Here is a 144,179-nt window from a genome sequence, read left to right on the forward strand (position 1 = left end):
CAATTCTGAAATTGGTCAGATGTGGGGAACCATCTCCCATACAGCCATCAACCCACCCCCCATGCAAGGAGCGTCCTCATTGCAAAGCTGGGGGACCGTGCCGAGGCATCTGTGAGTAAACGTGAGCTGAGCCCCATGCCAGCTGCTGCTGAACTGTTCCCACCCTTTCCAGGTAAAACACCTGAATATGTACAAGGGCTTGAAAGCCTAGAGGAAGGACCGTGGAGCCACACCAGTGACAGCACACAGGCCAACTTGGTGCCTGCAGGCCAGCCAGGGTGGTCCTGTCCCCGGGCGCTCTTCCGGAAGCTTTCCATTGCCCTGCCTGAGATACCCCTCCTGTCCCGGCCCCCACTGCTTTTTTCCTTCCTCACCTCTGTCCGGAGAGAAATTCCAGCGGAAGGTATGAGTGACACATCCTCTTCTTTACAGGCGGCAGCCTGGCAACTCCTGCAGAAAGGCCAGCAGAACCCCACTCACACCGGGCCACCCACAAAGCTGTGGCCCCTCACTCCCTCCCACCAGCACAGCCCCGAGACTGCTGACGGGGCAGAGAATATGGAGTCAGGCACAGCTTCAGGGGCTATTGCTGCCTGGAGCGCTGTTTATATTGACCTCAATGAGGCACACCTGGGGAGGGCGGGCCGGCAGGTTAAGGCTGCCCAGGTCAGCTAATCCACAACCCTCAGGGAATCACATTGTTGAAAATGGACCCCGCTAAGGCAGAAGAGAAGCCAAGGGAAAAAAGGACACAATGCCATTTGCAGCACCGTAAATGAGTCTAGAAGTAATCACGTGACTTGTAGTAAGTCAGAAAGTGAAAGACACATATCATATCATATCACTTATAGGTGTTACCTAAAAATGGATACCAGGGCAGATATTTCCACGGAGAAGGGCAATCACAGATTCATTAAACAAACTTATGGTTCACCAATGGAAAGGTGTGAGGATTGGTTTCATTACGATATCGGGGTTAACAGACATATACAAACACAGGTGACATATATAATCACCAAAGACCTACAGAATACCGAGAGAGGACTACTCAACATTCTGTCATAACGTACATGGGAAAAGGATCCCAGGAAGAACAGACATGTGTATATGTGTAAAAGAACCACATCTTCCACACCTACAACAAGCCACACGTTGTAATCAAACTTGCTGTAATAAAAAATAAAAAAATTAAATTAAAAACACGAACAAGAAATAGTGAGACAAACGTGAGGGGCTTTCTCCTGGCACATTCCATTCTAAACTCCAATCTAGAACACCACTTCCACTGAGGCTCTCTTGCCCAGGTAACCAGATTTGGTAAGGGTGAACTGCTGCCACCTTGTGGCCGTTTCACACAACAGCAGCTTTAATCCCAACGCTAATGGTCAGTTGATATTCAAAATCATTGCAGGCCTGTAAATGACACCTGCCCTGAAAACAAATCCTGGGGTCACATATCGACCAAAATATTCAAAGGACGTCCATATTTCAAAACGACCGTTTCAAAAGGCATATTTTACGCACATTAGTGTTCTGCTTCTTTTCCTTTCTTTCCTTTTTTGTTAAAAAAAACGGGAATGGAAAAAGGCATCCCTCAGAATGGGCGAAAATCGTTGCAGACGAATCAATGGACAGAGGTTTAATCTCCAATATATATAAACAACTCTTGCAGCTTAATATTAAAAAAAACAAACAACCCAATACAAAAATGGGCAGAAGATCTAAAGAGACGTTTCTTCAAAGGAGACTCAGAGATGGACAAGACGCACATGAAAAGCTGCTCAACAGCACTAATTATCAGAGAAATGCAAATCAAAACTACAATGAGGTTTCACCTCACACCTGTTAGAATCGGCATCATTAGAAAATCTACAAACAACCAATTCTGGGGAGGGTGTGGACAAAAGGAGCCCTCTTCCACTATTGGTGGGAATGTAAATTGATACAGTCACTATGGAGAACAGTATGGAGTTTCCTTAAAAAAACTAGAAATAGAATTACCATCTGATCCAGCAATCCCACTTCTGGGCATATACCCAGAGAAAACCGTATTTCAAAAAGGCACATTCACCACAATGTTCGTTGCAGCACTATTTACAATAGCCAGGTAATGGAAGCAACCTAAATGCCCACAGACAGATGAATGGATAAAGATGTGGTACATATATGAAATGGAATATTACTCGGCCATAAAAAGGAATGAAACTGGGTCATTTGTAGAGACATCGATGGATCGAGAGAGTGTCATACAGAATGAAGAAAGTCAGAAAGAGGAAAACAAATATTGTATATTAATGCATATATGTGGAGCCTAAAAATGGTACAGATGAACTGGTTTGCAGGGCAGAAATAGAGACACAGAGGTAGAGAACAAACGTATGGACACCAAGTGTGGGACGCCATGGGGTGGTGGTGGTGGGATGAGTTGGGAGTTTGGGATTGAGCTGTGTACATGTATATGCATAAAATACATAACTAATTATAACGTGCTGTATAAAAAAATAAATAAAATTAAATTTCAAAATTTTAAAAACTAAAATTTAAAAATAAAACAGAAAAAAGTTCTTCCCGTCACACAGATGTATTTATAGGAATGAATTATTTCCATGCTTATATCTATAAATACAAAAAAGAGGAATAAAATCTAACTTGAACCATAAAAGAAAAAAAAACCTGAACCCATGAGTTATACAGAGGAAAACTCTATCACGGCACTTGCTCCAGTGGTAAACAATTCTGAAATTGGTCAGATGTGGGGAACCATCTCCCATACAGCCATCAACCCACCCCCCATGCAAGGAGCGTCCTCATTGCAAAGCTGGGGGACCGTGCCGAGGCATCTGTGAGTAAACGTGAGCTGAGCCCCATGCCAGCTGCTGCTGAACTGTTCCCACCCTTTCCAGGTAAAACACCTGAATATGTACAAGGGCTTGAAAGCCTAGAGGAAGGACCGTGGAGCCACACCAGTGACAGCACACAGGCCAACTTGGTGCCTGCAGGCCAGCCAGGGTGGTCCTGGCACCGGGCGCTCTTCCGGAAGCTTTCCATTGCCCTGCCTGAGATACCCCTCCTGTCCCGGCCCCCACTGCTTTTTTCCTTCCTCACCTCTGTCCGGAGAGAAATTCCAGCGGAAGGTATGAGTGACACATCCTCTTCTTTACAGGCGGCAGCCTGGCAACTCCTGCAGAAAGGCCAGCAGAACCCCACTCACACCGGGCCACCCACAAAGCCGTGGCCCCTCACTCCCTCCCACCAGCACGGCCCCGAGACTGCTGACGGGGCAGAGAATATGGAGTCAGGCACAGCTTCAGGGGCTATTGCTGCCTGGAGCGCTGTTTATATTGACCTCAATGAGGCACACGTGGGGAGGGCGGGCCGGCAGGTTAAGGCTGCCCAGGTCAGCTAATCCACAACCCTCAGGGAATCACATTGTTGAAAATGGACCCCGCTAAGGCAGAAGAGAAGCCAAGGGAAAAAAGGACACAATGCCATTTGCAGCACCGTAGATGAGTCTAGAAGTAAGCACGTGACTTGTAGTAAGTCAGAAAGTGAAAGACACATATCATATCATATCACTTATAGGTGTTACCTAAAAATGGATACCAGGGCAGATATTTCCACGGAGAAGGGCAATCACAGATACATTAAACAGACTTATGGTTCACCAATGGAAAGGTGTTATTATTGGTTTCATTACGATATCCGGGTTAACAGACATATACAAACACAGGTGACATATATAATCACCAAAGGCCTACAGAATACCAAGAGAGGACTACTCAACATTCTGTCATAACGTACATGGGAAAAGGATCCCAGGAAGAACAGACATGTGTATATGTGTAAAAGAACCACATCTTCCACACCTACAACAAGCCAAACATTGTAATCAAACTTGCTGTAATAAAAAATAAAAAAATTAAATTAAAAACACGAACAAGATGTAGTGAGACAAACGTGAGGGGCTTTCTCCTGGCACATTCCATTTTAAATTCCAATCTAGAACACCACTTCCACTGAGGCTCTCTTGCCCTAGTAACCAGATTTGGTAAGGGTGAACTGCTGCCACCTTGTGGCCGTTTCACACAACAGCATCTTTAATCCCAACGCTAATGGTCAGTTGATATTCAAAATCATTGCAGGCCTGTAAATGACACCTGCCCTGAAAACAAATCCTGGGTTCACATATCGACCAAAATATTCAAAGGACGTCCATATTTCAAAACGACCGTTTCAAAAGGCATATTTTACGCACATTAGTGTTCTGCTTCTTTTCCTTTCTTTCCTTTTTTGTTAAAAAACACGGGAATGGAAAAAGTCATCCCTCAGAATGGGGGAAAATCGTTGCAGACGAATCAATGGACAGAGGTTTAATCTCCAATATATATAAACAACTCTTGCAGCTTAATATTAAAAAAAACAAACAACCCAATACAAAAATGGGCAGAAGATCTAAAGAGACGTTTCTTCAAAGGAGACACAGAGATGGCCAAGACGCACATGAAAAGCTGCTCAACAGCACTAATTATCAGAGAAATGCAAATCAAAACTACAATGAGGTTTCAACTCACACCTGTTAGAATCGGCATCATCAGAAAATCTACAAACAACCAATTCTGGGGAGGGTGTGGACAAAAGGAGCCCTCTTCCACTATTGGTGGGAATGTAAATTGATACAGTCACTATGGAGAACAGTATGGAGTTTCCTTAAAAAAACTAGAAATAGAATTACCATCTGATCCAGCAATCCCACTTCTGGGCATATACCCAGAGAAAACCGTATTTCAAAAAGGCACATTCACCACAATGTTCGTTGCAGCACTATTTACAATAGCCAGGTAATGGAAGCAACCTAAATGCCCACAGACAGATGAATGGATAAAGATGTGGTACATATATGAAATGGAATATTACTCGGCCATAAAAAGGAATGAAACTGGGTCATTTGTAGAGACATCGATGGATCGAGAGAGTGTCATACCGAATGAAGAAAGTCAGAAAGAGGAAAACAAATATTGTATATTAATGCATATATGTGGAGCCTAAAAATGGTACAGATGAACTGGTTTGCAGGGAAGAAATAGAGACACAGAGATAGAGAACAAACGTATGGACACCAAGTGTGGGAAGCCATGGGGTGGTGGTGGTGGGATGAGTTGGGAGTTTGGGATTGACCTGTGTACATGTATATGCATAATATACATAACTAATAATAACGTGCTGTATAAAAAAATAAATAAAATTAAATTTCAAAATTTTAAAAACTAAAATTTAAAAATAAAACAGAAAAAAGTTCTTCCCGTCACACAGATGTATTTATAGGAATGAATTATTTCCATGCTTATATCTATAAATACATAAAAGAGGAATAAAATATAACTTGAACCATAAAAGAAAAAAAAACCTGAACCCATGAGTTATACAGAGGAAATCCCTATCAGGGCACTTGCTCCAGTGGTAAACAATTCTGAAATTGGTCAGAGGTGGGGAACCATCTCCCATACAGCCATCAACCCACCCCCCACGCAAGGAGCGTCCTCATTGTAAAGCTAGGGGACCGTGCCGAGGCATCTGTGAGTAAACGTGAGCTGAGCCCCAGGCCAGCTGCTGCTGAACTGTTCTCACCCTTTCCAGGTAAAACACCTGAATATGTACAAGGGCTTGAAAGCCTAGAGGAAGGACCGTGGAGCCACACCAGCGACAGCACGCAGGCCAACTTGGTACCTGCAGGCCAGCCAGGGTGGTCCTGGCCCCGGGCGCTCTTCCGGAAGCTTTCCATTGCCCTGCCTGAGATACCCCTCCTGTCCCGGCCCCCACTGCTTTTTTCCTTCCTCACCTCTGTCCGGAGAGAAATTCCAGCAGAAGGTATGGGTGACACAACCTCTTCTTTACAGGCGGCAGCCTGGCAACTCCTGCAGAAAGGCCAGCAGAACCCCACTCACACCGGGCCACCCACAAAGCTGTGGCCCCTCACTCCCTCCCACCAGCACAGCCCCGAGACTGCTGACGGGGCAGAGAATATGGAGTCAGGCACAGCTTCAGGGGCTATTGCTGCCTGGAGCGCTGTTTATATTGACCTCAACGAGGCACACCTGGGGAGGGCGGGCCGGCAGTGTAAGGCTGCCCAGGTCAGCTAATCCACAACCCTCAGGGAATCACATTGTTGAAAATGGACCCCGCTAAGGCAGAAGAGAAGCCAAGGGAAAAAAGGACACAATGCCATTTGCAGCACCGTAGATGAGTCTAGAAGTAATCACGTGACTTGTAGTAAGTAAGAAAGTGAAAGACACATATCATATCATATCACTTATAGGTGTTACCTAGAAATGGATACCAGGACAGATATTTCCACGGAGAAGGGCAATCACAGATTCATTAAACAAACTTATGGATCACCAATGGAAATGTGTGAGGATTGGTTTCATTACGATATCGGGGTTAACAGACATATACAAACACAGGTGACATATATAATCACCAAAGGCCTACAGAATATCAAGAGAGGACTACTCAACATTCTGTCATAACGTACATGGGAAAAGGATCCCAGGAAGAACAGACATCTGTATATGTGTAAAAGAACCACATCTTCCACACCTACAACAAGCCAAACATTGTAATCAAACTTGCTGTAATAAAAAATAAAAAAAATTAAATTAAAAACACGAACAAGATGTAGTGAGACAAACCTGAGGGGCTTTCTCCTGGCACATTCCATTTTAAATTCCAATCTAGAACACCACTTCCACTGAGGCTCTCTTGCCCTAGTAACCAGATTTGGTAAGGGTGAACTGCTGCCACCTTGTGGCCGTTTCACACAACAGCAGCTTTAATCCCAACGCTAATGGTCAGTTGATATTCAAAATCATTGCAGGCCTGTAAATGACACCTGCCCTGAAAACAAATCCTGGGTTCACATATCGACCAAAATATTCAAAGAACGTCCATATTTCAAAACGACCGTTTCAAAAGGCATATTTTACGCACATTAGTGTTCTGCTTCTTTTCCTTTCTTTCCTTTTTTGTTAAAAAACACGGGAATGGAAAAAGGCATCCCTCAGAATGGGCGAAAATAGTTGCCGACGAATCAATGGACAGAGGTTTAATCTCCAATATATATAAACAACTCTTGCAGCTTAATATTAAAAAAAACAAACAACCCAATACAAAAATGGGCAGAAGATCTAAAGAGACGTTTCTTCAAAGGAGACACAGAGATGGCCAAGACGCACATGAAAAGCTGCTCAACAGCACTAATTATCAGAGAAATGCAAATCAAAACTACAATGAGGTTTCAACTCACACCTGTTAGAATCGGCATCATCAGAAAATCTACAAACAACCAATTCTGGGGAGGGTGTGGACAAAAGGAGCCCTCTTCCACTATTGGTGGGAATGTAAATTGATACAGTCACTATGGAGAACAGTATGGAGTTTCCTTAAAAAAACTAGAAATAGAATTACCATCTGATCCAGCAATCCCACTTCTGGGCATATACCCAGAGAAAACCGTATTTCAAAAAGGCACATTCACCACAATGTTCGTTGCAGCACTATTTACAATAGCCAGGTAATGGAAGCAACCTAAATGCCCACAGACAGATGAATGGATAAAGATGTGGTACATATATGAAATGGAATATTACTCGGCCATAAAAAGGAATGAAACTGGGTCATTTGTAGAGACATCAATGGATCGAGAGAGTGTCATACAGAATGAAGAAAGTCAGAAAGAGGAAAACAAATATTGTATATTAAGGCATATATGTGGAGCCTAAAAATGGTACAGATGAACTGGTTTGCAGGGAAGAAATAGAGACACAGAGGTAGAGAACAAACGTATAGACACCAAGTGTGGGAAGCCATGGGGTGGTGGTGGTGGGATGAGTTGGGAGTTTGGGATTGACCTGTGTACATATATATGCATAAAATACATAACTAATAATAACGTGCTGTATAAAAAAATAAATAAAATTAAATTTCAAAATTTTAAAAACTAAAATTTAAAAATAAAACAGAAAAAAGTTCTTCCCGTCACACAGATGTATTTATAGGAATGAATTATTTCCATGCTTATATCTATAAATACATAAAAGAGGAATAAAATCTAACTTGAACCATAAAAGAAAAAAAAACCTGAACCCACGAGTTATACAGAGGAAAACCCTATCAGGGCACTTGCTGCAGTGGTAAACAATTCTGAAATTGGTCAGAGGTGGGGAACCATCTCCCATACAGCCAGCAACCCACCCCCCACGCCAGGAGCGTCCTCATTGTAAAGCTGGGGGACCGTGCCAAGGCATCTGTGAGTAAACGTGAGCTGAGCCCCAGGCCAGCTGCTTCTGAACTGTTCCCACCTTTTCCAGGTAAAACACCTGAATATGTACAAGGGTTTGAAAGCCTAGAGGAAGGACCGTGGAGCCACACCAGCGACAGCACGGAGGCCAACTTGGTACCTGCAGGCCAGCCGGGGTGGTCCTGGCCCCGGGCGCTCTTCTGGAAGCTTTCCATTGCCCTGCCTGAGATACCCCTCCTGTCCCGGCCCCCACTGCTTTTTTCCTTCCTCACCTCTGTCCGGAGAGAAATTCCAGCGGAAGGTATGAGTGACACATCGTCTTCTTTACAGGCGGCAGCCTGGCAACTCCTGCAGAAAGGCCAGCAGAACCCCACTCACACCGGGCCACCCACAAAGCTGTGGCCCCTCACTCCCTCCCACCAGCACAGCCCCGAGACTGCTGACGGGGCAGAGAATATGGAGTCAGGCACAGCTTCAGGGGCTATTGCTGCCTGGAGCGCTGTTTATATTGACCTCAATGAGGCACACCTGGGGAGGGCGGGCCGGCAGGTTAAGGCTGCCCAGGTCAGCTAATCCACAACCCTCAGGGAATCACATTGTTGAAAATGGACCCCGCTAAGGCAGAAGAGAAGCCAAGGGAAAAAAGGACACAATGCCATTTGCAGCACCGTAAATGAGTCTAGAAGTAATCACGTGACTTGTAGTAAGTCAGAAAGTGAAAGACACATATCATATCATATCACTTATAGGTGTTACCTAAAAATGGATACCAGGGCAGATATTTCCACGGAGAAGGGCAATCACAGATTCATTAAACAAACTTATGGTTCACCAATGGAAAGGTGTGAGGATTGGTTTCATTACGATATCGGGGTTAACAGACATATACAAACACAGGTGACATATATAATCACCAAAGACCTACAGAATACCGAGAGAGGACTACTCAACATTCTGTCATAACGTACATGGGAAAAGGATCCCAGGAAGAACAGACATGTGTATATGTGTAAAAGAACCACATCTTCCACACCTACAACAAGCCAAACGTTGTAATCAAACTTGCTGTAATAAAAAATAAAAAAATTAAATTAAAAACACGAACAAGAAATAGTGAGACAAACGTGAGGGGCTTTCTCCTGGCACATTCCATTCTAAACTCCAATCTAGAACACCACTTCCACTGAGGCTCTCTTGCCCAGGTAACCAGATTTGGTAAGGGTGAACTGCTGCCACCTTGTGGCCGTTTCACACAACAGCAGCTTTAATCCCAACGCTAATGGTCAGTTGATATTCAAAATCATTGCAGGCCTGTAAATGACACCTGCCCTGAAAACAAATCCTGGGGTCACATATCGACCAAAATATTCAAAGGACGTCCATATTTCAAAACGACCGTTTCAAAAGGCATATTTTACGCACATTAGTGTTCTGCTTCTTTTCCTTTCTTTCCTTTTTTGTTAAAAAAAACGGGAATGGAAAAAGGCATCCCTCAGAATGGGCGAAAATCGTTGCAGACGAATCAATGGACAGAGGTTTAATCTCCAATATATATAAACAACTCTTGCAGCTTAATATTAAAAAAAACAAACAACCCAATACAAAAATGGGCAGAAGATCTAAAGAGACGTTTCTTCAAAGGAGACTCAGAGATGGACAAGACGCACATGAAAAGCTGCTCAACAGCACTAATTATCAGAGAAATGCAAATCAAAACTACAATGAGGTTTCACCTCACACCTGTTAGAATCGGCATCATTAGAAAATCTACAAACAACCAATTCTGGGGAGGGTGTGGACAAAAGGAGCCCTCTTCCACTATTGGTGGGAATGTAAATTGATACAGTCACTATGGAGAACAGTATGGAGTTTCCTTAAAAAAACTAGAAATAGAATTACCATCTGATCCAGCAATCCCACTTCTGGGCATATACCCAGAGAAAACCGTATTTCAAAAAGGCACATTCACCACAATGTTCGTTGCAGCACTATTTACAATAGCCAGGTAATGGAAGCAACCTAAATGCCCACAGACAGATGAATGGATAAAGATGTGGTACATATATGAAATGGAATATTACTCGGCCATAAAAAGGAATGAAACTGGGTCATTTGTAGAGACATCGATGGATCGAGAGAGTGTCATACAGAATGAAGAAAGTCAGAAAGAGGAAAACAAATATTGTATATTAATGCATATATGTGGAGCCTAAAAATGGTACAGATGAACTGGTTTGCAGGGCAGAAATAGAGACACAGAGGTAGAGAACAAACGTATGGACACCAAGTGTGGGAAGCCATGGGGTGGTGGTGGTGGGATGAGTTGGGAGTTTGGGATTGACCTGTGTACATGTATATGCATAATATACATAACTAATAATAACGTGCTGTATAAAAAAATAAATAAAATTAAATTTCAAAATTTTAAAAACTAAAATTTAAAAATAAAACAGAAAAAAGTTCTTCCCGTCACACAGATGTATTTATAGGAATGAATTATTTCCATGCTTATATCTATAAATACATAAAAGAGGAATAAAATATAACTTGAACCATAAAAGAAAAAAAAACCTGAACCCATGAGTTATACAGAGGAAATCCCTATCAGGGCACTTGCTCCAGTGGTAAACAATTCTGAAATTGGTCAGAGGTGGGGAACCATCTCCCATACAGCCATCCACCCACCCCCCACGCAAGGAGCGTCCTCATTGTAAAGCTAGGGGACCGTGCCGAGGCATCTGTGAGTAAACGTGAGCTGAGCCCCAGGCCAGCTGCTGCTGAACTGTTCTCACCCTTTCCAGGTAAAACACCTGAATATGTACAAGGGCTTGAAAGCCTAGAGGAAGGACCGTGGAGCCACACCAGCGACAGCACGCAGGCCAACTTGGTACCTGCAGGCCAGCCAGGGTGGTCCTGGCCCCGGGCGCTCTTCCGGAAGCTTTCCATTGCCCTGCCTGAGATACCCCTCCTGTCCCGGCCCCCACTGCTTTTTTCCTTCCTCACCTCTGTCCGGAGACAAATTCCAGCGGAAGGTATGGGTGACACAACCTCTTCTTTACAGGCGGCAGCCTGGCAACTCCTGCAGAAAGGCCAGCAGAACCCCACTCACACCGGGCCACCCACAAAGCTGTGGCCCCTCACTCCCTCCCACCACAACAGCACCGAGACTGCTGATGGGGCAGAGAATATGGAGTCAGGCACAGCTTCAGGGGCTATTGCTGCCTGGAGCGCTGTTTATATTGACCTCAATGAGGCACACCTGGGGAGGGCGGGCCGGCAGGGTAAGGCTGCCCAGGTCAGCTAATCCACAATCCTCAGGGAATCACATTGTTGAAAATGGACCCGGCTAAGGCAGAAGAGAAGCCAAGGGAAAAAAGGACACAATGCCATTTGCAGCACCATAGATGAGTCTAGAAGTAATCACGTGACTTGTAGTAAGTCAGAAAGTGAAAGACACATATCATATCATATCACTTATAGGTGTTACCTAAAAATGGATACCAGGGCAGATATTTCCACGGAGAAGGGCAATCACAGATTCATTAAACAGACTTATGGTTCACCAATGGAAAGGTGTGAGTATTGGTTTCATTACGATATCGGGGTTAACAGAGATATACAAACACAGGTGACATATATAATCACCAAAGACCTACACAATACCAAGAGAGGACTACTCAACATTCTGTCATAACATACATGGGAAAAGGATCCCAGGAAGAACAGACATGTGTATATGTGTAAAAGAACCACATCTTCCACACCTACAACAAGCCAAACATTGTAATCAAACTTGCTGTAAGAAAAAATAAAAAATTAAATTAAAAACACGAACAAGAAGTAGTGAGACAAACGTGAGGGGCTTTCTCCTGGCACATTCCATTCTAAACTCCAATCTAGAACACCACTTCCACTGAGGCTCTCTTGCCCAGGTAACCAGATTTGGTAAGGGTGAACTGCTGCCACCTTGTGGCCGTTTCACACAACAGCAGCTTTAATCCCAACGCTAATGGTCAGTTGATATTCAAAATCATTGCAGGCCTGTAAATGACACCTGCCCTGAAAACAAATCCTGGGGTCACATATCGACCAAAATATTCAAAGGACGTCCATATTTCAAAACGACCGTTTCAAAAGGCATATTTTACGCACATTAGTGTTCTGCTTCTTTTCCTTTCTTTCCTTTTTTGTTAAAAAACACGGGAATGGAAAAAGGCATCCCTCAGAATGGGCGAAAATCGTTGCATACCAATCAATGGACAGAGGTTTAATCTCCAATATATATAAACAGCTCATGCAGCTTAATATTAAAAAAACAAACAACCCCCCAAAAAATGGGAAGAAGATCTAAAGAGACGTTTCTTCAAAGGAGAAACAGAGATGGCCAAGACGCACATGAAAAGCTGCTCAACAGCACTAATTATTAGAGAAATGCAAATCAAAACTACAATGAGGTATCACCTCACACCTGTTAGAATCGGCATCATCAGAAAATCTACAAACAACCAATTCTGGGGAGGGTGTGGACAAAAGGAGCCCTCTTCCACTATTGGTGGGAATGTAAATTGATACAGTCACTGTGGAGTACAGTATGGAGTTTCCTTAAAAAAAACTAGAAATAGAATTACCATCTGATCCAGCAATCCCACTTCCGGGCATATACCCAGAGAAAACCGTAAATCAAAACGGCACATTCACCACAATGTTCATTGCAGCACTATTTACAATAGCCAGGTAATGGAAGCAACCTAAATGCCCACAGACAGATGAATGGATAAAGAGGTGGTACATATATGAAATGGAATATTACTCGGCCATAAAAAGGAATGAAACTGGGTCATTTGTAGAGACATCGATGGATCGAGAGACTGTCATACAGAATGATGTAAGTCAGAAAGAGGAAAACAAATATTGTATATTAATGCATATATGTGGAACCTAAAAAAATGGTACAGATGAAAGAGTTTGCAGGGAAGAAATAGAGACACAGAGGTACAGAACAAACGTATGTACACCAAGTGTGGGAAGCCATGGGGTGGTGGTGGTGGGATGAGTTGGGAGATTGGGATTGACCTGTATACATGTATATGCATAAAATACATAACTAATAATAACGTGCTGTATAAAAACATAAATAAAATTAAATTTCAAAATTTTAAAAACTAAAATTTAAAAATAAAACAGAAAAAATTCTTCCCGTCAGACAGATGTATTTATAGGAATGAATTATTTCCATGCTTATATTTATAAATACATAACAGAGGAATAAAATCTAACTTGAACCATAAAAGAAAAAAAAAGTGAACCCACGAGTTATACAGAGGAAAACCCTATCAGGGCACTTGCTCCAGTGGTAAACAATTCTGAAATTGGTCAGATGTGGGGAACCATCTCCCATACAGCCATCAACCCACCCCCCACGCAAGGAGCGTCCTCATTGCAAAGCTGGGGGACCGTGCTGAGGCATCTGTGAGTAAACGTGAGCTGAGCCCCAGGCCAGCTGCTGCTGAACTGTTCCCACCCTTTCCAGCTAAATCACCTGAATATGTACAAGGGCTTGAAAGCCTAGAGGAAGGACCGTGGAGCCACACCAGCGACAGCACACAGGCCAACTTGGTGCCTGCAGGCCAGCCAGGGTGGTCCTGGCCCCGGGCGCTCTTCCGGAAGGTTTCCATCGCCCTGCCTGAGATACCCCTCCTGTCCCGGCCCCCACTGCTTTTTTTCCGTCCTCACCTCTGTCCGGAGAGAAATTCCAGCGGAAGGTATGTGTGACACAACCTCTTCTTTACAGGCGGCAGCCTGGCAACTCCTGCAGAAAGGCCAGCAGAACCCCACTCACACTGGGCCACCCACAAAGCTGTGGCCCCTCACTCCCTCCCACCAGCACAGCCCCGAGACTGCTGACGGGGCAGAGAATATGGAGTCAGGCACAGCTTCATAGGCTATTGCTGCCTGGAGCGCTGTTTATATTGACCTCAACGAGGCACTCCTGGGGAGGGCGGGCCGGCAGGGTAAGGCTGCCCAGGTCAGCTAATCCACAACCCTCAGGGAATCACATTGTTGAAAATGGACCCGGCTAAGGCAGAAGAGAAGCCAAGGGAAAAAAGGACACAATGCCATTTGCAGCACCGTAGATGAGTCTAGAAGTAATCACGTGACTTGTAGTAAGTCAGAAAGTGAAAGACACATATCATATCATATCACTTATAGGTGTTACCTAGAAATGGATACCAGGACAGATATTTCCACGGAGAAGGGCAATCACAGATTCATTAAACAAACTTATGGTTCACCAATGGAAAGGTGTGAGGATTGGTTTCATTACGATATCGGGGTTAACAGACATATATAAACACAGGTGACATATATAATCACCAAAGGCCTACAGAATACCAAGAGAGGACTACTCAACATTCTGTCATAACGTACATGGGAAAAGGATCCCAGGAAGAACAGACATCTGTATATGTGTAAAAGAACCACATCTTCCACACCTACAACAAGCCAAACATTGTAATCAAACTTGCTGTAATAAAAAATAAAAAAAAATAAATTAAAAACACGAACAAGATGTAGTGAGACAAACCTGAGGGGCTTTCTCCTGGCACATTCCATTTTAAATTCCAATCTAGAACACCACTTCCACTGAGGCTCTCTTGCCCTAGTAACCAGATTTGGTAAGGGTGAACTGCTGCCACCTTGTGGCCGTTTCACACAACAGCAGCTTTAATCCCAATGCTAATGGTCAGTTGATATTCAAAATCATTGCAGGCCTGTAAATGACACCTGCCCTGAAAACAAATCCTGGGTTCACATATCGACCAAAATATTCAAAGGACGTCCATATTTCAAAACGACCGTTTCAAAAGGCATATTTTACGCACATTAGTGTTCTGCTTCTTTTCCTTTCTTTCCTTTTTTGTTAAAAAACACGGGAATGGAAAAAGGCATCCCTCAGAATGGGCGAAAATCGTTGCAGACGAATCAATGGACAGAGATTTAATCTCCAATATATATAAACAACTCTTGCAGCTTAATATTAAAAAAAAAAAAAAACACAATACAAAAATGGGCAGAAGATCTAAAGAGACGTTTCTTCAAAGGAGACACAGAGATGGCCAAGACGCACATGAAAAGCTGCTCAACAGCACTAATTATCAGAGAAATGCAAATCAAAACTACAATGAGGTTTCACCTCACACCTGTTAGAATCGGCATCATCAGAAAATCTACAAACAACCAATTCTGGGGAGGGTGTGGACAAAAGGAGCCCTCTTCCACTATTGGTGGGAATGTAAATTGATACAGTCACTATGGAGAACAGTATGGAGTTTCCTTAAAAAAACTAGAAATAGAATTACCATCTGATCCAGCAATCCCACTTCTGGGCATATACCCAGAGAAAACCGAAAAACAAAAAGGCACATTCACCACAATGTTCGTTGCAGCACTATTTACAATAGCCAGGTAATGGAAGCAACCTAAATGCCCACAGACAGATGAATGGATAAAGATGTGGTACATATATGAAATGGAATATTACTCGGCCATAAAAAGGAATGAAACTGGGTCATTTGTAGAGACATCGATGGATCGAGAGAGTGTCATACAGAATGAAGAAAGTCAGAAAGAGGAAAACAAATATTGTATATTAAGGCATATATGTGGAGCCTAAAAATGGTACAGATGAACTGGTTTGCAGGGAAGAAATAGAGACACAGAGGTAGAGAACAAACGTATGGACACCAAGTGTGGGAAGCCATGGGGTGGTGGTGGTGGGATTAGTTGGGAGTTTGGGATTGACCTGTGTACATGTATATGCATAAAATACATAACTAATAATAACGTGCTGTATAAAAAAATAAATAAAATTAAATTTCAAAATTTTAAAAAATAAAATTTAAAAATAAAACAGAAAAAAGTTCTTCCCGTCACACAGATGTATTTATAGGAATGAATTATTTCCATGCTTATATCTATAAATACATAAAAGAGGAATAAAATCTAACTTGAACCATAAAAGAAAAAAAAACCTGAACCCACGAGTTATACAGAGGAAAACCCTATCAGGGCACTTGCTGCAGTGGTAAACAATTCTGAAATTGGTCAGAGGTGGGGAACCATCTCCCATACAGCCAGCAACCCACCCCCCACGCCAGGAGCGTCCTCATTGTAAAGCTGGGGGACCGTGCCGAGGCATCTGTGAGTAAACGTGAGCTGAGCCCCAGGCCAGCTGATGCTGAACTGTTCCCACCCTTTCCAGGTAAAACACCTGAATATGTACAAGGGCTTGAAAGCCTAGAGGAAGGACCGTGGAGCCACACCAGCGACAGCACGCAGGCCAACTTGGTACCTGCAGGCCAGCCAGGGTGGTCCTGGCCCCGGGCGCTCTTCCAGAAGCTTGCCATTGCCCTTCCTGAGATACCCCTCCTGTCCCGGCCCCCACTGCTTTTTTCCTTCCTCACCTCTGTCCGGAGAGAAATTCCAACGGAAGGTATGGGTGACACAACCTCTTCTTTACAGGCGGCAGCCTGGCAACTCCTACAGAAAGGCCAGCAGAACCCCACTCACACCGGGCCACCCACAAAGCTGTGGCCCCTGACTCCCTCCCAGCAGCACAGCCACGAGACTGCTGACGGGGCAGAGAATATGGAGTCAGGCACAGCTTCAGGGGCTATTGCTGCCTGGAGCGCTGTTTATATTGACCTCAACGAGGCACACCTGGGGAGGGCGGACCGGCAGGGTAAGGCTGCCCAGGTCAGCTAATCCACAACCCTCAGGGAATCACATTGTTGAAAATGGACCCCGCTAAGGCAGAAGAGAAGCCAAGGGAAAAAAGGACACAATGCCATTTGCAGCACCGTAAATGAGTCTAGAAGTAATCACGTGACTTGTAGTAAGTCAGAAAGTGAAAGACACATATCATATCATATCACTTATAGGTGTTACCTAAAAATGGATACCAGGGCAGATATTTCCACGGAGAAGGGCCATCACAGATTCATTAAACAAACTTATGGTTCACCAATGGAAAGGTGTGAGGATTGGTTTCATTACGATATCGGGGTTAACAGACATATACAAACACAGGTGACATATATAATCACCAAAGACCTACAGAATACCGAGAGAGGACTACTCAACATTCTGTCATAACGTACATGGGAAAAGGATCCCTGGAAGAACAGACATGTGTATATGTGTAAAAGAACCACATCTTCCACACCTACAACAAGCCAAACGTTGTAATCAAACTTGCTGTAATAAAAAATAAAAAAATTAAATTAAAAACACGAACAAGAAATAGTGAGACAAACGTGAGGGGCTTTCTCCTGGCACATTCCATTCTAAACTCCAATCTAGAACACCACTTCCACTGAGGCTCTCTTGCCCAGGTAACCAGATTTGGTAAGGGTGAACTGCTGCCACCTTGTGGCCGTTTCACACAACAGCAGCTTTAATCCCAACGCTAATGGTCAGTTGATATTCAAAATCATTGCAGGCCTGTAAATGACACCTGCCCTGAAAACAAATCCTGGGGTCACATATCGACCAAAATATTCAAAGGACGTCCATATTTCAAAACGACCGTTTCAAAAGGCATATTTTACGCACATTAGTGTTCTGCTTCTTTTCCTTTCTTTCCTTTTTTGTTAAAAAAAACGGGAATGGAAAAAGGCATCCCTCAGAATGGGCGAAAATCGTTGCAGACGAATCAATGGACAGAGGTTTAATCTCCAATATATATAAACAACTCTTGCAGCTTAATATTAAAAAAAAACAAACAACCCAATACAAAAATGGGCAGAAGATCTAAAGAGACGTTTCTTCAAAAGAGACACAGAGATGGCCAAGACGCACATGAAAAGCTGCTCAACAGCACTAATTATCAGAGAAATGCAAATCAAAACTACAATGAGGTTTCACCTCACACCTGTTAGAATCGGCATCATCAGAAAATCTACAAACAACCAATTCTGGGGAGGGTGTGGACAAAAGGAGCCCTCTTCCACTATTGGTGGGAATGTAAATTGATACAGTCAATATGGAGAACAGTATGGAGTTTCCTTAAAAAAACTAGAAATAGAATTACCATCTGATCCAGCAATCCCACTTCTGGGCATATACCCAGAGAAAACCGAAAAACAAAAAGGCACATTCACCACAATGTTCGTTGCAGCACTATTTACAATAGCCAGGTAATGGAAGCAACCTAAATGCCCACAGACAGATGAATGGATAAAGATGTGGTACATATATGAAATGGAATATTACTCGGCCATAAAAAGGAATGAAACTGGGTCATTTGTAGAGACATCGATGGATCGAGAGAGTGTCATACAGAATGAAGAAAGTCAGAAAGAGGAAAACAAATATTGTATATTAATGCATATATGTGGAGCCTAAAAATGGTACAGATGAACTGGTTTGCAGGGCAGAAATAGAGACACAGAGGTAGAGAACAAACGTATGGACACCAAGTGTGGGAAGCCATGGGGTGGTGGTGGTGGGATGAGTTGGGAGTTTGGGATTGACCTGTGTACATGTATATGCATAAAATACATAACTAATAATAACGTGCTGTATAAAAAAATAAATAAAATTAAATTTCAAAATTTTAAAAACTAAAATTTAAAAATAAAACAGAAAAAAGTTCTTCCCGTCACACAGATGTATTTATAGGAATGAATTATTTCCATGCTTATATCTATAAATACATAAAAGAGGAATAAAATCTAACTTGAACCATAAAAGAAAAAAAAAACCTGAACCCATGAGTTATACAGAGGAAAAGCCTATCACGGCACTTGCTCCAGTGGTAAACAATTCTGAAATTGGTCAGATGTGGGGAACCATCTCCCATACAGCCAGCAACCCACCCCCCACGCAAGGAGCGTCCTCATTGCAAAGCTGGGGGACCGTGCCGAGGCATCTGTGAGTAAACGTGAGCTGAGACCCAGGCCAGCTGCTGCTGAACTGTTCCCACCCTTTCCAGGTAAAACACCTGAATATGTACAAGGGCTTGAAAGCCTAGAGGAAGGACCGTGGAGCCACACCAGTGACAGCACACAGGCCAACTTGGTGCCTGCAGGCCAGCCAGGGTGGTCCTGGCCCCGGGCACTCTTCCGGAAGCTTTCCATTGCCCTGCCTGAGATACCCCTCCTGTCCCGGCCCCCACTGCTTTTTTCCTTCCTCACCTCTGTCCGGAGAGAAATTCCAGCGGAAGGTATGAGTGACACATCCTCTTCTTTAGAGGCGGCAGCCTGGCAACTCCTGCAGAAAGGCCAGCAGAACCCCACTCACACCGGGCCACCCACAAAGCTGTGGCCCCTCACTCCCTCCCACCAGCACAGCCCCGAGACTGCTGACGGGGCAGAGAATAAGGAGTCAGGCACAGCTTCAGGGGCTATTGCTGCCTGGAGCGCTGTTTATATTGACCTCAATGAGGCACACCTGGGGAGGGCGGGCCGGCAGGTTAAGGCTGCCCAGGTCAGCTAATCCACAACCCTCAGGGAATCACATTGTTGAAAATGGACCCCGCTAAGGCAGAAGAGAAGCCAAGGGAAAAAAGGACACAATGCCATTTGCAGCACCGTAGATGAGTCTAGAAGTAAGCACGTGACTTGTAGTAAGTCAGAAAGTGAAAGACACATATCATATCATATCACTTATAGGTGTTACCTAAAAATGGATACCAGGGCAGATATTTCCACGGAGAACGGCAATCACAGATACATTAAACAGACTTATGGTTCACCAATGGAAAGGTGTGAGTATTGTTTTCATTACGATATCGGGGTTAACAGACATATACAAACACAGGTGACATATATAATCACCAAAGACCTACAGAATACCAAGAGAGGACTACTCAACATTCTGTCATAACGTACATGGGAAAAGGATCCCAGGAAGAACAGACATCTGTATATGTGTAAAAGAACCACATCTTCCACACCTACAACAAGCCAAACATTGTAATCAAACTTGCTGTAATAAAAAATAAAAAATTAAATTAAAAACACGGACAAGAAGTAGTGAGACAAACGTGAGGGGCTTTCTCCTGGCACATTCCATTCTAAACTCCAATCTAGAACACCACTTCCACTGAGGCTCTCTTGCCCAGGTAACCAGATTTGGTAAGGGTGAACTGCTGCCACCTTGTGGCCGTTTCACACAACAGCAGCTTTAATCCCAACGCTAATGGTCAGTTGATATTCAAAATCATTGCAGGCCTGTAAATGACACCTGCCCTGAAAACAAATCCTGGGGTCACATATCGACCAAAATATTCAAAGGACGTCCATATTTCAAAACGACCGTTTCAAAAGGCATATTTTACGCACATTAGTGTTCTGCTTCTTTTCCTTTCTTTCCTTTTTTGTTAAAAAACACGGGAATGGAAAAAGGCATCCCTCAGAATGGGCGAAAATCGTTGCAGACGAATCAATGGACAGAGGTTTAATCTCCAATATATATAAACAACTCATGCAGCTTAATATTAAAAAAACAAACAACCCAATACAAAAATGGGCAGAAGATCTAAAGAGACGTTTCTTCAAGGAAGGCACAGAGATGGCCAAGACGCACATGAAAAGCTGCTCAACAGCACTAATTATTAGAGAAATGCAAATCAAAACTACAATGAGGTATCACCTCACACCTGTTAGAATCGGCATCATCAGAAAATCTACAAACAACCAATTCTGGGCAGGGTGTGGACAAAAGGAGCCCTCTTCCACTATTGGTGGGAATGTAAATTGATACAGTGACTATGGAGAAGAGTATGGAGTTTCCTTAAAAAAACTAGAAATAGAATTACCATCTGATCCAGCAATCCCACTTCCGGGCATATACCCAGAGAAAACCGTAAATCAAAACGGCACATTCACCACAATGTTCATTGCAGCACTATTTACAATAGCCAGGTAATGGAAGCAACCTAAATGCCCACAGACAGATGAATGGATAAAGAGGTGGTACATATATGAAATGGAATATTACTCGGCCATAAAAAGGAATGAAACTGGGTCATTTGTAGAGACATCGATGGATCGAGAGACTGTCATACAGAATGAAGTAAGTCAGAAAGAGGAAAACAAATATTGTATATTAATGCATATATGTGGAACCTAAAAAAATGGTACAGATGAAAGAGTTTGCAGGGAAGAAATAGAGACACAGAGGTACAGAACAAACGTATGTACACCAAGTGTGGGAAGCCATGTGGTGGTGGTGGTGGGATGAGTTGGGAGATTGGGATTGACCTGTATACATGTATATGCATAAAATACATAACTAATAATAACGTGCTGTATAAAAACATAAATAAAATTAAATTTCAAAATTTTAAAAGCTAAAATTTAAAAATAAAACAGAAAAAATTCTTCCCGTCAGACAGATGTATTTATAGGAATGAATTATTTCCATGCTTATATTTATAAATACATAAAAGAGGAATAAAATCTAACTTGAACCATAAAAGAAAAAATAAGTGAACCCACGAGTTATACAGAGGAAAACCCTATCACGGCACTTGCTCCAGTGGTAAACAATTCTGAAATTGGTCAGATGTGGGGAACCATCTCCCTTACAGCCATCAACCCACCCCCCACGCAAGGAGCGTCCTCATTGCAAAGCTGGGGGACCGTGCCGAGGCATCTGTGAGTAAAGGTGAGCTGAGCCCCACGCCAGCTGCTGCTGAACTGTTCCCACCCTTTCCAGGTAAATCACCTGAATATGTACAAGGGCTTGAAAGCCTAGAGGAAGGACCGTTGAGCCACACTAGCGACAGCACACAGGCCAACTTGGTGCCTGCAGGCCAGCCAGGGTGGTCCTGGCCCCGGGCGCTCTTTCGGAAGGTTTCCATCGCCCTGCCTGAGATACCCCTCCTGTCCCGGCCCCCACTGCTTTTTTCCTTCCTCACCTCTGTCCGGAGAGAAATTCCAGCGGAAGGTATGTGTGACACATCCTCTTCTTTACAGGCGGCAGCCTGGCAACTCCTGCAGAAAGGCCAGCAGAACCCCACTCACACCGGGCCACCCAGAAAGCTGTGGCCCCTCACTCCCTCCCACCAGCACAGCCCCGAGACTGCTGACGGGGCAGAGAATATGGAGTCAGGCACAGCTTCAGGGGCTATTGCTGCCTGGAGCTCTGTTTATATTGACCTCAATGAGGCACACCTGGGGAGGGCGGGCCGGCAGGGTAAGGCTGCCCAGGTCAGCTAATCCACAACCCTCAGGGAATCACATTGTTGAAAATGGACCCCGCTAAGGCAGAAGAGAAGCCAAGGGAAAAAAGGACACAATGCCATTTGCAGCACCGTAGATGAGTCTAGAAGTAATCACGTGACTTGTAGTAAGTCAGAAAGTGAAAGACACATATCATATCATATCACTTATAGGTGTTACCTAAAAATGGATACCAGGGCAGATATTTCCACGGAGAAGGGCAATCACAGATTCATTAAACAAACTTATGGTTCACCAATGGAAAGGTGTGAGGATTGGTTTCATTACGATATCGGGGTTAACAGACATATACAAACACAGGTGACATATATAATCACCAAAGACCTACAGAATACCAAGAGAGGACTACTCAACATTCTGTCATAACGTACATGGGAAAAGGATCCCAGGAAGAACAGACATCTGTATATGTGTAAAAGAACCACATCTTCCACACCTACAACAAGCCAAACTTTGTAATCAAACTTGCTGTAATAAAAAATAAAAAATTAGGGCCTTCCTGGTGGCGCAGTGGTTCTGAGTCCACCTGCCGATGCAGGGGATACGGTTTTGTGCCCCGGTCTGGGGGGATCCCATATGCCGAGGAGCAGCTGGGCCCGTGAGCCATGGCCGCTGGGCCTGCGCGTCCGGAGCCTGTGCTCCGCAGCGGGAGAGGCCACAGCGGTGAGAGGCCCGCATACCGCAAAAAAAAAAAGAAAAGAAAAAAAAAAGAAATAAATAAATAAATAATTAAATTAAAAACACGAACAAGAAGTAGTGAGACAAACGTGAGGGGCTTTCTCCTGGCACATTCCATTCTAAATTCCAATCTAGAACACCACTTCCACTGAGGCTCTCTTGCCCTAGTAACCAGATTTGGTAAGGGTGAACTGCTGCCACCTTGTGGCCGTTTCACACAACAGCAGCTTTAATCCCAACGCTAATGGTCAGTTGATATTCAAAATCATTGCAGGCCTGTAAATGACACCTGCCCTAAAAACAAATCCTGGGGTCACATATCGACCAAAAAATTCAAAGGACGTCCATATTTCAAAACGACCATTTCAAAAGGCATATTTTACGCACATTAGTGTTCTGCTTCTTTTCCTTTCTTTCCTTTTTTGTTAAAAAACACGGGAATGGAAAAAGGCATCCCTCAGAATGGGCGAAAATCGTTGCAGACGAATCAATGGACAGAGGTTTAATCTCCAATATATATAAACAGCTCATGCAGTTTAATATTAAAAAAAGAAACAACCCAAAAAATGGGCAGAAGATCTAAAGAGACGTTTCTTCAAAGGAGACACAGAGATGGCCAAGACGCACATGAAAAGCTGCTCAACAGCACTAATTATCAGGGAAATGCAAATCAAAACTACAATGAGGTATCACCTCACACCTGTTAGAATCGGCATCATCAGAAAATCTACAAACAACCAATTCTGGGGAGGGTGTGGACAAAAGGAGCCCTCTTCCACTATTGGTGGGAATGTAAATTGATACAGTCACTATGGAGAACAGTATGGAGTTTCCTTAAAAAAATTAGAAATAGAATTACCATCTGATCCAGCAATCCCACTTCTGGGCATATACCCAGAGAAAACCGTATTTCAAAAAGGCACATTCAGCACAATGTTCGTTGCAGCACTATTTACAATAGCCAGGTAATGGAAGCAACCTAAATGCCCACAGACAGATGAATGGATAAAGATGTGGTACATATATAAAATGGAAAACTACTCGGCCATAAAAAGGAATGAAACTGGGTCATTTGTAGAGACATCGATGTATCGAGAGACTGTCATACAGAATGAAGTAAGTCAGAAAGAGGAAAACAAATATTGTATATTAACGCATATATGTGGAGCCTAAAAATGGTAAAGATGAACTGGTTTGCAGGGAAGAAATAGAGACACAGAGGTAGAGAACAAACGTATGGACACCAAGTGTGGGAAGCCATGGGGTGGTGGTGGTGGGATGAGTTTGGAGTATGGGATTGACCTGTGTACATGTATATGCATAAAATACATAACTAATAATAACTTGCTGTACAAAAAAATAAATAAAATTAAACTTCAAATTTTAAAAAAAATAAAATTTAAAAATAAAACAGAAAAAAGTTCTTCCCGTCACACAGATGTATTTATAGGAATGAATTATTTCCATGCTTATATCTATAAATACATAAAAGAGGAATAAAATCTAACTTGAAACATAAAAGAAAAAAAAAATCATGAACCCACGAGTTATACAGAGGAAAACCCTATCAGGGCACTTGCTCCAGTGGTAAACAATTCTGAAATAGGTCAGAGGTGGGGAATCATCTCCCATACAGCCAGCAACCCACCCCCCACGCAAGGAACGTCCTCATTGCAAAGCTGGGGGACCATGCCGAGGCATCTGTGAGTAAACATGAGCTGAGCCCCAGGCCAGCTGCTGCTGAACTGTTCCCACCCTTTCCAGGTAAAACACCTGAATATGTACAAGGGCTTGAAAGCCTAGAGGAAGGACCGTGGAGCCACACCAGCAACAGCACGCAGGCCAACTTGGTGCCTGCAGGCCAGCCAGGGTGGTCCTGGCCCCGGGCGCTCTTCCAGAAGCTTTCCATTGCCCTGCCTGAGATACCCCTCCTGTCCCGGCCCCCACTGCTTTTTTCCTTCCTCACCTCTGTCCGGAGAGAAATTCCAGCTGAAGGTATGGGTGACACAACCTCTTCTTTACAGGCGGCAGCCTGGCAACTCCTGCAGAAAGGCCAGCAGAACCCCACTCACACCGGGCCACCCACAAAGCTGTGGCCCCTCACTCCCTCCCACCAGCACAGCCCCGAGACTGTTGACGGGGCAGAGAATATGGAATCAGGCACAGCTTCAGGGGCTATTGCTGCCTGGAGCGCTGTTTATATTGACCTCAACGAGGCACACCTGGGGAGGGCGGGCCGGCAGGGTAAGGCTGCCCAGGTCAGCTAATCCACAACCCTCAGGGAATCACATTGTTGAAAATGAACCCCGCTAAGGCAGAAGAGAAGCCAAGGGAAAAAAGGACACAATGCCATTTGCAGCACCGTAGATGAGTCTAGAAGTAATCACGTGACTTGTAGTAAGTCAGAAAGTGAAAGACACATATCCTATCATATCACTTATAGGTGTTACCTAAAAATGGATACCAGGGCAGATATTTCCATGGAAAAGGGCAATCACAGATTCATTAAACAAACTTATGGTTCACCAATGGAAAGGTGTGAGGATTGGTTTCATTACGATATCGGGGTTAACAGACATCTACAAACACAGGTGACATATATAATCACCAAAGACCTACAGAATACCAAGAGAGGACTACTCAACATTCTGTCATAACGTACATGGGAAAAGGATCCCAGGAAGAACAGTCATCTGTATATGTGTAAAAGAACCACATCTTCCACACCTACAACAAGCCAAACATTGTAATCAAACTTGCTGTAATAAACAATAAAAAATTAAATTAAAAACACGAACAAGAAGTAGTGAGACAAACGTGAGGGGCTTTCTCCTGGCACATTCCATTCTAAACTCCAATCTAGAGCACCACTTCCACTGAGGCTCTCTTGCCCTAGTAACCAGATTTGGTAAGGGTGAACTGCTGCCACCTTGTGGCCGTTTCACACAACAGCAGCTTTAATCCCAATGCTAATGGTCAGTTGATATTCAAAATCATTGCAGGCCTGTAAATGACACCTGCCCTGAAAACAAATCCTGGGGTCACATATCGACCAAAAAATTCAAAGGACGTCCATATTTCAAAACGACCAATTCAAAAGGCATATTTTACGCACATTAGTGTTCTGCTTCTTTTCCTTTCTTTCCTTTTTTGTTAAAAAACACGGGAATGGAAAAACGCATCCCTCAGAATGGGCGAAAATCATTGCAGACGAATCAATGGACAGAGGTTTAATCTCCAATATATATAAACAGCTCATGCAGCTTAATGTTAAAAAAACAAACAACCCCAAAAAAATGGGCAGAAGATCTAAAGAGACGTTTCTTCAAAGGAGACACAGAGATGGCCAAGACGCACATGAAAAGCTGCTCAACAGCACTAATTATTAGAGAAATGCAAATCAAAACTACAATGAGGTATCACCTCACACCTGTTAGAATCGGCATCATCAGAAAATCTACAAACAACCAATTCTTGGGAGGGTGTGGACAAAAGGAGCCCTCTTCCTCTATTGGTGGGAATGTAAATTGATACAGTCACTATGGAGAACAGTATGGAGTTTCCTTAAAAAAACTAGAAATACAATTACCATCTGTTCCAGCAATCCCACTTCTGGCCATATACCCAGAGAAAACAGTAATTCAAAAGGCATATTCACCACAATGTGCGTTGCAGCACTATTTACAATAGTCAGGTAATGGAAGCAACCTAAATGCCCACAGACAGATGAATGGATAAAGATGTGGTACATATATAAAATGGAATATTACTCGGCCCTAAAAAGGAATGAAACTGGGTCATTTGTAGAGACATCGATGGATCGAGAGACTGTCATACAGAATGAAGTAAGTCAGAAAGAGGAAAACAAATATTGTATATTAACGCATATATGTGGAGCCTAAAAATGGTACAGATGAACTGGTTTGCAGGGAAGAAATAGAGACACAGAGGTAGAGAACAAACGTATGGACACCAAGTGTGGGAAGCCATGGGGTGGTGGTGGTGGGATGAGTTGGGAGTTTGGGATTGACCTGTATACATGTATATGCATAAAATACATAACTAATAATAACGTGCTGTATAAAATAATAAATAAAATTAAATTTCAAAATTTTAAAAAATAAAATTTAAAAATAAAACAGAAAAAAGTTCTTCCCGTCACACAGATGTATTTATAGGAATGAATTATTTCCATGCTTATATCTATAAATACATAAAAGAGGAATAAAATCTAACGTGAACCATAAAAGAAAAAAAAATCCTGAACCCACGAGTTATACAGAGGAAAACCCTATCAGGGCACTTGCTCCAGTGGTAAACAATTCTGAAATAGGTCAGAGGTGGGGAATCATCTCCCATACAGCCAGCAACCCACCCCCCACGCAAGGAGCGTCCTCATTGCAAAGCTGGGGGACATTGCCGAGGCATCTGTGAGTAAACGTGAGCTGAGCCCCAGGCCAGCTGCTGCTGAACTGTTCCCAACCTTTCCAGGTAAAACACCTGAATATGTACAAGGGCTTGAAAGCCTAGAGGAAGGACCGTGGAGCCACACCAGCAACAGCACGCAGGCCAACTTGGTGCCTGCAGGCCAGCCAGGGTGGTCCTGGCCCCGGGCGCTCTTCCGGAAGCTTTCCATTGCCCTGCCTGAGATACCCCTCCTTTCCCGGACCCCACTGCTTTTTTCCTTCCTCACCTCTGTCCGGAGAGAAATTCCAGCGGAAGGTATGAGTGACACATCCTCTTTTTTACAGGCGGCAGCCTGGCAACTCCTGCAGAAAGGCCAGCAGAACCCCACTCACACCGGGCCACCCACAAAGCTGTGGCCCCTCACTCCCTCCCACCAGCACAGCCCCGAGACTGCTGACGGGGCAGAGAATAAGGAGTCAGGCACAGCTTCAGGGGCTATTGCTGCCTGGAGCGCTGTTTATATTGACCTCAACGAGGCACACCTGGTGAGGGCGGGCCGGCAGGGTAAGGCTGCCGAGGTCAGCTAATCCACAACCCTCAGGGAATCACATTGTTGAAAATGGACCCCGCTAAGGCAGAAGAGAAGCCAAGGGAAAAAAGGACACAATGCCATTTGCAGCACCGTAGATGAGTCTAGAAGTAATCACTGGACGTGTAGTAAGTCAGAAAGTGAAAGACACATATCATATCATATCACTTATAGGTGTTACCTAAAAATGGATACCAGGGCAGATATTTCCACGGAGAAGGGCAATCACAGATTCATTAAACAAACTTATGGTTCACCAATGGAAGGGTGTGAGGATTGGTTTCATTACGATATCGGGGTTAACAGACATCTACAAACACAGGTGACATATATAATCACCAAAGACCTACAGAATACCAAGAGAGGACTACTCAACATTCTGTCATAACGTACGTGGGAAAAGGATACCAGGAAGAACAGACATCTGTATATGTGTATAAGAACCACATCTTCCACACCTACAACAAGCCAAACATTGTAATCAAATTTGCTGTAATAAAAAATAAAAAATTAAATTAAAAACACGAACAAGAAGTAGTGAGACAAACGTGAGGGGCTTTCTCCTGGCACATTCCATTCTAAATTCCAATCTAGAACACCACTTCCACTGAGGCTCTCTTGCCCTAGTAACCAGATTTTGTAAGGGTGAACTGCTGCCACCTTGTGGCCGTTTCACACAACAGCAGCTTTAATCCCAACGCTAATGGTCAGTTGATATTCAAAATCATTGCAGGCCTGTAAATGACACCTGCCCTGAAAACAAATCCTGGGGTCACATATCGACCAAAAAATTCAAAGGACGTCCATATTTCAAAACGACCATTTCAAAAGGCATATTTTACGCACATTAGTGTTCTGCTTCTTTTCCTTTCTTTCCTTTTTTGTTAAAAAACACGGGAATGGAAAAACGCATCCCTCAGAATGGGCGAAAATCGTTGCAGACGAATCAATGGACAGAGGTTTAATCTCCAATATATATAAACAGCTCATGCAGCTTAATATTAAAAAAACAAACAACCCCCCATAAAATGGGCAGAAGATCTAAAGAGACGTTTCTTCAAAGGAGAAACAGAGATGGCCAAGACGCACATGAAAAGCTGCTCAACAGCACTAATTATTAGAGAAATGCAAATCAAAACTACAATGAGGTATCACCTCACACCTGTTAGAATCGGCATCATCAGAAAATCTACAAACAACCAATTCTGGGGAGGGTGTGGACAAAAGGAGCCCTCTTCCACTATTGGTGGGAATGTAAATTGATACAGTCACTGTGGAGTACAGTATGGAGTTTCCTTAAAAAATCTAGAAATAGAATTACCATCTGATCCAGCAATCCCACTTCTGGGCATATACCCAGAGAAAACCGTATTTCAAAAAGGCACATTCACCACAATGTTCTTTGCAGCACTATTTACAATAGCCAGGTAATGGAAGCAACCTAAATGCCCACAGACAGATGAATGGATAAAGATGTGGTACATAAATAAAATGGAATATCACTCGGCCATAAAAAGGAATGAAACTGGGTCATTTGTAGAGACATCGATGGATCGAGAGACTGTCATACAGAATGAAGTAAGTCAGAAAGAGGAAAACAAATATTGTATATTAACGCATATATGTGGAGCCTAAAAATGGTACAGATGAACTGGTTTGCAGGGAAGAAATAGAGACACAGAGGTAGAGAACAAACGTATGGACACCAAGTGTGGGAAGCCATGGGGTGGTGGTGGTGGGATGAGTTGGGAGTTTGGGATTGACCTGTATATATGCATATGCATAAAATACATAACTAATAATAACGTGCTGTATAAAAAAAATAAATAAAATTAAATTTCAAAATTTTAAAAAATAAAATTTAAAAATAAAACAGAAAAAAGTTCTTCCCGTCACACAGATGTATTTATAGGAATGAATTATTTCCATGCTTATATCTATAAATACATAAAAGAGGAATAAAATCTAACTTGAACCATAAAAGAAAAAAAAATCCTGAACCCACGAGTTATACAGAGGAAAACCCTATCAGGGCACTTGCTCCAGTGGTAAACAATTCTGAAATTGGTCAGAGGTGGGGAATCATCTCCCATACAGCCAGCAACCCACCCCCCACGCAAGGAGAGTCCTCATTGCAAAGCTGGGGGACCGTGCCGAGGCATCTGTGAGTAAACGTGACCTGAGCCCCAGGCCAGCTGCTGCTGAACTGTTCCCACGTTTTTCCAGGTAAAACACCTGAATATGTACAAGGGATTGAAAGCCTAGAGGAAGGACAATGGAGCCACAACAGCGACAGCACGCAGGCCAACTTGGTGCCTGCAGGCCAGCCAGGGTCGTCCTGGCCCCGGGCGCTCTTCCAGAAGCTTTCCATTGCCCTGCCTGAGATACCCCTCCTGTCCCGGCCCCCACTGCTTTTTTTCCGTCCTCACCTCTGTCCGGAGAGAAATTCCAGCGGAAGGTATGGGTGACACAACCTCTTCTTTACAGGCGGCAGCCTGGCAACTCCTGCAGAAAGGCCAGCAGAACCCCACTCACACCGGGCCACCCACAAAGCTGTGGCCCCTCACTCCCACCCACCACCACAGCCCCGAGACTGTTGACGGGGCAGAGAATATGGAGTCAGGCACAGCTTCAGGGTCTAATGCTGCCTGGAGTGCTGTTTATATTGACCTCAACGAGGCACACCTGGGGAGGGCGGGCCGGCAGCGTAAGGCTGCCCAGGTCAGCTAATCCACAACCCTCAGGGAATCACATTGTTGAAAATGGACCCCGCTAAGGCAGAAGAGAAGCCAAGGGAAAAAAGGACACAATGCCATTTGCAGCACCGTAGATGAGTCTAGAAGTAATCACTGGACGTGTAGTAAGTCAGAAAGTGAAAGACACATATCATATCATATCACTTATAGGTGTTACCTAAAAATGGATACCAGGGCAGATATTTCCACGGAGAAGGGCAATCACAGATTCATTAAACAAACTTATGGTTCACCAATGGAAAGGTGTGAGGATTGGTTTCTTTACGATATCAGGGTTAACAGACATATACAAACACAGGTGACATATATAATCACCAAAGGCCTACAGAATACCAAGAGAGGACTACTCAACGTTCTGTCATAACGTACATGGGAAAAGGATCCCAGGAAGAACAGATATCTGTATATGTGTAAAAGAACCACATCTTCCACACCTACAACAAGCCAAACATTGTAATCAAACTTGCTGTAATAAAAAATAAAAAATTAAATTAAAAACACGAACAAGATGTAGTGAGACAAACGTGAGGGGCTTTCTCCTGGCACATTCCATTCTAAATTCCAATCTAGAACACCACTTCCAGTGAGGCTCTCTTGCCCTAGTAACCAGATTTGGTAAGGGTGAACTGCTGCCACCTTGTGGCCGTTTCACACAACAGCAGCTTTAATACCAGCGCTAACGGTCAGTTGATATTCAAAATCATTGCAGGCCTGTAAATGACACCTGCCCTGAAAACAAATCCTGGGGTCACATATCGACCAAAAAATTCAAAGGACGCCCATATTTCAAAACGACTGTTTCAAAAGGCATATTTTACGCACATTAGTGTTCTGCTTCTTTTCCTTTCTTTCCTTTTTTGTTAAAAAACACGGGAATGGAAAAAGGCATCCCTCAGAATGGGCGAAAATCGTTGCAGACGAATCAATGGACAGAGGTTTAATCTCCAATATATATAAACAGCTCATGCAGCTTAATATTAAAAAAAGAAACAACCCAAAAAAAAATGGGCAGAAGATCTAAAGAGACGTTTCTTCAAAGGAGACACAGAGATGGCCAAGACGCACATGAAAAGCTGCTCAACAGCACTAATTATTAGAGAAATGCAAATCAAAACTACAATGAGGTATCACCTCACACCTGTTAGAATCGGCATCATCAGAAAATCTACAAACAACCAATTCTGGGGAGGGTGTGGACAAAAGGAGCCCTCTTCCACTATTGGTGGGAATGTAAATTGATACAGTCACTGTGAAGAACAGTATGGAGTTTCCTTAAAAAAATTAGAAATACAATTACCATCTGATCCAGCAATCCCACTTCTGGGTATATACCCAGAGAAAACCGTATTTCAAAAAGGCACATTCACCACAATGTTGGTTGCAGCACTATTTAAAATAGCCAGGTAATGGAAGCAACCTAAATGCCCACAGACAGATGAATGGATAAAGATGTGGTACATATATAAAATGGAATATTACTCGGCCATAAAAAGGAATGAAACTGGGTCATTTGTAGAGACATCGATGGATCGAGAGACTGTCATACAGAATGAAGTAAGTCAGAAAGAGGAAAACAAATATTGTATATTAACGCATATATGTGGAGCCTAAAAATGGTACAGATGAACTGGTTTGCAGGGAAGAAATAGAGACACAGAGGTAGAGAAAAAACGTATGGACACCAAGTGTGGGAAGCCATGGGGTGGTGGTTGTGGGATGAGTTTGGAGTTTGGGATTGACCTGTATACATGCATATGCATAAAATACATAACTAATAATAAGGTGCTGTATAAAAAAAATAAATAAAATTAAATTTCAAAATTTTAAAAAATAAAATTTAAAAATAAAACAGAAAAAAGTTCTTCCCGTCACACAGATGTATTTATAGGAATGAATTATTTCCATGCTTATATCTATAAATACATAAAAGAGGAATAAAATCTAACTTGAAACATAAAAGAAAAAAAATCCTGAACCCACGAGTTATACAGAGGAAAACCCTATCAGGGCACTTGCTCCAGTGGTAAACAATTCTGAAATTGGTCAGAGGTGGGGAATCATCTCCCATACAGCCAATTAACCCCCCCCCCACGCAAGGAGCGTCCTCATTGCAAAGCTGGGGGCCGTGCCGAGGCATCTGTGAGTAAACGTGAGCTGAGCCCCAGGCCAGCTGCTGCTGAACTGTTCCCACCCTTTCCAGGTAAAACACCTGAATATGTACAAGGGCTTGAAAGCCTAGAGGAAGGACCGTGGAGCCACACCAGCGACAGCATGCAGGCCAACTTGGTGCCTGCAGGCCAGCCAGGGTGGTCCTGGCCCCGGGCGCTCTTCCAGAAGCTTTCCATTGCCCTGCCTGAGATACCCCTCCTGTCCCGGCCCCCACTGCTTTTTTCCTTCCTCACCTCTATCCGGAGAGAATTTCCAGCGGAAGGTATGGGTGACAAATCCTCTTCTTTACAGGCGGCAGCCTGGCAACTCCTCCAGAAAGGCCAGCAGAACCCCACTCACACCGGGCCACCCACAAAGCTGTGGCCCCTCACACCCTCCCACCAGCACAGCCCCGAGACTGCTGACGGGGCAGAGAATATGGAGTCAGGCACAGCTTCAGGGGCTATTGCTGCCTGGAGCGCTGTTTATATTGACCTCAACAAGGCACACCTGGGGAGGGTGGGCGGGCAGGGTAAGGCTGCCCAGGTCAGCTAATCCACAACCCTCAGGGAATCACATTGTTGAAAATGGACCCCGCTAAGGCAGAAGAGAAGCCAAGGGAAAAAAGGACACAATGCCATTTGCAGCACCGTAGATGAGTCTAGAAGTAATCACTGGACGTGTAGTAAGTCAGAAAGTGAAAGACACATATCATATCATATCACTTATAGGTGTTACCTAAAAATGGATACCAGGGCAGATATTTCCACGGAGAAGGGCAATCACAGATTCATTAAACAAACTTATGGTTCACCAATGGAAAGGTGTGAGGATTGGTTTCATTACGATATCGGGGTTAACAGACATATACAAACACAGGTGACATATATAATCACCAAAGACCTACAGAATACCAAGAGAGGACTACTCAACGTTCTGTCATAACGTACATGGGAAAAGGATCCCAGGAAGAACAGACATCTGTATATGTGTAAAAGAACCACATCTTCCACACCTACAACAAGCCAAACATTGTAATCAAACTTGCTGTAATAAAAAATAAAAAATTAAATTAAAAACACGAACAAGAAGTAGTGAGACAAACGTGAGGGGCTTTCTCCTGGCACATTCCATTCTAAACTCCAATCTAGAACACCCCTTCCACTGAGGCTCTCTTGCCCTAGTAACCAGATTTGGTAAGGGTGAACTGCTGCCACCTTGTGTCCGTTTCACACAACAGCAGCTTTAATCCCAATGCTAATGGTCAGTTGATATTCAAAATCATTGCAGGCCTGTAAATGACACCTGCCCTGAAAACAAATCCTGGGGTCACATATCGACCAAAAAATTCAAAGGACGTCCATATTTCAAAACGACCGTTTCAAAAGGCATATTTTACGCACATTAGTGTTCTGCTTCTTTTCCTTTCTTTCCTTTTTTGTTAAAAAACACGGGAATGGAAAAAGGCATCCCTCAGAATGGGCGAAAATCGTTGCAGACGAATCAATGGACAGAGGTTTAATCTCCAATATATATAAACAGCTCATGCAGCTTAATGTTAAAAAAACAAACAACCCATAAAAAATGGGCAGAAGATCTAAAGAGACGTTTCTTCAAAGGAGACACAGAGATGGCCAAGACGCACATGAAAAGCTGCTCAACAGCACTAATTATTAGAGAAATGCAAATCAAAACTACAATGAGGTATCACCTCACACCTGTTAGAATCGGCATCATCAGAAAATCTACAAACAAACAATTCTGGGGAGGGTGGGCAAAAAGGAGCCCTCTTCCACTATTGGTGGGAATGTAAATTGATACAGTCACTATGGAGAACAGTATGGAGTTTCCTTAAAAAAACTAGAAATAGAATTACCATCTGATCCAGCAATCCCACTTCTGGGCATATACCCAGAGAAAACCGTATTTCAAAAAGGCACATTCACCACAATGTTCGTTGCAGCACTATTTACAATAGCCAGGTAATGGAAGCAACCTAAATGCCCACAGACAGATGAATGGATAAAGATGTGGTACATATATAAAATGGAATATTACTCGGCCATAAAAAGGAATGAAACTGGGTCATTTGTAGAGACATCGATGGATCGAGAGACTGTCATACAGAATGAAGTAAGTCAGAAAGAGGAAAACAAATATTGTATATTAACGCATATATGTGGAGCCTAAAAATGGTACAGATGAACTGGTATGCAGGGAAGAAATAGAGACACAGAGGTAGAGAACAAACGTATGGACACCAAGTGTGGGAAGCCATGGGGTGGTGGTGGTGGGATGAGTTGGGAGATTGGGATTGACCTGTATACATGTATATGCATAAAATACATAACTAATAATAACGTGCTGTATAAAAACATAAATAAAATTAAATTTCAAAATTTTAAAAAATAAAATTTAAAAATAAAACAGAAAAAAGTTCTTCCCGTCACACAGATGTATTTATAGGAATGAATTATTTCCATGCTTATATCTATAAATACATAAAAGAGGAATAAAATCTAACTTGAACCATAAAAGAAAAAAAAATCCTGAACCCACGAGTTATACAGAGGAAAACCCTATCAGGGCACTTGCTCCAGTGGTAAACAATTCTGAAATAGGTCAGAGGTGGGGAATCATCTCCCATACAGCCAGCAACCCACCCCCCACGCAAGGAGCGTCCTCATTGCAAAGCTGGGGGACCGTGCCGAGGCATCTGTGAGTAAAGGTGAGCTGAGCCCCAGGCCAGCTGCTGCTGAACTGTTCCCACCCTTTCCAGGTAAAACACCTGAATATGTACAAGGGATTGAAAGCCTAGAAGAAGGACCGTGGAGACACACCAGCGAGAGCACGCAGGCCAAATTGGTGCCTGCAGGTCAGCCAGGGTGGTCCTGGCCCCGGGCGCTCTTCCAGAAGCTTTCCATTGCCCTGCCTGAGATACCCCTCCTGTCCCGGAACCCACTGCTTTTTTTCCTTCCTCACCTCTGTCCGGAGAGAAATTCCAGCGGAAGGTATGGGTGACACAACCTCTTCTTTACAGGCGGCAGCCTGGCAACTCCTACAGAAAGGCCAGCAGAACCCCACTCACCCCGGGCCACCCACAAAGCTGTGTCCCCTCACTCCCTCCCACCAGCACAGCCCCGATACTGCTGACGGGGCAGAGAATATGGAATCAGGCACAGCTTCAGGGGCTATTGCTGCCTGGAGCTCTGTTTATATTGACCTCAACGAGGCACACCTGTGGAGGACGGGCCGGCAGGGTAAGGCTGCCCAGGTCAGCTAATCCACAACCCTCAGGGAATCACATTGTTGAAAATGGACCCCACTAAGGCAGAAGAGAAGCCAAGCGAAAAAAGAACACAATGCCCTTTGCAGCACCGTAGATGAGTCTAGAAGTAATCACGTGACTTGTAGTAAGTCAGAAAGTGAAAGACACATATCATATCATATCACTTATAGGTGTTACCTAAAAATGGATACCAGGGCAGATATTTCCACGGAGAAGAGCCATCACAGATTCATTAAACAAACTTATGGTTCACCAATGGAAATGTGTGCGGATTGGTTTCATTACGATATCGGGTTTAACAGACATATACAAACACAGGTGACATATATAATCACCAAAGACCTACAGAATACGGAGAGAACTACTCAACATTCTGTCATAACGTACATGGGAAAAGAATCCCAGGAAGATCTGACATCTGTATATGTGTAAAAGAACCACATCTTCCACACCAACAACAAGCCAAACATTGTAATCAAACTTGCTGTAATAAAAAATAAAAAAAAATTAAATTAAAAACACGAACAAGATGTAGTGAGACAAACGTGAGGGGCTTTCTCCTGGCACATTCCATTCTAAACTCCAATCTAGAACACCACTTCCACTGAGGCTCTCTTGCCCTAGTAACCAGATTTGGTAAGGGTGAATTTCTGCCACCTTGTGGCCGTTTCACACAACAGCAGCTTTAATCCCAACGCTAATGGTCAGTTGATATTCAAAATCATTGCAGGCCTGTAAATGACACATGCCCTGAAAATAAATCCTGGGGTCACATATCGACCAAAAAATTCAAAGGACATCCATATTTCAAAACGACCGTTTCAAAAGGCATATTTTACGCACATTAGTGTTCTGCTTCTTTTCCTTTCTTTCCTTTTTTGTTAAAAAACACGGGAATGGAAAAAGGCATCGCTCAGAATGGGCGAAAATCTTTGCAGACGAATCAATGGAGAGAGGTTTAATCTCCTATATATATAATCAGCTCATGCAGCTTAATATTAAAAAAAAAACAAACAACCCAAAAAAATGGGCAGAAGTTCTAAAGAGACGTTTCTTCAAAGGAGACACAGAGATGGCCAAGATGCATATGAAAAGCTGCTCAACAGCACTAATTATTGGAGAAATGCAAATCAAAACTACAATGAGGTATCACCTCACACCTGTTAGAATCGGCATCATCAGAAAATCTACAAACAACCAATTCTGGGGAGGGTGTGGACAAAAGGAGCCCTCTTCCACTATTGGTGGGAATGTAAATTGATACAGTCACTATGGAGAACAGTATGGAGTTTCCTTAAAAAAACTAGCAATAGAATTACCATCTGATCCAGCAATCCCACTTCTGGGCATATACCCAGAGAAAACCGTAAATCAAAAAGGCACATTCACCACAATGTTCGTTGCAGCACTATTTACAATAGCCAGGTAATGGAAGCAACCTAAATGCCCACAGACAGATGAATGGATAAAGATGTGGTACATATATGAAATGGAATATTACTCGGCCATAAAAAGGAATGAAACTGGGTCATTTGTAGAGACATCGAAGGATCGAGAGACTGTCATACAGAATGAAGTAATTCAGAAAGTGGAAAACAAATATTGTCTATTAACGCATATATGTGGAGCCTAAAAATGGTACAGATGAACTGGTTTGCAGGGAAGAAATAGAGACACAGAGGTAGAGAACAAACGTATGGACACCAAGTGTGGGAAGCCATGGGGTGGTGGTGGTGGGATGAGTTGGGAGTTTGGGATTGACCTGTATACATGTATATGCATAAAATACATAACTAATAATACCGTGCTGTGTAAAAAAAATAAATAAAATTAAATTTCAAAATTTTAGAAAATAAAATTTAAAAATAAAACAGAAAAAATTCTTCCCGTCACACAGATGTATTTACGGGAATGAATTATTTCCATGCTTATATTTAAAAATACATAAAAGAGGAATAAAATCTAACTTGAACCATAAAAGAAAAAAAAAGTGAACCCACGAGTTATACAGAGGAAAACCCTATCACGGCACTTGCTCCAGCGGTAAAGAATTCTGAAATTGGTCAGAGGTGGTGAACCATCTCCCATACAGCCTGCCACCCACCCCCCACGCAAGGAGCGTCCTCATTGCAAAGCTGGGGGTCCGTGCCGAGGCATCTGTCAGTAAAGGTGAGCTGAACCCCAGGCCAGCTGCTGCTGAACTGTTCCCACCCTTTCCAGGTAAAACACCTGAATATGTACAAGGGCTTGAATGCCTAGAGGAAGGTCCGTGGAGCCACACCAGCGACAGCACGCAGGCCAACTTTGTGCCTGCAGGGCAGCCAGGGTGGTCCTGTCCCCGGGCGCTCTTCCAGAAGGTTTCCATTGCCCTGCCTGAGATGCCCCTCCTGTCCCGGCCCCCACTGCTTTTTTCCTTCCTCACCTCTGTCCGGAGAGAAATTCCAGCGGAAGGTATGGGTGACACATCCTCTTCTTTACAGCGGCAGCCTGGCAACTCCTACAGAAAGGCCAGCAGAACCCCACTCACACTGGGCCACCCACAAAGCTGTGGCCCCTCACTCCCTCCCACCAGCAAAGCCCCGAGACTGGTGACGGGGCAGAGAATATGGAGACAGGCACAGCTTCAGGGGCTATTGCTGCCTGGAGCTCTGTTTATATTGACCTCAACGAGGCACACCTGGGGAGGACGGGCCGGCAGGGTAAGGCTGCCCAGGTCAGCAAATCCACAACCCTAAGAGAATCACATTGTTGAAAATGGACCCCGCTAAGGCAGAAGAGAAGCCAAGGGATAAAAGGACACAATGCCATTTGCAGCCCAGTAGATGAGTCTAGAAGTAATCACGTGACATGTAGTAAGTCAGAAAGTGAAAGACACATATCATATCACTTATAGGTGTTACCTAAAAATAGATACCAGGGCAGATATTTCCACGGAGAAGGGCAATCACAGATTCATTAAACAAACTTATGGTTCACCAAATGAAAGGTGTGAGGATTGGTTTCATTACGATATCGGGGTTAACAGACATCTACAAACACAGGTGACATATATAATCACCAAAGACCTACAGAATACCAAGAGAGGACTACTCAACATGCTGTCATAACGTACATGGGAAAAGGATCCCAGGAAGAACAGACATCTGTATATGTGTAAAAGAACCACATCTTCCACACCTACAACAAGCCAAACATTGTAATCAACCTTGCTGTAATAAAAAATAAAAAATTAAATTAAAAACACGAACAAGAAGTAGTGAGACAAACGTGAGGGGCTTTATCCTGGCACATTCCATTCTAAACTCCAATCTAGAACACCACTTCCACTGAGGCTCTCTTGCCCTAGTAACCAGATTTGGTAAGGGTGAACTGCTGCCACCTTGTGGCCGTTTCACACAACAGCAGCTTTAATCCCAACGCTAATGGTCAGTTGATATTCAAAATCATTGCAGGCCTGTAAATGACACCTGCCCTGAAAACAAATCCTGGGCCCACATATCGACCAAAAAATTCAAATGACGTCCCTATTTCAAAACGACCGTTTCAAAAGGCATATTTTACACACATTAGTGTTCTGCTTCTTTTCCTTTCTTTCCTTTTTTGGTAAAAAACACGGGAATGGAAAAAGGCATCCCTCAGAATGGGCGAAAATCGTTGCAGACGAATCAATGGACAGAGGTTTAATCTCCAATATATATAAACAGCTCATGCAGCTTAATATTAAAAAAAACAAACAACCCCAAAAAAATGGGCAGAAGATCTAAAGAGACGTTTCTTCAAAGGAGACACAGAGATGGCCAAGATGCACATGAAAAGCTGCTCAACAGCACTAATTATTGGAGAAATGCAAATCAAAACTACAATGAGGTATCACCTCACACCTGTTAGAATCGGCATCATCAGAAAATCTACAAACAACCAATTCTCGGGAGGGTGTGGACAAAAGGAGCCCTCTTCCACTATTGGTGGGAATGTAAATTGATACAGTCACTATGGAGAACAGTATGGAGTTTCCTTAAAAAAACTAGAAATAGAATTACCATCTGATCCAGCAATCCCACTTCTGGGCATATACCCAGAGAAAACCGTATTTCACAAAGGCACATTCACCACAATGTTCGTTGCAGCACTATTTACAATAGCCAGGTAATGGAAGCAACCTAAATGCCCACAGACAGATGAATGGATAAAGATGTGGTACATATATGAATTGGAATATTACTCGGCCATAAAAAGGAATGAAACTGGGTCATTTGTAGAGACATCGATGGATCGAGAGACTGTCATACAGAATGAAGTAAGTCAAAATGAGGAAAACAAATATTGTATATTAATGCATATATGTGGAACCTAAAAAAAATGGTACAGATGAACTGGTTTGCAAAGAAGAAATAGAGACACAGAGGTAGAGAACAAACGTATGGACACCAAGTGTGGGAAGCCATGGGGTGGTGGTGCTGGGATGAGTTGGGAGATTGGGATTGACCTGTATACATGTATATGCATAAAATACATAACTAACAATAACCTGCTGTATAAAAACATAAATAAAATTAAATTTCAAAATTTTAAAAAAATAAAATTTAAAAATAAAACAGAAAAAATTCTTCCCGTCACACAGATGTATTTATAGGAATGAATTATTTCCATGCTTATATTTATAATTACATAAAAGAGGAATAAAATCTAACTTGAACCATAAAAAAAAAAAAGTGAACCCACGAGTTATACAGAGGAAAACACTATCACGGCACTTGCTCCAGTGGTAAACAATTCTGAAATTGGTCAGATGTGGGGAACCATCTCCCATACAACCAGCAACCCACCCCCCACGCAAGGAGCGTCCTCATTGCAAAGCTGGGGGTCCGTGCCGAGGCATCTGTGAGTAAATGTGAGCTGAGCCCCAGGCCAGCTGCTGCTGAACTGTTCCCACCCTTTCCAGGTAAAACACCTGAATATGTACAAGGGCTTGAAAGCCTAGAGGAAGGACCGTGGAGCCACACCAGCGACAGCACGCAGGCCAACTTGGTGCCTGCAGGCCAGCCAGGGTGGTCCTGGACCCTGGCGCTCTTCCAGAAGCTTTCCATTGCCCTGCCTGAGATACCCCTCCTGTCCCGGCCCCCACTGCTTTTTTCCTTCCTCACCTCTGTCCGGAGAGAAATTCCAGTGGAAGGTATGGGTGACACATCCTCTTCTTTACAGGCGGCAGCCTGGCAACTCCTGCAGAAAGGCCAGCAGAACCCCACTCACACCGGGCCACCCACAAAGCTGTGGCCCCTCACTCCCTCCCACCAGCACAGCCCCGAGACTGCTGAAGGGGCAGAGAATATGGAGTCAGGCACAGCTTCAGGGGCTATTGCTGCCTGGAGCGCTGTTTATATTGACCTCAACGAGGCAAACCTGTGGAGGGCGGGCCGGCAGGGTAAGGCTGACCAGGTCAGCTAATCCACAACCCTCAGGGAATCACATTGTTGAAAATGGACCCCGCTAAGGCAGAAGAGAAGCCAAGGGAAAAAAGGACACAATGCCATTTGCAGCCCAGTAGATAAGTCTAGAATTAATCACGTGACTTGTAGTAAGTCAGAAAGTGAAAGACACATATCATATCATATCACTTATAGGTGTTACCTAAAAATGGATACCAGGGCAGATATTTCCACGGAGAAGGGCAATCACAGATTCATTAAACAAACTTATGGTTCACCAATGGAAAGGTTTGAGGATTGGTTTCATTACGATATCGGGGTTAACAGACATATACAAACACAGGTGACAAATATAATCACCAAAGACCTACAGAATACCAAGAGTGGACTACTCAACATTTTGTCATAACGTACATGGGAAAAGGATCCCAGGAAGAACAGACATCTGTATATGTGTAAAAGAACCACATCTTCCACACCTACCACGAGCCAAACATTGTAATCAAACTTGCTGTAATAAAAAATAAAAAAAAAATAAATTAAAAACACGAACAAGATGTAGTGAGACAAACGTGAGGGGCTTTCTCCTGGCACATTCCATTCTAAACTCCAATCTAGAACACCACTTCCACTGAGGCTCTCTTGCCCTAGTAACCAGATTTGGTAAGGGTGAACTGCTGCCACCTTGTGGCCGTTTCACACAACAGCAGCTTTAATCCCAGCGCTAATGGTCAGTTGATATTCAAAATCATTGCAGGCCTGTAAATGACACCTGCCCTGAAAACAAATCCTGGGGTCACATATCGACCAAAAATTTCAAAGGACGTCCATATTTCAAAACGACCGTTTCAAAAGGCATATTTTACGCACATTAGTGTTCTGCTTCTTTTCCTTTCTTTCCTTTTTTGTTAAAATCACGGGAATGGAAAAAGGCATCCTTCAGAATGGGCGAAAATCGTTGCAGACGAATCAATGGACAGAGGTTTAATCTCCAATATATATAAACAGCTCATGCAGCTTAATATTAAAAAAACAAACAACCCCCAAAAAATGGGCAGAAGATCTAAAGAGACGTTTCTTCAAAGGAGACACAGAGATGGCCAAGACGCACATGAAAAGCTGCTCAACAGCACTAATTATTAGAGAAATGCAAATCAAAACTACAATGAGGTATCACCTCACACCTGTTAGAATCGGCATCATCAGAAAATCTACAAACAACCAATTCTGGGGAGGGTGTGGACAAAAGGAGCCCTCTTCCACTATTGGTGGGAATGTAAATTGATACAGTCACTATGGAGAACAGTATGGAGCTTCCTTAAAAAAACTAGAAATAGAATTACCATCTGATCCAGCAATCCAACTTCTGGGCATATACCCAGAGAAAACCGTATTTCCAAAAGGCACATTCACCACAATATTCGTTGCAGCACTATTTACAATAGCCAGGTAATGGAAGCAACCTAAATGCCCACAGACAGATGAATGGATAAAGATGTGGTACATATATAAAATGGAATATTACTCGGCCATAAAAAGGAATGAAACTGGGTCATTTGTAGAGACATCGAAGGATCGAGAGACTGTCATACAGAATGAAGTAATTCAGAAAGTGGAAAACAAATATTGTCTATTAACGCATATATGTGGAGCCTAAAAATGGTACAGATGAACTGGTTTGCAGGGAAGAAATAGAGACACAGAGGTAGAGAACAAACGTATGGACACCAAGTGTGGGAAGCCATGGGGTGGTGGTGGTGGGATGAGTTGGGAGTTTGGGATTGACCTGTATACATGTATATGCATAAAATACATAACTAATAATACCGTGCTGTGTAAAAAAAAAATAAATAAAATAAAATTTAAAAATTTATAAAATAAAATTTAAAAATAAAACAAAAAAAGTTCTTCCCGTCACACAGATGTATTTATAGGAATGAATTATTTCCATGCTTATATCTATAAATACATAAAAGAGGAATAAAACCTAACTTGAACCATAGAAGAAAAAAAAATCCTGAACCCACGAGTTATACAGAGGAAAACCCTATCAGGGCACTTGCTCCAGTGGTAAACAATTCTGAAATCGGTCAGAGGTGGGGAATCATCTCCCATACAGCCAATTAACCCCCCCCCCCACGCAAGGAGCGTCCTCACTGCAAAGCTGGGGGACCGTGCCGAGGCATCTGTGAGTAAACGTGAGCTGAGCCCCAGGCCACCTGCTGCTGAACTGTTCCCACCCTTTCCAGGTAAAACACCTGAATATGTACAAGGGCTTGAAAGCCTAGAGGAAGGACCGTGGAGCCACACCAGCGACAGCACGCAGGCCAACTTGGTGCCTGCAGGCCATCCAGGGTGGTCCTGGACCCTGGCGCTCTTCCAGAAGCTTTCCATTGCCCTACCTGAGATACCACTCCTGTCCCGGCCCCCACTGCTTTTTTCCTTCCTCACCTCTGTCCGGAGAGAAACTCCAGCGGAAGGTATGGGTGACACATCCTCTTCATTACAGGCGGCAGCCTGGCAACTCCTGCAGAAAGGCCAGCAGAACCCCACTCACACCGGGCCACCCACAAAGCTGTGGCCCCTCACTCCCTCCCACCAACACAGCCCCGAGACTGCTGACGGGGCCGAGAATATAGAGTCAGGCACAGCTTCAGGGGCTATTGCTGCCTGGAGCTCTGTTTATATTGACCTCAACGAGGCACACCTGGGGAGGGCGGGCCGGCAGGGTAAGGCTGCCCAGGTCAGCTAATCCACAACCCTCAGGGAATCACATTGTTGAAAATGGACCCCGCTAAGGCAGAAGAGAAGCCAAGGGAAAAAAGGACACAATGCCATTTGCAGCAGCGTAGATGAGTCTAGAAGTAATCACGTGACTTGTAGTAAGTCAGAAAGTGAAAGACACATATCATATCATATCACTTATAGGTGTTACCTAAAAATGGATACCAGGGCAGATATTTCCACGGAGAAGGGCAATCACAGATTCATTAAACAAACATATGGTTCACCAATGGAAAGTTGTGAGGATTGGTTTCTTTACGATATCGGGGTTAACAGACATATACAAACACAGGTGATATATATAATCACCAAAGACCTACAGAATACCAAGAGGGGACTACTCAACATTCTGTCATAACGTACATGGGAAAAGGATCCCAGGAAGAACAGTCATCTGTATATGTGTAAAAGAACCACATCTTCCACACCTACAACAAGACAAACATTGTAATCAAACTTGCTGTAATAAAAAATAAAAAATTAAATTAAAAACCCGAACAAGAAATAGTGAGACAAACGTGAGGGGCTTTCTCCTGGCACATTCCATTCTAAACTCCAATCTAGAACACCACTTCCACTGAGGCTCTCTTGCCCTAGTAACCAGATATGGTAAGGGGGAACTGCTGCCACCTTGTGGCCGTTTCACACAACAGCAGCTTTAATCCCAACGCTAATGGTCAGTTGATATTCAAAATCATTGCAGGCCTGTAAATGACACCTGCCCTGAAAACAAATCCTGGGTTCACATATCGACCAAAAAATTCAAAGGACGTCCATATTTCAAAACGACCGTTTCAAAAGGCATATTTTACGCACATTAGTGTTCTGCTTCTTTTCCTTTCTTTCCTTTATTGTTAAAAAACACAGGAATGGTAAAAGGCATCCCTCAGAATGGGCGAAAATCGTTGCAGACGAATCAATGGACAGAGGTTTAATCTCCAATATATATAAACAGCTCATGCAGCTTAATATTAAAAAAACAAACAACCCAATACAAAAATGGGCAGAAGATCTAAAGAGACGTTTCTTCAAAGGAGACACAGAGATGGCCAAGACGCACATGAAAAGCTGCTCAACAGCACTAATTATTAGAGAAATGCAAATCAAAACTACAACGAGGTATCACCAAAAACCTGTTAGATTCGGCATCTTCAGAAAATCTACAAACAACCAATTCTGGGGAGGGTGTGGACGATAAGAGCCCTCTTCCAGTATTGGTGGGAATGTAAATTGATACAGTCACTATGGAGAACAGTATGGAGTTTCCTTAAAAACCTAGATATAGAATTACCATCTGATCCAGCAATCCCACTTCTGGGCATATACCCAGAGAAAACCGTAAATCAAAAAGGCACATTCACCACAACGTTCGTTGCAGCACTATTTACAATAGCCAGGTAATGGAAGCAACCTAAATGCCCACAGACAGATGAATGGATAAAGATGTGGTACATATATAAAATGGAATATTACTCGGCCATATAAAGGAATGAAACTGGGTCATTTGTAGAGACATCGATGGATCGAGAGACTGTCATACACAATGAAGTAAGTCAGAAAGAGGAAAACAAATATTGTATATTAATGCATATATGTGGAGCCTAAAAATGGTACAGATGAACTGGTTTGCAGGGAAGAAATAGAGACACAGAGGTAGAGAACAAACGTATGGACACCAAGTGTGGGAAGCCATGGGGTGGTGGTGGTGGGATGAGTTGGGAGTTTGGGATTGACCTCTATACATGTATATGCATAAAATACATAACTAATAATAACGTGCTGTATAAAAAAATAAATAAAATTAAATTTCAAAATTTTAAAAAATAAAATTTAACAATAAAACAGAAAAAAGTTCTTCCCGTCACACAGATGTATTTATAGGAATGAATTATTTCCATGCTTATATCTATAAATACATAAAAGAGGAATAAAATCAAACTTGAACCATAAAAGAAAAAAAAAAAACCTGAACCCACGAGTTATACAGAGGAAAACCCTATCAGGGCACTTGTTCCAGTGGTAAAGAATTCTGAAATTGGTCAGAGGTGGGGAACCATCTCCCATACAGCCAGCAACCAACCCCTCACGCAAGGAGCGTCCTCATTGCAAAGCTGGGGGACCATGCCGAGGCATCTGTGAGTAAACGTGAGCTGAGCCCCAGGCCAGCTGCTGCTGAACTGTTCCCACCCTTTCTAGGTAAAACACCTGAATATGTACAAGGGCTTGAAAGCCTAGAGGAAGGACCGTGGAGCCACACCAGTGACAGCACGCAGGCCAACTTGGTGCCTGCAGGCCAGCCAGGGTGGTCCTGGACCCTGGCGCTCTTCCAGAAGCTTTCCATTGCCCTGCCTGAGATACCCCTCCTGTCCCGGACCCCACTGCATTTTTCCTTCCTCACCTCTGTCCGGAGAGAAATTCCAGCGGAAGGTATGGGTGACACATCCTCTTCTTTACAGGCGGCAGCCTGGCAACTCCTGCAGAAAGGCCAGCAGAACCCCACTCACACCGGGCCACCCACAAAGCTGTGGCCCCTCACACCCTCCCAACAGCACAGCCCCGAGACTGCTGACGGGGCAGATAATATGGAGTCAGGCACAGCTTCAGGGGCTATTGCTGCCTGGAGCTCTGTTTATATTGACCTCAACGAGGCACATCTGGGGAGGGCGGGCCGGCAGGGTAAGGCTGCCCAGGTCAGCTAATCCACAACCCTCAGGGAATCACATTGTTGAAAATGGACCCCGCTAAGGCAGAAGAGAAGCCAAGGGAATAAAGGACACAATGCCATTTGCAGCACCGTAGATGAGTCTAGAAGTAATCACGTGACTTGTAGTGAGTCAGAAAGTGAAAGACACATATCATATCACTTATAGGTGTTATCTAAAAATGGATACCAGGGCAGATATTTCCACGGAGAAGGGCAATCACAGATTCATTAAACAAACATATGGTTCACCAATGGAAAGGTGTGAGGATTGGTTTCATTACGATATCGGGGTTAACAGACATATACAAACACAGGGGACATATATAATCACCAAAGACTTACAGAATACCAAGTGAGGACTACTCAACATTCTGTCATAACGTACATGGGAAAAGGATCCCAGGAAGAACAGACATCTGTATATGTGTAAAAGAACCACATCTTCCACACATACAACAAGCCAAACATTGTAATCAAACTTGCTGTAATAAAAAATAAAAAAAAATAAATTAAAAACACGACCAAGATGTAGTGAGACAAACGTGAGGGGCTTTCTCCTGGCACATTCCATTCTAAATTCCAATCTAGAACAGCACTTCCACTGAGGCTCTCTTGGCCTAGTAACCAGATTTGATAAGGGTGAACTGCTGCCACCTTGTGGCCGTTTCACACAAGAGCAGTTTAATCCCAGCGCTAATGGACAGTTGATATTCAAAATCATTTCAGGCCTGTAAATGACACCTGCCCTGAAAACAAACCCTGGGGTCACATATCGACCAAAAAGTTCAAAGGACGTCCATATTTCAAAACGACCGTTTCAAAAGGCATATTTTACACACATTAGTGTTCTGCTTCGTTTCCTTTCTTTCCTTTTTTATTAAAAAACACGGGAATGGAAAAAGGCATCCCTCAGAATGGGCGAAAATCGTTGCAGACGAATCAATGGACAGAGGTTTAATATCCAATATATATAAACAACACATGCAGCTTAATATTAAAAAAACAAACAACCCAATACAAAAATGGGCAGAAGATCTAAAGAGACGTTTCTTCAAAGAAGACTCAGAGATGGCCAAGACGCACATGAAAAGCTGCTCAACAGCACTAATTATTAGAGAAATGCAAATCAAAACTACAATAAGGTATCACCTCACACCTGTTAGAATCGGCATAATCAGAAAATCTACAAACCACCAATTCTGGGGAGGGTGTGGACAAAAGGAGCCCTCTTACACTATTGGTGGGAATGTAAATTGATACAGTCACTATGGAGAACAGTATGGAGTTTCCTTAAAAAACTAGAAATAGAATTACCATCTGATCCAGCAATCCCAATTCTGGGCATATACCCAGAGAAAACCATAAATCAAAAAGGCACATTCACCACAATGTTCATTGCAGCACTATTTACAATAGCCAGGTAATGGAAGCAACCTAAATGCCCACAGACAGATGAATGGATAAAGATGTGGTATATATATGAAATGGAATATTACTCGGCCATAAAAAGGAATGAAACTGGGACATTTGTAGAGACATCGATGGATCGAGAGACTGTCATACAGAATGAAGTAAGTCAGAAAGAGGAAAACAAATATTGAATATTAATGCATATATGTGGAACCAAAAATAATGGTACAGATGAACTGGTTTGCAGGGAAGAAATAGAGACACAGAGGTAGAGAACAAACGTATGGACACCAAGTGTGGGAAGCCATGGGGTGGTGGTGCTGGGATGAGTTGGGAGATAGGGATTGAACGGTATACATGTATATGCATAAAATACATAACTAATAATAACCTGCTGTATAAAAACATAAATAAAATTAAATTTCAAAATTTTAAAAAATAAAATTTAAAAATAAAACAGAAAGAATTCTTCCCGTCACACAGATGTATTTATAGGAATGAATTATTTCCATGCTTATATTTATAAATACATAAAAGAGGAATAAAATCTAACTTGAACCATAAAAGAAAAAAAAATTGAACCCACGAGTTATACAGAGGAAAACCGTATCACGGCACTTGCTCCAGCGGTTAACAATTCTGAAATTGGTCAGATGTGGGGAACCATCTCCCATACAGCCAGCAACCCACCCCCCACGCAAGAGCGTCCTCATTGCAAAGCTGGGGGAGCGTGCCGAGGCATCTGTGAGTAAACGTGAGCTGAGCCCCAGGCCAGCTGCTGCTGAACTGTTCCCACCCTTTCCAGGTAAAACACCTGAATATGTACAAGGGCTTGAAACCCGAGAGGAAGGACCGTGGAGCCACACCAGCGACAGCACGCAAGCCAACTTGGTGCCTGCAGGCCAGCCATGGTGGTGCTATACCCTGGCGCTCTTCCAGAAGCTTTCCATTGCCCTGCCTGAGATACCCCTCCTGTCCCGGCCCCCACTGCTTTTTTCCTTCCTCACCTCTGTCCGGAGAGAAATTCCAGCGGAACGTATGGGTGACACATCCTCTTCTTTACAGGCGGCAGCCTGGCAACTCCTGCAGAAAGGCCAGCAGAACCCCACTCACACCGGGCCACCCACAAAGCTGTGGCCCCTCACTCCCTCCCACCAGCACAGCCCCGAGACTGCTGACGGGGCAGAGAATATGGAGTCAGGCACAGCTTCAGGGGCTATTGCTGCCTGGAGCACTGTTTATATTGACCTCAACGAGGCACACCTGGGGAGGGCGGGCCGGCAGGGTAAGGCTGCCCAGGTCAGCGAATCCACAACCCTCAGGGAATCACATTGTTGAAAATGGACCCCGCTAAGGCAGAAGAGAAGCCAAGGGAAAAAAAGACACAATGCCATTTGCAGCACCGTACATGAGTCTAGAAGTAATCACGTGACTTGTAGTAAGTCAGAAAGTGAAAGACACATATCATATCATATCACTTATAGGTGTTACCTAAAAATGGATACCAGGGCAGATATTTCCACGGAGAAGGGCAATCACAGATTCATTAAACAAACTTATGGTTCACCAATGGAAAGGAGTGAGGATTGGTTTCATTACGATATCGGGGTTAACAGACATATACAAACACAGGTGACATATATAATCACCAAAGACCTACAGAATACCAAGAGAGGACTACTCAACATTCTGTCATAACGTACATGGGAAAAGGATCCCAGGAAGAACAGTCATCTGTATATGTGTAAAAGAACCACATCTTCCACACCTACAACAAGCCAAACATTGTAATCAAACTTGCTGTAATAAAAAATAAAAAATTAAATTAAAAACACGAACAAGAAGTAGTGAGACAAACGTGAGGGGCTTTCTCCTGGCACATTCCATTCTAAACTCCAATCTAGAACACCCCTTCCACTGAGGCTCTTTTGCCCTAGTAACCAGATTTGGTAAGGGTGAACTGCTGCCACCTTGTGTCCGTTTCACACAACAGCAGCTTTAATCCCAACGCTAATGGTCAGTTGATATTCAAAATCATTGCAGGCCTGTAAATGACACCTGCCCTGAAAACAAATCCTGGGGTCACATATCGACCAAAAAATTCAAAGGACGTCCATATTTCAAAACGACCGGTTCAAAAGGCATATTTTACGCACATTAGTGTTCTGCTTCTTTTCCTTTCTTTCCTTTTTTGTTAAAAAACACGGGGATGGAAGAAGGCATCCCTCAGAATGGGCGAAAATCGTTGCAGTCGAATCAATGGACAGAGGTTTAATCTCCAATATATATATAAACAACTCATGCAGCTTAATATTAAAAAAACAAACAACCCAATACAAACATGGGCAGAAGATCTAAAGAGACGTTTCTTCAAAGAAGACACAGAGATGGCCAAGACGCACATGAAAAGCTGCTCAACAGCACTAATTATTAGAGAAATGCAAATCAAAACTGCAATGAGGTATCACCACACACCTGTTAGAATCGGCATCATCAGAAAATCTACAAACAACCAATTCTGGGGAGGGTGTGGACAAAAGGAGCCCTCTTACACTATTGGTCAGAATGTAAATTGATACAGTCACTATGGAGAACAGTATGGAGTTTCCTTAAAAAAACTAGAAATAGAATTACCATCTGATCCAGCAATCCCACTTCTGGGCATAAACACAGAGAAAACCGTAAATCAAAATGGCACATTCACCACAATGTTCATTGCAGCACTATTTACAATTGCCAGGTAATTGAAGCAACCTAAATGCCCACAGACAGATGAATGGATAAAGATGTGGTACATATATGAAATGGAATATTACTCGGCCATAAAAAGGAATGAAACTGGGTCATTTGTAGAGACATCGATGGATCGAGAGACTGTCATACAGAATGAAGTAAGTCAGAAAGAGGAAAACAAATATTGTATATTAATGCATATATGAGGAACCTAAAAAAATGGTACAGATGAACTGGTTTGCGGGGAAGAAATAGAGACACAGAAGTAGAGAACAAACGTATGGACACCAAGAGTGGGAAGCCATGGGGTGGTGGTGGTGGGATGAGTTGGGAGATTGGGATTGACCTGTATACATGTATATGCATAAAATACATAACTAATAATAACCTGCTGTATAAAAACATAAATAAAATTAAATTTCAAAATTTTAAAAAATAAAATTTAAAAATAACACAGAAAAAATTATTCCCGTCACACAGATGTATTTATAGGAATGAATTATTTCCATGCTTATATTTATAAATACATAAAAGAGGAGTAAAATCTAACTTGAACCATAAAAGAAAAAAAAAATTGAACCCACGAGTTATACAGAGGAAAACCCTATCAGGGCACTTGCTCCAGCGGTTAACAATTCTGAAATTGGTCAGAGGTGGGGAACCATCTCCCATACAGCCAGCAACCAACCCCCCACGCAAGGAGCGTCCTCATTGCAAAGCTGGGGAACCGTGCCGAGGCATCTGTGAGTAAACGTGAGCTGAGCCCCAGGCCAGCTGCTGCTGAACTGTTCCCACACTTTCCAGGTAAAACACCTGAATAGGTACAAGGGCTTGAAAGCCTAGAGGAAGGACCGTGGAGCCACACCAGCGACAGCACGCAGGCCAACTTGGTGCCTGCAGGCCAGCCAGGGTGGTCCTGGAACCTGGCGCTCTGACAGAAGCTTTCCATTGCCCTGCCTGAGATACCCCTCCTGTCCCGGCCCCCACTGCTTTTTTCCTTCCTCACCTCTGTCCGGAGAGAAATTCCAGCGGAACGTATGGGTGACACATCCTCTTCTTTACAGGCGGCAGCCTGGCAACTCCTGCAGAAAGGCCAGCAGAATCCCACTCACACCGGGCCACCAACAAAGCTGTGGCCCCTTACAACCTCCCACCAGCACAGCCCCGAGACTGCTGACGGGGCAGAGAATATGGAGTCAGGCACAGCTTCAGGGGCTATTGCTGCCTGGAGCGCTGTTTATATTGACCTCAATGAGGCACACCTGGGGAGGGCGGGCCGGCAGGGTAAGGCTGCCCAGGTCAGCTAAACCACAACCCTCAGAGAATCACATTGTTGAAAATGGACCCCACTAAGGCAGAAGAGAAGCCAAGGGAAAAAAGGACACAATGCCATTTGCAGCACCGTAGATGAGTCTAGAAGTAATCACGTGACTTGTAGTAAGTCAGAAAGTGAAAGACACATATCATATCATATCACTTATAGGTGTTACCTAAAAATGGATACCAGGGCAGATATTTCCACGGAGAAGGGCAATCACAGATTCAATAAACACACTTATGGTTCACCAATGGAAAGGTGTGAGGATTGGTTTCATTATGATATCGGGGTTAACAGACATATACAAACACAGGTGACATATATAATCACCAAAGACCTACAGAATACCAAGAGAGGACTACTCAACATTCTGTCATAACGTACATGGGAAAAGGATCCCAGGAAGAACAGTCATCTGTTTATGTGTAAAACAACCACATCTTCCACACCTACAACAAGCCAAACATTGTAATCAAACTTGCTGTAATAAAAAATATTAAATTAAATTAAATACACGAACAAGAAGTAGTGAGACAAACCTGAAGGGCTTTCTCCTGGCACATTCCATTCTAAACTCCAATCTAGAACACCACTTCCACTGAGGCTCTCTTGCTCTAGTAACCAGATTTGGTAAGGGTGAACTGCTACCACCTTGTGGCCGTTTCACACAACAGCAGCTTTAATCCCAGCGCTAATGGTCAGTTGATATTCAAAATCATTGCAGGCCTGTAAATGACACCTGCCCTGAAAACAAATCCTGGCGTCACATATCGACCAAAAAATTCAAAGGACGTCCATATTTCAAAACGACCGTTTCAAAAGGCATATTTTACGCACATTAGTGTTCTGCTTCTTTTCCTTTCTTTCCTTTTTTGTTAAAAAACACGGGAATGGAAAAAGGCATCCCTCAGAATGGGCGAAAATCATTGCAGATGAATCAATGGACAGAGGTTTAATCTCCAATATATATAAACAACTCATGCACCTTAATATTAAAAAAACAAACAACCCAATACAAAAAAGGGCAGAAGATCTAAAGAGACGTTTCTTCAAAGGAGACACAGAGATCGCCAAGACGCACATGAAAAGCTGCTCAACAGCACTAATTATTAGAGAAATGCAAATCAAAACTACAATGAGGTATCACGTCACACCTGTTAGAATCGGCATCATCAGAAAATCTACAAACAACCAATTCTGGGGAGGGTGTGGACAAAAGGATCCCTCTTCCACTATTGGTGGGAATGTAAATTGATACAGTCACTATGGAGGACAGTATGGAGTTTCCTTAAAAAAACTAGAAATATAATTACCATCTGATCCAGCAATCCCACTTCTGGGCATATACCCAGAGAAAACCGTATTTCAAAAAGGCACATTCACCACAATGTTCGTTGCAGCACTATTTACAATAGCCAGGTAATGGAAGCAACCTAAATGCCCACAGACAGATGAATGGATAAAGATGTGGTACATATATGAAATGGAATATTACTCGGCCATAAAAAGGAATGAAACTGGGTCATTTGTAGAGACATCGATGGATCGAGAGACTGTCATACAGAATGAAGTAAGTCAGAAAGAGGAAAACAAATATTGTATATTAATGCATATATGTGGAACCTAAAAAAATGTTACAGATGAACTGGTTTGCAGGGAAGAAATAGAGACACAGAGGTAGAGAACAAAGGTATGGACACCAAGTGTGGGAAGCCATGGGGTGGTGGTGGTGGGATGAGTTGGGAGATTAGGATTGACCTGTATACATTTATATGCATAAAATACATAACTAATAATAACCTGCTGTATAAAAACATAAATAAAATTAAATTTCAAAATTTTAAAATGTAAAATTTAAAAATAAAACAGAAAAAATTCTTCCCATCACACAGATGTATTTATAGGAATGAATTATTTCCATGCTTATATCTATAAATACATAAAAGAGGAATAAAATCTAACTTGAACCATAAAAGAAAAAAAAATTGAACACACGAGTTATACAGAGGAAAACACTATCAGGGCACTTGCTCCAGTGTTAAACAATTCTGAAATTGGTCAGAGGTGGGGAACCATCTCCCATGCAGCCAGCAACCCACCCCACACGCAAGGATCATCCTCATTGCAAAGCTGGGGGACCGTGCCGAGGCATCTGTGAGTAAACGTGAGCTGAGCCCCAGGCCAGCTGCTGCTGAACTGTTCCCACCCTTTCCAGGTAAAACACCTGAATATGTACAAGGGCTTGAAAGCCTTGAGGAAGGACCGTGGAGCCACACCAGTGACAGCACGCAGGCCAACTTGGTGCCTGCAGGCCAGCCAGGGTTGGCCTGGAACCTGGCGCTCTTCCAGAAGCATTCCATTGCCCTGCCTGAGATACCCCTCCTTTCCCGGCCCCCACTGCTTTCTTCCTTCCTCACCTCTGTCCGGAGAGAAATTCCAGCGGAAGGTATGTGAGACACATCCTCTTCTTTACAGGTGGCAGCCTGGCAACTCCTGCAGAAAGGCCAGCAGAACCCCACTCACACCGGGCCACCCACAAAGCTGTGGCCCCTCACTCCCTCCCACCAGCACAGCCCCGAGACTGCTGACGGGGCAGAGAATATGGAGTCAGGCACAGCTTCAGGGGCTATTGCTGCCTGGAGCTCTGTTTATATTGACCTCAACGAGGCACACCTGAGGAGGGAGGGCCGGCAGGGTAAGGCTGCCCAGGTCAGCTAATCCACAACCCTCAGGGGATCACATTGTTGAAAATGGACCCCGCTAAGGCAGAAGAGAAGCCAAGGGAAAAAAGGACACAATACCATTTGCAGCACCGTAGATGAGTCTAGAAGTAATCACGTGACTTGTAGTAAGTCAGAAAGTGAAAGACACATATCATATCATATCACTTATAGGTGTTACCTAAAAATGGATACCAGGGCAGATATTTCCACGGAGAAGGGCAATCACAGATTCATTAAACAAACTTATGGTTCACCAATGGAAAGGTGTGAGGATTGGTTTCATTACGATATCGGGGTTAACAGACATATACAAACACAGGTGACATATATAATCACCAAAGACCTACAGTATACCAAGAGAGGACTACTCAACATTCTGTCATAACGTACATGGGAAAAGGATCCCAGGAAGAACAGTCATCTGTTTATGTGTAAAACAACCACATCTTCCACACCTACAACAAGCCAAACATTGTAATCAAACTGCTGTAATAAAAAATAAAAAATTAAATTAAAAACACGAACAAGAAGTAGTGAGACAAACGTGAGGGGCTTTCTCCTGGCACATTCCATTCTAAACTCCAATCTAGAACACCACTTCCACTGAGGCTCTCTTGCCCTAGTAACCAGATTTGGTAAGGGTGAACTGCTGCCACCTTGTGGCCGTTTCACACAACAGCAGCTTTAATCCCAATGCTAATGGTCAGGTGATATTCAAAATCATTGCAGGCGTGTAAATGACACCTGCCCTGAAAACAAATCCTGGGGTCACATATCGACCAAATATTTCAAAGGACGTCCATATTTCAAAACGACCGTTTCAAAAGGCATATTTTACGCACATTAGTGTTCTGCTTCTTTTCCTTTCTTTCCTTTTTTGTTAAAAAACACGGGAATGGAAAAATGCATCCCTCAGAATGGGCGAAAATCGTTGCACACGAATCAATGGACAGAGGTTTAATCTCCAATATATATAAACAGCTCATGCAGCTTAATATTAAAAAAACAAACAACCCCCCCAAAAAAGGGCAGAAGATCTAAAGAGACGTTTCTTCAAAGGAGACACAGAGATGGCCAAGACGCACATGAAAAGCTGCTCAACAGCACTAATTATTAGAGAAATGCAAATCAAAACTACAATGAGGTATCACCTCACACCTGTTAGAATCGGCATCATCAGAAAATCTACAAACAACCAATTCTGGGGAGGGTGTGGACAAAAGGAGCCCTCTTCCACTATTGGTGGGAATGTAAATGGATACAGTCACTATGGAGAACAGTATGGAGTTTCCTTAAAAAAACTAGAAATAGAATTACCATCTGATCCAGCAATCCCACTTCTGGGCATATACCCAGAGAAAACCGTATTTCAAAAATGCACATTCACCACAATGTTCGTTGCAGCACTATTTACAATAGCCAGGTAATGGAAGCAACCTAAATGCCCACAGACAGATGAATGGATAAAGATGTGGTACATATATAAAATGGAATATTACTCGGCCATAAAAAGGAATGAAACTGGGTCATTTGTAGAGACATCGATGGATCGAGAGACTGTCATACAGAATGAAGTAAGTCAGAAAGAGGAAAACAAATATTGTATATTAATGCATATATGTGGAGCCTAAAAATGGTACAGATGAACTGGTTTGCAGGGAAGAAATAGAGACACAGAGGTAGAGAACAAACCTATGGACACCAAGTGTGGGAAGCCATGGGGTGGTGGTGGTGGGATGAGTTGGGAATTTGGGATTGACCTGTATACATGTATATGCATAAAATACATAACTAATAATATCGTGCTGTATAAAAAAAATAAATAAAATTAAATTTCAAAATTTTAAAAAATAAAATTTAAAAATAAAACAGAAAAACTTTCTTCCCGTCACACAGATGTATTTATAGGAATGAATTATTTCCATGCTTATATCTATAAATACATAAAAGAGGAATAAAATCTAACTTGAACCATAAAAGAAAAAAAATACCTGAACCCACGAGTTATACAGAGGAAAACCCTATCAGGGCACTTGCTCCAGTGGTAAACAATTCTGAAATTGGTCAGAGGTGGGGAAGCATCTCCCATACAGCCAGCAACCCACCCCCCACGCAAGGAGCGTCCTCATTGCAAAGCTGGGGGACCGTGCCGAGGCATCTGTGAGTAAACGTGAGCTCAGCCCCAGGCCAGCTGCTGCTGAACTGTTCCCACCCTTTCCAGGTAAAACACCTGAATATGTACAAGGGCTTGAAAGCCTAGAGGAAGGACCGTGGAGACACACCAGCGACAGCACGCAGGCCAACTTGGTGCCTGCAGGCCAGCCAGCGTGGTCCTGGAACCGGGCGCTCTTCCAGAAGTTTTCCATTGCCCTGCCTGAGATACCCCTCCTGTCCCAGCCCCCACTGCTTTTTTCCTTCCTCACCTCTGTCCAGAGAGAAATTCCAGCAGAAGGTATGGGTGACACATCCTCTTCTTTACAGGCGGCAGCCTGGCAACTCCTGCAGAAAGGCCAGCAGAACCCCACTCACACCGGGCCACCCACAAAGCTGTGGCCCCTCACTCCCTCCCACCAGCACTGCCCCGAGACTGCTGACGGGGCAGAGAATATGGAGTCAGGCACAGCTTCAGGGGCTATTGCTGCCTGGAGCGCTGTTTTTATTGACCTCAACGAGGCACACCTGGGGAGGGCGGGCCGGCAGGGTAAGGCTGCCCAGGTCAGCTAATCCACAACCCTAAGGGAATCACATTGTTGAAAATGGACCCCGCTAAGGCAGAAGAGAAGCCAAGGAAAAAAATGACACAATGCCATTTGCAGCACCGTAGATGAGTCTAGAAGTAATCACGTGACTTGTAGTAAGTCAGAAAGTGAAAGACACATATCATATCATATCACTTATAGGTGTTACCTATAAATGGATACCAGGGCAGATATTTCCACGGAGAAGGGCAATCACAGATTCATTAAACAAACTTATGGTTCACCAATGGAAAGGTGTGAGGATTGGTTTCATTACGATATCGGGGTTAACAGACATATACAAACACAGGTGACATATATAATCACCAAAGACCTACAGAATACCAAGAGAGGACTACTCAACATTCTGTCATAACGTACATGGGAAAAGGATCCCAGGAAGAAGAGACATCTGTATATGTGTAAAAGAACCACATCTTCCACACCTACAACAAGCCAAACATTGTTATCAAACTTGCTGTAAGAAAAAATATTAAATTAAATTAAAAACACGAACAAGAAGTAGTGAGACAAACGTGAGGGGCTTTCTCCTGGCACATTCCATTCTAAACTCCAATCTAGAACACCACTTCCACTGAGGCTCTCTTGCCCTAGTAACCAGATTTGGTAAAGGTGAACTGCTGCCACCTTGTGGCCGTTTCACACAACAGCAGCTTTAATCCCAACGCTAATGGTCAGTTGATATTCAAAATCATTGCAGGCCTGTAAATGACACCTGCCCTGAAAACAAATCCTGGGGTCACATATCGACCAAAAAATTCAAAGGACGTCCATATTTCAAAACGACCATTTCAAAAGGCATATTTTACGCACATTAGTGTTCTGCTTCTTTTCCTTTCTTTCCTTTTTTGTTAAAAAACACGGGAATGGAAACAGGCATCCCTCAGAATGGGCCAAAATCGTTGCAGACGAATCAATGGACAGAGTTTTAATCTCCAATATATATAAACAGCCCATGCAGCTTAATACTAAAAAAAACAAACAACCCAAAAAAATGGGCAGAAGATCTAAAGAGACGTTTCTTCAAAGGAGACAAACAGATGGCCAAGACGCACATGAAAAGCTGCTCAACTGTACTAATTATTAGAGAAATGCAAATCAAAACTACAATGAGGTATCACCTCACACCTGTTAGAATCCGCATCATCAGAAAATCTACAAACAACCAATTCTCGGGATGGTGTGGACAAAAGGAGCCCTCTCCCACTATTGGTGGGAATGTAAATTGATACAGTCACTATGGAGAACAGTATGGAATTTCCTTAAAAATACTAGAAATAGAATTACAATCTGATCCAGCAATCCCACTTCTGGGCATATACCCAGAGAAAACCGTATTTCAAAAAGGCACATTCACCACAATGTTCGTTGCAGCACTATTTACAATAGCCAGGTAATGGAAGCAACCTAAATGCCCACAGACAGATGAATGGATAAAGATGTTGTACATATATAAAATGGAATATTACTCGGCCATAAAAAGGAATGAAACTGGGTCATTTGTAGAGACATCGATGGATCGAGAGACTGTCATACAGAATGAAGTAAGTCAGAAAGAGGAAAACAAATATTGTATATTAATGCATATATGTGGAGCCTAAAAATGGTACATTTGAACTGGTTTGCAGGGAAGAAATAGAGACACAGAGGTAGAGAACAAACGTATGGATACCAAGTGTGGGAAGCCATGGGGTGGTGGTGGTGGGATGAGTTGGGAGTTTGGGATTGACCTGTATACATGTATATGCATAAAATACATAACTAATAATAACGTGCTGTATAAAAAAAATAAATAAAATTAAATTTCAAAATTTTAAAAAATAAAATTTAAAAATAAAACAGAAAAAATTCTTCCCGTCACACAGATGTATTTATAGGAATGAATTATTTCCATGCTTATATTTATAAATACATAAAAGAGGAATAAAATCTAACTTGAACCATAAAAGAAAAAAATAAGTGAACCCACGAGTTATACAGAGGAAAACCCTATCACGGCACTTGCTCCAGCGGTAAACAATTCTGAAATTGGTCAGAGGTGGGGATCCATCTCCCATACAGCCAGCAACCCACCCCCCACGCAAGGAGCGTCCTCATTGCAAAGCTGGGGGACCATGCCGAGGCATCTGTGAGTAAACGTGAGCTGAGCCCCAGGCCAGCTGCTGCTGAACTGTTCCCACCCTTTCCAGGTAAAACACCTGAATATGTACAAGGGCTTGAAAGCCTAGAGGAAGGACCGTGGAGCCACACCAGCGACAGCACGCAGGCCAACTTGGTGCCTGCAGGCCAGCCAGGGTGGTCCTGGCCCTGGGCGCTCTTCCAGAAGCTTTCCATTGCCCTGCCTGAGATACCCCTCCTGTCCCGGCCCCCACTGCTTTTTTCCTTCCTCACCTCTGTCCGGAGAGAAATTCCAGCGGAAGGTATGAGTGACACATCCTCTTCTTTACAGGCGGCAGCCTGGCAACTCCTGCAGAAAGGCCAGCAGAACCCCACTCACACCGGGCCACCCACAAAGCTGTGGCCCCTCACTCCCTCCCACCAGCACAGCCCCGAGACTGCTGACGGGGCAGAGAATATGGAGTCAGGCACAGCTTCAGGGGCTATTGCTGCGTGGAGCTCTGTTTATATTGACCTCAACGAGGCACACCTTGGGAGGGCGGGCCGGCAGGGTAAGGCTGCCCAGGTCAGCGAATCCACAACCCTCAGGGAATCACATTGTTGAAAATGGACCCCGCTAAGGCAGAAGAGAAGCCAAGGGAAAAAAGGACACAATGCCATTTGCAGCAGCGTAGATGAGTCTAGAAGTAATCACGTGACTTGTAGTAAGTCAGAAAGTGAAAGACACATATCATATCATATCACTTATAGGTGTTACCTAAAAATGGATACCAGGGCAGATATTTCCACGGAGAAGGGCAATCACAGATTCATTAAACAAACATATGGTTCACCAATGGAAAGTTGTGAGGATTGGTTTCTTTACGATATCGGGGTTAACAGACATATACAAACACAGGTGATATATATAATCACCAAAGACCTACAGAATACCAAGAGGGGACTACTCAACATTCTGTCATAACGTACATGGGAAAAGGATCCCAGGAAGAACAGTCATCTGTATATGTGTAAAAGAACCACATCTTCCACACCTACAACAAGACAAACATTGTAATCAAACTTGCTGTAATAAAAAATAAAAAATTAAATTAAAAACACGAACAAGAAATAGTGAGACAAACGTGAGGGGCTTTCTCCTGGCACATTCCATTCTAAACTCCAATCTAGAACACCACTTCCACTGAGGCTCTCTTGCCCTAGTAACCAGATATGGTAAGGGGGAACTGCTGCCACCTTGTGGCCGTTTCACACAACAGCAGCTTTAATCCCAACGCTAATGGTCAGTTGATATTCAAAATCATTGCAGGCCTGTAAATGACACCTGCCCTGAAAACAAATCCTGGGTTCACATATCGACCAAAAAATTCAAAGGACGTCCATATTTCAAAACGACCGTTTCAAAAGGCATATTTTACGCACATTAGTGTTCTGCTTCTTTTCCTTTCTTTCCTTTATTGTTAAAAAACACAGGAATGGTAAAAGGCATCCCTCAGAATGGGCGAAAATCGTTGCAGACGAATCAATGGACAGAGGTTTAATCTCCAATATATATAAACAGCTCATGCAGCTTAATATTAAAAAAACAAACAACCCAATACAAAAATGGGCAGAAGATCTAAAGAGACGTTTCTTCAAAGGAGACACAGAGATGGCCAAGACGCACATGAAAAGCTGCTCAACAGCACTAATTATTAGAGAAATGCAAATCAAAACTACAACGAGGTATCACCAAAAACCTGTTAGATTCGGCATCTTCAGAAAATCTACAAACAACCAATTCTGGGGAGGGTGTGGACGATAAGAGCCCTCTTCCAGTATTGGTGGGAATGTAAATTGATACAGTCACTATGGAGAACAGTATGGAGTTTCCTTAAAAACCTAGATATAGAATTACCATCTGATCCAGCAATCCCACTTCTGGGCATATACCCAGAGAAAACCGTAAATCAAAAAGGCACATTCACCACAACGTTCGTTGCAGCACTATTTACAATAGCCAGGTAATGGAAGCAACCTAAATGCCCACAGACAGATGAATGGATAAAGATGTGGTACATATATAAAATGGAATATTACTCGGCCATATAAAGGAATGAAACTGGGTCATTTGTAGAGACATCGATGGATCGAGAGACTGTCATACACAATGAAGTAAGTCAGAAAGAGGAAAACAAATATTGTATATTAATGCATATATGTGGAGCCTAAAAATGGTACAGATGAACTGGTTTGCAGGGAAGAAATAGAGACACAGAGGTAGAGAACAAACCTATGGACACCAAGTGTGGGAAGCCATGGGGTGGTGGTGGTGGGATGAGTTGGGAGTTTGGGATTGACCTCTATACATGTATATGCATAAAATACATAACTAATAATAACGTGCTGTATAAAAAAATAAATAAAATTAAATTTCAAAATTTTAAAAAATAAAATTTAACAATAAAACAGAAAAAAGTTCTTCCCGTCACACAGATGTATTTATAGGAATGAATTATTTCCATGCTTATATCTATAAATACATAAAAGAGGAATAAAATCAAACTTGAACCATAAAAGAAAAAAAAAAAACCTGAACCCACGAGTTATACAGAGGAAAACCCTATCAGGGCACTTGTTCCAGTGGTAAAGAATTCTGAAATTTGTCAGAGGTGGGGAACCATCTCCCATACAGCCAGCAACCAACCCCTCACGCAAGGAGCGTCCTCATTGCAAAGCTGGGGGACCATGCCGAGGCATCTGTGAGTAAACGTGAGCTGAGCCCCAGGCCAGCTGCTGCTGAACTGTTCCCACCCTTTCTAGGTAAAACACCTGAATATGTACAAGGGCTTGAAAGCCTAGAGGAAGGACCGTGGAGCCACACCAGTGACAGCACGCAGGCCAACTTGGTGCCTGCAGGCCAGCCAGGGTGGTCCTGGACCCTGGCGCTCTTCCAGAAGCTTTCCATTGCCCTGCCTGAGTTACCCCTCCTGTCCCGGACCCCACTGCATTTTTCCTTCCTCACCTCTGTCCGGAGAGAAATTCCAGCGGAAGGTATGGGTGACACATCCTCTTCTTTACAGGCGGCAGCCTGGCAACTCCTGCAGAAAGGCCAGCAGAACCCCACTCACACCGGGCCACCCACAAAGCTGTGGCCCCTCACACCCTCCCAACAGCACAGCCCCGAGACTGCTGACGGGGCAGATAATATGGAGTCAGGCACAGCTTCAGGGGCTATTGCTGCCTGGAGCTCTGTTTATATTGACCTCAACGAGGCACATCTGGGGAAGGCGGGCCGGCAGGGTAAGGCTGCCCAGGTCAGCTAATCCACAACCCTCAGGGAATCACATTGTTGAAAATGGACCCCGCTAAGGCAGAAGAGAAGCCAAGGGAATAAAGGACACAATGCCATTTGCAGCACCGTAGATGAGTCTAGAAGTAATCACGTGACTTGTAGTGAGTCAGAAAGTGAAAGACACATATCATATCATATCACTTATAGGTGTTATCTAAAAATGGATACCAGGGCAGATATTTCCACGGAGAAGGGCAATCACAGATTCATTAAACAAACTTATGGTTCACCAATGGAAAGGTGTGAGGATTGGTTTCATTACGATATCGGGGTTAACAGACATATACAAACACAGGGGACATATATAATCACCAAAGACTTACAGAATACCAAGAGAGGACTACTCAACATTCTGTCATAACGTACATGGGAAAAGGATCCCAGGAAGAACAGACATCTGTATATGTGTAAAAGAACCACATCTTCCACACATACAACAAGCCAAACATTGTAATCAAACTTGCTGTAATAAAAAATAAAAAAAAATAAATTAAAAACACGACCAAGATGTAGTGAGACAAACGTGAGGGGCTTTCTCCTGGCACATTCCATTCTAAATTCCAATCTAGAACAGCACTTCCACTGAGGCTCTCTTGGCCTAGTAACCAGATTTGATAAGGGTGAACTGCTGCCACCTTGTGGCCGTTTCACACAAGAGCAGTTTAATCCCAGCGCTAATGGACAGTTGATATTCAAAATCATTTCAGGCCTGTAAATGACACCTGCCCTGAAAACAAACCCTGGGGTCACATATCGACCAAAAAGTTCAAAGGACGTCCATATTTCAAAACGACCGTTTCAAAAGGCATATTTTACACACATTAGTGTTCTGCTTCGTTTCCTTTCTTTCCTTTTTTATTAAAAAACACGGGAATGGAAAAAGGCATCCCTCAGAATGGGCGAAAATCGTTGCAGACGAATCAATGGACAGAGGTTTAATATCCAATATATATAAACAACACATGCAGCTTAATATTAAAAAAACAAACAACCCAATACAAAAATGGGCAGAAGATCTAAAGAGACGTTTCTTCAAAGAAGACTCAGAGATGGCCAAGACGCACATGAAAAGCTGCTCAACAGCACTAATTATTAGAGAAATGCAAATCAAAACTACAATAAGGTATCACCTCACACCTGTTAGAATCGGCATAATCAGAAAATCTACAAACCACCAATTCTGGGGAGGGTGTGGACAAAAGGAGCCCTCTTACACTATTGGTGGGAATGTAAATTGATACAGTCACTATGGAGAACAGTATGGAGTTTCCTTAAAAAACTAGAAATAGAATTACCATCTGATCCAGCAATCCCAATTCTGGGCATATACCCAGAGAAAACCATAAATCAAAAAGGCACATTCACCACAATGTTCATTGCAGCACTATTTACAATAGCCAGGTAATGGAAGCAACCTAAATGCCCACAGACAGATGAATGGATAAAGATGTGGTATATATATGAAATGGAATATTACTCGGCCATAAAAAGGAATGAAACTGGGACATTTGTAGAGACATCGATGGATCGAGAGACTGTCATACAGAATGAAGTAAGTCAGAAAGAGGAAAACAAATATTGAATATTAATGCATATATGTGGAACCAAAAATAATGGTACAGATGAACTGGTTTGCAGGGAAGAAATAGAGACACAGAGGTAGAGAACAAACGTATGGACACCAAGTGTGGGAAGCCATGGGGTGGTGGTGGTGGGATGAGTTGGGAGATAGGGATTGAACGGTATACATGTATATGCATAAAATACATAACTAATAATAACCTGCTGTATAAAAACATAAATAAAATTAAATTTCAAAATTTTAAAAAATAAAATTTAAAAATAAAACAGAAAGAATTCTTCCCGTCACACAGATGTATTTATAGGAATGAATTATTTCCATGCTTATATTTATAAATACATAAAAGAGGAATAAAATCTAACTTGAACCATAAAAGAAAAAAAAATTGAACCCACGAGTTATACAGAGGAAAACCGTATCACGGCACTTGCTCCAGCGGTTAACAATTCTGAAATTGGTCAGATGTGGGGAACCATCTCCCATACAGCCAGCAACCCACCCCCCACGCAAGAGCGTCCTCATTGCAAAGCTGGGGGAGCGTGCCGAGGCATCTGTGAGTAAACGTGAGCTGAGCCCCAGGCCAGCTGCTGCTGAACTGTTCCCACCCTTTCCAGGTAAAACACCTGAATATGTACAAGGGCTTGAAACCCGAGAGGAAGGACCGTGGAGCCACACCAGCGACAGCACGCAAGCCAACTTGGTGCCTGCAGGCCAGCCATGGTGGTGCTATACCCTGGCGCTCTTCCAGAAGCTTTCCATTGCCCTGCCTGAGATACCCCTCCTGTCCCGGCCCCCACTGCTTTTTTCCTTCCTCACCTCTGTCCGGAGAGAAATTCCAGCGGAACGTATGGGTGACACATCCTCTTCTTTACAGGCGGCAGCCTGGCAACTCCTGCAGAAAGGCCAGCAGAACCCCACTCACACCGGGCCACCCACAAAGCTGTGGCCCCTCACTCCCTCCCACCAGCACAGCCCCGAGACTGCTGACGGGGCAGAGAATATGGAGTCAGGCACAGCTTCAGGGGCTATTGCTGCCTGGAGCACTGTTTATATTGACCTCAACGAGGCACACCTGGGGAGGGCGGGCCGGCAGGGTAAGGCTGCCCAGGTCAGCGAATCCACAACCCTCAGGGAATCACATTGTTGAAAATGGACCCCGCTAAGGCAGAAGAGAAGCCAAGGGAAAAAAAGACACAATGCCATTTGCAGCACCGTACATGAGTCTAGAAGTAATCACGTGACTTGTAGTAAGTCAGAAAGTGAAAGACACATATCATATCATATCACTTATAGGTGTTACCTAAAAATGGATACCAGGGCAGATATTTCCACGGAGAAGGGCAATCACAGATTCATTAAACAAACTTATGGTTCACCAATGGAAAGGAGTGAGGATTGGTTTCATTACGATATCGGGGTTAACAGACATATACAAACACAGGTGACATATATAATCACCAAAGACCTACAGAATACCAAGAGAGGACTACTCAACATTCTGTCATAACGTACATGGGAAAAGGATCCCAGGAAGAACAGTCATCTGTATATGTGTAAAAGAACCACATCTTCCACACCTACAACAAGCCAAACATTGTAATCAAACTTGCTGTAATAAAAAATAAAAAATTAAATTAAAAACACGAACAAGAAGTAGTGAGACAAACGTGAGGGGCTTTCTCCTGGCACATTCCATTCTAAACTCCAATCTAGAACACCCCTTCCACTGAGGCTCTTTTGCCCTAGTAACCAGATTTGGTAAGGGTGAACTGCTGCCACCTTGTGTCCGTTTAACACAACAGCAGCTTTAATCCCAACGCTAATGGTCAGTTGATATTCAAAATCATTGCAGGCCTGTAAATGACACCTGCCCTGAAAACAAATCCTGGGGTCACATATCGACCAAAAAATTCAAAGGACGTCCATATTTCAAAACGACCGGTTCAAAAGGCATATTTTACGCACATTAGTGTTCTGCTTCTTTTCCTTTCTTTCCTTTTTTGTTAAAAAACACGGGGATGGAAGAAGGCATCCCTCAGAATGGGCGAAAATCGTTGCAGTCGAATCAATGGACAGAGGTTTAATCTCCAATATATATATAAACAACTCATGCAGCTTAATATTAAAAAAACAAACAACCCAATACAAACATGGGCAGAAGATCTAAAGAGACGTTTCTTCAAAGAAGACACAGAGATGGCCAAGACGCACATGAAAAGCTGCTCAACAGCACTAATTATTAGAGAAATGCAAATCAAAACTGCAATGAGGTATCACCACACACCTGTTAGAATCGGCATCATCAGAAAATCTACAAACAACCAATTCTGGGGAGGGTGTGGACAAAAGGAGCCCTCTTACACTATTGGTCAGAATGTAAATTGATACAGTCACTATGGAGAACAGTATGGAGTTTCCTTAAAAAAACTAGAAATAGAATTACCATCTGATCCAGCAATCCCACTTCTGGGCATAAACACAGAGAAAACCGTAAATCAAAATGGCACATTCACCACAATGTTCATTGCAGCACTATTTACAATTGCCAGGTAATTGAAGCAACCTAAATGCCCACAGACAGATGAATGGATAAAGATGTGGTACATATATGAAATGGAATATTACTCGGCCATAAAAAGGAATGAAACTGGGTCATTTGTAGAGACATCGATGGATCGAGAGACTGTCATACAGAATGAAGTAAGTCAGAAAGAGGAAAACAAATATTGTATATTAATGCATATATGTGGAACCTAAAAAAATGGTACAGATGAACTGGTTTGCGGGGAAGAAATAGAGACACAGAAGTAGAGAACAAACGTATGGACACCAAGAGTGGGAAGCCATGGGGTGGTGGTGGTGGGATGAGTTGGGAGATTGGGATTGACCTGTATACATGTATATGCATAAAATACATAACTAATAATAACCTGCTGTATAAAAACATAAATAAAATTAAATTTCAAAATTTTAAAAAATAAAATTTAAAAATAACACAGAAAAAATTATTCCCGTCACACAGATGTATTTATAGGAATGAATTATTTCCATGCTTATATTTATAAATACATAAATGAGGAGTAAAATCTAACTTGAACCATAAAAGAAAAAAAAAATTGAACCCACGAGTTATACAGAGGAAAACCCTATCAGGGCACTTGCTCCAGCGGTTAACAATTCTGAAATTGGTCAGAGGTGGGGAACCATCTCCCATACAGCCAGCAACCAACCCCCCACGCAAGGAGCGTCCTCATTGCAAAGCTGGGGAACCGTGCCGAGGCATCTGTGAGTAAACGTGAGCTGAGCCCCAGGCCAGCTGCTGCTGAACTGTTCCCACACTTTCCAGGTAAAACACCTGAATAGGTACAAGGGCTTGAAAGCCTAGAGGAAGGACCGTGGAGCCACACCAGCGACAGCACGCAGGCCAACTTGGTGCCTGCAGGCCAGCCAGGGTGGTCCTGGAACCTGGGGCTCTGACAGAAGCTTTCCATTGCCCTGCCTGAGATACCCCTCCTGTCCCGGCCCCCACTGCTTTTTTCCTTCCTCACCTCTGTCCGGAGAGAAATTCCAGCGGAACGTATGGGTGACACATCCTCTTCTTTACAGGCGGCAGCCTGGCAACTCCTGCAGAAAGGCCAGCAGAATCCCACTCACACCGGGCCACCAACAAAGCTGTGGCCCCTTACAACCTCCCACCAGCACAGCCCCGAGACTGCTGACGGGGCAGAGAATATGGAGTCAGGCACAGCTTCAGGGGCTATTGCTGCCTGGAGCGCTGTTTATATTGACCTCAATGAGGCACACCTGGGGAGGGCGGGCCGGCAGGGTAAGGCTGCCCAGGTCAGCTAAACCACAACCCTCAGAGAATCACATTGTTGAAAATGGACCCCACTAAGGCAGAAGAGAAGCCAAGGGAAAAAAGGACACAATGCCATTTGCAGCACCGTAGATGAGTCTAGAAGTAATCACGTGACTTGTAGTAAGTCAGAAAGTGAAAGACACATATCATATCATATCACTTATAGGTGTTACCTAAAAATGGATACCAGGGCAGATATTTCCACGGAGAAGGGCAATCACAGATTCAATAAACACACTTATGGTTCACCAATGGAAAGGTGTGAGGATTGGTTTCATTATGATATCGGGGTTAACAGACATATACAAACACAGGTGACATATATAATCACCAAAGACCTACAGAATACCAAGAGAGGACTACTCAACATTCTGTCATAACGTACATGGGAAAAGGATCCCAGGAAGAACAGTCATCTGTTTATGTGTAAAACAACCACATCTTCCACACCTACAACAAGCCAAACATTGTAATCAAACTTGCTGTAATAAAAAATATTAAATTAAATTAAATACACGAACAAGAAGTAGTGAGACAAACCTGAAGGGCTTTCTCCTGGCACATTCCATTCTAAACTCCAATCTAGAACACCACTTCCACTGAGGCTCTCTTGCCCTAGTAACCAGATTTGGTAAGGGTGAACTGCTGCCACCTTGTGGCCGTTTCACACAACAGCAGCTTTAATCCCAGCGCTAATGGTCAGTTGATATTCAAAATCATTGCAGGCCTGTAAATGACACCTGCCCTGAAAACAAATCCTGGCGTCACATATCGACCAAAAAATTCAAAGGACGTCCATATTTCAAAACGACCGTTTCAAAAGGCATATTTTACGCACATTAGTGTTCTGCTTCTTTTCCTTTCTTTCCTTTTTTGTTAAAAAACACGGGAATGGAAAAAGGCATCCCTCAGAATGGGCGAAAATCATTGCAGATGAATCAATGGACAGAGGTTTAATCTCCAATATATATAAACAACTCATGCACCTTAATATTAAAAAAACAAACAACCCAATACAAAAAAGGGCAGAAGATCTAAAGAGACGTTTCTTCAAAGGAGACACAGAGATCGCCAAGACGCACATGAAAAGCTGCTCAACAGCACTAATTATTAGAGAAATGCAAATCAAAACTACAATGAGGTATCACGTCACACCTGTTAGAATCGGCATCATCAGAAAATCTACAAACAACCAATTCTGGGGAGGGTGTGGACAAAAGGATCCCTCTTCCACTATTGGTGGGAATGTAAATTGATACAGTCACTATGGAGGACAGTATGGAGTTTCCTTAAAAAAACTAGAAATATAATTACCATCTGATCCAGCAATCCCACTTCTGGGCATATACCCAGAGAAAACCGTATTTCAAAAAGGCACATTCACCACAATGTTCGTTGCAGCACTATTTACAATAGCCAGGTAATGGAAGCAACCTAAATGCCCACAGACAGATGAATGGATAAAGATGTGGTACATATATGAAATGGAATATTACTCGGCCATAAAAAGGAATGAAACTGGGTCATTTGTAGAGACATCGATGGATCGAGAGACTGTCATACAGAATGAAGTAAGTCAGAAAGAGGAAAACAAATATTGTATATTAATGCATATATGTGGAACCTAAAAAAATGTTACAGATGAACTGGTTTGCAGGGAAGAAATAGAGACACAGAGGTAGAGAACAAAGGTATGGACACCAAGTGTGGGAAGCCATGGGGTGGTGGTGGTGGGATGAGTTGGGAGATTAGGATTGACCTGTATACATTTATATGCATAAAATACATAACTAATAATAACCTGCTGTATAAAAACATAAATAAAATTAAATTTCAAAATTTTAAAATGTAAAATTTAAAAATAAAACAGAAAAAATTCTTCCCATCACACAGATGTATTTATAGGAATGAATTATTTCCATGCTTATATCTATAAATACATAAAAGAGGAATAAAATCTAACTTGAACCATAAAAGAAAAAAAAATTGAACACACGAGTTATACAGAGGAAAACACTATCAGGGCACTTGCTCCAGTGTTAAACAATTCTGAAATTGGTCAGAGGTGGGGAACCATCTCCCATGCAGCCAGCAACCCACCCCACACGCAAGGATCATCCTCATTGCAAAGCTGGGGGACCGTGCCGAGGCATCTGTGAGTAAACGTGAGCTGAGCCCCAGGCCAGCTGCTGCTGAACTGTTCCCACCCTTTCCAGGTAAAACACCTGAATATGTACAAGGGCTTGAAAGCCTTGAGGAAGGACCGTGGAGCCACACCAGTGACAGCACGCAGGCCAACTTGGTGCCTGCAGGCCAGCCAGGGTTGGCCTGGAACCTGGCGCTCTTCCAGAAGCATTCCATTGCCCTGCCTGAGATACCCCTCCTTTCCCGGCCCCCACTGCTTTCTTCCTTCCTCACCTCTGTCCGGAGAGAAATTCCAGCGGAAGGTATGTGAGACACATCCTCTTCTTTACAGGTGGCAGCCTGGCAACTCCTGCAGAAAGGCCAGCAGAACCCCACTCACACCGGGCCACCCACAAAGCTGTGGCCCCTCACTCCCTCCCACCAGCACAGCCCCGAGACTGCTGACGGGGCAGAGAATATGGAGTCAGGCACAGCTTCAGGGGCTATTGCTGCCTGGAGCTCTGTTTATATTGACCTCAACGAGGCACACCTGAGGAGGGCGGGCCGGCAGGGTAAGGCTGCCCAGGTCAGCTAATCCACAACCCTCAGGGGATCACATTGTTGAAAATGGACCCCGCTAAGGCAGAAGAGAAGCCAAGGGAAAAAAGGACACAATACCATTTGCAGCACCGTAGATGAGTCTAGAAGTAATCACGTGACTTGTAGTAAGTCAGAAAGTGAAAGACACATATCATATCATATCACTTATAGGTGTTACCTAAAAATGGATACCAGGGCAGATATTTCCACGGAGAAGGGCAATCACAGATTCATTAAACAAACTTATGGTTCACCAATGGAAAGGTGTGAGGATTGGTTTCATTACGATATCGGGGTTAACAGACATATACAAACACAGGTGACATATATAATCACCAAAGACCTACAGTATACCAAGAGAGGACTACTCAACATTCTGTCATAACGTACATGGGAAAAGGATCCCAGGAAGAACAGTCATCTGTTTATGTGTAAAACAACCACATCTTCCACACCTACAACAAGCCAAACATTGTAATCAAACTGCTGTAATAAAAAATAAAAAATTAAATTAAAAACACGAACAAGAAGTAGTGAGACAAACGTGAGGGGCTTTCTCCTGGCACATTCCATTCTAAACTCCAATCTAGAACACCACTTCCACTGAGGCTCTCTTGCCCTAGTAACCAGATTTGGTAAGGGTGAACTGCTGCCACCTTGTGGCCGTTTCACACAACAGCAGCTTTAATCCCAATGCTAATGGTCAGGTGATATTCAAAATCATTGCAGGCGTGTAAATGACACCTGCCCTGAAAACAAATCCTGGGGTCACATATCGACCAAATATTTCAAAGGACGTCCATATTTCAAAACGACCGTTTCAAAAGGCATATTTTACGCACATTAGTGTTCTGCTTCTTTTCCTTTCTTTCCTTTTTTGTTAAAAAACACGGGAATGGAAAAATGCATCCCTCAGAATGGGCGAAAATCGTTGCACACGAATCAATGGACAGAGGTTTAATCTCCAATATATATAAACAGCTCATGCAGCTTAATATTAAAAAAACAAACAACCCCCCCAAAAAAGGGCAGAAGATCTAAAGAGACGTTTCTTCAAAGGAGACACAGAGATGGCCAAGACGCACATGAAAAGCTGCTCAACAGCACTAATTATTAGAGAAATGCAAATCAAAACTACAATGAGGTATCACCTCACACCTGTTAGAATCGGCATCATCAGAAAATCTACAAACAACCAATTCTGGGGAGGGTGTGGACAAAAGGAGCCCTCTTCCACTATTGGTGGGAATGTAAATGGATACAGTCACTATGGAGAACAGTATGGAGTTTCCTTAAAAAAACTAGAAATAGAATTACCATCTGATCCAGCAATCCCACTTCTGGGCATATACCCAGAGAAAACCGTATTTCAAAAATGCACATTCACCACAATGTTCGTTGCAGCACTATTTACAATAGCCAGGTAATGGAAGCAACCTAAATGCCCACAGACAGATGAATGGATAAAGATGTGGTACATATATAAAATGGAATATTACTCGGCCATAAAAAGGAATGAAACTGGGTCATTTGTAGAGACATCGATGGATCGAGAGACTGTCATACAGAATGAAGTAAGTCAGAAAGAGGAAAACAAATATTGTATATTAATGCATATATGTGGAGCCTAAAAATGGTACAGATGAACTGGTTTGCAGGGAAGAAATAGAGACACAGAGGTAGAGAACAAACCTATGGACACCAAGTGTGGGAAGCCATGGGGTGGTGGTGGTGGGATGAGTTGGGAATTTGGGATTGACCTGTATACATGTATATGCATAAAATACATAACTAATAATATCGTGCTGTATAAAAAAAATAAATAAAATTAAATTTCAAAATTTTAAAAAATAAAATTTAAAAATAAAACAGAAAAACTTTCTTCCCGTCACACAGATGTATTTATAGGAATGAATTATTTCCATGCTTATATCTATAAATACATAAAAGAGGAATAAAATCTAACTTGAACCATAAAAGAAAAAAAATACCTGAACCCACGAGTTATACAGAGGAAAACCCTATCAGGGCACTTGCTCCAGTGGTAAACAATTCTGAAATTGGTCAGAGGTGGGGAAGCATCTCCCATACAGCCAGCAACCCACCCCCCACGCAAGGAGCGTCCTCATTGCAAAGCTGGGGGACCGTGCCGAGGCATCTGTGAGTAAACGTGAGCTCAGCCCCAGGCCAGCTGCTGCTGAACTGTTCCCACCCTTTCCAGGTAAAACACCTGAATATGTACAAGGGCTTGAAAGCCTAGAGGAAGGACCGTGGAGACACACCAGCGACAGCACGCAGGCCAACTTGGTGCCTGCAGGCCAGCCAGCGTGGTCCTGGAACCGGGCGCTCTTCCAGAAGTTTTCCATTGCCCTGCCTGAGATACCCCTCCTGTCCCAGCCCCCACTGCTTTTTTCCTTCCTCACCTCTGTCCAGAGAGAAATTCCAGCAGAAGGTATGGGTGACACATCCTCTTCTTTACAGGCGGCAGCCTGGCAACTCCTGCAGAAAGGCCAGCAGAACCCCACTCACACCGGGCCACCCACAAAGCTGTGGCCCCTCACTCCCTCCCACCAGCACTGCCCCGAGACTGCTGACGGGGCAGAGAATATGGAGTCAGGCACAGCTTCAGGGGCTATTGCTGCCTGGAGCGCTGTTTTTATTGACCTCAACGAGGCACACCTGGGGAGGGCGGGCCGGCAGGGTAAGGCTGCCCAGGTCAGCTAATCCACAACCCTAAGGGAATCACATTGTTGAAAATGGACCCCGCTAAGGCAGAAGAGAAGCCAAGGAAAAAAATGACACAATGCCATTTGCAGCACCGTAGATGAGTCTAGAAGTAATCACGTGACTTGTAGTAAGTCAGAAAGTGAAAGACACATATCATATCATATCACTTATAGGTGTTACCTATAAATGGATACCAGGGCAGATATTTCCACGGAGAAGGGCAATCACAGATTCATTAAACAAACTTATGGTTCACCAATGGAAAGGTGTGAGGATTGGTTTCATTACGATATCGGGGTTAACAGACATATACAAACACAGGTGACATATATAATCACCAAAGACCTACAGAATACCAAGAGAGGACTACTCAACATTCTGTCATAACGTACATGGGAAAAGGATCCCAGGAAGAAGAGACATCTGTATATGTGTAAAAGAACCACATCTTCCACACCTACAGCAAGCCAAACATTGTTATCAAACTTGCTGTAAGAAAAAATATTAAATTAAATTAAAAACACGAACAAGAAGTAGTGAGACAAACGTGAGGGGCTTTCTCCTGGCACATTCCATTCTAAACTCCAATCTAGAACACCACTTCCACTGAGGCTCTCTTGCCCTAGTAACCAGATTTGGTAAAGGTGAACTGCTGCCACCTTGTGGCCGTTTCACACAACAGCAGCTTTAATCCCAACGCTAATGGTCAGTTGATATTCAAAATCATTGCAGGCCTGTAAATGACACCTGCCCTGAAAACAAATCCTGGGGTCACATATCGACCAAAAAATTCAAAGGACGTCCATATTTCAAAACGACCATTTCAAAAGGCATATTTTACGCACATTAGTGTTCTGCTTCTTTTCCTTTCTTTCCTTTTTTGTTAAAAAACACGGGAATGGAAACAGGCATCCCTCAGAATGGGCCAAAATCGTTGCAGACGAATCAATGGACAGAGTTTTAATCTCCAATATATATAAACAGCCCATGCAGCTTAATACTAAAAAAAACAAACAACCCAAAAAAATGGGCAGAAGATCTAAAGAGACGTTTCTTCAAAGGAGACAAACAGATGGCCAAGACGCACATGAAAAGCTGCTCAACTGTACTAATTATTAGAGAAATGCAAATCAAAACTACAATGAGGTATCACCTCACACCTGTTAGAATCCGCATCATCAGAAAATCTACAAACAACCAATTCTCGGGATGGTGTGGACAAAAGGAGCCCTCTCCCACTATTGGTGGGAATGTAAATTGATACAGTCACTATGGAGAACAGTATGGAATTTCCTTAAAAATACTAGAAATAGAATTACAATCTGATCCAGCAATCCCACTTCTGGGCATATACCCAGAGAAAACCGTATTTCAAAAAGGCACATTCACCACAATGTTCGTTGCAGCACTATTTACAATAGCCAGGTAATGGAAGCAACCTAAATGCCCACAGACAGATGAATGGATAAAGATGTGGTACATATATGAAATGGAATATTACTCGGCCATAAAAAGGAATGAAACTGGGTCATTTGTAGAGACATCGATGGATCGAGAGACTGTCATACAGAATGAAGTAAGTCAGAAAGAGGAAAACAAATATTGTATATTAATGCATATATGTGGAACCTAAAAATGGTACATTTGAACTGGTTTGCAGGGAAGAAATAGAGACACAGAGGTAGAGAACAAACGTATGGATACCAAGTGTGGGAAGCCATGGGGTGGTGGTGGTGGGATGAGTTGGGAGTTTGGGATTGACCTGTATACATGTATATGCATAAAATACATAACTAATAATAACGTGCTGTATAAAAAAAATAAATAAAATTAAATTTCAAAATTTTAAAAAATAAAATTTAAAAATAAAACAGAAAAAATTCTTCCCGTCACACAGATGTATTTATAGGAATGAATTATTTCCATGCTTATATTTATAAATACATAAAAGAGGAATAAAATCTAACTTGAACCATAAAAGAAAAAAATAAGTGAACCCACGAGTTATACAGAGGAAAACCCTATCACGGCACTTGCTCCAGCGGTAAACAATTCTGAAATTGGTCAGAGGTGGGGATCCATCTCCCATACAGCCAGCAACCCACCCCCCACGCAAGGAGCGTCCTCATTGCAAAGCTGGGGGACCATGCCGAGGCATCTGTGAGTAAACGTGAGCTGAGCCCCAGGCCAGCTGCTGCTGAACTGTTCCCACCCTTTCCAGGTAAAACACCTGAATATGTACAAGGGCTTGAAAGCCTAGAGGAAGGACCGTGGAGCCACACCAGCGACAGCACGCAGGCCAACTTGGTGCCTGCAGGCCAGCCAGGGTGGTCCTGGCCCTGGGCGCTCTTCCAGAAGCTTTCCATTGCCCTGCCTGAGATACCCCTCCTGTCCCGGCCCCCACTGCTTTTTTCCTTCCTCACCTCTGTCCGGAGAGAAATTCCAGCGGAAGGTATGAGTGACACATCCTCTTCTTTACAGGCGGCAGCCTGGCAACTCCTGCAGAAAGGCCAGCAGAACCCCACTCACACCGGGCCACCCACAAAGCTGTGGCCCCTCACTCCCTCCCACCAGCACAGCCCCGAGACTGCTGACGGGGCAGAGAATATGGAGTCAGGCACAGCTTCAGGGGCTATTGCTGCGTGGAGCTCTGTTTATATTGACCTCAACGAGGCACACCTTGGGAGGGCGGGCCGGCAGGGTAAGGCTGCCCAGGTCAGCGAATCCACAACCCTCAGGGAATCACATTGTTGAAAATGGACCCCGCTAAGGCAGAAGAGAAGCCAAGGGAAAAAAGGACACAATGCCATTTGCAGCACTGTAGATGAGTCTAGAAGTAATCACGTGACTTGTAGTAAGTCAGAAATTGAAAGACACATATCCTATCATATCACTTATAGGTGTTACCTAAAAATGGATACCAGGGCAGATATTTCCACGGAGAAGGGCAATCACAGATTCATTAAACAAACTTATGGTTCACCAATGGAAAGGTGTGAGGATTGGTTTCATTACGATATCGGGGTTAACAGACATATACAAACACAGGTGACATATATAATCACCAAAGACCTACAGAATACCAAGAGAGGACTACTCAACATTCTGTCACAACGTACATGGGAAAAGGATCCCAGGAAGAACAGACATGTGTATATGTGTAAAAGAACCACATCTTCCATACCTACAACAAGCCAAACATTGTAATCAAACTTGCTGTAATAAAAAATAAAAAAAATTAAATTAAAAACACGAACAAGAAGTAGTGAGACAAACGTGAGGGGCTTTCTCCTGGCACATTCCATTCTAAACTCCAATCTAGAACACCACTTCCACTGAGGCTCTCTTGCCCTAGTAACCAGATTTAGTAAGGGTGAACTGCTGCCACCTTGTGGCCGTTTCACACAACAGCAGCTTTAATCCCAACGCTAATGGTCAGTTGATATTCAAAATCATTGCAGGCCTGTAAATGACACCTGCCCTGAAAACAAATCCTGGGGTCACATATCGACCAAAAAATTCAAAAGACGTCCATATTTCAAAACGACCATTTCAAAAGGCATATTTTACGCACATTAGTGTTCTGCTTCTTTTCCTTTCTTTCCTTTTTTGTTAAAAAACACGGGAATGGAAAAAGGCATCCCTCAGAATGGGCGAAAATCATTGCAGACGAATCAATGGACAGAGGTTTAATCTCCAATATATATAATCAACTCATGCAGCTTAATATTAAAAAAACAAACAACCCAATACAAAAATGGGCAGAAGATCTAAAGAGACGTTTCTTCAAAGAAGACACAGAGATGGCCAAGACGCACATGAAAAGCTGCTCAACAGCACTAATTATTAGAGAAATGCAAATCAAAACTACAATGAGGTATCACGTCACACCTGTTAGAATCGGCATCATCAGAAAATCTACAAACAACCAATTCTGGGGAGGGTTTGGACAAAAGGAGCCCTCTTCCACTATTGGTGGGAATGTAAATGGATACAGTCACTATGGAGAACAGTATGGAGTTTCCTTAAAAAAACTAGAAATAGAATTACCATCTGATCCAGCAATCCCACTTCTGGGCATATACCCAGAGAAAACCGTATTTCAAAAAGGCACATTCACCACAATGTTCGTTGCAGCACTATTTACAATAGCCAGGTAATGGAAACAACCTAAATGCCCACTGACAGATGAAGGGATAAAGATGTGGTACATATATAAAATGGAATATTACTCGGCCATAAAAAGGAATGAAACTGGGTCATTTGTAGAGACATCGATGGATCGAGAGACTGTCATACAGAATGAAGTAAGTCAGAAAGAGGAAAACAAATATTGTATATTAATGCATATATGTGGAGCCTAAAAATGGTACAGATGAACTGGTTTGCAGGGAAGAAATAGAGACACAGAGATAGAGAACAAACGTATGGACACCAAGTGTGGGAAGCCATGGGGTGCTGGTGGTGGGATGAGTTGGGAGTTTGGGATTGACCTGTATACTTGTATATGCATAAAATACATAACTAATAATAAGGTGCTGTATAAAAAAATAAATAAAATTAAATTTCAAAATTTTAAAAAATAAAATTTAAAAATAAAACAGAAAAAAGTTCTTCCCGTCACACAGATGTATTTATAGGAATGAATTATTTCCATGCTTATATCTGTAAATACATAAAAGGGGAATAAAATCTAAATTGAAACATAAAAGAAAAAAAATCCTGAACCCACGAGTTATACAGAGGAAAACCCTATCAGGGCACTTGCTCCAGTGTTAAACAATTCTGAAATTGGTCAGAGGTGGGGAACCATCTCCCATACAGCCAGCAACCCAACCCCCATGCAAGGAGCTTCCTCATTGCAAAGCTGGTGGACCCTGCCGAGGCATCTGTGAGTAAACGTGAGCTGAGCCCCAGGCCAGCTGCTGCTGAACTATTCCCACCCTTTCCAGTTAAAACACCTGAATATGTACAAGGGCTTGAAAGCCTAGAGGAAGGACCGTAGAACCACACCAGCGACAGCACGCAGGCCAACTTGGTGCCTGCAGGCCAGCCAGGGTGGTCTTGGCCCCGGGCACTCTTCCAGAAACTTTCCATTGTCCTGCCTGAGATACCCCTCCTGTCCCGGCCCCCACTGCATTTTTCCTTCCTCACCTCTGTCCGGAGAGAAATTCCAGCGGAAGGTATGGGTGACACAACCTCTTCTTTACAGGCGGCAGCCTGGCAACTCCTGCAGAAAGGCCAGCAGAACCCCACTCACACCGGGCCACCCACAAAGCTGTGGCCCCTCACTCCCTCCCACCAGCGCAGCCCCGAGACTGCTGACAAGGCAGAGAATATGGAGGCAGGCACAGCTTCAGGGGCTATTGCTGCCTGGAGCGCTGTTTATATTGACCTCAACGAGGCACACCTGGGGAGGGCGGGCCGGCAGGGTAAGGCTGCCCAGGTCAGCTAATCCACAACCCTCAGGGAATCACATTGTTGAAAATGGACCCCGCTAAGGCAGAAGAGAAGCCAAGGGAAAAAAGGACACGATGCCATTTGCAGCACCGTACATGATTCTAGAAGTAATCACGTGACTTGTAGTAAGTCAGAAAGTGAAAGACACATATCATATCATATCACTTATAGGTGTTACCTAAAAATGGATACCAGGGCAGATATTTCCACGGAGAAGGGCAATCACAGATTCATTAAACAAACTTATGGTTCACCAATGGAAAGGTGTGAGGATTGGTTTCATTACGATATCGGGGTTAACAGACATATACAAACACAGGTGACATATATAATCACCAAAGACCTACAGAATACCAAGAGAGGACTACTCAACATTCTGTCATAACGTACATGGGAAAAGGATCCCAGGAAGAACAGACATCTGTATATGTGTAAAAGAACCACATCTTCCACACCTACAACAAGCCAAACATTGTAATCAAACTTGCTGTAATAAAAAATAAAAACTTAAATTAAAAACACGAACAAGAAGTAGTGAGACAAACGTGAGGGGCTTTCTCCTGGCACATTCCATTCTAAACTCCAATCTAGAACACCACTTCCACTGAGGCTCTCTTGCCCTAGTAACCAGATTTGGTAAGGGTGAACTGCTGCCACCTTGTGGCCGTTTCACACAACAGCAGCTTTAATCCCAACGCTAATGGTCAGTTGATATTCAAAATCATTGCAGGCCTGTAAATGACACCTGCCCTGAAAACAAATCCTGGGGTCACATATCGACCAAAAAATTCAAAGGACGTCCATATTTCAAAACGACCATTTCAAAAGGCATATTTTATGCACATTAGTGTTCTGCTTCTTTTCCTTTCTTTCCTTTTTTGTTTAAAAAAACGGGAATGGAAAAAGGCATCCCTCAGAATGGGCGAAAATCGTTGCAGACGAATCAATGGACAGAGGTTTAATCTCCAATATATATAAACAGCTCATGCAGCTTAATATTAAAAAAACAAACAACCCAAAAAAATGGGCAGAAGATCTAAAGAGACGTTTCTTCAAAGGAGACACAGAGATGGCCAAGACGCACATGAAAAGCTGCTCAACAGCACTAATTATTGGAGAAATGCAAATCAAAACTACAATGAGGTTTCACCTCACACCTGTTAGAATCGGCATCATCAGAAAATCTACAAACAACCAATTCTGGGGAGGGTGTGGACAAAAGGAGCCCTCTTCCACTATTGGTGGGAATGTAAATGGATACAGTCACTATGGAGAACAGTATGGAGTTTCCTTAAAAAAACTAGAAATAGAATTACCATCTGATCCAGCAATCCCACTTCTGGGCATATACCCAGAGAAAACCGTATTTCAAAAAGGCACATTCACCACAATGTTCGTTGCAGCACTATTTACAATAGCCAGGTAATGGAAACAACCTAAATGCCCACTGACAGATGAAGGGATAAAGATGTGGTACATATATAAAATGGAATATTACTCGGCCATAAAAAGGAATGAAACTGGGTCATTTGTAGAGACATCGATGGATCGAGAGACTGTCATACAGAATGAAGTAAGTCAGAAAGAGGAAAACAAAAATTGTATATTAATGCATATATGTGGAGCCTAAAAATGGTACAGACGAACTGGTTTGCAGGGAAGAAATAGAGACACAGAGGTAGAGAACAAACGTATGGACACCAAGTGTGGGAAGCCATGGGGTGCTGGTGGTGGGATGAGTTGGGAGTTTGGGATTGACCTGTATACTTGTATATGCATAAAATACATAACTAATAATAAGGTGCTGTATAAAAAAATAAATAAAATTAAATTTCAAAATTTTAAAAAATAAAATTTAAAAATAAAACAGAAAAAAGTTCTTCCCGTCACACAGATGTATTTATAGGAATGAATTATTTCCATGCTTATATCTATAAATACATAAAAGAGGAATAAAATCTAACTTGAACCATAAAATAAAAAAAAAACGTGAACCCACGAATTATACAGAGGAAAACCCTATCAGGGCACTTTCTCCAGTGGTAAACAATTCTGAAATTGGTCAGAGGTGGGGAACCATCTCCCATACAGCCAGCAACCCACCCCCGACGCAAGGAGCGTCCTCATTACAAAGCTGGGGGACCGTGCCGAGGCATCTGTGAGTAAACGTGAGCTGAGCCCCAGGCCAGCTGCTGCTGAACTATTCCCACCCTTTCCAGTTAAAACACCTGAATATGTACAAGGGCTTGAAAGCCTAGAGGAAGGACCGTGGAACCACACCAGCGACAGCACGCAGGCCAACTTGGTGCCTGCAGGCCAGCCAGGGTGGTCTTGGCCCCGGGCACTCTTCCAGAAACTTTCCATTGCCCTGCCTGAGATACACCTCCTGTCCCGGCCCCCACTGCATTTTTCCTTCCTCACCTCTGTCCGGAGATAAATTCCAGCGGAAGGTATGGGTGACACAACCTCTTCTTTACAGGCGGCAGCCTGGCAACTCCTGCAGAAAGGCCAGCAGAACCCCACTCACACCGGGCCACCCACAAAGCTGTGGCCCCTCACTCCCTCCCACCAGCACAGCCCCGAGACTGCTGACAAGGCAGAGAATATGGAGGCAGGCACAGCTTCAGGGGCTATTGCTGCCTGGAGCGCTGTTTATATTGACCTCAACGAGGCACACCTGGGGAGGGCGGGCCGGCAGGGTAAGGCTGCCCAGGTCAGCTAATCCACAACCCTCAGGGAATCACATTGTTGAAAATGGACCCCGCTAAGGCAGAAGAGAAGCCAAGGGAAAAAAGGACACAATGCCATTTGCAGCACCGTAGATGAGTCTAGAAGTAATCACGTGACTTGTAGTAAGTCAGAAAGTGAAAGACACATATCATATCCTATCACTTATAGGTGTTACCTAAAAATGGATACCAGGGCAGATATTTCCACGGAGAAGGGCAATCACAGATTCATTAAACAAACTTATGGTTCACCAATGGAAAGGTGTGAGGATTGGTTTCATTACGATATCGGGGTTAACAGACATATACAAACACAGGTGACATATATAATCACCAAAGACCTACAGAATACCAAGAGAGGACTACTCAACATTCTGTCATAACGTACATGGGAAAAGGATCCCAGGAAGAACAGACATCTGTATATGTGTAAAAGAACCACATCTTCCACACCTACAACAAGCCAAACATTGTAATCAAACTTGCTGTAATAAAAAATAAAAACTTAAATTAAAAACACGAACAAGAAGTAGTGAGACAAACGTGAGGGGCTTTCTCCTGGCACATTCCATTCTAAACTCCAATCTAGAACACCACTTCCACTGAGGCTCTCTTGCCCTAGTAACCAGATTTGGTAAGGGTGAACTGCTGCCACCTTGTGGCCGTTTCACACAACAGCAGCTTTAATCCCAACGCTAATGGTCAGTTGATATTCAAAATCATTGCAGGCCTGTAAATGACACCAGCCCTGAAAACAAATCCTGGGGTCACATATCGACCAAAAAATTCAAAGGACGTCCATATTTCAAAACGACCATTTCAAAAGGCATATTTTATGCACATTAGTGTTCTGCTTCTTTTCCTTTCTTTCCTTTTTTGTTAAAAAAAACGGGAATGGAAAAAGGCATCCCTCAGAATGGGCGAAAATCGTTGCAGACGAATCAATGGACAGAGGTTTAATCTCCAATATATATAAACAGCTCATGCAGCTTAATATTAAAAAAACAAACAACCCAAAAAAATGGGCTGAAGATCTAAAGAGACGTTTCTTCAAAGGAGACACAGAGATGGCCAAGACGCACATGAAAAGCTGCTCAACAGCACTAATTATTGGAGAAATGCAAATCAAAACTACAATGAGGTTTCACCTCACACCTGTTAGAATCGGCATCATCAGAAAATCTACAAACAACCAATTCTGGGGAGGGTGTGGACAAAAGGAGCCCTCTTCCACTATTGGTGGGAATGTAAATGGATACAGTCACTATGGAGAACAGTATGGAGTTTCCTTAAAAAAACTAGAAATAGAATTACCATCTGATCCAGCAATCCCACTTCTGGGCATATACCCAGAGAAAACCGTATTTCAAAAAGGCACATTCACCACAATGTTCGTTGCAGCACTATTTACAATAGCCAGGTAATGGAAGCAACCTAAATGCCCACAGACAGATGAATGGATAAAGATATGGTACATATATAAAATGGAATATTACTCGGCCATAAACAGGAATGAAACTGGGTCATTTGTAGAGACATCGATGGATCGAGAGACTGTCATACACAATGAAGTAAGTCAGAAAGAGGAAAACAAATATTGTATATTAATGCATATATGTGGAGCCTAAAAATGGTACAGATGAACTGGTTTGCAGGGAAGAAATAGAGACACAGAGGTAGAGAACAAACGTATGGACACCAAGTGTGGGAAGCCATGGGGTGGTGGTGGTGGGATGAGTTGGGAGTTTGGGATTGACCTGTATACATGTATATGCAAAAAATACATAACTAATAATAACATGCTGTATAAAAAAATAAATAAAATTAAATTTCAAAATTTTAAAAAATAAAATTTAAAAATAAAACAGAAAAAAGTTCTTCCCGTCACACAGATGTATTTATAGGAATGAATTATTTCCATGCTTATATCTGTAAATACATAAAAGGGGAATAAAATCTAAATTGAAACATAAAAGAAAAAAAAAACACCTGAACCCACGAGTTATACAGAGGAAAACCCTATCAGGGCACTTGCTCCAGTGTTAAACAATTCTGAAATTGGTCAGAGGTGGGGAACCATCTCCCATACAGCCAGCAACCCAAACCCCATGCAAGGAGCGTCCTCATTGCAAAGCTGGTGGACCCTGCCGAGGCATCTGTGAGTAAACGTGAGCTGAGCCCCAGGCCAGCTGCTGCTGAACTATTCCCACCCTTTCCAGTTAAAACACCTGAATATGTACAAGGGCTTGAAAGCCTAGAGGAAGGACCGTGGAACCACACCAGCGACAGCACGCAGGCCAACTTGGTGCCTGCAGGCCAGCCAGGGTGGTCTTGGCCCCGGGCACTCTTCCAGAAACTTTCCATTGCCCTGCCTGAGATACCCCTCCTGTCCCGGCCCCCACTGCATTTTTCCTTCCTCACCTCTGTCCGGAGAGAAATTCCAGCGGAAGGTATGGGTGACACAACCTCTTCTTTACAGGCGGCAGCCTGGCAACTCCTGCAGAAAGGCCAGCAGAACCCCACTCACACCGGGCCACCCACAAAGCTGTGGCCCCTCACTCCCTCCCACCAGCGCAGCCCCGAGACTGCTGACAAGGCAGAGAATATGGAGGCAGGCACAGCTTCAGGGGCTATTGCTGCCTGGAGCGCTGTTTATATTGACCTCAACGAGGCACACCTGGGGAGGGCGGGCCGGCAGGGTAAGGCTGCCCAGGTCAGCTAATCCACAACCCTCAGGGAATCACATTGTTGAAAATGGACCCCGCTAAGGCAGAAGAGAAGCCAAGGGAAAAAAAGTCACAATGCCATTTGCAGCACCGTACATGAGTCTAGAAGTAATCACGTGACTTGTAGTAAGTCAGAAAGTGAAAGACACATATCATATCATATCACTTATAGGTGTTACCTAAAAATGGATACCAGGGCAGATATTTCCACGGAGAAGGGCAATCACAGATTCATTAAACAAACTTATGGTTCACCAATGGAAAGGTGTGAGGATTGGTTTCATTACGATATCGGGGTTAACAGACATATACAAACACAGGTGACATATATAATCACCAAAGACCTACAGAATACCAAGAGAGGACTACTCAACATTCTGTCATAACGTACATGGGAAAAGGATCCCAGGAAGAACAGACATCTGTATATGTGTAAAAGAACCACATCTTCCACACCTACAACAAGCCAAACATTGTAATCAAACTTGCTGTAATAAAAAATAAAAAATTAAATTACAAACACGAACAAGAAGTAGTGAGACAAACGTGAGGGGCTTTCTCCTGGCACATTCCATTCTAAACTCCAATCTAGAACACCACTTCCACTGAGGCTCTCTTGCCCTAGTAACCCGATTTGGTAAGGGTGAACTGCTGCCACCTTGTGGCCGTTTCACACAACAGCAGCTTTAATCCCAACACTAATGGTCAGTTGATATTCAAAATCATTGCAGGCCTGTAAATGACACCTGCCCTGAAAACAAATCCTGGGGTCACATATCGACCAAAAAATTCAAAGGACGTCCATATTTCAAAACGACCATTTCAAAAGGCATATTTTATGCACATTAGTGTTCTGCTTCTTTTCCTTTCTTTCCTTTTTTGTTAAAAAAAACGGGAATGGAAAAAGGCATCCCTCAGAATGGGCGAAAATCGTTGCAGACGAATCAATGGACAGAGGTTTAATCTCCAATATATATAAACAGCTCATGCAGCTTAATATTAAAAAAACAAACAACCCAAAAAAATGGGCAGAAGATCTAAAGAGACGTTTCTTCAAAGGAGACACAGAGATGGCCAAGACGCACATGAAAAGCTGCTCAACAGCACTAATTATTGGAGAAATGCAAATCAAAACTACAATGAGGTTTCACCTCACACCTGTTAGAATCGGCATCATCAGAAAATCTACAAACAACCAATTCTGGGGAGGGTGTGGACAAAAGGAGCCCTCTTCCACTATTGGTGGGAATGTAAATGGATACAGTCACTATGGAGAACAGTATGGAGTTTCCTTAAAAAAACTAGAAATAGAATTACCATCTGATCCAGCAATCCCACTTCTGGGCATATACCCAGAGAAAACCGTATTTCAAAAAGGCACATTCACCACAATGTTCGTTGCAGCACTATTTACAATAGCCAGGTAATGGAAACAACCTAAATGCCCACTGACAGATGAAGGGATAAAGATGTGGTACATATATAAAATGGAATATTAATCGGCCATAAAAAGGAATGAAACTGGGTCATTTGTAGAGACATCGATGGATCGAGAGACTGTCATACAGAATGAAGTAAGTCAGAAAGAGGAAAACAAATATTGTATATTAATGCATATATGTGGAGCCTAAAAATGGTACAGATGAACTGGTTTGCAGGGAAGAAATAGAGACACAGAGGTAGAGAACAAACGTATGGACACCAAGTGTGGGAAGCCATGGGGTGCTGGTGGTGGGATGAGTTGGGAGTTTGGGATTGACCTGTATACTTGTATATGCATAAAATACATAACTAATAATAAGGTGCTGTATAAAAAAATAAATAAAATTAAATTTCAAAATTTTAAAAAATAAAATTTAAAAATAAAACAGAAAAAAGTTCTTCCCGTCACACAGATGTATTTATAGGAATGAATTATTTCCATGCTTATATCTATAAATACATAAAAGAGGAATAAAATCTAACTTGAACCATAAAATAAAAAAAAATGTGAACCCACGAATTATACAGAGGAAAACCCTATCAGGGCACTTTCTCCAGTGGTAAACAATTCTGAAATTGGTCAGAGGTGGGGAACCATCTCCCATACAGCAAGCAACCCACCCCCCACGCAAGGAGCGTCCTCATTACAAAGCTGGGGGACAGTGCCGAGGCATCTGTGAGTAAACGTGAGCTGAGCCCCAGGCCAGCTGCTGCTGAACTATTCCCACCCTTTCCAGTTAAAACACCTGAATATGTACAAGGGCTTGAAAGCCTAGAGGAAGGACCGTGGAACCACACCAGCGACAGCACGCAGGCCAACTTGGTGCCTGCAGGCCAGCCAGGGTGGTCTTGGCCCCGGGCACTCTTTCAGAAACTTTCCATTGCCCTGCCTGAGATACACCTCCTGTCCCGGCCCCCACTGCATTTTTCCTTCCTCACCTCTGTCCGGAGAGAAATTCCAGCGGAAGGTATGGGTGACACAACCTCTTCTTTACAGGCGGCAGCCTGGCAACTCCTGCAGAAAGGCCAGCAGAACCCCACTCACACCGGGCCACCCACAAAGCTGTGGCCCCTCACTCCCTCCCACCAGCACAGCCCCGAGACTGCTGACAAGGCAGAGAATATGGAGGCAGGCACAGCTTCAGGGGCTATTGCTGCCTGGAGCGCTGTTTATATTGACCTCAACGAGGCACACCTGGGGAGGGCGGGCCGGCAGGGTAAGGCTGCCCAGGTCAGCTAATCCACAACCCTCAGGGAATCACATTGTTGAAAATGGACCCCACTAAGGCAGAAGAGAAGCCAAGGGAAAAAAGGACACAATGCCATTTGCAGCACCGTAGATGAGTCTAGAAGTAAGCACGTGACTTGTAGTAAGTCAGAAAGTGAAAGACACATATCATATCATATCACTTATAGGTGTTACCTAAAAATGGATACCAGGGCAGATATTTCCACGGAGAAGGGCAATCACAGATTCATTAAACAAACTTATGGTTCACCAATGGAAAGGTGTGAGGATTGGTTTCATTACGATATCGGGGTTAACAGACATATACAAACACAGGTGACATATATAATCACCAAAGACCTACAGAATACCAAGAGAGGACTACTCAACATTCTGTCATAACGTACATGGGAAAAGGATCCCAGGAAGAACAGACATCTGTATATGTGTAAAAGAACCACATCTTCCACACCTACAACAAGCCAAACATTGTAATCAAACTTGCTGTAATAAAAAATAAAAACTTAAATTAAAAACACGAACAAGAGGTAGTGAGACAAACGTGAGGGGCTTTCTCCTGGCACATTCCATTCTAAACTCCAATCTAGAACACCACTTCCACTGAGGCTCTCTTGCCCTAGTAACCAGATTTGGTAAGGGTGAACTGCTGCCACCTTGTGGCCGTTTCACACAACAGCAGCTTTAATCCCAACGCTAATGGTCAGTTGATATTCAAAATCATTGCAGGCCTGTAAATGACACCAGCCCTGAAAACAAATCCTGGGGTCACATATCGACCAAAAAATTCAAAGGACGTCCATATTTCAAAACGACCATTTCAAAAGGCATATTTTATGCACATTAGTGTTCTGCTTCTTTTCCTTTCTTTCCTTTTTTGTTAAAAAAAACGGGAATGGAAAAAGGCATCCCTCAGAATGGGCGAAAATCGTTGCAGACGAATCAATGGACAGAGGTTTAATCTCCAATATATATAAACAGCTCATGCAGCTTAATATTAAAAAAACAAACAACCCAAAAAAATGGGCAGAAGATCTAAAGAGACGTTTCTTCAAAGGAGACACAGAGATGGCCAAGACGCACATGAAAAGCTGCTCAACAGCACTAATTATTGGAGAAATGCAAATCAAAACTACAATGAGGTTTCACCTCACACCTGTTAGAATCGGCATCATCAGAAAATCTACAAACAACCAATTCTGGGGAGGGTGTGGACAAAAGGAGCCCTCTTCCACTATTGGTGGGAATGTAAATGGATACAGTCACTATGGAGAACAGTATGGAGTTTCCTTAAAAAAACTAGAAATAGAATTACCATCTGATCCAGCAATCCCACTTCTGGGCATATACCCAGAGAAAACCGTATTTCAAAAAGGCACATTCACCACAATGTTCGTTGCAGCACTATTTACAATAGCCAGGTAATGGAAACAACCTAAATGCCCACTGACAGATGAAGGGATAAAGATGTGGTACATATATAAAATGGAATATTAATCGGCCATAAAAAGGAATGAAACTGGGTCATTTGTAGAGACATCGATGGATCGAGAGACTGTCATACAGAATGAAGTAAGTCAGAAAGAGGAAAACAAATATTGTATATTAATGCATATATGTGGAGCCTAAAAATGGTACAGATGAACTGGTTTGCAGGGAAGAAATAGAGACACAGAGGTAGAGAACAAACGTATGGACACCAAGTGTGGGAAGCCATGGGGTGCTGGTGGTGGGATGAGTTGGGAGTTTGGGATTGACCTGTATACTTGTATATGCATAAAATACATAACTAATAATAAGGTGCTGTATAAAAAAATAAATAAAATTAAATTTCAAAATTTTAAAAAATAAAATTTAAAAATAAAACAGAAAAAAGTTCTTCCCGTCACACAGATGTATTTATAGGAATGAATTATTTCCATGCTTATATCTATAAATACATAAAAGAGGAATAAAATCTAACTTGAACCATAAAATAAAAAAAAATGTGAACCCACGAATTATACAGAGGAAAACCCTATCAGGGCACTTGCTCCAGTGGTAAACAATTCTGAAATTGGTCAGAGGTGGGGAACCATCTCCCATACAGCCAGCAACCCACCCCCCACGCAAGGAGCGTCCTCATTACAAAGCTGGGGGACCGTGCCGAGGCATCTGTGAGTAAACGTGAGCTGAGCCCCAGGCCAGCTGCTGCTGAACTATTCCCACCCTTTCCAGTTAAAACACCTGAATATGTACAAGGGCTTGAAAGCCTAGAGGAAGGACCGTGGAACCACACCAGCGACAGCACGCAGGCCAACTTGGTGCCTGCAGGCCAGCCAGGGTGGTCTTGGCCCCGGGCACTCTTTCAGAAACTTTCCATTGCCCTGCCTGAGATACAGCTCCTGTCGCGGCCCCCACTGCATTTTTCCTTCCTCACCTCTGTCCGGAGAGAAATTCCAGCGGAAGGTATGGGTGACACAACCTCTTCTTTACAGGCGGCAGCCTGGCAACTCCTGCAGAAAGGCCAGCAGAACCCCACTCACACCGCGCCACCCACAAAGCTGTGGCCCCTCACTCCCTCCCACCAGCACAGCCCCGAGACTGCTGACAAGGCAGAGAATATGGAGGCAGGCACAGCTTCAGGGGCTATTGCTGCCTGGAGCGCTGTTTATATTGACCTCAATGAGGCACACCTGGGGAGGGCAGGCCGGCAGGGTAAGGCTGCCCAGGTCAGCTAATCCACAACCCTCAGGGAATCACATTGTTGAAAATGGACCCCGCTAAGGCAGAAGAGAAGCCAAGGGAAAAAAGGACACAATGCCATTTGCAGCACCGTAGATGAGTCTAGAAGTAATCACGTGACTTGTAGTAAGTCAGAAAGTGAAAGACACATATCATATCATATCACTTATAGGTGTTACCTAAAAATGGATACCAGGGCAGATATTTCCACGGAGAAGGGCAATCACAGATTCATTAAACAAACTTATGGTTCACCAATGGAAAGGTGTGAGGATTGGTTTCATTACGATATCGGGGTTAACAGACATATACAAACACAGGTGACATATATAATCACCAAAGACCTACAGAATACCAAGAGAGGACTACTCAACATTCTGTCACAACGTACATGGGAAACGGATCCCAGGAAGAACAGACATGTGTATATGTGTAAAAGAACCACATCTTCCACACCTACAACAAGCCAAACATTGTAATCAAACTTGCTGTAATAAAAAATAAAAAAAATTAAATTAAAAACACGAACAAGAAGTAGTGAGACAAACGTGAGGGGCTTTCTCCTGTCACATTCCATTCTAAACTCCAATCTAGAACACCACTTCCACTGAGGCTCTCTTGCCCTAGTAAACAGATTTAGTAAGGGTGAACTGCTGCCACCTTGTGGCCGTTTCACACAACAGCAGCTTTAATCCCAACACTAATGGTCAGTTGATATTCAAAATCATTGCAGGCCTGTAAATGACACCTGCCCTGAAAACAAATCCTGGGTTCACATATCGACCAAAAAATTCAAAAGACGTCCATATTTCAAAACGACCGTTTCAAAAGGCATATTTTACGCACATTAGTGTTCTGCTTCTTTTCCTTTCTTTCCTTTTTTGTCAAAAAAAACGGGAATGGAAAAAGGCATCCCTCAGAATGGGCGAAAATCATTGCAGACGAATCAATGGACAGAGGTTTAATCTCCAATATATATAAACAGCTCATGCAGCTTAATATTAAAAAAACAATCAACCCCCTAAAAAATGGGCAGGAGATCTAAAGAGACGTTTCTTCAAAGGAGACACAGAGATGGCCAAGACGCACATGAAAAGCTGCACAACAGCACTAATTATTAGAGAAATGCAAATCAAAACTACAATGAGGTATCACCTCACACCTGTTAGAATCGGCATCATCAGAAAATCTACAAACAACCAATTCTGGGGAGGGTGTGGACAAAAGGAGCCCTCTTCCACTATTGGTGGGAATGTAAATTGATACAGTCTCTATGGAGAACTGTATGGAGTTTCCTTTAAAAATTAGAAATAGAATTACCATCTGATCCAGCAATCCCACTTCTGGGCATATACCCAGAGAAAACCGTATTTCAAAAAGGCACATTCACCACAATGTTCGTTGCAGCACTATTTACAATAGCCAGGTAATGGAAGCAACCTAAATGCCCACAGACAGATGAATGGATAAAGATGTGGTACATATATAAAATGGAATATTACTCGGCCATAAAAAGGAATGAAACTGGGTCATTTGTAGAGACATCGATGGATCGAGAGACTGTCATATAGAATGAAGTAAGTCAGATAGAGGAAAACAAATATTGTATATTAATGCATATATGTGGAGCCTAAAAATGGTAGAGATGAACTGGTTTGCAGGGAAGAAATAGAGACACAGAGGTAGAGAATGAACGTATGGACACCAAGTGTGGGAAGCCATGGGTTGGTGGTGGTGGGATGAGTTGGGAGTTTGGGATTGACCTGTGTACATATATATGCATAAAATACATAACTAATAATAACGTGCTGTATAAAAAAAATAAATAAAATTAAATTTCAAAATTTTAAAAAATAAAATTTAAAAATAAAACAGAAAAAAGTTCTTCCCGTCACACAGATGTATTTATAGGAATGAATTATTTCCATGCTTATATATATAAATACATAAAAGAGGAATAAAATCAAACTTGAACCATAAAAGAAAAAAAAAATTGAACCCACGAGTTATACAGAGGAAAACCCTATCACGGCACTTGCTCCAGCGGTAAACAATTCTGAAATTGGTCAGAGGTGGGGAACCATCTCCCATACAGCCAGCAACCCACCCCCCACGCAAGGAGCGTCCTCACTGCAAAGCTGGGGGACCGTGCCGAGGCATCTGTGAGTAAACGTGAGCTGAGCCCCAGGCCACCTGCTGCTGAACTGTTCCCACCCTTTCCAGGTAAAACACCTGAATATGTACAAGGGCTTGAAAGCCTAGAGGAAGGACCGTGGAGCCACACCAGTGACAGCACGCAGGCCAACTTGGTGCCTGCAGGCCAGCCAGGGTGGTCCTGGCCCCGGGCGCTCTTCCAGAAGCTTTCCATTGCCCTTCCTGAGATATCCCTCCTTTCCTGGCCCCCACTGCTTTTTTCCTTCCTCACCTCTGTCCGGAGAGAAATTCCAGCGGAAGGTATGGGTGACACATCTTCTTCTTTACAGGCGGCAGCCTGGCAACTCCTGCAGAAAGGCCAGCAGAACCCCACTCACACCGGGCCACCCACAAAGCTGTGGCCCCTCACTCCCTCCCACCAGCACAGCCCCGAGACTGCTGACGGGGCAGAGAATATGGAGTCAGGCACAGCTTCAGGGGCTATTGCTGCCTGGAGCGCTGTTTATATTGACCTCAATGAGGCACACCTGGGGAGGGCGGGCCGGCAGGGTAAGGCTGCCCAGGTCAGCTAATCCACAACCCTCAGGGAATCACATTGTTGAAAATGGACCCCGCTAAGGCAGAAGAGAAGCCAAGGGAAAAAAGGACACAATGCCATTTGCAGCACCGTAGATGAGTCTAGAAGTAATCACGTGACTTGTAGTAAGTCAGAAAGTGAAAGACACATATCATATCATATCACTTATAGGTGTTACCTAAAAATGGATACCAGGGCAGATATTTCCACGGAGAAGGGCAATCACAGATTCATTAAACAAACTTATGGTTCACCAATGGAAAGGTGTGAGGATTGCTTTCATTACGATATCGGGGTTAACAGACATATACAAACACAGGTGACATATATAATCACCAAAGACCTACAGAATACCAAGAGAGGACTACTCAACATTCTATCATAACGTACATGGGAAAAGGATCCCAGGAAGAACAGACATCTGTATATGTGTAAAAGAACCACATCTTCCACACCTACAACAAGCCAAACATTGTAATCAAACTTGCTGTAATAAAAAATAAAAAACAAAATTAAATTAAAACACGAACAAGATGTAGTGAGACAAACGTGAGGGGCTTTCTCCTGGCACATTCCATTCTAAACTCCAATCTAGAACACCACTTCCACTGAGGCTCTCTTGCCCTAATAACCAGATTTGGTAAGGGTGAACTGCTGCCACCTTGTGGCCGTTTCACACAACAGCAGCTTTAATCCCAGCGCTAATGGTCAGTTGATATTCAAAATCATTGCAGGCCTGTAAATGACACCTGCCCTGAAAACAAATCCTGGCGTCACATATCGACCAAAAAATTCAAAGGACGTCCATATTTCAAAACGACCGTTTCAAAAGGCATATTTTACGCACATTAGTGTTCTGCTTCTTTTCCTTTCTTTCCTTTTATGTTAAAAAACACGGGAATGGAAAAAGGCATCCCTCAGAATGGGCGAAAATCGTTGCAGACGAATCAATGGACAGAGGTTTAAACTCCAATATATATAAACAACTCATGCAGCTTAATATTAAAAAAACAAACACCTCAATACAAAAATGGGCAGAAGATCTAAAGAGACGTTTCTTCAAAGAAGACACAGAGATGGCCAAGACGCACATGAAAAGCTGCTCAAAAGCACTAATAATTAGAGAAATGCAAATCAAAACTACAATGAGGTTTCACGTCACACCTGTTAGAATCGGCATCATCAGAAAATCTACAAACAACCAATTCTGGGGAGGGTGTGGACAAAAGGAGCCCTCTTCCACTATTGGTGGGAATGTAAATTGATACAGTCACTATGGAGAACAGTATGGAGTTTCCTTAAAAAAACTAGAAATAGAATTACCATCTGATCCAGCAATCCCACTTCTGGCCATATACCCAGAGAAAACCGTATTTCAAAAAGGCACATTCACCACAATGTTCGTTGCAGCACTATTTACAATAGCCAGGTAATGGAAGCAACCTAAATGCCCACAGACACATGAATGGATAAAGATGTGGTACATATATAAATGGAATATTACTCGGCCATAAAAAAGAATGAAACTGGGTCAATTGTAGAGACATCGATGGATCGATAGACTGTCATACAGAATGAAGTAAGTCAGCAAGAGGAAAACAAATATTGTATATTAATGCATATATGTGGAGCCTAAAAAATGGTACAGATGAACTGGTTTGCAGGGAAGAAATAGAGACACAGAGGTAGAGAACAAACGTATGGACACCAAGTGTGGGAAGCAATGGGGTGGTGGTGGTGGGATGAGTTGGGAGATTGGGATTGACCTGTATACATGTATATGCATAAAATACCTAACTATTAATAACGTGCTGTATAAAAAAATAAATAAAATTAAATTTCAAAATTTTAAAAAAATAAGATTTAAAATAAAACAGAAAAAAGTTCTTCCCGGCACACAGATGTATTTATAGGAATGAATTATTTCCATGCTTATATCTATAAATACATAAAAGAGGAATAAAATCTAACTTGAACCATAAAAGAAAAAGAAAACCTGAACCCACGAGTTATACAGAGGAAAACCCTATCAGGGCACTTGCTCCAGTGGTAAACAATTCTGAAATTGGTCAGAGGTGGGGAACCATCTCCCCTACAGCCGGCAACCCACCCCCCACGCAAGGAGCGTCCTCTTTGCAAAGCTGGGGGACCGTGCCGAGGCATCTGTTAGTAAATGTGAGCTGAGCCCCAGGCCAGCTGCTGCTGAACTGTTCCCACCCTTCCCAGGTAAAACACCTGAATGTGTACAAGGGATTGAAAGCCTAGAGGAAGGGCCGTGGAGCCACACCAGCGAAAGCACGCAGGCCAACTTCGTGCCTGCAGGCCAGCCAGGGTGATCCTGGCCCCTGGCGCTCTTCCAGAGCTTTCCATTGCCCTGCCTGAGATACCCCTCCTGTCCCGGCCCCCACTGCGTTTTTCCTTCCTCACCTCTGTCCGGAGAGAAATACCAGCGGAAGGTATGGGTGACACATCCTCTTCTTTACAGGTGGCAGCCTGGCAACTCCTGCAGAAAGGCCAGCAGAGCCCCACTCAGACCGGGCCACCTACAAAGCTGTGGCCCATCACTCCCCCCCACCAGCACAGTCCCGAGACTGCTGACGGGGCAGAGAATATGGAATCAGGCACAGCTTCAGGGGCTATTGCTGCCTGGAGTGCTGTTTATATTGACCTCAACGAGGCACACCTGGGGAGGTCGGGCCGGCAGGGTAAGGCTACCCAGGTCAGCTAATCCACAACCCTCAGGGAATCACATTGTTGAAAATGGACCTCGCTAAGGCAGAATAGAAGCCAAGGAGAAAAAGGACACAATGCCATTTGCAGCACCGTAGATGAGTCTAGAAGTAATCACGTGACTTGTAGTAAGTCAGAAAGTGAAAGACACATATCGTATCATATCACTTATAGGTGTTACCTATAAATGGATACCACGGCAGATATTTCCACGGAGAAGGGCAATCACAGATTCATTAAACAAACTTATGGTTCACCAATGGAAATGTGTGAGGATTGGTTTCATTACGATATCGGGGTTAAGAGACATATACAAACACAGGTGACATATATAATCACCAAAGACCTACAGAATACCAAGAGAGGACTACTCAACATTCTGTCATAACGTACATGGGAAAAGGATCCCAGGAAGAACAGACATCTGTATATGTGTAAAAGAACCACATCTTCCACACCTACAACAAGCCAAACATTGTAATCAAACTTGCTGTAATAAAAAATAAAAAAAAATTAAATTAAAAACACGAACAAGATGTAGTGAGACAAACGTGAGGGGCTTTCTCCTGGCACATTCCATTCTAAACTCCAATCTAGAACACCACTTCCACTGAGTCTCTCTTGCCCTAATGACCAGATTTGGTAAGGGTGAACTGCTGCCACCTTGTGGCCGTTTCACACAACAGCAGCTTTAATCCCAGCGCTAATGGTCAGTTGATATTCAAAATCATTGCAGGCCTGTAAATGACACCTGCCCTGAAAACAAATCCTGGGGTCACATATCGACCAAAAAATTCAAAGGACGTCCATATTTCAAAACGACCGTTTCAAAAGGCATATTGTACGCACATTAGTGTTCTGTTTCTTTTCCTTTCTTTCCTTTTTTCTTAAAAAAAATGGGAATGGAAAAAGGCATCCCTCAGAATGGGCGAAAATCGTTGCAAGCGAATCAATGGACAGAGGTATAATCTCCAGTATATATAAACAGCTCATGCATCTTAATATTAAAAAAAACAAACAACCCAATACAAAAATGGGCAGAAGATCTAAAGAGACGTTTCTTCAAAGAAGACACAGAGATGGCCAAGACGCACATGAAAAGCTGCTCAACAGCACTAATTATTAGAGAAATGCAAATCAAAACTACAATGAGGTATCACCTCACACCTGTTAGAATCGGCATCATCAGAAAATCTACAAACAACCAATTCTGGGGAGGGTGTGGACAAAAGGAGCCCTCTTCCATTATTGGTGGGAATGTAAATTGATACAGTCACTATGGAGAAGAGTATGGAGTTTCCTTAAAAAAACTAGAAATAGAATTACCATCTGATCCAGCAATCCCACTTCTGGGCATATACACAGAGCAAACCGTAAATCAAAAAGCCATATTCACCAGAATGTTCATTGCAGCACTGTTTACAATAGGCAGGTAATGGAAGCAACGTAAATGCCCACAAACAGATGAATGGATAAAGATGTGGTACATATATAAAATGGAATACTACTCGGCCATAAAAACGAATGAAACTGGGTCAATTGTAGAGACATCGATGGATCGAGAGACTGTCATACAGAATGAAGTAAGTCAGAAAGAGGAAAACAAATATTGTATATAAATGCATATATGTGGAGCCTAAAAAATGGTACAGATGAACTGGTTTGCAGGGAAGAAATAGAGACACAGAGGTAGAGAACAAACGTATGGACACCAAGTGTGGGAAGCAATGGGGTGGTGGTGGTGGGATGAGTTGGGAGATTGGGATTGACCTGTATACATGTATATGCATAAAATACATAACTATTAATAACGTGCTGTATAAAAAAATAAATAAAATTAAATTTCAAAATTTTAAAAAAATAAGATTTAAAAATAAAACAGAAAAAAGTTCTTCCCGGCACACAGATGTATTTATAGGAATGAATTATTTCCATGCTTATATCTATAAATACATAAAAGAGGAATAAAATCTAACTTGAACCATAAAAGAAAAAGAAAACCTGAACCCACGAGTTATACAGAGGAAAACCCTATCAGGGCACTTGCTCCAGCGGTAAACAATTCTGAAATTGGTCAGAGGTGGGGAACCATCTCCCATACAGCCAGCAACCCACCCCCCACGCAAGGAGCTTCCTCTTAGCGAAGCTGGGGGACCGTGCCGAGGCATCTGTTAGTAAACGTGAGCTGAGCCCCAGGCCAGCTGCTGCTGAACTGTTCCCACCCTTCCCAGGTAAAACACCTGAATGTGTACAAGGGATTGAAAGCCTAGAGGAAGGGCCGTGGAGGCACACCAGCGAAAGCACGCAGGCCAACTTCGTGCCTGCAGGCCAGCCAGGGTGATCCTGGCCCCTGGCGCTCTTCCGGAGCTTTCCATTGCCCTGCCTGAGATACCCCTCCTGTCCCGGCCCCCACTGCGTTTTTCCTTCCTCACCTCTGTCCGGAGAGAAATACCAGCGGAAGGTATGGGTGACACATCCTCTTCTTTACAGGTGGCAGCCTGGCAACTCCTGCAGAAAGGCCAGCAGAGCCCCACTCAGACCGGGCCACCTACAAAGCTGTGGCCCATCACTCCCCCCCACCAGCACAGTCCCGAGACTGCTGACGGGGCAGAGAATATGGAGTCAGGCACAGCTTCAGGGGCTATTGCTGCCTGGAGTTCTGTATATATTGACCTCAACGAGGCACACCTGGGGAGGGCGGGCCGGCAGGGTAAGGCTGCCCAGGTCAGCTAATCCACAACCCTCAGGGAATCACATTGTTGAAAATGGACCTCGCTAAGGCAGAATAGAAGCCTAGGAGAAAAAGGACACAATGCCATTTGCAGCACCGTAGATGAGTCTAGAAGTAATCACGTGACTTGTAGTAAGTCAGAAAGTGAAAGACACATATCCTATCATATCACTTATAGGTGTTACCTATAAATGAATACCACGGCAGATATTTCCACGGAGAAGGGCAATCACAGATTCATTAAACAAACTTATGGTTCACCAATGGAAAGGTGTGAGGATTGGTTTCATTATGATATCGGGGTTAAGAGACATATACAAACACAGGATACATATATAATCACCAAAGACCTACAGAATACCAAGAGAGGACTACTCAACATTCTGTCATAACGTACATGAGAAAAGGATCCCAGGAAGAACAGACATCTGTATATGTGTAAAAGAACCACATCTTCCACACCTACAACAAGCCAAACATTGTAATCAAACTTGCTGTAATAAAAAATAAAAAAAAAATTAAATTAAAAACACGAACAAGAAGTAGTGAGACAAACTTGAGGGGCTTATTCCTGGCACATTCCATTCTAAATTCCAATCTAGAACACCACTTCCATTGAGGCTCTGTTGCCCTAGTAACCATATTTGGTAAGGGAGAACTGCTGCCACCTTGTGGCCTTTTCACACAACAGCAGCTTTAATCCCAGAGCTAATGGTCAGTTGATATTCAAAATCATTGCAGGCCTGTAAATGACACCTGCCCTGATAACAAATCCTGGGGTCACATATCGACCAAGAAATTCAAAAGACGTCCATATTTCAAAATGACCGTTTCAAAAGGCAAGACTGGCCCTGGCGAACAGGGAGACTTGATATGCTGATGGGCGGGATGTAAGTTGCCAACTGCCTCACTGGAGGAGTGCATTGTGTTCCCTAAAACAAGTAAACAACAGAGCTACAGAGCCAAGGGCACTTCCAGTCTAGGGAATATACCTTGGGAAAACTGAAAATCCATAAGACAGAGCCACCCCCAAATTGAGGGCTGCACTGCTTACAAGAACCTCAACCTGGGTACACCTGAAATATCCCAGGAAATATAAAAATGGTTCCAAACATTGTGGAACTTACGTACGATGGAATATCCCTCAGCCACGAAATCAATGTCATAAGACCAGTAGCAGCAAAATGAGTGGATTCAGGTACGATGATTCTAAGTGAAAGAAGTCACACAGGAAAAGAAACTTATCATAAGATATCACTTAGGAAGATCCTGTAAACATGGCTACACATGAACTGAGTTAGGCAAGAGAACAGAGTCTCACATTTAGAAAACACTCTTATGCCTGCTTAAGGGGGAAGGAGAGGTGGGGTGATGCATCAAACCCGAGTTTGATATAAGCACAGGTACCGTTCCAAAAACCAACTATGGAATAGACAAGACCTACACCTTCCTCAGTGAAAGGGACTCAAAACCCCATATTTCCCACAGAGGAATAGATCTGACTAGTAAGAATCTTAAAACCTATGTATTGATATGTCTCCGTAAGGGAAACAAGTGTGTCTAGACTGGCATAAACAGGGCAGCGAGAATCAGCTCAAACACACTCTAAAAAGGAATTTCAAAAACAGAACAAAGAAACAGGGAAATTCTTCAAAATTCCTTCAGGGTCTCTGATGCAACCTGGAATGACCCTATCTACAATGACAGCTGGATGTGGCATAAGGCTGGACACTTGGGACTGAGAGGATTGGTGAGATTGGGTGAGCAAATGCAGACCCTTTAAAGCAATAATGCATGGCACCCATTCCATGGGTCCCAGCTCTCCAGGTGGAAGGGAATATTACTACAGCTATAACGTGTACGGGAAACCTAGAGAATGGACACACTGTGAATACGAAAGGTTTCTAAAACTCAACGAAGAGCCCCTCTCCTGGTGCTCCGGTTTGACTTTCCAACTGCTTTCCTATCAATCTCCCAACTTGGAGAGACAGCCCCTTTAAGCTCCTGGTTCGCACAGGTTGCCAATTTGGCAGAGGATGAAAGGGAAGAGGGAGAACCAATGAGAGAGTAGCTGCTAGGCATTTGGATGGGCACATGTCACTCTAATTTCCCGGCAGGAAGAAGAATTAACCAAAGTCTCAGCCACCCACCGGGAACCAGTATAGGTCCTGAACCAAAAGTTTGGACTTGCGTTCAGCTCACAAAAAAAGAGTTGAAAAATGGAGCTCAGGGGCACAGCAATTCACAAACTGGCAGAGTAATCAAGGCCAACTATCGTCCAAAAATCTGTTGAGGGAAGGCAACGAGGCGGACTTGAAAGCGAGGCAGAATAGCAGGAAACAGATTTCAAGAGGTACGTTGGAATCGCCTGTAAAGCACAGGAAGAGGGGCACAACTTCGACAATGATGCACTTGGCCAAAAAGGGCGTATGTGTTTTCTCCTGAATATATTCAGGAGAAAACGCATACGCCCTTTTTGGCCAAGCAAGCAAGCGGGCAATGCAAATCTGCACTACACAGAAGTATCACTTCCCACCGGTCAAAAGGGACATCCACAAAATGTGTAAAAACCAGAAAGGCAAGACAGGCCCTGGAGAACAGGGAGCCTTGTTATGCTGATGGGCGGGATGTAAGTTGCCAACTGCCTCACTGGAGGAGTGCATTGTGTTCCCTAAAACAAGTAAACAACAGAGCTACAGAGCCAAGGGCACTTCCAGTCTAGGGAATATACCTTGGGAAAACTGAAAATCCATAAGACAGAGCCACCCCCAAATTGAGGGCTGCACTGCTTACAAGAACCTCAACCTGGGTACACCTGAAATATCCCAGGCAATATAAAAATGGATCCAAACATTGTGCAACTTACGTACGATGGAATATCCCTCAGCCACGAAATCAATGTCATAAGACCAGTAGCAGCAAAATGAGTGGATTCAGGTACGATTATTCTAAGTGAAAGAAGTCACACAGGAAAAGAAACTTATCAAAAGATATCACTTAGGAAGATCCTGTAAACATGGCTACACATGAACTGAGTTAGGCAAGAGAACAGAGTCTCACATTTAGAAAACACTCTTATGCCTGCTTAAGGGGGAAGGAGAGGTGGGGTGATGCATCAAACCCGAGTTTGATATAAGCACAGGTACCGTTCCAAAAAACCAACTATGGAATAGACAAGACCTACACCTTCCTCAGTGAAAGGGACTCAAAACCCCATATTTCCCGCAGAGGAATAGATCTGACTAGTAAGAATCTTAAAACCTATGTACTGATATGTCTCCGTAAGGGAATCAAGTGTGTCTAGACTGGCATAAACAGGGCAGCGAGAATCAGCTCAAACCCACTCTAAAAAGGATTTCAAAAACAGAACAAAGAAACAGGGAAATTGTTTACAATTCCTTCAGGGTCTCTGATGCAACCTGGAATGACCCTATCTACAATGACAGCTGGGTGTGGCATAAGGCTGGACACTTGGGACTGAGAGGATTGGTGAGATTGGGTGAGCAAATGCAGACCCTTTAAAGCAATAATGCATGGCACCCATTCCATGGGTCCTAGCTCTCCAGGTTGAAGGGAATATTACTACAGCTATAACGTGTACGGGAAACCTAGAGAATGGACACACTGTGAAAACGACAGGTTTCTAAAACTCAACGAAGAGCCCCTCTCCTGGTGCTCCGGTTTGACTTTCCAACTGCTTTCCTAGCAATCTCCCAACTTGGAGAGACAGCCCCTTTAAGCTCCTGGTTCGCACAGGTTGCCAATTTGGCAGAGGATGAAAGGGAAGAGGGAGAACCAATGAGAGAGTAGCTGCTAGGCATTTGGATGGGCACATGTCACTCTAATTTCCCGGCAGGAAGAAGAATGAACCAAAGTCTCAGCCACCCACCGGGAACCAGTATAGGTCCTGAACCAAAAGTTTGGACTTGCGTTCAGCTCACAAAAAACGAGTTGATAAATGGAGCTCAGGGGCACAGCAATTCACAAACTGGCAGAGTAATCAAGGCCAACTATCGTCCAAAAATCTGTTGAGGGAAGGCAACGAGGCGGACTTGAAAGCGAGGCAGAATAGCAGGAAACAGATTTCAAGAGGTACGTTGGAATCGCCTGTAAAGCACAGGAAGAGGGGCACAACTTCGACAATGATGCACTTGGCCAAAAAGGGCGTATGCGTTTTCTCCTGAATATATTCAGGAGAAAACGCATACGCCCTTTTTGGCCAAGCAAGCAAGCGGGCAATGCAAATCTGCACTACACAGAAGTATCACTTCCCACTGGTCAAAAGGGACATCCACAAAATGTGTAAAAACCAGAAAGGCAAGACAGGCCCTGGAGAACAGGGAGCCTTGTTATGCTGATGGGCGGGATGTAAGTTGCCAACTGCCTCACTGGAGGAGTGCATTGTGTTCCCTAAAACAAGTAAACAACAGAGCTACAGAGCCAAGGGCACTTCCAGTCTAGGGAATATACCTTGGGAAAACTGAAAATCCATAAGACAGAGCCACCCCCAAATTGAGGGCTGCACTGCTTACAAGAACCTCAACCTGGGTACACCTGAAATATCCCAGGAAATATAAAAATGGTTCCAAACATTGTGGAACTTACGTACGATGGAATATCCCTCAGCCACGAAATCAATGTCATAAGACCAGTAGCAGCAAAATGAGTGGATTCAGGTACGATGATTCTAAGTGAAAGAAGTCACACAGGAAAAGAAACTTATCAAAAGATATCACTTAGGAAGATCCTGTAAACATGGCTACACATGAACTGAGTTAGGCAAGAGAACAGAGTCTCACATTTAGAAAACACTCTTATGCCTGCTTAAGGGGGAAGGAGAGGTGGGGTGATGCATCAAACCCGAGTTTGATATAAGCACAGGTACCGTTCCAAAAACCAACTATGGAATAGACAAGACCTACACCTTCCTCAGTGAAAGGGACTCAAAACCCCATATTTCCCGCAGAGGAATAGATCTGACTAGTAAGAATCTTAAAACCTATGTATTGATATGTCTCCGTAAGGGAATCAAGTGTGTCTAGACTGGCAAAAACAGGGCAGCGAGAATCAGCTCAAACCCACTCTAAAAAGGAATTTCAAAAACAGAACAAAGAAACAGGGAAATTCTTTACAATTCCTTCAGGGTCTCTGATGCAACCTGGAATGACCTTATCTACAATGACAGCTGGATGTGGCATAAGGCTGGACACTTGGGACTGAGAGGATTGGTGAGATTGGGTGAGCAAATGCAGACCCTTTAAAGCAATAATGCATGGCACCCATTCCATGGGTCCCAGCTCTCCAGGTTGAAGGGAATATTACTACAGCTATAACGTGTACGGGAAACCCAGAGAATGGACACACTGTGAATACGACAGGTTTCTAAAACTCAACGAAGAACCCCTCTCCTGGTGCTCCGGTTTGACTTTCCAACTGCTTTCCTATCAATCTCCCAACTTGGAGAGACAGCCCCTTTAAGCTCCTGGTTCGCACAGGTTGCCAATTTGGCAGAGGATGAAAGGGAAGAGGGAGAACCAATGAGAGAGTAGCTGCTAGGCATTTGGATGGGCACATGTCACTCTAATTTCCCGGCAGGAAGAAGAATTAACCAAAGTCTCAGCCACCCACCGGGAACCAGTATAGGTCCTGAACCAAAAGTTTGGACTTGCGTTCAGCTCACAAAAAACGAGTTGAAAAATGGAGCTCAGGGGCACAGCAATTCACAAACTGGCAGAGTAATCAAGGCCAACTATCGTCCAAAAATCTGTTGAGGGAAGGCAACGAGGCGGACTTGAAAGCGAGGCAGAATAGCAGGAAACAGATTTCAAGAGGTACGTTGGAATCACCTGTAAAGCACAGGAAGAGGGGCACAACTTCGACAATGATGCACTTGGCCAAAAAGGGCGTATGCGTTTTCTCCTGAATATATTCAGGAGAAAACGCATACGCCCTTTTTGGCCAAGCAAGCAAGCGGACAATGCAAATCTGCACTACAAAGAAGTATCACTTCCCACCGGTCAAAAGGGACATCCACAAAATGTGTAAAAACCAGAAAGGCAAGACAGGCCCTGGAGAACAGGGAGCCCTGTTATGCTGATGGGCGGGATGTAAGTTGCCAACTGCCTCACTGGAGGAGTGCATTGTGTTCCCTAAAACAAGTAAACAACAGAGCTACAGAGCCAAGGGCACTTCCAGTCTAGGGAATATACCTTGGGAAAACTGAAAATCCATAAGACAGAGCCACCCCCAAATTGAGGGCTGCACTGCTTACAAGAACCTCAACCTGGGTACACCTGAAATATCCCAGGCAATATAAAAAAGGTTCCAAACATTGTGGAACTTACGTACGATGGAATATCCCTCAGCCACGAAATCAATGTCATAAGACCAGTAGCAGCAAAATGAGTGGATTCAGGTACGATGATTCTAAGTGAAAGAAGTCACACAGGAAAAGAAACTTATCATAAGATATCACTTAGGAAGATCCTATAAACATGGCTACACATGAACTGAGTTAGGCAAGAGAACAGAGTCTCACATTTAGAAAACACTCTTATGCCTGCTTAAGGGGGAAGGAGAGGTGGGGTGATGCATCAAACCCGAGTATGATATAAGCACAGGTACCGTTCCAAAAACCAACTATGGAATAGACAAGACCTACACCTTCCTCAGTGAAAGGGACTCAAAACCCCATATTTCCCGCAGAGGAATAGATCTGACTAGTAAGAATCTTAAAACCTATGTATTGATATGTCTCCGTAAGGGAATCAAGTGTGTCTAGACTGGCATAAACAGGGCAGCGAGAATCAGCTCAAACCCACTCTAAAAAGGAATTTCAAAAACAGAACAAAGAAACAGGGAAATTCTTCACAATTCCTTCAGGGTCTCTGATGCAACCTGGAATGACCCTATCTACAATGACAGCTGGATGTGGCATAAGGCTGGACACTTGGGACTGAGAGGATTGGTGAGATTGGGTGAGCAAATGCAGACCCTTTAAAGCAATAATGCATGGCACCCATTCCATGGGTCCCAGCTCTCCAGGTTGAAGGGAATATTACTACAGCTATAACGTGTACGGGAAACCCAGAGAATGGACACACTGTGAATACGACAGGTTTCTAAAACTCAACGAAGAACCCCTCTCCTGGTGCTCCGGTTTGACTTTCCAACTGCTTTCCTATCAATCTCCCAACTTGGAGAGACAGCCCCTTTAAGCTCCTGGTTCGCACAGGTTGCCAATTTGGCAGAGGATGAAAGGGAAGAGGGAGAACCAATGAGAGAGTAGCTGCTAGGCATTTGGATGGGCACATGTCACTCTAATTTCCCGGCAGGAAGAAGAATTAACCAAAGTCTCAGCCACCCACCGGGAACCAGTATAGGTCCTGAACCAAAAGTTTGGACTTGCGTTCAGCTCACAAAAAACGAGTTGAAAAATGGAGCTCAGGGGCACAGCAATTCACAAACTGGCAGAGTAATCAAGGCCAACTATCGTCCAAAAATCTGTTGAGGGAAGGCAACGAGGCGGACTTGAAAGCGAGGCAGAATAGCAGGAAACAGATTTCAAGAGGTACGTTGGAATCACCTGTAAAGCACAGGAAGAGGGGCACAACTTCGACAATGATGCACTTGGCCAAAAAGGGCGTATGCGTTTTCTCCTGAATATATTCAGGAGAAAACGCATACGCCCTTTTTGGCCAAGCAAGCAAGCGGACAATGCAAATCTGCACTACAAAGAAGTATCACTTCCCACCGGTCAAAAGGGACATCCACAAAATGTGTAAAAACCAGAAAGGCAAGACAGGCCCTGGAGAACAGGGAGCCCTGTTATGCTGATGGGCGGGATGTAAGTTGCCAACTGCCTCACTGGAGGAGTGCATTGTGTTCCCTAAAACAAGTAAACAACAGAGCTACAGAGCCAAGGGCACTTCCAGTCTAGGGAATATACCTTGGGAAAACTGAAAATCCATAAGACAGAGCCACCCCCAAATTGAGGGCTGCACTGCTTACAAGAACCTCAACCTGGGTACACCTGAAATATCCCAGGCAATATAAAAAAGGTTCCAAACATTGTGGAACTTACGTACGATGGAATATCCCTCAGCCACGAAATCAATGTCATAAGACCAGTAGCAGCAAAATGAGTGGATTCAGGTACGATGATTCTAAGTGAAAGAAGTCACACAGGAAAAGAAACTTATCATAAGATATCACTTAGGAAGATCCTATAAACATGGCTACACATGAACTGAGTTAGGCAAGAGAACAGAGTCTCACATTTAGAAAACACTCTTATGCCTGCTTAAGGGGGAAGGAGAGGTGGGGTGATGCATCAAACCCGAGTATGATATAAGCACAGGTACCGTTCCAAAAACCAACTATGGAATAGACAAGACCTACACCTTCCTCAGTGAAAGGGACTCAAAACCCCATATTTCCCGCAGAGGAATAGATCTGACTAGTAAGAATCTTAAAACCTATGTATTGATATGTCTCCGTAAGGGAATCAAGTGTGTCTAGACTGGCATAAACAGGGCAGCGAGAATCAGCTCAAACCCACTCTAAAAAGGAATTTCAAAAACAGAACAAAGAAACAGGGAAATTCTTCACAATTCCTTCAGGGTCTCTGATGCAACCTGGAATGACCCTATCTACAATGACAGCTGGATGTGGCATAAGGCTGGACACTTGGGACTGAGAGGATTGGTGAGATTGGGTGAGCAAATGCAGACCCTTTAAAGCAATAATGCATGGCACCCATTCCATGGGTCCCAGCTCTCCAGGTTGAAGGGAATATTACTACAGCTATAACGTGTACGGGAAACCTAGAGAATGGACACACTGTGAATACGACAGGTTTCTAAAACTCAACGAAGAGCCCCTCTCCTGGTGCTCCGGTTTGACTTTCCAACTGCTTTCCTATCAATCTCCCAACTTGGAGAGACAGCCCCTTTAAGCTCCTGGTTCGCACAGGTTGCCAATTTGGCAGAGGATGAAAGGGAAGAGGGAGAGCCAATGAGAGAGTAGCTGCTAGGCATTTGGATGGGCACATGTCACTCTAATTTCCCGGCAGGAAGAAGAATTAACCAAAGTCTCAGCCACCCACCGGGAACCAGTATAGGTCCTGAAGCAAAAGTTTGGACTTGCGTTCAGCTCACAAAAAACGAGTTGAAAAATGGAGCTCAGGGGCACAGCAATTCACAAACTGGCAGAGTAATCAAGGACAACTATCGTCCAAAAATCTGTTGAGGGAAGGCAACGAGGCGGACTTGAAAGCGAGGCAGAATAGCAGGAAACAGATTTCAAGAGGTACGTTGGAATCGCCTGTAAAGCACAGGAAGAGGGGCACAACTTCGACAATGATGCACTTGGCCAAAAAGGGCGTATGCGTTTTCTCCTGAATATATTCAGGAGAAAACGCATATGCCCTTTTTGGCCAAGCAAGCAAGCGGACAATGCAAATCTGCACTACAAAGAAGTATCACTTCCCACCGGTCAAAAGGGACATCCACAAAATGTGTAAAAACCAGAAAGGCAAGACAGGCCCTGGAGAACAGGGAGCCCTGTTATGCTGATGGGCGGGATGTAAGTTGCCAACTGCCTCACTGGAGGAGTGCATTGTGTTCCCTAAAACAAGTAAACAACAGAGCTACAGAGCCAAGGGCACTTCCAGTCTAGGGAATATACCTTGGGAAAACTGAAAATCCATAAGACAGAGCCACCCCCAAATTGAGGGCTGCACTGCTTACAAGAACCTCAACCTGGGTACACCTGAAATATCCCAGGCAATATAAAAAAGGTTCCAAACATTGTGGAACTTACGTACGATGGAATATCCCTCAGCCACGAAATCAATGTCATAAGACCAGTAGCAGCAAAATGAGTGGATTCAGGTACGATGATTCTAAGTGAAAGAAGTCACACAGGAAAAGAAACTTATCATAAGATATCACTTAGGAAGATCCTGTAAACATGGCTACACATGAACTGAGTTAGGCAAGAGAACAGAGTCTCACATTTAGAAAACACTCTTATGCCTGCTTAAGGGGGAAGGAGAGGTGGGGTGATGCATCAAACCCGAGTTTGATATAAGCACAGGTACCGTTCCAAAAACCAACTATGGAATAGACAAGACCTACACCTTCCTCAGTGAAAGGGACTCAAAACCCCATATTTCCCGCAGAGGAATAGATCTGACTAGTAAGAATCTTAAAACCTATGTATTGATATGTCTCCGTAAGGGAATCAAGTGTGTCTAGACTGGCATAAACAGGGCAGCGAGAATCAGCTCAAACCCACTCTAAAAAGGAATTTCAAAAACAGAACAAAGAAACAGGGAAATTCTTCAAAATTCCTTCAGGGTCTCTGATGCAACCTGGAATGACCCTATCTACAATGACAGCTGGATGTGGCATAAGGCTGGACACTTGGGACTGAGAGGATTGGTGAGATTGGGTGAGCAAATGCAGACCCTTTAAAGCAATAATGCATGGCACCCATTCCATGGGTCCCAGCTCTCCAGGTTGAAGCGAATATTACTACAGCTATAACGTGTACGGGAAACCTAGAGAATGGACACACTGTGAATACGACAGGTTTCTAAAACTCAACGAAGAGCCCCTCTCCTGGTGCTCCGGTTTGACTTTCCAACTGCTTTCCTATCAATCTCCCAACTTGGAGAGACAGCCCCTTTAAGCTCCTGATTCGCACAGGTTGCCAATTTGGCAGAGGATGAAAGGGAAGAGGGAGAACCAATGAGAGAGTAGCTGCTAGGCATTTGGATGGGCACATGTCACTCTAATTTCCCGGCAGGAAGAAGAATTAACCAAAGTCTCAGCCACCCACCGGGAACCAGTAGAGGTCCTGAAGCAAAAGTTTGGACTTGCGTTCAGCTCACAAAAAACGAGTTGAAAAATGGAGCTCAGGGGCACAGCAATTCACAAACTGGCAGAGTAATCAAGGCCAACTATCGTCCAAAAATCTGTTGAGGGAAGGCAACGAGGCGGACTTGAAAGCGAGGCAGAATAGCAGGAAACAGATTTCAAGAGGTACGTTGGAATCGCCTGTAAAGCACAGGAAGAGGGGCACAACTTCGACAATGATGCACTTGGCCAAAAAGGGCGTATGCGTTTTCTCCTGAATATATTCAGGAGAAAACGCATACGCCCTTTTTGGCCAAGCAAGCAAGCGGACAATGCAAATCTGCACTACAAAGAAGTATCACTTCCCACCGGTCAAAAGGGACATCCACAAAATGTGTAAAAACCAGAAAGACAAGACAGGCCCTGGAGAACAGGGAGCCCTGTTATGCTGATGGGCGGGATGTAAGTTGCCAACTGCCTCACTGGAGGAGTGCATTGTGTTCCCTAAAACAAGTAAACAACAGAGGTACAGAGCCAAGGGCACTTCCAGTCTAGGGAATATACCTTGGGAAAACTGAAAATCCATAAGACAGAGCCACCCCCAAATTGAGGGCTGCACTGCTTACAAGAACCTCAACCTGGGTACACCTGAAATATCCCAGGCAATATAAAAAAGGTTCCAAACATTGTGGAACTCACGTACGATGGAATATCCCTCAGCCACGAAATCAATGTCATAAGACCAGTAGCAGCAAAATGAGTGGATTCAGGTACGATGATTCTAAGTGAAAGAAGTCACACAGGAAAAGAAACTTATCATAAGATATCACTTAGGAAGATCCTGTAAACATGGCTACACATGAACTGAGTTAGGCAAGAGAACAGAGTCTCACATTTAGAAAACACTCTTATGCCTGCTTAAGGGGGAAGGAGAGGTGGGGTGATGCATCAAACCCGAGTTTGATATAAGCACAGGTACCGTTCCAAAAACCAACTATGGAATAGACAAGACCTACACCTTCCTCAGTGAAAGGGACTCAAAACCCCATATTTCCCGCAGAGGAATAGATCTGACTAGTAAGAATCTTAAAACCTATGTATTGATATGTCTCCATAAGGGAATCAAGTGTGTCTAGACTGGCATAAACAGGGCAGCGAGAATCAGCTCAAACCCACTCTAAAAAGGAATTTCAAAAACAGAACAAAGAAACAGGGAAATTCTTCAAAATTCCTTCAGGGTCTCTGATGCAACCTGGAATGACCCTATCTACAATGACAGCTGGATGTGGCATAAGGCTGGACACTTGGGACTGAGAGGATTGGTGAGATTGGGTGAGCAAATGCAGACCCTTTAAAGCAATAATGCATGGCACCCATTCCATGGGTCCCAGCTCTCCAGGTTGAAGGGAATATTACTACAGCTATAACGTGTACGGGAAACCTAGAGAATGGACACACTGTGAATACGACAGGTTTCTAAAACTCAACGAAGAGCCCCTCTCCTGGTGCTCCGGTTTGACTTTCCAACTGCTTTCCTATCAATCTCCCAACTTGGAGAGACAGCCCCTTTAAGCTCCTGGTTCGCACAGGTTGCCAATTTGGCAGAGGATGAAAGGGAAGAGGGAGAACCAATGAGAGAGTAGCTGCTAGGCATTTGGATGGGCACATGTCACTCTAATTTCCCGGCAGGAAGAAGAATTAACCAAAGTCTCAGCCACCCACCGGGAACCAGTATAGGTCCTGAAGCAAAAGTTTGGACTTGCGTTCAGCTCACAAAAAACGAGTTGAAAAATGGAGCTCAGGGGCACAGCAATTCACAAACTGGCAGAGTAATCAAGGCCAACTATCGTCCAAAAATCTGTTGAGGGAAGGCAACGAGGCGGACTTGAAAGCGAGGCAGAATAGCAGGAAACAGATTTCAAGAGGTACGTTGGAATCGCCTGTAAAGCACAGGAAGAGGGGCACAACTTCGACAATGATGCACTTGGCCAAAAAGGGTGTATGCGTTTTCTCCTGAATATATTCAGGAGAAAACGCATATGCCCTTTTTGGCCAAGCAAGCAAGCGGACAATGCAAATCTGCACTACAAAGAAGTATCACTTCCCACCGGTCAAAAGGGACATCCACAAAATGTGTAAAAACCAGAAAGGCAAGACAGGCCCTGGAGAACAGGGAGCCCTGTTATGCTGATGGGCGGGATGTAAGTTGCCAACTGCCTCACTGGTGGAGTGCATTGTGTTCCCTAAAACAAGTAAACAACAGAGCTACAGAGCCAAGGGCACTTCCAGTCTAGGGAATATACCTTGGGAAAACTGAAAATCCATAAGACAGAGCCACCCCTAAATTGAGGGCTGCACTGCTTACAAGAACCTCAACCTGGGTACACCTGAAATATCCCAGGCAATATAAAAAAGGTTCCAAACATTGTGGAACTTACGTACGATGGAATATCCCTCAGCCACGAAATCAATGTCATAAGACCAGTAGCAGCAAAATGAGTGGATTCAGGTACGATGATTCTAAGTGAAAGAAGTCACACAGGAAAAGAAACTTATCATAAGATATCACTTAGGACGATCCTATAAACATGGCTACACATGAACTGAGTTAGGCAAGAGAACAGAGTCTCACATTTAGAAAACACTCTTATGCCTGCTTAAGGGGGAAGGAGAGGTGGGGTGATGCATCAAACCCGAGTATGATATAAGCACAGGTACCGTTCCAAAAACCAACTATGGAATAGACAAGACCTACACCTTCCTCAGTGAAAGGGACTCAAAACCCCATATTTCCCGCAGAGGAATAGATCTGACTAGTAAGAATCTTAAAACCTATGTATTGATATGTCTCCGTAAGGGAATCAAGTGTGTCTAGACTGGCATAAACAGGGCAGCGAGAATCAGCTCAAACCCACTCTAAAAAGGAATTTCAAAAACAGAACAAAGAAACAGGGAAATTCTTCACAATTCCTTCAGGGTCTCTGATGCAACCTGGAATGACCCTATGTACAATGACAGCTGGATGTGGCATAAGGCTGGACACTTGGGACTGAGAGGATTGGTGAGATTGGGTGAGCAAATGCAGACCCTTTAAAGCAATAATGCATGGCACCCATTCCATGGGTCCCAGCTCTCCAGGTTGAAGCGAATATTACTACAGCTATAACGTGTACGGGAAACCTAGAGAATGGACACACTGTGAATACGACAGGTTTCTAAAACTCAACGAAGAGCCCCTCTCCTGGTGCTCCGGTTTGACTTTCCAACTGCTTTCCTATCAATCTCCCAACTTGGAGAGACAGCCCCTTTAAGCTCCTGGTTCGCACAGGTTGCCAATTTGGCAGAGGATGAAAGGGAAGAGGGAGAACCAATGAGAGAGTAGCTGCTAGGCATTTGGATGGGCACATGTCACTCTAATTTCCCGGCAGGAAGAAGAATTAACCAAAGTCTCAGCCACCCACCGGGAACCAGTATAGGTCCTGAAGCAAAAGTTTGGACTTGCGTTCAGCTCACAAAAAACGAGTTGAAAAATGGAGCTCAGGGGCACAGCAATTCACAAACTGGCAGAGTAATCAAGGCCAACTATCGTCCAAAAATCTGTTGAGGGAAGGCAACGAGGCGGACTTGAAAGCGAGGCAGAATAGCAGGAAACAGATTTCAAGAGGTACGTTGGAATCGCCTGTAAAGCACAGGAAGAGGGGCACAACTTCGACAATGATGCACTTGGCCAAAAAGGGCGTATGCGTTTTCTCCTGAATATATTCAGGAGAAAACGCATATGCCCTTTTTGGCCAAGCAAGCAAGCGGACAATGCAAATCTGCACTACAAAGAAGTATCACTTCCCACCGGTCAAAAGGGACATCCGCAAAATGTGTAAAAAACCAGAAAGGCAAGACAGGCCCTGGAGAACAGGGAGCCCTGTTATGCTGATGGGCGGGATGTAAGTTGCCAACTGCCTCACTGGAGGAGTGCATTGTGTTCCCTAAAACAAGTAAACAACAGAGCTACAGAGCCAAGGGCACTTCCAGTCTAGGGAATATACCTTGGGAAAACTGAAAATCCATAAGACAGAGCCACCCCCAAATTGAGGGCTGCACTGCTTACAAGAACCTCAACCTGGGTACACCTGAAATATCCCAGGCAATATAAAAAAGGTTCCAAACATTGTGGAACTTACGTACGATGGAATATCCCTCAGCCACGAAATCAATGTCATAAGACCAGTAGCAGCAAAATGAGTGGATTCAGGTACGATGATTCTAAGTGAAAGAAGTCACACAGGAAAAGAAACTTATCATAAGATATCACTTAGGAAGATCCTGTAAACATGGCTACACATGAACTGAGTTAGGCAAGAGAACAGAGTCTCACATTTAGAAAACACTCTTATGCCTGCTTAAGGGGGAAGGAGAGGTGGGGTGATGCATCAAACCCGAGTTTGATATAAGCACAGGTACCGTTCCAAAATCCAACTATGGAATAGACAAGACCTACACCTTCCTCAGTGAAAGGGACTCAAAACCCCATATTTCCCGCAGAGGAATAGATCTGACTAGTAAGAATCTTAAAACCTATGTATTGATATGTCTCCGTAAGGGAATCAAGTGTGTCTAGACTGGCATAAACAGGGCAGCGAGAATCAGCTCAAACCCACTCTAAAAAGGAATTTCAAAAACAGAACGAAGAAACAGGGAAATTCTTCACAATTCCTTCAGGGTCTCTGATGCAACCTGGAATGACCCTATCTACAATGACAGCTGGATGTGGCATAAGGCTGGACACTTGGGACTGAGAGGATTGGTGAGATTGGGTGAGCAAATGCAGACCCTTTAAAGCAATAATGCATGGCACCCATTCCATGGGTCCCAGCTCTCCAGGTTGAAGCGAATATTACTACAGCTATAACGTGTACGGGAAACCTAGAGAATGGACACACTGTGAATACGACAGGTTTCTAAAACTCAACGAAGAGCCCCTCTCCTGGTGCTCCGGTTTGACTTTCCAACTGCTTTCCTATCAATCTCCCAACTTGGAGAGACAGCCCCTTTAAGCTCCTGGTTCGCACAGGTTGCCAATTTGGCAGAGGATGAAAGGGAAGAGGGAGAACCAATGAGAGAGTAGCTGCTAGGCATTTGGATGGGCACATGTCACTCTAATTTCCCGGCAGGAAGAAGAATGAACCAAAGTCTCAGCCACCCACCGGGAACCAGTATAGGTCCTGAACCAAAAGTTTGGACTTGCGTTCAGCTCACAAAAAACGAGTTGAAAAATGGCGCTCAGGGGCACAGCAATTCACAAACTGGCAGAGTAATCAAGGCCAACTATCGTCCAAAAATCTGTTGAGGGAAGGCAACGAGGCGGACTTGAAAGCGAGGCAGAATAGCAGGAAACAGATTTCAAGAGGTACGTTGGAATCGCCTGTAAAGCACAGGAAGAGGGGCACAACTTCGACAATGATGCACTTGTCCAAAAAGGGCGTATGCGTTTTCTCCTGAATATATTCAGGAGAAAACGCATACGCCCTTTTTGGCCAAGCAAGCAAGCCGACAATGCAAATCTGCACTACAAAGAAGTATCACTTCCCACCGGTCAAAAGGGACATCCACAAAATGTGTAAAAACCAGAAAGACAAGACAGGCCCTGGAGAACAGGGAGCCCTGTTATGCTGATGGGCGGGATGTAAGTTGCCAACTGCCTCACTGGAGGAGTGCATTGTGTTCCCTAAAACAAGTAAACAACAGAGCTACAGAGCCAAGGGCACTTCCAGTCTAGGGAATATACCTTGAAAAAACTGAAAATCCATAAGACAGAGCCACCCCCAAATTGAGGGCTGCACTGCTTACAAGAACCTCAACCTGGGTACACCTGAAATATCCCAGGCAATATAAAAAAGGTTCCAAACATTGTGGAACTCACGTACGATGGAATATCCCTCAGCCACGAAATCAATGTCATAAGACCAGTAGCAGCAAAATGAGTGGATTCAGGTACGATGATTCTAAGTGAAAGAAGTCACACAGGAAAAGAAACTTATCATAAGATATCACTTAGGAAGATCCTGTAAACATGGCTACACATGAACTGAGTTAGGCAAGAGAACAGAGTCTCACATTTAGAAAACACTCTTATGCCTGCTTAAGGGGGAAGGAGAGGTGGGGTGATGCATCAAACCCGAGTTTGATATAAGCACAGGTACCGTTCCAAAAACCAACTATGGAATAGACAAGACCTACACCTTCCTCAGTGAAAGGGACTCAAAACCCCATATTTCCCGCAGAGGAATAGATCTGACTAGTAAGAATCTTAAAACCTATGTATTGATATGTCTCCATAAGGGAATCAAGTGTGTCTAGACTGGCATAAACAGGGCAGCGAGAATCAGCTCAAACCCACTCTAAAAAGGAATTTCAAAAACAGAACAAAGAAACAGGGAAATTCTTCACAATTCCTTCAGGGTCTCTGATGCAACCTGGAATGACCCTATCTACAATGACAGCTGGATGTGGCATAAGGCTGGACACTTGGGACTGAGAGGATTGGTGAGATTGGGTGAGCAAATGCAGACCCTTTAAAGCAATAATGCATGGCACCCATTCCATGGGTCCCATCTCACCAGGTTGAAGCGAATATTACTACAGCTATAACGTGTACGGGAAACCTAGAGAATGGACACACTGTGAATACGACAGGTTTCTAAAACTCAACGAAGAGCCCCTCTCCTGGTGCTCCGGTTTGACTTTCCAACTGCTTTCCTAGCAATCTCCCAACTTGGAGAGACAGCCCCTTTAAGCTCCTGGTTCGCACAGGTTGCCAATTTGGCAGAGGATGAAAGGGAAGAGGGAGAACCAATGAGAGAGTAGCTGCTAGGCATTTGGATGGGCACATGTCACTCTAATTTCCCGGCAGGAAGAAGAATTAACCAAAGTCTCAGCCACCCACCGGGAACCAGTATAGGTCCTGAACCAAAAGTTTGGACTTGCGTTCAGCTCACAAAAAACGAGTTGAAAAATGGAGCTCAGGGGCACAGCAATTCACAAACTGGCAGAGTAATCAAGGCCAACTATCGTCCAAAAATCTGTTGAGGGAAGGCAACGAGGCGGACTTGAAAGCGAGGCAGAATAGCAGGAAACAGATTTCAAGAGGTACGTTGGAATCGCCTGTAAAGCACAGGAAGAGGGGCACAACTTCGACAATGATGCACTCGGCCAAAAAGGGCGTATGCGTTTTCTCCTGAATATATTCAGGAGAAAACGCATACGCCCTTTTTGGCCAAGCAAGCAAGCGGACAATGCAAATCTGCACTACAAAGAAGTATCACTTCCCACCGGTCAAAAGGGACATCCACAAAATGTGTAAAAACCAGAAAGACAAGACAGGCCCTGGAGAACAGGGAGCCCTGTTATGCTGATGGGCGGGATGTAAGTTGCCAACTGCCTCACTGGAGGAGTGCATTGTGTTCCCTAAAACAAGTAAACAACAGAGCTACAGAGCCAAGGGCACTTCCAGTCTAGGGAATATACCTTGAAAAAACTGAAAATCCATAAGACAGAGCCACCCCCAAATTGAGGGCTGCACTGCTTACAAGAACCTCAACCTGGGTACACCTGAAATATCCCAGGCAATATAAAAAAGGTTCCAAACATTGTGGAACTCACGTACGATGGAATATCCCTCAGCCACGAAATCAATGTCATAAGACCAGTAGCAGCAAAATGAGTGGATTCAGGTACGATGATTCTAAGTGAAAGAAGTCACACAGGAAAAGAAACTTATCATAAGATATCACTTAGGAAGATCCTGTAAACATGGCTACACATGAACTGAGTTAGGCAAGAGAACAGAGTCTCACATTTAGAAAACACTCTTATGCCTGCTTAAGGGGGAAGGAGAGGTGGGGTGATGCATCAAACCCGAGTTTGATATAAGCACAGGTACCGTTCCAAAAACCAACTATGGAATAGACAAGACCTACACCTTCCTCAGTGAAAGGGACTCAAAACCCCATATTTCCCGCAGAGGAATAGATCTGACTAGTAAGAATCTTAAAACCTATGTATTGATATGTCTCCGTAAGGGAATCAAGTGTGTCTAGACTGGCATAAACAGGGCAGCGAGAATCAGCTCAAACCCACTCTAAAAAGGAATTTCAAAAACAGAACAAAGAAACAGGGAAATTCTTCACAATTCCTTCAGGGTCTCTGATGCAACCTGGAATGACCCTATCTACAATGACAGCTGGATGTGGCATAAGGCTGGACACTTGGGACTGAGAGGATTGGTGAGATTGGGTGAGCAAATGCAGACCCTTTAAAGCAATAATGCATGGCACCCATTCCATGGGTCCCATCTCTCCAGGTTGAAGCGAATATTACTACAGCTATAACGTGTACGGGAATCCTAGAGAATGGACACACTGTGAATACGAAAGGTTTCTAAAACTCAACGAAGAGCCCCTCTCCTGGTGCTCCGGTTTGACTTTCCAACTGCTTTGCTATCAATCTCCCAACTTGGAGAGACAGCCCCTTTAAGCTCCTGGTTCGCACAGGTTGCCAATTTGGCAGAGGATGAAAGGGAAGAGGGAGAACCAATGAGAGAGTAGCTGCTAGGCATTTGGATGGGCACATGTCACTCTAATTTCCCGGCAGGAAGAAGAATTAACCAAAGTCTCAGCCACCCACCGGGAACCAGTATAGGTCCTGAACCAAAAGTTTGGACTTGCGTTCAGCTCACAAGAAAGGAGTTGAAAAATGGAGCTCAGGGGCACAGCAATTCACAAACTGGCAGAGTAATCAAGGCCAACTATCGTCCAAAAATCTGTTGAAGGAAGGCAACGAGGTGGACTTGAAAGCGAGGCAGAATAGCAGGAAACAGATTTCAAGAGGTACGTTGGAATCGCCTGTAAAGCACAGGAAGAGGGGCACAACTTCGACAATGATGCACTTGGCCAAAAAGGGCGTATGCGTTTTCTCCTGAATATATTCAGGAGAAAACGCATACGCCCTTTTTGGCCAAGCAAGCAAGCGGACAATGCAAATCTGCACTACAAAGAAGTATCACTTCCCACCGGTCTAAAGGGACATCCACAAAATGTGTAAAAAACCAGAAAGGCAAGACAGGCCCTGGAGAACAGGGAGCCCTGTTATGCTGATGGGGGGGATGTAAGTTGCCAACTGCCTCACTGGAGGAGTGCATTGTGTTCCCTAAAACAAGTAAACAACAGAGCTACAGAGCCAAGGGCACTTCCAGTCTAGGGAATATACCTTGGGAAAACTGAAAATCCATAAGACAGAGCCACCCCCAAATTGAGGGCTGCACTGCTTACAAGAACCTCAACCTGGGTACACCTGAAATATCCCAGGAAATATAAAAATGGTTCCAAACATTGTGGAACTTACGTACGATGGAATATCCCTCAGCCACGAAATCAATGTCATAAGACCAGTAGCAGCAAAATGAGTGGATTCAGGTACTATGATTCTAAGTGAAAGAAGTCACACAGGAAAAGAAACTTATCATAAGATATCACTTAGGAAGATCCTGTAAACATGGCTACACATGAACTGAGTTAGGCAAGAGAACAGAGTCTCACATTTAGAAAACACTCTTATGCCTGCTTAAGGGGGAAGGAGAGGTGGGGTGATGCATCAAACCCGAGTTTGGTATAAGCACAGGTACCGTTCCAAAAACCAACTATGGAATAGACAAGACCTACACCTTCCTCAGTGAAAGGGACTCAAAACCCCATATTTCCCGCAGAGGAATAGATCTGACTATTAAGAATCTTAAAACCTATGTATTGATATGTCTCCATAAGGGAATCAAGTGTGTCTAGACTGGCATAAACAGGGCAGCGAGAATCAGCTCAAACCCACTCTAAAAAGGAATTTCAAAAACAGAACAAAGAAACAGGGAAATTCTTCAAAATTCCTTCAGGGTCTCTGATGCAACCTGGAATGACCCTATCTACAATGACAGCTGGATGTGGCATAAGGCTGGACACTTGGGACTGAGGGGATTGGTGAGATTGGGTGAGCAAATGCAGACCCTTTAAAGCAATAATGCATGGCACCCATTCCATGGGTCCCAGCTCTCCAGGTTGAAGGGAATATTACTACAGCTATAACGTGTACGGGAAACCTAGAGAATGGACACACTGTGAATACGACAGGTTTCTAAAACTCAACGAAGAGCCCCTCTCCTGGTGCTCCGGTTTGACTTTCCAACTGCTTTCCTATCAATCTCCCAACTTGGAGAGACAGCCCCTTTAAGCTCCTGGTTCGCACAGGTTGCCAATTTGGCAGAGGATGAAAGGGAAGAGGGAGAACCAATGAGAGAGTAGCTGCTAGGCATTTGGATGGGCACATGTCACTCTAATTTCCCGGCAGGAAGAAGAATTAACCAAAGTCTCAGCCACCCACCGGGAAACAGTAGATGTCCTGAACCAAAAGTTTGGACTTGCGTTCAGCTCACAAGAAACGAGTTGAAAAATGGAGCTCAGGGGCACAGCAATTCACAAACTGGCAGAGTAATCAAGGCCAACTATCGTCCAAAAATCTGTTGAGGGAAGGCAACGAGGCGGACTTGAAAGCGAGGCAGAATAGCAGGAAACAGATTTCAAGAGGTACGTTGGAATCGCCTGTAAAGCACAGGAAGAGGGGCACAACTTCGACAATGATGCACTTGGCCAAAAAGGGCGTATGCGTTTTCTCCTGAATATATTCAGGGGAAAACGCATACGCCATTTTTGGCCAAGCAAGCAAGCGGGCAATGCAAATCTGCACTACAAAGAAGTATCACTTCCCACCGGTCAAAAGGGACATCCACAAAATGTGTAAAAACCAGAAAGTCAAGACAGGCCCTGGAGAACAGGGAGCCTTGTTATGCTGATGGGCGGGATGTAAGTTGCCAACTGCCTCACTGGAGGAGTGCATTGTGTTCCCTAAAACAAGTAAACAACAGAGCTACAGAGCCAAGGGCACTTCCAGTCTAGGGAATATACCTTGGGAAAACTGAAAATCCATAAGACAGAGCCACCCCCAAATTGAGGGCTGCACTGCTTACAAGAACCTCAACCTGGGTACACCTGAAATATCCCAGGAAATATAAAAATGGTTCCAAACATTGTGGAACTTACGTACGATGGAATATCCCTCAGCCACGAAATCAATGTCATAAGACCAGTAGCAGCAAAATGAGTGGATTCAGGTACGATGATTCTAAGTGAAAGAAGTCACACAGGAAAAGAAACTTATCATAACATATCACTTAGGAAGATCCTGTAAACATGGCTACACATGAACTGAGTTAGGCAAGAGAACAGAGTCTCACATTTAGAAAACACTCTTATGCCTGCTTAAGGGGGAAGGAGAGGTGGGGTGATGCATCAAACCCGAGTTTGATATAAGCACAGGTACCGTTCCAGAAACCAACTATGGAATAGACAAGACCTACACCTTCCTCAGTGAAAGGGACTCAAAACCCCATATTTCCCGCAGAGGAATAGATCTGACTAGTAAGAATCTTAAAACCTATGTATTGATATGTCTCCGTAAGGGAATCAAGTGTGTCTAGACTGGCATAAACAGGGCAGCGAGAATCAGCTCAAACCCACTCTAAAAAGGAATTTCAAAAACAGAACAAAGAAACAGGGAAATTCTTCAAAATTCCTTCAGGGTCTCTGATGCAACCTGGAATGACCCTATCTACAATGACAGCTGGATGTGGCATAAGGCTGGACACTTGGGACTGAGGGGATTGGTGAGATTGGGTGAGCAAATGCAGACCCTTTAAAGCAATAATGGATGGCACCCATTCCATGGGTCCCAGCTCTCCAGGTTGAAGGGAATATTACTACAGCTATAACGTGTACGGGAAACCTAGAGAATGGACACACTGTGAATACGACAGGTTTCTAAAACTCAACGAAGAGCCCCTCTCCTGGTGCTCCGGTTTGACTTTCCAACTGCTTTCCTATCAATCTCCCAACTTGGAGAGACAGCCCCTTTAAGCTCCTGGTTCGCACAGGTTGCCAATTTGGCAGAGGATGAAAGGGAAGAGGGAGAACCAATGAGAGAGTAGCTGCTAGGCATTTGGATGGGCACATGTCACTCTAATTTCCCGGCAGGAAGAAGAATTAACCAAAGTCTCAGCCACCCACCGGGAACCAGTAGAGGTCCTGAACCAAAAGTTTGGACTTGCGTTCAGCTCACAAGAAACGAGTTGAAAAATGGAGCTCAGGGGCACAGCAATTCACAAACTGGCAGAGTAATCAAGGCCAACTATCGTCCAAAAATCTGTTGAGGGAAGGCAACGAGGCGGACTTGAAAGCGAGGCAGAATAGCAGGAAACAGATTTCAAGAGGTACGTTGGAATCGCCTGTAAAGCACAGGAAGAGGGGCACAACTTCGACAATGATGCACTTGGCCAAAAAGGGCGTATGCGTTTTCTCCTGAATATATTCAGGAGAAAACGCATACGCCCTTTTTGGCCAAGCAAGCAAGCGGGCAATGCAAATCTGCACTACAAAGAAGTATCACTTCCCACCGGTCAAAAGGGACATCCACAAAATGTGTAAAAACCAGAAAGGCAAGACAGGCCCTGGAGAACAGGGAGCCTTGTTATGCTGATGGGCGGGATGTAAGTTGCCAACTGCCTCACTGGAGGAGTGCATTGTGTTCCCTAAAACAAGTAAACAACAGAGGTACAGAGCCAAGGGCACTTCCAGTCTAGGGAATATACCTTGGGAAAACTGAAAATCCATAAGACAGAGCCACCCCCAAATTGAGGGCTGCACTGCTTACAAGAACCTCAACCTGGGTACACCTGAAATATCCCAGGAAATATAAAAATGGTTCCAAACATTGTGGAACTTACGTACGATGGAATATCCCTCAGCCACGAAATCAATGTCATAAGACCAGTAGCAGCAAAATGAGTGGATTCAGGTACGATGATTCTAAGTGAAAGAAGTCACACAGGAAAAGAAACTTATCATAAGATATCACTTAGGAAGATCCTGTAAACATGGCTACACATGAACTGAGTTAGGCAAGAGAACAGAGTCTCACATTTAGAAAACACTCTTATGCCTGCTTAAGGGGGAAGGAGAGGTGGGGTGATGCATCAAACCCGAGTTTGATATAAGCACAGGTACCGTTCCAAAAACCAACTATGGAATAGACAAGACCTACACCTTCCTCAGTGAAAGGGACTCAAAACCCCATATTTCCCGCAGAGGAATAGATCTGACTAGTAAGAATCTTAAAACCTATGTATTGATATGTCTCCGTAAGGGAATCAAGTGTGTCTAGACTGGCATAAACAGGGCAGCGAGAATCAGCTCAAACCCACTCTAAAAAGGAATTTCAAAAACAGAACAAAGAAACAGGGAAATTCTTCAAAATTCCTTCAGGGTCTCTGATGCAACCTGGAATGACCCTATCTACAATGACAGCTGGATGTGGCATAAGGCTGGACACTTGGGACTGAGGGGATTGGTGAGATTGGGTGAGCAAATGCAGACCCTTTAAAGCAATAATGGATGGCACCCATTCCATGGGTCCCAGCTCTCCAGGTTGAAGGGAATATTACTACAGCTATAACGTTTACGGGAAACCTAGAGAATGGACACACTGTGAATACGACAGGTTTCTAAAACTCAACGAAGAGCCCCTCTCCTGGTGCTCCGGTTTGACTTTCCAACTGCTTTCCTATCAATCTCCCAACTTGGAGAGACAGCCCCTTTAAGCTCCTGGTTCTCACAGGTTGCCAATTTGGCAGAGGATGAAAGGGAAGAGGGAGAACCAATGAGAGAGTAGCTGCTAGGCATTTGGATGGGCACATGTCACTCTAATTTCCCGGCAGGAAGAAGAATTAACCAAAGTCTCAGCCACCCACCGGGAACCAGTAGAGGTCCTGAACCAAAAGTTTGGACTTGCGTTCAGCTCACAAGAAACGAGTTGAAAAATGGAGCTCAGGGGCACAGCAATTCACAAACTGGCAGAGTAATCAAGGCCAACTATCGTCCAAATATCTGTTGAGGGAAGGCAACGAGGCGGACTTGAAAGCGAGGCAGAATAGCAGGAAACAGATTTCAAGAGGTACGTTGGAATCGCCTGTAAAGCACAGGAAGAGGGGCACAACTTCGACAATGATGCACTTGGCCAAAAAGGGCGTATGCGTTTTCTCCTGAATATATTCAGGAGAAAACGCATACGCCCTTTTTGGCCAAGCAAGCAAGCGGGCAATGCAAATCTGCACTACAAAGAAGTATCACTTCCCACCGGTCAAAAGGGACATCCACAAAATGTGTAAAAAACCAGAAAGGCAAGACAGGCCCTGGAGAACAGGGAGCCCTGTTATGCTGATGGGCGGGATGTAAGTTGCCAACTGCCTCACTGGAGGAGTGCATTGTGTTCCCTAAAACAAGTAAACAACAGAGCTACAGAGCCAAGGGCACTTCCAGTCTAGGGAATATACCTTGGGAAAACTGAAAATCCATAAGACAGAGCCACCCCCAAATTGAGGGCTGCACTGCTTACAAGAACCTCAACCTGGGTACACCTGAAATATCCCAGGAAATATAAAAATGGTTCCAAACATTGTGGAACTTACGTACGATGGAATATCCCTCAGCCACGAAATCAATGTCATAAGACCAGTAGCAGCAAAATGAGTGGATTCAGGTACGATGATTCTAAGTGAAAGAAGTCACACAGGAAAAGAAACTTATCATAAGATATCACTTAGGAAGATCCTGTAAACAGGGCTACACATGAACTGAGTTAGGCAAGAGAACAGAGTCTCACATTTAGAAAACAGTCTTATGCCTGCTTAAGGGGGAAGGAGAGGTGGGGTGATGCATCAAACCCGAGTTTGATATAAGCACAGGTACCGTTCCAAAAACCAACTATGAAATAGACAAGACCTACACCTTCCTCAGTGAAAGGGACTCAAAACCCCATATTTCCCGCAGAGGAATAGATCTGACTAGTAAGAATCTTAAAACCTATGTATTGATATGTCTCCGTAAGGGAATCAAGTGTGTCTAGACTGGCATAAACAGGGCAGCGAGAGTCAGCTCAAACCCACTCTAAAAAGGAATTTCAAAAACAGAACAAAGAAACAGGGAAATTCTTCAAAATTCCTTCAGGGTCTCTGATGCAACCTGGAATGACCCTATCTACAATGACAGCTGGATGTGGCATAAGGCTGGACACTTGGGACTGAGGGGATTGGTGAGATTGGGTGAGCAAATGCAGACCCTTTAAAGCAATAATGCATGGCACCCATTCCATGGGTCCCAGCTCTCCAGGTTGAAGGGAATATTACTACAGCTATAACGTGTACGGGAAACCTAGAGAATGGACACACTGTGAATACGACAGGTTTCTAAAACTCAACGAAGAGCCCCTCTCCTGGTGCTCCGGTTTGACTTTCCAACTGCTTTCCTAGCAATCTCCCAACTTGGAGAGACAGCCCCTTTAAGCTCCTGGTTCGCACAGGTTGCCAATTTGGCAGAGGATGAAAGGGAAGAGGGAGAACCAATGAGAGAGTAGCTGCTAGGCATTTGGATGGGCACATGTCACTCTAATTTCCCGGCAGGAAGAAGAATTAACCAAAGTCTCAGCCACCCACCGGGAACCAGTATAGGTCCTGAACCAAAAGTTTGGACTTGCGTTCAGCTCACAAGAAACGAGTTGAAAAATGGAGCTCAGGGGCACAGCAATTCACAAACTGGCAGAGTAATCAAGGCCAACTATCGTCCAAAAATCTGTTGAGGGAAGGCAACGAGGCGGACTTGAAAGCGAGGCAGAATAGCAGGAAACAGATTTCAAGAGGTACGTTGGAATCGCCTGTAAAGCACAGGAAGAGGGGCACAACATCGACAATGATGCACTTGGCCAAAAAGGGCGTATGCGTTTTCTCCTGAATATATTCAGGAGAAAACGCATACGCCCTTTTTGGCCAAGCAAGCAAGCGGGCAATGCAAATCTGCACTACAAAGAAGTATCACTTCCCACCGGTCAAAAGGGACATCCACAAAATGTGTAAAAAACCAGAAAGGCAAGACAGGCCCTGGAGAACAGGGAGCCCTGTTATGCTGATGGGCGGGATGTAAGTTGCCAACTGCCTCACTGGAGGAGTGCATTGTGTTCCCTAAAACAAGTAAACAACAGAGCTACAGAGCCAAGGGCACTTCCAGTCTAGGGAATATACCTTGGGAAAACTGAAAATCCATAAGACAGAGCCACCCCCAAATTGAGGGCTGCACTGCTTACAAGAACCTCAACCTGGGTACACCTGAAATATCCCAGGAAATATAAAAATGGTTCCAAACATTGTGGAACTTACGTACGATGGAATATCCCTCAGCCACGAAATCAATGTCATAAGACCAGTAGCAGCAAAATGAGTGGATTCAGGTACGATGATTCTAAGTGAAAGAAGTCACACAGGAAAAGAAACTTATCATAAGATATCACTTAGGAAGATCCTGTAAACAGGGCTACACATGAACTGAGTTAGGCAAGAGAACAGAGTCTCACATTTAGAAAACACTCTTATGCCTGCTTAAGGGGGAAGGAGAGGTGGGGTGATGAATCAAACCCGAGTTTGATATAAGCACAGGTACCGTTCCAAAAACCAACTATGAAATAGACAAGACCTACACCTTCCTCAGTGAAAGGGACTCAAAACCCCATATTTCCCGCAGAGGAATAGATCTGACTAGTAAGAATCTTAAAACCTATGTATTGATATGTCTCCGTAAGGGAATCAAGTGTGTCTAGACTGGCATAAACAGGGCAGCGAGAATCAGCTCAAACCCACTCTAAAAAGGAATTTCAAAAACAGAACAAAGAAACAGGGAAATTCTTCAAAATTCCTTCAGGGTCTCTGATGCAACCTGGAATGACCCTATCTACAATGACAGCTGGATGTGGCATAAGGCTGGACACTTGGGACTGAGGGGATTGGTGAGATTGGGTGAGCAAATGCAGACCCTTTAAAGCAATAATGGATGGCACCCATTCCATGGGTCCCAGCTCTCCAGGTTGAAGGGAATATTACTACAGCTATAACGTTTACGGGAAACCTAGAGAATGGACACACTGTGAATACGACAGGTTTCTAAAACTCAACGAAGAGCCCCTCTCCTGGTGCTCCGGTTTGACTTTCCAACTGCTTTCCTATCAATCTCCCAACTTGGAGAGACAGCCCCTTTAAGCTCCTGGTTCGCACAGGTTGCCAATTTGGCAGAGGATGAAAGGGAAGAGGGAGAACCAATGAGAGAGTAGCTGCTAGGCATTTGGATGGGCACATGTCACTCTAATTTCCCGGCAGGAAGAAGAATTAACCAAAGTCTCAGCCACCCACCGGGAACCAGTAGAGGTCCTGAACCAAAAGTTTGGACTTGCGTTCAGCTCACAAGAAACGAGTTGAAAAATGGAGCTCAGGGGCACAGCAATTCACAAACTGGCAGAGTAATCAAGGCCAACTATCGTCCAAATATCTGTTGAGGGAAGGCAACGAGGCGGACTTGAAAGCGAGGCAGAATAGCAGGAAACAGATTTCAAGAGGTACGTTGGAATCGCCTGTAAAGCACAGGAAGAGGGGCACAACTTCGACAATGATGCACTTGTCCAAAAAGGGCGTATGCGTTTTCTCCTGAATATATTCAGGAGAAAACGCATACGCCCTTTTTGGCCAAGCAAGCAAGCGGGCAATGCAAATCTGCACTACAAAGAAGTATCACTTCCCACCGGTCAAAAGGGACATCCACAAAATGTGTAAAAAACCAGAAAGGCAAGACAGGCCCTGGAGAACAGGGAGCCCTGTTATGCTGATGGGCGGGATGTAAGTTGCCAACTGCCTCACTGGAGGAGTGCATTGTGTTCCCTAAAACAAGTAAACAACAGAGCTACAGAGCCAAGGGCACTTCCAGTCTAGGGAATATACCTTGGGAAAACTGAAAATCCATAAGACAGAGCCACCCCCAAATTGAGGGCTGCACTGCTTACAAGAACCTCAACCTGGGTACACCTGAAATATCCCAGGAAATATAAAAATGGTTCCAAACATTGTGGAACTTACGTACGATGGAATATCCCTCAGCCACGAAATCAATGTCATAAGACCAGTAGCAGCAAAATGAGTGGATTCAGGTACGATGATTCTAAGTGAAAGAAGTCACACAGGAAAAGAAACTTATCATGAGATATCACTTAGGAAGATCCTGTAAACAGGGCTACACATGAACTGAGTTAGGCAAGAGAACAGAGTCTCACATTTAGAAAACAGTCTTATGCCTGCTTAAGGGGGAAGGAGAGGTGGGGTGAGGCATCAAACCCGAGTTTGATATAAGCACAGGTACCGTTCCAAAAACCAACTATGAAATAGACAAGACCTACACCTTCCTCAGTGAAAGGGACTCAAAACCCCATATTTCCCGCAGAGGAATAGATCTGACTAGTAAGAATCTTAAAACCTATGTATTGATATGTCTCCGTAAGGGAATCAAGTGTGTCTAGACTGGCATAAACAGGGCAGCGAGAGTCAGCTCAAACCCACTCTAAAAAGGAATTTCAAAAACAGAACAAAGAAACAGGGAAATTCTTCAAAATTCCTTCAGGGTCTCTGATGCAACCTGGAATGACCCTATCTACAATGACAGCTGGATGTGGCATAAGGCTGGACACTTGGGACTGAGGGGATTGGTGAGATTGGGTGAGCAAATGCAGACCCTTTAAAGCAATAATGCATGGCACCCATTCCATGGGTCCCAGCTCTCCAGGTTGAAGGGAATATTACTACAGCTATAACGTGTACGGGAAACCTAGAGAATGGACACACTGTGAATACGACAGGTTTCTAAAACTCAACGAAGAGCCCCTCTCCTGGTGCTCCGGTTTGACTTTCCAACTGCTTTCCTATCAATCTCCCAACTTGGAGAGACAGCCCCTTTAAGCTCCTGGTTCGCACAGGTTGCCAATTTGGCAGAGGATGAAAGGGAAGAGGGAGAACCAATGAGAGAGTAGCTGCTAGGCATTTGGATGGGCACATGTCACTCTAATTTCCCGGCAGGAAGAAGAATTAACCAAAGTCTCAGCCACCCACCGGGAACCAGTAGAGGTCCTGAACCAAAAGTTTGGACTTGCGTTCAGCTCACAAGAAACGAGTTGAAAAATGGAGCTCAGGGGCACAGCAATTCACAAACTGGCAGAGTAATCAAGGCCAACTATCGTCCAAAAATCTGTTGAGGGAAGGCAACGAGGCGGACTTGAAAGCGAGGCAGAATAGCAGGAAACAGATTTCAAGAGGTACGTTGGAATCGCCTGTAAAGCACAGGAAGAGGGGCACAACATCGACAATGATGCACTTGGCCAAAAAGGGCGTATGCGTTTTCTCCTGAATATATTCAGGAGAAAACGCATACGCCCTTTTTGGCCAAGCAAGCAAGCAGGCAATGCAAATCTGCACTACAAAGAAGTATCACTTCCCACCGGTGAAAGGGGACATCCGCAAAATGTGTAAAAACCAGAAAGGCAAGACGGGCCCTGGAGAACAGGGAGCCTTGTTATGCTGATGGGCGGGATGTAAGTTGCCAACTGCCTCACTGGAGGAGTGCATTGTGTTCCCTAAAACAAGTAAACAACAGAGCTACAGAGCCAAGGGCACTTCCAGTCTAGGGAATATACCTTGGGAAAACTGAAAATCCATAAGACAGAGCCACCCCCACATTGAGGGCTGCACTGCTTACAAGAACCTCAACCTGGGTACACCTGAAATATCCCAGGAAATATAAAAATGGTTCCAAACATTGTGGAACTTACGTACGATGGAATATCCCTCAGCCACGAAATCAATGTCATAAGACCAGTAGCAGCAAAATGAGTGGATTCAGGTACGATGATTCTAAGTGAAAGAAGTCACACAGGAAAAGAAACTTATCATAAGATATCACTTAGGAAGATCCTGTAAACATGGCTACACATGAACTGAGTTAGGCAAGAGAACAGAGTCTCACATTTAGAAAACACTCTTATGCCTGCTTAAGGGGGAAGGAGAGGTGGGGTGATGCATCAAACCCGAGTTTGATATAAGCACAGGTACCGTTCCAAAAACCAACTATGGAATAGACAAGACCTACACCTTCCTCAGTGAAAGGGACTCAAAACCCCATATTTCCCGCAGAGGAATAGATCTGACTAGTAAGAATCTTAAAACCTATGTATTGATATGTCTCCGTAAGGGAATCAAGTGTGTCTAGACTGGCATAAACAGGGCAGCGAGAATCAGCTCAAACCCACTCTAAAAAGGAATTTCAAAAACAGAACAAAGAAACAGGGAAATTCTTCACAATTCCTTCAGGGTCTCTGATGCAACCTGGAATGACCCTATCTACAATGACAGCTGGATGTGGCATAAGGCTGGACACTTGGGACTGAGACGATTGGTGAGATTGGGTGAGCAAATGCAGACCCTTTAAAGCAATAATGCATGGCACCCATTCCATGGGTCCCAGCTCTCCAGGTTGAAGGGAATATTACTACAGCTATAACGTGTACGGGAAACCTAGAGAATGGACACACTGTGAATACGACAGGTTTCTAAAACTCAACGAAGAGCCCCTCTCCTGGTGCTCCGGTTTGACTTTCCAACTGCTTTCCTAGCAATCTCCCAACTTGGAGAGACAGCCCCTTTAAGCTCCTGGTTCGCACAGGTTGCCAATTTGGCAGAGGATGAAAGGGAAGAGGGAGAACCAATGAGAGAGTAGCTGCTAGGCATTTGGATGGGCACATGTCACTCTAATTTCCCGGCAGGAAGAAGAATTAACCAAAGTCTCAGCCACCCACCGGGAACCAGTATAGGTCCTGAACCAAAAGTTTGGACTTGCGTTCAGCTCACAAGAAAGGAGTTGAAAAATGGAGCTCAGGGGCACAGCAATTCACAAACTGGCAGAGTAATCAAGGCCAACTATCGTCCAAAAATCTGTTGAGGGAAGGCAACGAGGTGGACTTGAAAGCGAGGCAGAATAGCAGGAAACAGATTTCAAGAGGTACGTTGGAATCGCCTGTAAAGCACAGGAAGAGGGGCACAACTTCGACAATGATGCACTTGGCCAAAAAGGGCGTATGCGTTTTCTCCTGAATATATTCAGGAGAAAACGCATACGCCCTTTTTGGCCAAGCAAGCAAGCGGGCAATGCAAATCTGCACTACAAAGAAGTATCACTTCCCACCGGTCTAAAGGGACATCCACAAAATGTGTAAAAAACCAGAAAGGCAAGACAGGCCCTGGAGAACAGGGAGCCCTGTTATGCTGATGGGGGGGATGTAAGTTGCCAACTGCCTCACTGGAGGAGTGCATTGTGTTCCCTAAAACAAGTAAACAACAGAGCTACAGAGCCAAGGGCACTTCCAGTCTAGGGAATATACCTTGGGAAAACTGAAAATCCATAAGACAGAGCCACCCCCACATTGAGGGCTGCACTGCTTACAAGAACCTCAACCTGGGTACACCTGAAATATCCCAGGAAATATAAAAATGGTTCCAAACATTGTGGAACTTACGTACGATGGAATATCCCTCAGCCACGAAATCAATGTCATAAGACCAGTAGCAGCAAAATGAGTGGATTCAGGTACGATGATTCTAAGTGAAAGAAGTCACACAGGAAAAGAAACTTATCATAAGATATCACTTAGGAAGATCCTGTAAACATGGCTACACATGAACTGAGTTAGGCAAGAGAACAGAGTCTCACATTTAGAAAACACTCTTATGCCTGCTTAAGGGGGAAGGAGAGGTGGGGTGATGCATCAAACCCGAGTTTGATATAAGCACAGGTACCGTTCCAAAAACCAACTATGGAATAGACAAGACCTACACCTTCCTCAGTGAAAGGGACTCAAAACCCCATATTTCCCGCAGAGGAATAGATCTGACTAGTAAGAATCTTAAAACCTATGTATTGATATGTCTCCCTAAGGGAATCAAGTGTGTCTAGACTGGCATAAACAGGGCAGCGAGAATCAGCTCAAACCCACTCTAAAAAGGAATTTCAAAAACAGAACAAAGAAACAGGGAAATTCTTCAAAATTCCTTCAGGGTCTCTGATGCAACCTGGAATGACCCTATCTACAATGACAGCTGGATGTGGCATAAGGCTGGACACTTGGGACTGAGGGGATTGGTGAGATTGGGTGAGCAAATGCAGACCCTTTAAAGCAATAATGCATGGCACCCATTCCATGGGTCCCAGCTCTCCAGGTTGAAGGGAATATTACTACAGCTATAACGTGTACGGGAAACCTAGAGAATGGACACACTGTGAATACGACAGGTTTCTAAAACTCAACGAAGAGCCCCTCTCCTGGTGCTCCGGTTTGACTTTCCAACTGCTTTCCTAGCAATCTCCCAACTTGGAGAGACAGCCCCTTTAAGCTCCTGGTTCGCACAGGTTGCCAATTTGGCAGAGGATGAAAGGGAAGAGGGAGAACCAATGAGAGAGTAGCTGCTAGGCATTTGGATGGGCACATGTCACTCTAATTTCCCGGCAGGAAGAAGAATGAACCAAAGTCTCAGCCACCCACCGGGAACCAGTATAGGTCCTGAACCAAAAGTTTGGACTTGCGTTCAGCTCACAAGAAACGAGTTGAAAAATGGAGCTCAGGGGCACAGCAATTCACAAACTGGCAGAGTAATCAAGGCCAACTATCGTCCAAAAATCTGTTGACGGAAGGCAACGAGGCGGACTTGAAAGCGAGGCAGAATAGCAGGAAACAGATTTCAAGAGGTACGTTGGAATCGCCTGTAAAGCACAGGAAGAGGGGCACAACTACGACAATGATGCACTTGGCCAAAAAGGGCGTATGCGTTTTCTCCTGAATATATTCAGGAGAAAACGCATACGCCCTTTTTGGCCAAGCAAGCAAGCGGGCAATGCAAATCTGCACTAAAAAGAAGTATCACTTCCCACCGGTCAAAAGGGACATCTGCAAAATGTGTAAAAAACCAGAAAGGCAAGACAGGCCCTGGAGAACAGGGAGCCCTGTTATGCTGATGGGCGGGATGTAAGTTGCCAACTGCCTCACTGGAGGAGTGCATTGTGTTCCCTAAAACAAGTAAACAACGGAGCTACAGAGCCAAGGGCACTTCCAGTCTAGGGAATATACCTTGGGAAAACTGAAAATCCATAAGACAGAGCCACCCCCAAATTGAGGGCTGCACTGCTTACAAGAACCTCAACCTGGGTACACCTGAAATATCCCAGGAAATATAAAAATGGTTCCAAACATTGTGGAACTTACGTACGATGGAATATCCCTCAGCCACGAAATCAATGTCATAAGACCAGTAGCAGCAAAATGAGTGGATTCAGGTACGATGATTCTAAGTGAAAGAAGTCACACAGGAAAAGAAACTTATCATAAGATATCACTTAGGAAGATCCTGTAAACATGGCTACACATGAACTGAGTTAGGCAAGAGAACAGAGTCTCACATTTAGAAAACACTCTTATGCCTGCTTAAGGGGGAAGGAGAGGTGGGGTGATGCATCAAACCCGAGTTTGATATAAGCACAGGTACCGTTCCAAAAACCAACTATGGAATAGACAAGACCTACACCTTCCTCAGTGAAAGGGACTCAAAACCCCATATTTCCCGCAGAGGAATAGATCTGACTAGTAAGAATCTTAAAACCTATGTATTGATATGTCTCCGTAAGGGAATCAAGTGTGTCTAGACTGGCATAAACAGGGCAGCGAGAATCAGCTCAAACCCACTCTAAAAAGGAATTTCAAAAACAGAACAAAGAAACAGGGAAATTCTTCAAAATTCCTTCAGGGTCTCTGATGCAACCTGGAATGACCCTATCTACAATGACAGCTGGATGTGGCATAAGGCTGGACACTTGGGACTGAGGGGATTGGTGAGATTGGGTGAGCAAATGCAGACCCTTTAAAGCAATAATGGATGGCACCCATTCCATGGGTCCCAGCTCTCCAGGTTGAAGGGAATATTACTACAGCTATAACGTGTACGGGAAACCTAGAGAATGGACACACTGTGAATACGACAGGTTTCTAAAACTCAACGAAGAGCCCCTCTCCTGGTGCTCCGGTTTGACTTTCCAACTGCTTTCCTATCAATCTCCCAACTTGGAGAGACAGCCCCTTTAAGCTCCTGGTTCGCACAGGTTGCCAATTTGGCAGAGGATGAAAGGGAAGAGGGAGAACCAATGAGAGAGTAGCTGCTAGGCATTTGGATGGGCACATGTCACTCTAATTTCCCGGCAGGAAGAAGAATTAACCAAAGTCTCAGCCACCCACCGGGAACCAGTAGAGGTCCTGAACCAAAAGTTTGGACTTGCGTTCAGCTCACAAGAAAGGAGTTGAAAAATGGAGCTCAGGGGCACAGCAATTCACAAACTGGCAGAGTAATCAAGGCCAACTATCGTCCAAATATCTTTTGAGGGAAGGCAACGAGGCGGACTTGAAAGCGAGGCAGAATAGCAGGAAACAGATTTCAAGAGGTACGTTGGAATCGCCTGTAAAGCACAGGAAGAGGGGCACAACTTCGACAATGATGCACTTGGCCAAAAAGGGCGTATGCGTTTTCTCCTGAATATATTCAGGAGAAAACGCATACGCCCTTTTTGGCCAAGCAAGCAAGCGGGCAATGCAAATCTGCACTACAAAGAAGTATCACTTCCCACCGGTCAAAAGGGACATCCACAAAATGTGTAAAAAACCAGAAAGGCAAGACAGGCCCTGGAGAACAGGGAGCCCTGTTATGCTGATGGGCGGGATGTAAGTTGCCAACTGCCTCACTGGAGGAGTGCATTGTGTTCCCTAAAACAAGTAAACAACAGAGCTACAGAGCCAAGGGCACTTCCAGTCTAGGGAATATACCTTGGGAAAACTGAAAATCCATAAGACAGAGCCACCCCCAAATTGAGGGCTGCACTGCTTACAAGAACCTCAACCTGGGTACACCTGAAATATCCCAGGAAATATAAAAATGGTTCCAAACATTGTGGAACTTACGTACGATGGAATATCCCTCAGCCACGAAATCAATGTCATAAGACCAGTAGCAACAAAATGAGTGGATTCAGGTACGATGATTCTAAGTGAAAGAAGTCACACAGGAAAAGAAACTTATCATAAGATATCACTTAGGAAGATCCTGTAAACATGGCTACACATGAACTGAGTTAGGCAAGAGAACAGAGTCTCACATTTAGAAAACACTCTTATGCCTGCTTAAGGGGGAAGGAGAGGTGGGGTGATGCATCAAACCCGAGTTTGATATAAGCACAGGTACCGTTCCAAAAACCAACTATGAAATAGACAAGACCTACACCTTCCTCAGTGAAAGGGACTCAAAACCCCATATTTCCCGCAGAGGAATAGATCTGACTAGTAAGAATCTTAAAACCTATGTATTGATATGTCTCCGTAAGGGAATCAAGTGTGTCTAGACTGGCATAAACAGGGCAGCGAGAGTCAGCTCAAACCCACTCTAAAAAGGAATTTCAAAAACAGAACAAAGAAACAGGGAAATTCTTCAAAATTCCTTCAGGGTCTCTGATGCAACCTGGAATGACCCTATCTACAATGACAGCTGGATGTGGCATAAGGCTGGACACTTGGGACTGAGGGGATTGGTGAGATTGGGTGAGCAAATGCAGACCCTTTAAAGCAATAATGCATGGCACCCATTCCATGGGTCCCAGCTCTCCAGGTTGAAGGGAATATTACTACAGCTATAACGTGTACGGGAAACCTAGAGAATGGACACACTGTGAATACGACAGTTTTCTAAAACTCAACGAAGAGCCCCTCTCCTGGTGCTCCGGTTTGACTTTCCAACTGCTTTCCTATCAATCTCCCAACTTGGAGAGACAGCCCCTTTAAGCTCCTGGTTCGCACAGGTTGCCAATTTGGCAGAGGATGAAAGGGAAGAGGGAGAACCAATGAGAGAGTAGCTGCTAGGCATTTGGATGGGCACATGTCACTCTAATTTCCCGGCAGGAAGAAGAATTAAACAAAGTCTCAGCCACCCACCAGGAACCAGTAGAGGTCCTGAACCAAAAGTTTGGACTTGCGTTCAGCTCACAAGAAACGAGTTGAAAAATGGAGCTCAGGGGCACAGCAATTCACAAACTGGCAGAGTAATCAAGGCCAACTATCGTCCAAATATCTGTTGAGGGAAGGCAACGAGGCGGACTTGAAAGCGAGGCAGAATAGCAGGAAACAGATTTCAAGAGGTACGTTGGAATCGCCTGTAAAGCACAGGAAGAGGGGCACAACTTCGACAATGATGCACTTGGCCAAAAAGGGCGTATGCGTTTTCTCCTGAATATATTCAGGAGAAAACGCATACGCACTTTTTGGCCAAGCAAGCAAGCGGGCAATGCAAATCTGCACTACACAGAAGTATCACTTCCCACCGGTCAAAAGGGACATCCACAAAATGTGTAAAAACCAGAAAGGCAAGACAGGCCCTGGAGAACAGGGAGCCCTGTTATGCTGATGGGGGGGATGTAAGTTGCCAACTGCCTCACTGGAGGAGTGCATTGTGTTCCCTAAAACAAGTAAACAACAGAGCTACAGAGCCAAGGGCACTTCCAGTCTAGGGAATATACCTTGGGAAAACTGAAAATCCATAAGACAGAGCCACCCCCAAATTGAAGGCTGCACTGCTTACAAGAACCTCAACCTGGGTACACCTGAAATATCCCAGGAAATATAAAAATGGTTCCAAACATTGTGGAACTTACGTACGATGGAATATCCCTCAGCCACGAAATGAATGTCATAAGACCAGTAGCAGCAAAATGAGTGGATTCAGGTACGATGATTCTAAGTGAAAGAAGTCACACAGGAAAAGAAACTTATCATAAGATATCACTTAGGAAGATCCTGTAAACATGGCTACACATGAACTGAGTTAGGCAAGAGAACAGAGTCTCACATTTAGAAAACACTCTTATGCCTGCTTAAGGGGGAAGGAGAGGTGGGGTGATGCATCAAACCCGAGTTTGATATAAGCACAGGTACCGTTCCAAAAACCAACTATGGAATAGACAAGACCTACACCTTCCTCAGTGAAAGGGACTCAAAACCCCATATTTCCCGCAGAGGAATAGATCTGACTAGTAAGAATCTTAAAACCTATGTATTGATATGTCTCCGTAAGGGAATCAAGTGTGTCTAGACTGGCATAAACATGGCAGCGAGAGTCAGCTCAAACCCACTCTAAAAAGGAATTTCAAAAACAGAACAAAGAAACAGGGAAATTCTTCAAAATTCCTTCAGGGTCTCTGATGCAACCTCTAATGACCCTATCTACAATGACAGCTGGATGTGGCATAAGGCTGGACACTTGGGACTGAGAGGATTGGTGAGATTGGGTGAGCAAATGCAGACCCTTTAAAGCAATAATGCATGGCACCCATTCCATGGGTCCCAGCTCTCCAGGTGGAAGGGAATATTACTACAGCTATAACGTGTACGGGAAACCTAGAGAATGGACACACTGTGAATACGAAAGGTTTCTAAAACTCAACGAAGAGCCCCTCTCCTGGTGCTCCGGTTTGACTTTCCAACTGCTTTCCTATCAATCTCCCAACTTGGAGAGACAGCCCCTTTAAGCTCCTGGTTCGCACAGGTTGCCAATTTGGCAGAGGATGAAAGGGAAGAGGGAGAACCAATGAGAGAGTAGCTGCTAGGCATTTGGATGGGCACATGTCACTCTAATTTCCCGGCAGGAAGAAGAATTAACCAAAGTCTCAGCCACCCACCGGGAACCAGTAGAGGTCCTGAACCAAAAGTTTGGACTTGCGTTCAGCTCACAAGAAACGAGTTGAAAAATGGAGCTCAGGGGCACAGCAATTCACAAACTGGCAGAGTAATCAAGGCCAACTATCGTCCAAAAATCTGTTGAGGGAAGGCAACGAGGCGGACTTGAAAGCGAGGCAGAATAGCAGGAAACAGATTTCAAGAGGTACGTTGGAATCGCCTGTAAAGCACAGGAAGAGGGGCACAACTTCGACAATGATGCACTTGGCCAAAAAGGGCGTATGCGTTTTCTCCTGAATATATTCAGGAGAAAACGCATACGCCCTTTTTGGCCAAGCAAGCAAGCGGGCAATGCAAATCTGCACTACAAAGAAGTATCACTTCCCACCGGTCAAAAGGGACATCCGCAAAATGTGTAAAAACCAGAAAGGCAAGACAGGCCCTGGAGAACAGGGAGCCCTGTTATGCTGATGGGCGGGATGTAAGTTGCTAACTGCCTCACTGGAGGAGTGCATTGTGTTCCCTAAAACAAGTAAACAACAGAGCTACAGAGCCAAGGGCACTTCCAGTCTAGGGAATAAACCTTGGGAAAACTGAAAATCCATAAGACAGAGCCACCCCCAAATTGAGGGCTGCACTGCTTACAAAAACCTCAACCTGGGTACACCTGAAATATCCCAGGAAATATAAAAATGGTTCCAAACATTGTGGAACTTACGTACGATGGAATATCCCTCAGCCACGAAATCAATGTCATAAGACCAGTAGCAGCAAAATGAGTGGATTCAGGTACGATGATTCTAAGTGAAAGAAGTCACACAGGAAAAGAAACTTATCATAAGATATCACTTAGGAAGATCCTGTAAACATGGCTACACATGAACTGAGTTAGGCAAGAGAACAGAGTCTCACATTTAGAAAACACTCTTATGCCTGCTTAAGGGGGAAGGAGAGGTGGGGTGATGCATCAAACCCGAGTTTGGTATAAGCACAGGTAGCGTTCCAAAAACCAACTATGGAATAGACAAGACCTACACCTTCCTCAGTGAAAGGGACTCAAAACCCCATATTTCCCGCAGAGGAATAGATCTGACTAGTAAGAATCTTAAAACCTATGTATTGATATGTCTCCGTAAGGGAATCAAGTGTGTCTAGACTGGCATAAACAGGGCAGCGAGAGTCAGCTCAAACCCACTCTAAAAAGGAATTTCAAAAACAGAACAAAGAAACAGGGAAATTCTTCACAATTCCTTCAGGGTCTCTGATGCAACCTGGAATGACCCTATGTACAATGACAGCTGGATGTGGCATAAGGCTGGACACTTGGGACTGAGGGGATTGGTGAGATTGGGTGAGCAAATTCAGACCCTTTAAAGCAATAATGCATGGCACCCATTCCATGGGTCCCAGCTCTCCAGGTTGAAGGGAATATTACTACAGCTATAACGTGTACGGGAAACCTAGAGAATGGACACACTGTGAATATGACAGGTTTCTAAAACTCAACGAAGAGCCCCTCTCCTGGTGCTCCGGTTTGACTTTCCAACTGCTTTCCTATCAATCTCCCAACTTGGAGAGACAGCCCCTTTAAGCTCCTGGTTCGCACAGGTTGCCAATTTGGCAGAGGATGAAAGGGAAGAGGGAGAACCAATGAGAGAGTAGCTGCTAGGCATTTGGATGGGCACATGTCACTCTAATTTCCCGGCAGGAAGAAGAATGAACCAAAGTCTCAGCCACCCACCGGGAACCAGTATAGGTTCTGAACCAAAAGTTTGGACTTGCGTTCAGCTCACAAGAAACGAGTTGAAAAATGGAGCTCAGGGGCACAGCAATTCACAAACTGGCAGAGTAATCAAGGCCAACTATCGTCCAAAAATCTGTTGAGGGAAGGCAACGAGGCGGACTTGAAAGCGAGGCAGAATAGCAGGAAACAGATTTCAAGAGGTACGTTGGAATCGCCTGTAAAGCACAGGAAGAGGGGCACAACTTCGACAATGATGCACTTGGCCAAAAAGGGCGTATGCGTTTTCTCCTGAATATATTCAGGAGAAAACGCATACGCCCTTTTTGGCCAAGCAAGCAAGCGGGCAATGCAAATCTGCACTACACAGAAGTGTCACTTCCCACCGGTCAAAAGGGACATCCACAAAATGTGTAAAAACCAGAAAGGCAAGACAGGCCCTGGAGAACAGGGAGCCTTGTTATGCTGATGGGGGGGATGTAAGTTGCCAACTGCCTCACTGGAGGAGTGCATTGTGTTCCCTAAAACAAGTAAACAACAGAGCTACAGAGCCAAGGGCACTTCCAGTCTAGGGAATATACCTTGGGAAAACTGAAAATCCATAAGACAGAGCCACCCCCAAATTGAGGGCTGCACTGCTTACAAGAACCTCAACCTGGGTACACCTGAAATATCCCAGGAAATATAAAAATGGTTCCAAACATTGTGGAACTTAGGTACGATGGAATATCCCTCAGCCACGAAATCAATGTCATAAGACCAGTAGCAGCAAAATGAGTGGATTCAGGTACGATGATTCTAAGTGAAAGAAGTCACACAGGAAAAGAAACTTATCATAAGATATCACTTAGGAAGATCCTGTAAACATGGCTACACATGAACTGAGTTAGGCAAGAGAACAGAGTCTCACATTTAGAAAACACTCTTATGCCTGCTTAAGGGGGAAGGAGAGGTGGGGTGATGCATCAAACCCGAGTTTGATATAAGCACAGGTACCGTTCCAAAAACCAACTATGGAATAGACAAGACCTACACCTTCCTCAGTGAAAGGGACTCAAAACCCCATATTTCCCGCAGAGGAATAGATCTGACTAGTAAGAATCTTAAAACCTATGTATTGATATGTCTCCGTAAGGGAATCAAGTGTGTCTAGACTGGCATAAACAGGGCAGCGAGAATCAGCTCAAACCCACTCTAAAAAGGAATTTCAAAAACAGAACAAAGAAACAGGGAAATTCTTCACAATTCCTTCAGGGTCTCTGATGCAACCTGGAATGACCCTATCTACAATGACAGCTGGATGTGGCATAAGGCTGGACACTTGGGACTGAGAGGATTGGTGAGATTGGGTGAGCAAATGCAGACCCTTTAAAGCAATAATGCATGGCACCCATTCCATGGGTCCCAGCTCTCCAGGTTGAAGGGAATATTACTACAGCTATAACGTGTACGGGAAACCTAGAGAATGGACACACTGTGAATACGACAGGTTTCTAAAACTCAACGAAGAGCCCCTCTCCTGGTGCTCCGGTTTGACTTTCCAACTGCTTTCCTAGCAATCTCCCAACTTGGAGAGACAGCCCCTTTAAGCTCCTGGTTCGCACAGGTTGCCAATTTGGCAGAGGATGAAAGGGAAGAGGGAGAACCAATGAGAGAGTAGCTGCTAGGCATTTGGATGGGCACATGTCACTCTAATTTCCCGGCAGGAAGAAGAATGAACCAAAGTCTCAGCCACCCACCGGGAACCAGTATAGGTCCTGAACCAAAAGTTTGGACTTGCGTTCAGCTCACAAGAAACGAGTTGAAAAATGGAGCTCAGGGGCACAGCAATTCACAAACTGGCAGAGTAATCAAGGCCAACTATCGTCCAAAAATCTGTTGACGGAAGGCAACGAGGCGGACTTGAAAGCGAGGCAGAATAGCAGGAAACAGATTTCAAGAGGTACGTTGGAATGGCCTGTAAAGCACAGGAAGAGGGGCACAACTACGACAATGATGCACTTGGCCAAAAAGGGCGTATGCGTTTTCTCCTGAATATATTCAGGAGAAAACGCATACGCCCTTTTTGGCCAAGCAAGCAAGCGGGCAATGCAAATCTGCACTACAAAGAAGTATCACTTCCCACCGGTCAAAAGGGACATCCACAAAATGTGTAAAAAACCAGAAAGGCAAGACAGGCCCTGGAGAACAGGGAGCCCTGTTATGCTGATGGGCGGGATGTAAGTTGCCAACTGCCTCACTGGAGGAGTGCATTGTGTTCCCTAAAACAAGTAAACAACAGAGCTACAGAGCCAAGGGCACTTCCAGTCTAGGGAATATACCTTGGGAAAACTGAAAATCCATAAGACAGAGCCACCCCCAAATTGAGGGCTGCACTGCTTACAAGAACCTCAACCTGGGTACACCTGAAATATCCCAGGAAATATAAAAATGGTTCCAAACATTGTGGAACTTACGTACGATGGAATATCCCTCAGCCACGAAATCAATGTCATAAGACCAGTAGCAGCAAAATGAGTGGATTCAGGTACGATGATTCTAAGTGAAAGAAGTCACACAGGAAAAGAAACTTATCATAAGATATCACTTAGGAAGATCCTGTAAACATGGCTACACATGAACTGAGTTAGGCAAGAGAACAGAGTCTCACATTTAGAAAACACTCTTATGCCTGCTTAAGGGGGAAGGAGAGGTGGGGTGATGCATCAAACCCGAGTTTGATATAAGCACAGGTACCGTTCCAAAAACCAACTATGGAATAGACAAGACCTACACCTTCCTCAGTGAAAGGGACTCAAAACCCCATATTTCCCGCAGAGGAATAGATCTGACTAGTAAGAATCTTAAAACCTATGTATTGATATGTCTCCGTAAGGGAATCAAGTGTGTCTAGACTGGCATAAACAGGGCAGCGAGAATCAGCTCAAACCCACTCTAAAAAGGAATTTCAAAAACAGAACAAAGAAACAGGGAAATTCTTCACAATTCCTTCAGGGTCTCTGATGCAACCTGGAATGACCCTATCTACAATGACAGCTGGATGTGGCATAAGGCTGGACACTTGGGACTGAGGGGATTGGTGAGATTGGGTGAGCAAATGCAGACCCTTTAAAGCAATAATGCATGGCACCCATTCCATGGGTCCCAGCTCTCCAGGTTGAAGGGAATATTTCTACAGCTATAACGTGTACGGAAAACCTAGAGAATGGACACACTGTGAATACGACAGGTTTCTAAAACTCAACGAAGAGCCCCTCTCCTGGTGCTCCGGTTTGACTTTCCAACTGCTTTCCTATCAATCTCCCAACTTGGAGAGACAGCCCCTTTAAGCTCCTGGTTCGCACAGGTTGCCAATTTGGCAGAGGATGAAAGGGAAGAGGGAGAACCAATGAGAGAGTAGCTGCTAGGCATTTGGATGGGCACATGTCACTCTAATTTCCCGGCAGGAAGAAGAATTAACCAAAGTCTCAGCCACCCACCGGGAACCAGTATAGGTCCTGAACCAAAAGTTTGGACTTGCGTTCAGCTCACAAGAAACGAGTTGAAAAATGGAGCTCAGGGGCACAGCAATTCACAAACTGGCAGAGTAATCAAGGCCATCTATCGTCCAAAAATCTGTTGAGGGAAGGCAACGAGGCGGACTTGAAAGCGAGGCAGAATAGCAGGAAACAGATTTCAAGAGGTACGTTGGAATCGCCTGTAAAGCACAGGAAGAGGGGCACAACTTCGACAATGATGCACTTGGCCAAAAAGGGCGTATGCGTTTTCTCCTGAATATATTCAGGAGAAAACGCATACGCCCTTTTTGGCCAAGCAAGCAAGCGGGCAATGCAAATCTGCACTACAAAGAAGTATCACTTCCCACCGGTCAAAAGGGACATCCGCAAAATGTGTAAAAAACCAGAAAGGCAAGACAGGCCCTGGAGAACAGGGAGCCCTGTTATGCTGATGGGCGGGATGTAAGTTGCCAACTGCCTCACTGGAGGAGTGCATTGTGTTCCCTAAAACAAGTAAACAACAGAGCTACAGAGCCAAGGGCACTTCCAGTCTAGGGAATATACCTTGGGAAAACTGAAAATCCATAAGACAGAGCCACCCCCAAATTGAGGGCTGCACTGCTTACAAGAACCTCAACCTGGGTACACCTGAAATATCCCAGGAAATATAAAAATGGTTCCAAACATTGTGGAACTTACGTACGATGGAATATCCCTCAGCCACGAAATCAATGTCATAAGACCAGTAGCAGCAAAATGAGTGGATTCAGGTACGATGATTCTAAGTGAAATAAGTCACACAGGAAAAGAAACTTATCATAAGATATCACTTAGGAAGATCCTGTAAACATGGCTACACATGAACTGAGTTAGGCAAGAGAACAGAGTCTCACATTTAGAAAACACTCTTATGCCTGCTTAAGGGGGAAGGAGAGGTGGGGTGATGCATCAAACCCGAGTTTGATATAAGCACAGGTACCGTTCCAAAAACCAACTATGGAATAGACAAGACCTACACCTTCCTCAGTGAAAGGGACTCAAAACCCCATATTTCCCGCAGAGGAATAGATCTGACTAGTAAGAATCTTAAA

The sequence above is a fragment of the Mesoplodon mirus genome (assembly GCF_964341445.2).
Source record: "Mesoplodon mirus genome assembly, chromosome: 9".
Taxonomy (NCBI): domain Eukaryota; kingdom Metazoa; phylum Chordata; class Mammalia; order Artiodactyla; family Ziphiidae; genus Mesoplodon; species Mesoplodon mirus.